Here is a 131,872-nt window from a genome sequence, read left to right on the forward strand (position 1 = left end):
TAAAATAAAAGCAATCTCAATTTTTATTGCTTCTTTCCAAAAACCGCTTTCTCTAAAAGATATTGCTTCATAATAACTTAAATTAGGACAATAACTCCTTCATAATTCATAAAACGTTTTACCAGTTTTCTTATAAGGAATTCTATTTTGGATGTGTCAAGCGGATAAAATATCTTCTTCTCATAGATTATTAGGAGCTTTAGAGCTGACAAGCATAGAATCCATCATTTCTTTTAATGTCATGTTTTTCCTTTCAACTACACAATTTGATTCTGGAGAATACGGAGGGGGTGGTTTCATGAATTATCCATTCTTTTTTCATAGAAATCATTAAGTAAGACATATTCACCACTTCTATCATATCTAACTCTTTTTATCTTTTTATTCAATTGCTTTTCTACCTCAGTCTTACATTAAAAGAAACATATCAAAAGCTTCATCTTTATGCCTAAGCAAATAAACTCTAGAAAATCTAAAAAAATCATCAATAAAAGTCATATAATATTGTTTATCTCCTCTAGTCATTGTTTGTTTTAAATCACCTAAATCAGTGTGAATTAAGCTTAACAACTCAGATTCTCTATCCATAGAAATACAGGGCTCTTTAGTTAATTTTGTTTCAGCACATACTATCCATTTATTAAAACATGTGTCTTTAATCCCATAAATTAAACTTTATTTTTGCATTTCCTAATATAAGGAATACTAACATGTCCTAATCTATCTTGCCATAAATCAATAGATTCAACCAAGTAAGCAGAAGAAGTAGAATTTTCATTGATAACATTGGAAACATTAAGAATAAAAAGACCCTGATTACAATAACCTTTTCCTACAAATACATTATTTTTTGCCATTACAATCTTGTCAGATTTGAATGACACCTTCACCCCAACCTTTCCCAAAAGAGCTACAGAAATCAGGTTTGCCCTTATATTAGGGATACCCAATATGTCGTTCAGAGCCAAGGTCTTGCCAAATGTGAGTTCGAGAAGAACTTTCCCTTTGCCAAGAACTTGAGTAGTTCTTGAATCGCCGAGATAAATAACCTCATCTCATTCTCCTATTGGAGTATTGGAGGAAAACACATGTTTGTTTGCACAAATATGCCTGGTAGCACCTGAGTTTACCACCCTATTCTTTTACATTGGTCACAATGTTGGCTTGGGAAATGACCGCAACAATTATCTCATTAGAGTTATTTGCTTCTACCAGATTGGCTTTTGGTTTAGCATGGTTGTCATTTCCCAGTATTCTTTTCTACACTACGTTGCACGATGATCTTATTTACCACAAACAAAACAAGATCCTTTCTTTTTGAAGATGGGGTGAGCAACTTTGGGTTTGTAATCAGATCTTTTGTTATTAAACTTGTTTTGGCGAAGTTGAGGTTTACCTTGCACAAAATTTGCCCTGGTAGCAATCTCCTTAGCCTTAAAAGCCTTGATCTCCTCACGTGTTGTATCTTTAATGACGATATACACAACCAGATCTTTTAGTGACTTGTCTTTGTGCTTGAGTTGTTGCTTATAGTCATTCCAAGATTCTACCAGCTTTTCAATTAGCACTCCCGCAATAAATTCTTCTTGTAAATTAATGTTTTTTGCCTTCAGGTCCTCCACCAACTTATGATACTCATTGATTTGCGTTTGATCACCTTATCATCATACATTTCCCACCGATAATAATTTCCGATCATGAACTTCTGTCTGCCCACGTCTTCGGTAGTGTGCTTTACAGTCATGGAGTCCCATATTTGTTTCCCTTCTTTGTACAGGCAGTAGACATCAAACAATTCATTAGAAAGCACACTAATAATTGTGTGCCTATATACCTTGTTGGCATATATCCATCGTTCTTGCAAATTATTATCGGTTGGTTCGGGCTCCATCAGTGCAAAAGCAACTCCATGAATGTCTAGGATAGAGAAAACTCTTTCTTGCCATCTTTTGAAGATGCTGCCAATGAAAACCTCAATCTTCAATATGTCCAGAAATGGTCTGGCATAGGACATATGTGGTAGTGATGGCAGCGCAACTGGATCATCAATGGATTTGATAGCAGCGTCAGTGGTTTCGATACTAGGTTCAATTTGAGAAGTCATAGTTTTATCCTCAAGATTGTTGTAGTAAAGATGTGTATCGGAGAAGATGGAAAAACAAGAACAAGAATATCCGAGGCGTGCGAGCACTGTCCTTGAGGATAATTTTGCCTCCTGGAGTACGTAACTCGGTGCATACGGCTCTAGCGACTATCCTCCCAAGATACAACAGATCTTCCTCAGTATTTCGCACGGAATAACAGAGGGAACAGAAACAACAGCGTTAACAAACCCAGCTCATAAAGAAAGAGAAGATAATTAAAGATCTCTTATTTTCTTTTTCTTATTTTGCATATTTTTGTTGTAAAAGGAAAATCTTTATATAAGCAAGTACCGAAGGACGTTAAAAAAAAAAAATCAATCAAATCATAGCGGTTACAGAAGATATTAATCAAATCAAAGCGGTTACAAATTGATCTAAGATATCAATCAAATTAAAGCGGTTACTGATTGATTGCGTTGACTGTGTCAAATTAATGCTAAAGCCATTACTGATTGATTGCATCAATAACATAAAAACCGTTGAAATATCCAATACTACTTGCAGTCTTGCAAGGAAAAGGAAGGAAAAAAAGAGAGATACGATCGATTCCTGGATCTAGACCGGTCGGTCCGGTTCGGATGGTTAAACTGGGAATTGACGCTCCTGATCCGATCCAATTTCAGTGGGAATATTGTCTGACCCCGAATCCGATCTCCCACAGCTACTAGTACTCGTTAACATGGCTTGCGGTGCTATCCTCGAGCCGATTCATGGTCCAAGCATCGATGGATCGCGTCATGCCCACGTTAGCCCAAGACTCGTGCCTTCAGTGTACTAGAAGAGTAAAAAAAAAACAGCAATACATTTTTTTTTCTGGCCAAAAAAATATGTCATTTGTTGATCGACCTTTGCAAACTTTTACAATCAAATACTTGCAAATTCCTTCCATTTTTCGTCAATATATTTGATAACAGAAGAAAATATTTTTATATTATTGTCAAATGATGGGACGACTATCCATAAATTCAATCCTATTAAATTTGTATTTCGCTAATAGGCATCTCTAGAAGGGCCGCCACTTAGGGCGCAAATGTCATTCATTCTCTTTTCGAGCTCTATTTCTATTCCTTGGACGAGCTTCTATGCAGAGACACGCATTTGATAACGACACAAAATTTCTATTTCTGGAACAGAAATTCGTTTAATAATAGCATAAAATTTCTACGGTTGTCGGTCGCCAGGTGGATGGAGAGTGGCGAAGGAAGAACATGAGCGGGAACAGAAGATTAGCGACGGGCGACCGGCGGATGGTGAACGGCGACCGATGGCCGGTGGATGGTGAATGGCGGTCGGCGGCGGTGACTCAAGAGAGAGAGGCGACCGATGGCCAACGGATGATGAGAGAGAGCGAATGAGCAATGAGAAGAGTTTTATTTATATTTCTGTTCCATAAATAAAAAAAAAGTACATTTCTATCTCTTATTTTTGTTCCAAACCTATTTATGGGCTAGAAATTTATCCTGAAAATAGAAAAATGAAATTGCGTTACCAAACGGAGTTCTGTTTCAAATATGCTCGTCGGAACAGAAAATAGAAAAACCAGGAAATAAAACTGATGTCACGTGCGTCCTTATTGTGCCATATGTCGATTTATAATTTGTCCTAGCACCACTAGCATAAGGCTCATATTTCTTTTTTCAGACTTTAGTTTATGTTTTTAACATCAAATCACTTCATTCTATCAGATTAAAGTGAAAGAAGAGTTAGCATGATAAAGGAGGGTGGCCAAAACAAGGATATATATATATATATATATATATATATATATATATATATATATATATATATATATATATATGAGTTCAGTAACCAAATTACTTCACCTTTCTTATTAATTCCTAAAAAACGTCTTCCTATACAAGTACATATTTTTAGTTAACTTGTTTTCTTTTTATTAACTAAACTATAGGCAAATCATTGTGTTCTGTTATTGCATCTATGATAATTTGACGATTTCGTAGTCATTTTTCATAGAAGTACTTCGATTCCATCGTCCGGTGACTTGAAAATGTTAAAATTTATCTTATGCAATTGACGTAATTAAATTTTTTATGTGAAGTATTGAAACTTACGAATCTAACAAGAGTGCATAGTATGAGAGGACATGTGAAATGTTTTTCACCTATGATCATATAAAATTTGATAAAAAAAAAAATACATTCGATATTACACAAAAATTAATATTATGATACAACGTTTTCGCTAAAATGGGTATTATACAGAAAATTGAATTGTCCGTTGCGACAACACGCATGCCATTTCTATTTTATCTTTTTTGTCACGATCAAGATATAGCTCATGGACCTCAAAAGAGTACAGTGATGAATGGATACATATACATATACTGATATACATATATAAGACAATATGAATAGTGCTTGAACTAGAAATTACATTTGCTCGAGCTGTGTGAGAATTAGAGATGCTCACATCACAAGTCTCCGTACTCGCGAGATTTACGGAAAGCAATAATTTCAAACTAGTTAATAAATTTAGAAGGCCGTTATATATGCCTCGCCACTGGCCACCGCACATACCGTGGCGCCGCCGATTCCTCGGCGAGGTCCGAGTTTGGCCCGGTTCGGGTTTTTCTACTCGGGAATCGGTCATACGGGACTCCATTAGTGAAGCTTCTACGGGACCCGCCCGATCAACGTTCGAAATGGAACGCCGGTATCAAATCCCAACTGCTACCATTTTCCCTATCACCCCCAAATTTGCACACTGCTCGAGTCAAAGTCAACGCTACAAAACGACAGCGTACCTCCGCCTTTCGCAACCACTCCCACTCGCGGACCAGACAAAGACCAGAGTGGGGTGGGAGGGGAGGGAGCTTTGCTTGTCTTAGTGATTTGTCCAGCATAATCACCGCGAGATCCGGCGGCATTAAAACCCGAACATAAGCCCGAAAGATCCCCCCCCACCTCGCCCTCGGCCCGACCGATTTTGGACTGTTTCGTTCTGTCTGTCTCTCTCTCGCGCTCTCGCTCTTCTTCTGGTTTCGGCCGTCGCTGTTTGAATCGGGTTGCGCGCGCGGTGAGCGCCACGCGCTTCCCTTCTCCTTCCCGAGCCTCAAATGTCGCTCCGGTTAGATCCGCATTCGAGGGCTTCGTGAAGTCGAAGGTGAGTTCCTTCCGGTTCGGCTCGGGTTTTTGACGTTCTCTTTGTCCGGTGGAATTGCGGGGTTGCACTCGTGCGAATTCACTTGCTTCGGTCGGTAATCTGTGCCCGCCTCTTGGGGTTGTCGGAAATTTGCTTGTGCAGAGATTGGTGAGCGAGACTCTGTCTGGTTGACTTGAAAAATTGACGGAAAATGTCTGAGGGGCGCGAAAATTCTGAGCTTTTTACTCGCCTGCTGCGGGGATTTTTGGCTATCACGTCAGATATTGGATTTTTGTCCCAATAAATTTCCCTTTTTTTTTCCGCCCCTTTTCTTGATTTTCCTGGATGAAAGGAGAAAATAATTCATTATTTTCTGTTCCTTAATTTTGCCGTTCCGCGTCAATTTTGCTGTCGGCAAGATTCGTGTTTATGGCTCTTACCGAGAGCTGGTATGTGCTCCTGGGACTGTTGTAATCTGTAGGCGTTCAGTGTTCACTGCATTTTTGTCTCGATTTTGAGTGATTGTATATGGCTAAATAATCTTAATACTATGTGTGGATGAATTTGGGGGTTTAACTAATGGTCGGGGTAGTTGTCTAATTTTAGTTAGTTTTACATCATTGCCAGGGATGGAGGTTCTTTGATTCTGCATTTGTTGGAAATCGGGTTATCTTATCGAGTGGGGGCCGATGGGTGGCCAGAGGCGGAATGACTCTTGGTTTAGTAGTTTGTGGCGGGCGTCGAGGAGCAAGATAACAGAGCCTGAGAAGGCAGTTGTTGGAATATTGGCTTTTGAGGTTGTGAGCATGATGTTGAAGGTGGTCAAATTATGGCATTCTTTGACTGATAGAGAGTTTCGCAGGTTGAAAGAGGAGGTTCAGTGCTTGACTGGGCTTAGACACCTTGTATCGGAAGACGAAGATTACCTCATGGATCTTGCTTTGAGCGAGATGATGGATGATTTGGTGTATGTAGCGAGGGCAGTGGTCAGGCTGGGGAGGCGATGCACCAATCCTGTGCTTCATCGGCTTGAGCTTTTCCTCAATGATCCTGTACAATACGAACTTGAATGGTCTGGTTGGCAATATAAGTCGAAAAAGATGGACAAGAAAGTGAAGAAGATGGAAGGGTTTGTGGGGATAATGCTGCAGTTCGCACAAGAGCAAGATGTGCTGGTAGAGCTTGAACAAGCTCTTGGGAGAATGCGTGCCAACACAGAGACTGATCAGGTGAAGCTACTTGAGTTTCAGCAGAAGGTAATGTGGCAGCGTCAGGAAGTGAAAAATCTGCAGGAACTGTCTCCTTGGACCAAAACTTATGATTACCTAGTCCGGCTTCTAGCAAAGTCACTTTTCACATTGATAGAGAGGATTAAGAATGTATTTGGGAATGGTCAAGTGTCTTCTGCTGAGGGGAGTGATTATAATGGGGTGAATTCTACTAGTGTTTCCCGGACACAGTCATTTTCTGCTATAATGCACTCTCCAGTCTATCCATCTGAGGATAATCTATGTGGGTTCTACTCAGGGCCGCTTGGGATGTCTTCATCAAAGTCAGTACTGACATCTGCTAGCAAGAAGAAATATCTAGCTCATCATCGGTCTGGATCTATTCAGGTAAATTTCTTGCATTCAAAATCTAAAAAATTGGCTCCTGTTGGACCTTTCAAAGGATGCATGAATGGTGGAAGCAATTCGCCGGTTATCGAAAGGCATCGAGTGGCATTTGGAGGCTCCATGAGAGTAAGTGGTGCCTGCAAAGATGATATTGAGAAGATGGGTTGTTCTGATAGGCATTTTCAGCCTCAAAACAACAGAGTTTATCTAAAACTTAGCCTTCTCTATTCAAAGAGCGGGTCAATCTCTGCCCCACCATGTTCTCTTGGAGATGCTGCTTTAGCTTTCCACTATGCAAGAGTGATAATACTCATTGAGAAGCTTGCTTCTGCACCACACTTGATTAGCCTTGACGCAAGACATGACTTGTACAGTATGTTATCTAATTCCTTAAGAACAGTCCTGAGGGCCAGGCTGAGGTCTTATGCTAGAAGTTTGGCTTCATCGATCTATGATGCTTCCCTGGCGGCTCAATGGAATTCATCTGTCACGCAGATGTTGGAATGGCTGGCTCCTCTTGCTCATAACACGATTAAGTGGCAGTCTGAACGAAATATTGAGAAGCAGCATGAGGTCTCTGGAACAAATGTACATCTAGTACAGACTCTTTTCTTTGCCAATCAAGCAAAAACTGAAACTGCTATTGTTGAGCTGCTCGTCGGTCTCAACTATCTTTCCAGAATCAGTGGAGAAATGAAAGGAAGGTCTTTGGCCAGCTTCACTAGTCAGAGAGCTTCCAATGATTACTTAGTTCAAATGAATGAGATGGCTCTCCACGTAATTTAGCTCTTGATTTAACTAACAGACGAGCTAGATTGAGTGTATACCTCTTTGGTAGGTTTACTGGTGTACATCCAAAGTTTCTGTTGCCATCATGGAGAGAGGATTTAGACAAACAAGGAGCCATCTAGCTGTGCATCTCATGAACTGTCTTTCTTGTGTTGGGCCGAGGTTTTCAATCTGGGTTTGCAGCTTTGGGATACCAAAGCAATTAATCTGACCGTGGAGGTGCTTCTTCGAGTCTGAAAAACTGATTTTTCTCTTGATTGGTTGAGGTTGTGGCCTGAAATGGTCTTAGGACGCCAGAATCCGTTTTATTTGTGAGCCGACAACTTCAGGTTTAATGATGTGAAATGTGAGTAATCGCATTCAGTACCATCAAATCGAAGTGCTTGCTGCGCGGCTTGGATCCTGGTGGAAGCCATTCTGTATCTCTCTTATAGAATGCGAAAAATGGTTCTGGATAGAAGGACGTAGGAGTTATGACTAGAATGCAAGCATAGCTTGCGGGTCGTGCTTTGGTATATAGTTTTCGGGTTACTTGCAACTGTAACTTGGTTCTCATCCCTGTAAAGCAGTTTTCGATAGTTGGCTTGTTTATCTTGTCCATTCGTCTTGTGCCGGTAGTTATTCGGATGATTTCCCTTTAGTTGGGGGGTGGAGATTGGTAGTTGCAGGGGTGATGCATGAAAATATTCTCTAACCATGTGGTAATCTGCAAAGCTCATTCTATACTTCTCTTGCAAAAGGTGGTTCTTTTAATCGTCTGAGTTTTATGCGACAATGGCGATTATGACATGTTTAAGGATCCTTCTGCGATGGACATGTTGTCCGGCAACAGCGCGCTCATGAGAGAATCTGACGTTGTATGTTGAATGCAGGAACTCTTCACCATCGGGACGGCTGTCATTTAACACGTCTATTTTGGCATCTGGAGAATGTTTTTGATCCTCAGTTCGTTCGTCGTCGTTTGTGTTGTCGAAAGTGAAGTTCAAAGTATCCTCATAGCGGCTAGGTCGGGCTTGACCGATCGATGTGATCCGAGGTTACTGTGAGCTTAATTCTATAAGCGGGCAGAATACCCAAAAATGGAAGAAACCACAAGGTGGACACGCAACTTCTACCATTAACTCGCATATTCTCTAGCTCAAGGATTGAGAGTTTGGCATATCATGCTTTTTTTTTTTTTTTTTTTTTTTTGGTCCAAATTGGCATATCATGCTTGAGATCCCAGTAAGTCCGCAAAATTTCAGGGTCTATCTGAATGAATTTTCAAACAATGGAAACTTTCAAGACACACAAAGTATTTGACGGCGTAGATTTACATATATGGTTTGCACAATGTTTTTGAAATTTGTGTAGTTCTGATTTTGACGAGAAAATAAAAATGTAATTCTTACTATTGCCGAATCATCAACAAAGGCTTTGACACTGTAAATTCTGCCATCATCCTGCTTGTTTTAGTTTCTTAGATCCTAAGATTTTGAAGTATCCTCCGAAACCGGTTCAATTTTTGAAATTATTGTGTACCCATTAAGTTTTAACGGATTTTTGAGGCTCTTACTTAGATTATTGAAACTAGTGAACATAAAAGTCTTAAAACATATAAAAAAAGTGAGCGATTGAATTTTAATACTTTAAAAAGGTATAATCAAGTTCTAAAACTTATTATATTTATATAATCTAAGGCCCCCTTTCTTTCCATGAAAATCAACTTTCGGGAAATCTGAATGTTCGTGAAAAATAAATGAGTCAAAGAAAATATATTCTATCCATGGAAATACATATTCAAAAGTGAGGAAAATATTTAAAAAATGATTTCTTGTTTTTGAAAAGAGGAAAATATTTTCCCTCATCTTTCTTCCCTCCTCTCATACACATTAATTTTCTTTTAATTATTCTGAAAAACAATTCTGAATTTTTTAATATCCTAAAATTTTTAATGTTTTTTTTATTTCTTTCTCTGCCGGTTGCCTACCTTAGGCGAGCTCACCTTGCCAGATCCGGCGAGCTTGACCTCGCCAGCATTAGGAGAGCGGTTGTGGCCGGTCGCATGCTGTCACCGTGGCCAGCGACCGGTTGAAGAAGAAGAGAAAAGAAAAAAAAAGAAAAAAAGAAACAAAAATTAAAAATTAAAAAAGAAACAAAAAGTAGAATTTTTCAAAATAAAGTAAAATATTTTCAGATCAAAATACCGAAAAATATTTTCACTTTTCCAAAAAATGACTTCTTAAATAACATTTTTGGGAATCAATTCATTTTTCGCAAAAAAAAAAAAAATGGAGCTTAAATCTTTTCCTTAATTCCGTTCAACTTCGCCGTCGGGGTGGCTGCGGCTCCGCTCGGCCGGCGGGATCTCAGAGATTTAACGCGAGTTTAGCTGGGTCGAGACTCGAGACACCGCCTTCTTGGGGCACTCTCGGCAGCTTCTTTGCGAGTTGCTGGCGTCGCGATCACATCGGTGTCGCGCAGACACAGACACAGACACACATGGCGAGTACAAAGGGAATGATGATGTACAGAGCATACAGGGCACTGACCTGCGGCCTCTCGCCGCTGTTGCGCCTCCACCTGCGGTGGCGTGCCGTCCGGGGCCTCGACCACCCGCTCCGCTGGGCCGAGCGGCTCGGCCGAGCTTCTCTCCCTCGCCCTCCTGGCCCACTCCTCTGGTTCCACGCCGTCTCTTTAGGTTCCATCTCTTTATCTCTCGTTCTTCCATTTCTGTGTTCTTCTCTCTGGTCGGAGCAGAAGAGACGGTTTCGTTGCCTACTGTGGAGCTGCGCCCATTTAGGAGTCGGAAAAACGCTTAGCATTTGCTTGTTGTTGATGCCTTCTTCTGAGTCGAACTGCCGACTGCTGAAAATCAGCTCGATTGTGGTTGTTTTGGCCACAATGCACAGACGAGTAGAATTGGTTTCTTGCCTCAACTGGTGAGCTGCTTTAGCTAAACGATCGCCATTAGCTGTTATTGCTTCTGGGGAGTGAAGGATGGCACGTTTACTCGATTATGCAATGCGTTTGTCCTAATTTTGCTTTCCAATTTTCAGTAGATGTGGTGGTTTTTTTATGGACAGAAGAGACAAACATATATGATGTCGGAGAACTCAAAGGACGATAGAGTCTGATTGGAATGGCAAAGAACCAATGATCCCGTTAAGAATTTTTCATTTTTCAATGGTTTTCTATGTTGAATCAACATAAGAGTGGAAACATTTACTGTGGAAAGTGCCTGCAATTTGGAAGATCCAATTTCCATTACATGGCAATTCAGAGTATAAGATTTTCACTGAAATATGAAAATTGAAGAACTAGAACCTGAGCACATCATTAAGTTCCTTGCTCCTTTTGGATTTGTCATCATGTTCACAAATATGTGCAGACAGGATGATGTGCATAAATCCATGATTAGCAGATACATTTCATGCCATCCAAAATGGGTAGCTCCATCATTCCAATGTGTTAAGTCTGTTGCATCCTGCTGATTTTGCTTCTGTCATTTGCTAAGCCTTTGTTTGTAATAAACTTAATCAGGTGAAGCAATGGCAGCAATTCCTGTTATCAAGCACTGTTTGCAGAAGAGACCTGAGGTCAACATATTGCTAACCACAACAAGAATGTCTGCATTGTAAGACAGATCCTGATCTCCCTTTCCAATTTATAAGCTGATGCTGGAGAGCTAGACTTGTCCTGGTGGATTCGTGCATTTTGATCAGATGAAGGGCTCGAAACAAAAGTTTCATTTAGTATTCGCAACTCAGCAAAAAAGGACTCAATAGAAAGAGAAATGACCAGACTCTGGAAATAAAGTTTCTCTCTTCATAATTTATTTAATCAAATTTCCAATTCTGATTTCTTATCGTTTCTGTGTAGGCATAGTTCAGTATCTCTTATCGAGTAACACTTTAGCATAATTCTCTTCTCTATTTGAAGTTCTCTGTTTTTTTTTCTTTTTTTATGAACTAATTTCAGTAAAAGAATTATAGCCCAGAATTGCCCCATGAGGAAAAGTTATTTCCCCTTTATACTGTGCATTTTTCTTGGCTCATAGGTTTTTGATTTAAGTTCTTGTGCAGTGAAGTACTAGAGGATCAGCTTCCAAGTGGGGTCTTGCATCAGGTACTTCTTGCAGGCCATCCTGTGTAGACAAAGTAACATTGATTGTTCCCAGAAGTATTGCTGGCAGAGTATCCAAATAGTCGCTGAGGTCAAAAGGCTCTTCCATTTTGTAGAAGTGGAGCAAAGAACATCAACATTGGTTCAATGAGAGCCTTTTACGACGATGCATGTCGCTTCACTCTGTGTTCTGCCTGATATGTTGTCACACTTGACAGTCTTATTAATTATGTCATCCACATTGGCCGTGATTTAGCGTCTGAGCTAATTGTAGTGCTCACTAGAGTTTGTAGGTGGGAGATCTTTTCGCTTATTATTGTTTCGGCGTATTGCGGTGCCCGCTAGAGTGATTTGTGGGTTGGAGTTCTTTTTGGTCGTATGATTAGGTGCAGTAATATGAGCATTTTCCTCTAAGGCTTCCTGGTAAATGAGAACTCCAGAACCCTCTGAAGTGAGAATCTCCCCTTGTCTCATTTTTGTGAAGGCTCTATTATATGTATACGTTACAAGCTATTTACCTGCTTCTATGTAATGTACTCTGAAGCAATTAATGGTCACTACTCATTTTGTAGCCTAGATGTTGATCTGTTGGGCATTATTCTTGTTCTGTTATATAGAGATACACACTAATAATACTCCTGGTTGTTACCTCTCTTGGACTAACAGCTTGCCCCTCTTGATACCCCTGCTGCAATTGATGCTTTTTTTGGATACTGGAAACCCAATGCTGTCATGATAGTGGAGAGTGAATTGTGGCCAAATCTTGTTGTTGGTGCTTCAGAAAATGGGGTGAGTGTCATCATCATTCTTTATAAAGGTTCTTGCATTTCTTATTTTGTGATATTTCTCTTCGAGAAGATCAGAAACTATGCATGATTCTTTCACCATAATCAGTACTTAGAGGAGAAACTGCATTTTGAATATCATGTTTGGCATTGTCTGTAAATTGTCAGGTTGCACTGGCATTGCTAAATGCCCGGATGTCTGCCAAATCATTTGAGCATTGGTCAAGACCATTTCTGCTTCCTCTCATATCACTCATGCTATCAAAGTTTTCTTTGATAATTCCATTGGTATGCTTCTGCCTTCTTGCATCATGCTTGTTCGAGCCTTTTGCCGTTTGTCTGATTCTTTCTGACGGCGTTTCCTGCTACAGAGCAATGTGCAGGCCATTCACTTTCAACTATTGCAAGCCCCACCCCTTGTGATAAACTTTGCTGGAGACTTAAAATACGGTGAGCTTGTAATATTGTATATTCATGTTAGAATTGCTGCAGTTGGAGGTTGCATATGTATAGTTTATGTTTTGTTGCTATTGACAACATTGTATAAGAGGTTACTGTGAATTCATTTCAACAATTTTCTTGTGGAGTCATCAATTGTTATTCCTGGTGTGTGTTGTTCTCTCTCAGCTGTTGGAGAATGTTATTCTTCTAGAGAAGGGGTTACCTTTGAAGCTCTGAAGGCACAACTAGCCTACAAGAAGGTTTGGATTGCTTCTTCTATACATAGGGGTGAAGAAGAAGGTCGGATGTTTATCATGCTTATCATTCCTTTCCACGTTGCAAATTTCAGCCACTTTTAGCATGCTGATTCAATTCATTTTCCCTTATTCTCTCTAAGGCAATGCTTTTGTACAACTGTTGACCATAATTACTGTGCTTTTGTTCACTTTTAAGGTCCGTCAAATGGTCATCAAGGTGATTATCCGTGTAGAGGTTTCACACATTCAAGCATTGCTCAATAATACTTTTCTCTAGCCTTTCTTTTCTGTATTTGTTTCTGTTAAGTCAAAGCAATAGTTTCTCTTTCCTCGTAAATAATAATTTTTCATTGTGAAGTTGATTAACCGCAGATTTGATCTTTGCTTACCCTCAAATAGACTGCCTTTTCCCCCTTTGCTCGTATGGAAGTATAACCTTTGGACATGTCAGTCTTTGTTTCATTGACTTTCTTGTTTCATTAAGGACATAATGCCTCTAGCTTCGATTGAAGCTTTTTACCAGTGCAAGTGTCTGAAAGTGAAAGGATTTGTGTCCCTATATTGCTGTGTTTATGTGCTCATAGTAGATATTGTTTCCAGTTATGCTAGGGATTCACGAAGATCTCATGCAAATGCACCATGGTGTAGTCAGTATTATTGTTCCTCGATATCCGGAACATGGACGAGAGATATATCAAGTACGTTCTGATGATAACCTATTTCATGAAAAAAGTGGATTACTTGTCTTAAGTGGTTTTGTTAATATAGTAAAGTAAAATGAGGGGGCTATAACTCTAATTAATTTCCACTGCAGTCCATATCTCTCTTGATATTAATCGGCTACAAAGATTTTTTTCCCCCTTTTGTGCTGCCATGATTAATGCATTAGCTTGTATGCAGGAATTGAGGAAAGGAGGACATAATGTAGCTTTGAGATCTCAGCATGAAAAGCTTGAGCCAGGCACAGACATATACATTGTCGATACATTAGGTTTGTCATTCCATGCCCTGCTTTGATTTTCATATCCCTGGCTCTTATCTACTCCTCCAAAGAATGTATTTTTATAATTTCCCTGGTGCTTTTGCTTTCATGTCTCTGTTCTGTTGTTGACATCTTTTCTATGACCTCTCTATTTCCTTGTAGGAGAATTGAGACACCTATACCGGCTTGCTCCAATTGCTGTAATTGGTGGTTCTTTTGTCCCCGGTTTAGCTGGCCATAACATGTCAGAAGCTGCTGCAGCTGGCTGTGCTATTTTAACAGGTGAACTTTGTCTCTGAGCATACAAATTTCTTCGGACGAGGTTCTTAGCACAAGAAACTGAGAATCTTCTGCTAAATTCAGGTCTTTATGTTGGACATTTCTCGCATATGGTGCTTCAAATGCAAAAAGTGAATCCATTATCTGTTTTGCAGGTATGTGAGACATTGATTTTTCATTAACTGCTTCTTTTGTAAAACTGTAAAAGATTATTTAAAGGAGCATTTTCTTGCCAATATTACCACATTTTCTTGTAGTATGACTCGCATGTATTTTCAAACATCAGGTACTCAAATCATGATTCACCACGTAATTAGCTAACGGAGCTGTCCAGATTTCCTAATCATGGTGCAATTACACATCACATATCAGATGCTTTAAACGTCTGAAATGATCTTTTTCCCTGAGAATCCATCTATGTTGAGAAAACATGTTCTCCCTTCCATTTTTCCAGTCACAGACTGTCTGTAAGGAGGTTTTATGCAAATGCTATATCAAGGGAACATGTGAGGCTGTTGGAATTTGGAAATTAGGAAGATACAGTGGATGGTTGTCCATTGTACAGTAACAATCTAGTTAAAGATCACATACTAAGCCATTAAATTTAAAAAATAAAAAAAAAAGAGAAAAAACTCGAAGTTTATAGAGAGTGCTAATTTTTCTTACTGAAGATATTTTTCTATGGAAGTTCTCTGCAGTTGGAAAAGTGGCTTGGTTTTGCTGTTATAGTTAACCTGTTTTTAACGCTACGACAGGATTCTCAATTCCACACATTTCCAGTATTCCCTTCGAAAATCCTGATCAATTCACCATTGGTGTTCTTAAAATCTCTGCTTCCGCAGGTTGCTGGTCGTGATGAGCTTGTAGAAGTTCTCCACAAACTCTTCACTGATGCCCAAGTTCTGAAAGAACGTCAAGTAGCTGCAAGGCAAGCATTCAATGCTCTCTCAGGTGGTGTTGTTGGCAAGGTTTGGAATTTAATTGAATTCCATGTTCTCAGACGGTTTCTTTGTTAGATGCTCCGAACACATTAAGATATCGATAGAAAGTGTACAGTTGACATCTTTTTGCTGCCAATAGCTCTGGGAGAATCATTGTATACCAAAGAACGGAAACACCAAGGAAAAACTCTGAAGTACAGGATGAAAATTTGAAAGTGTTATTACTACAGGTTAAAGCTTCCTCCTTTAGTCTGTTCTCTTTTTATCACTTTCTCCAGTTTTCAGAACAGCACACTGACAAAAACTTTGATAACAAGGTGTTTCTTTTAATTTTGTATTAATTCTTTGATCATGTCGAACTCTTCGAAATGCAATGTAAAAAATCAGCGTCACCAAAGGTTTAGAAAGTTTAGCACATATTGTGGGCGGCACAAAACTGAGCAGGCGAAGCTCGGTGATTCTAGGCTATCCACAAGACAATGCCTCGAAAAGTTATGGATTGCACTCGGTTCGAATGGTGGATCTCACGTAGAGGCCAGACTAAGTTAACTGAAACTGAATAACTTCTGCGCCTCGGTTTCGCTTATCTCTTTGAAGTATCTCTCCTCAAGCCGTCACTAGTAGCGTATGAAAGAGATGGACGGTAAAAGGATATTCTTCATTTACACTGGTTTACTGCATGCATGGGTTGAAAAGCATCGTTTCTCAACCAAGACATTGTAAGTTATTACTAGGTGGAAGTACCCGAAGTCTATCGCGATGATGAAAGCATCTCAACAATGGCTCTCAGGTTACTACATTTGACAAACTGGTGATGCTGGTAACTATAAGCTTTTAAACTGCAATAATGAAGCAGATTCTGAAGCCACCATCACTGCCTAGGCTACGCTCCCTTCCTCTAGCACGCCGATCTTCTCATCGATCCACAAATAGGTGGCCCTCCATTCAACCTTTTCTTCGACATGACACGTGTACGGATCTGCATTTCACACCGCATTCTATCAGGCCCACCACTTCTCGGAAGAGAGGCTCGTCGCAAGGCAAAGCTAGTGGCCCGTCCCTCTGATGGCTGCACTCTTCATACGCCTGGTCCAGGAGCTGCCGGAAAATGGGGTGGTTCACGTGCTCTGCCTTGATAACCCATCTCCGGCGAGACATCCCAACAAGAACAGCCAGGTGGCCCGGGGGCACATCGGAGGGTGGGTTCCTTCCGCCGCCGGCTCTGTTGCACTTCCGCCACATGGGATTCATTTTCTTGAGCTTCACAATGTTGCAGATGTCGCATTTGGGTTGCTCCAATGGTGACGCCATGGAGGCAAAAGCTTCGGGGATGACGACGACGACGCTGATGCTGAGGAGGGATATGAAGCTGAGGCTCCGAAAGAGTTCAGTGCCTATTTAACAAACCAGGAGGGTGGACCTGTTCCCTCTTCCTGTGATAATTCCTCTTGTTCACGTGCTTTGGTAACATGGATCTTTTCGGAGAATATTACGATCAATACGCTGTGTACATTACCCGGTCATAGCTGGGAAATGGACAGTGGTCGTGACCGCAGAACTCACATATGGAAACAAAGGAGTCCGTCCATCGCCAGTGTACCTACTTAAGAGCCGATATGTGAGAAGGTAGTCGGGTCGATCTATCACATGTGATGACCTTCTTGGGGACACAAACTTGGTTGCTCTCGTGTTGCTGGAAAGGCAAATATCCATGTTCTCGGCGGCCCCCATCTTTTGAGGAATTATTTACATAAAAAAAATGACCAACTTTTGGGTGTTATCGACATGTAATAAAAAAAGTCGATGAAAGCAGGGTTTGGTTAGTTATGAACACAATTATCGACAGCTTGATGATTCGACAGCTTAGAGCAATCGACAAAATGTGGAGTTGACAATCTTCGATACAACCGTCAACGTAGTGGAATAAAGCAATTGTTTGTCAAGATAGTGAAGATGAAGAAATTTTCAGGATAGGGGAGTTCATAAGAGTGTTAAGGTACGGAGTCAATGTAATCATTGATGTAACTATACGATAACCGTTTGTAACCTCAATTTGTAACCTTCGCTGGTAACAGTCAATTGTAGGCTTTCAATAGTTACACCGTACTCTTCGAAGACCCCCCCGCGTAAAAACAAACAAACATGTTATCTTTCAATTGCCTTTCAATTTCTACTTTGTCATAACAGTTTCCAGATTCGCGTCGTCAATTAATTTCGGCATGTTTCTTAACTGTTAGTTTTTAGATCTACGACATCAATTAAATCTTATCATGTGTCTTTGATGTAGTTCCTAGGTGCCTTTTCATCGATTAATTCCGGCATGCATCTTAAGTTTCCAGGCTTTGTCGTCGATTAAATCCCGGCACACTTTGTATACAGTCGGTTCCGTTTGAAGTGAAGTTGTTGATTCGCTTTACTACCTATGATATTTCCTATCTGAAATGGCCACAGTACTTGTCTCCTTTAATAAAAAAGTGAAGGACAACTTTCGGTGAAAGGTATTTTATCGCAGAAGCAAATTCCGACAAAATATCTTTTTGGCACGCCTAGTGTGGTCAATTTGAGAAAGTACAATGCCGAGAACAAGGAATGATTCAGAGCCTGACCCCAATGATAAGGCTACACAGTTCCAAACCTCAACTGCTCTAGCAGCAGAGCAAAGTCGAGGGGAAATGTCAAACCCAACTTCGGTGGCTAACATAAAAATGTTGTTCGAGAAACAGCGAAATAAGATGGCGAATCACATAGCGGGACACATCTCTGATGCATTAGGCCGATGGTCGTTAATGCAATCAACGATCACATCCCCAGGCGCAAGACAATGAATCAGGCCATACGGGTCCAACTCAAAACAGCAATTCCCAGGTATGTTCCTCCAACTCTTAGTCAATCCAACCGTGAAAATGATTTAGGCCAAGTGATCCCGCTATCGGCGAGGAAATTACAAAGGTCTAAAAATCCTATTTACCATGAACCTAGGGGCAGGAAAATCAAGTCTATTAATCTACCTACCCTAAATTTAGAGGGCCAGGAAGGGCAAGTTTATCAACTTGCGAATCATGGTCAAGTGGTTGAACTCGTTTCACAAGAATTAGATGTCGACAGAAGAATGGTCAGGCGCCAATATAGAGGAAACCACATCCGGATTGGGTCGACACTATATTGTACCCATGACAATGCAGAACTCAAAACTTCATTGCTTTCACTAAAGAAGATCATTAATCAACCGTTGATCATGTTGGTTGATTTATTACCCAATGTATAGAGGAATGAACAAATTAATTCCTGAGCCTAAGCTGTTCCCTTTGTCTTTATCAAAAACTGCATTTATTTGGTATATGAATTTATCTCCTAATTCAATACATAATTGGCATGAGAAGGAAAGTTTTTATAGAATGACGCCTGAGGTATTGATTGCCAATATGGCTAGAATCTATCAATATGAGATTGGTTTATTGCTTGATTCAAAAGGGCTAGTATAGATGTTTTACTTCACTGTCAGAAAAAGAATTCACAGATTTGGCTTTCAATGGATTGAAATTCAATCTTAGAGAAAATTCGAAGGTCAAAATTTTGCCAATTTATCCCAAATGGCAACAAGAGCATCTAAGTATGAGCAACTACTCAAGAATAAAGATAGAGGGCCAAATGAAGACTTCACACAAAAAACGTGCCTTTCATGTAAAATATGAGATGTATGATACACCTAACCAAGATAAAATTCGTCAAGAAAAATCGAATTTAAGCGTGCATTGACTTTTGATTATCTAATTTGAAAGATATCGATTATCCAATTCTTTTGAAAGGGGACGTTGGCTTACATAAAAAATTTACCAACTTTTTTGTTGTTATCAACATGTGATAATTACTCATTGAGAGCAAAGTTTGATCATTTAACAACAGAACTATCGACAACTTGAAGAATTGGCATGTTGAACAAATTGACAAAAAGTGGAGTCGATAATCACAAATTCAACGGTCAAAGAAGTAACTGTCAATGTAAAGGAATAAAGTAACCATCAAGGTAGTAAAGTTGAAGAAACCATTAAGATAGTGGCGTCGATGAAACCATGAAGATAGTGGAGTTAATGTAACCATCGATGTTTCTGTTCGATAACCGTTTGTAACTACTCTTTATAACCTCCATCGGTATCTATTAGTAACCACCGACCTTAGATTTTAGGGCGGCGCTATTTCAACCCCTTACATGACTAAATCCACTCAATTTTCATCAAAAAGATAAAATTTCCCTCTATCATTACGTTACAATTTAAATAGGTGGTTCCAAATTTATTTACTATTCTTTTTATTAGTTTTCTTATATCTATGTAGGATCTACCTACCATAATTAAGAATTTCATATGTTCAATTTTTGTGTATTGAAGATTTTCCTTGTATATTAAAGGCAATATATATTTTTATGTAGGATATTGCTTTCATAAGAATCTGTTTCGAAACAAGAAATCTAATTCCTTTCTACATTGTCGATCAAATTTATGGATATATTATTAAGAAGATGAAATTTAATTAAATAAGACATTGCATAAGACTTTTTTTTTAAGGTCATTTTGGATTAACAAAAATGAATATCCTCTATGAACTATTTATGCAAAAAAAAAAACAAAAAACAAAATACCTCATCATGCATAATAATTTCCTAGATATTCCTCTAACATCTCATATGCTTTGAGTAAAAGTGATGCGTGCGCATGGCGAACGAATTTCGTTTCGAGTGATGGATGAAAGAAACAATGATAGGTCAAAGTATATAGGGGATGGATAACGATAGATGGATGCAAATGTAGGATATATACGATCTAAACCGAGGGCGTAAAGGACGAACCACTAGCCCACAATAGGGATTGGGATTAACGAAACTCACCGTGACAGCATAAAGGCAACGCCACCAATCGAGGATAAAGGGCTTCAAGATAGAAATGCTCGCCACCAAGGCCTAAAGATTTCACCAGCCAAGGATAAAGGGCTTTTTGGCTCACCACCGAGCAGTAATTCACTCTCCACGGATAAAGAAATCAAAGAGATACCCAATCTCTAAAGATATTCACTCAGGATAAGCAAACTCTCATTTGTATTTTCATTCATCAAATCAACAAGTCTACCTTATAAATGAGATTTCGCCTCTTAATATAGAAGGAATAGACCATAGAAAATAGACTAGGGATTAAAGACTCAACAACTACCCAACCAATATTGGCTTGGGAACTAATAAAAACATAGGGACTAGATGACATTGAAACTAGAAAGCTTATTAAAGTCCTAGTAACTAGAAATGCATTAAAAGACCTAGGAACAAGAAAGCAATAAATGACACAAAGACTTGACTCTTTAGCCTTGTTCTTCTTCTTCCAAATTCGTCCACCAACATGTCCAGAAAGTAGCCATCTTGAAAGATTAGCAAATAACCAAGGAAAAGGCTCAGAACAGCCTCCCATTGATATGTTGATGATTAGCTTCAAAATTCAGCTTCTAACTTGGTGAACCGATAACTTAATCGGCTAGGGAAGAGTCGATAGCTTAATACGTACTCGATTAGAAAGAATCAATAACTCCTTAATCGATAACTCCAATGTCGGCATTTTGGTTATCAGCATCTTAGTTGCTAGTCTTCACACGGAAAACTTCATCTTGAGCTTGACCCCACCGAAAGAAGTTATGACCAGAGCCTATTTTGGCTTGAATAGAAGTCGATATTGCTTGACTTGCCAATGGAATCATGTTGAAATTTTCCCGTTGTTCCTTAGAATCGGTTGCTCCTGCATCTTTAGTTAAATTAACCGATGAGAACCGAGTTGAACTGACTTGGAGCATATAAAACATCATAAGAATTTCTGAAAATGCACTTTTCTTTAATAAGCTAATAAGCATAAACATGTGAAATGCTTAATTATGGTAATCATCCTAAATAAAGATAGAAAGAAAAAAAATAGAAAAAAGGATGAGTGTTGCTCTAACTTTAGATTGTAATTGAAAAGTTGAGGGCAATTTTATCTTTTTAGTGTAAAATGGGGTGGATTTAGTCATTTATGGGGTGAAAATAGTGCCGCCCTAGTTTTAAATAGCCACTTACAATCAAACATGTTATCCTTCAATCATCTTTCAACTTATGCATTGTAGTTATAGTCTTTACATTCACGTCGCCAATTAAATTTCGACATGTTTCTTAACTGTAGTTTTAAAATTCATATCGTCGATTAAATTCCGGTGTTGCATCTTTACGTTCTTAGGCTTTACTGTCAATCAAATCCTAGCACAATTTGTGTACGTCGGGGTTCCGTTTGAAGGGAAGTTATCAATTCTCTAGCCTACCTATGATGTTTCTCGTCCGGAATCGCCACAAAACTTATCTCTTCTAATAAAAATCGAAGAACGACTTTCGGTGAAGGGGTTTTTTCTTATTATGCATATGACTTGAGTTATGATGTTCTTGTCATGTGGTCTCGTTCGGCTTGCAAGACCCGAGCACGAGCACGAGAAGACTTCCATGAAATGATGCAGATTCATCCATGCCTGGTTTTGAGGGGTACGTCCCCTTGGCATGCCCTTTTCCAACTTCATTTTCTTGTACCTATTTTACCGACCATAACTGATGAGAACCTAAAAGAGTTTGACCTAGGGACCGCAAGAAAAGGAGCAAACTTCCTAACCATCCAAGTCATCAACTTATTGGTACATTTTTTTTCCTTACTTCTCCAATAATCTAACCTGGACTATTTGTCAAAAGAAGCAACGCTGTGAAGATTTAGGCTCCTTTTGATTAGCATTCAGAGTGATATGACAGCATTATATCGGCTGTAAAATATGACAAGTTTATAGGAAAGATTTAAGCTTTTTTTTGTTTTAAAAAAAACGAATGATTTAGAAAATATTATCTTTAAATCGACCGCTTGTATGGTTTAAGTTAATTAGCTAATAAAAAATATTTTCATTTTCAGAGAACTATCTATGTCCGAATATTTTCATGAACAATAAAAATATGTATCATTCTTAGGGAAATGTAATTCAAAAGTACGAGATTGGGCAATTGGCCAAGGAATGTGAAATCAAATTGGGTGTGACATTTGATGTCATGTGCCGTCATGTGCATTGCCTCGCCAACTCGGACTGACATCCTTACGTGTTCCCACGTGTCTTTGGTTGCTGAGCTGGCGCTGAAGTCGTGCCACTCCATCTTGATTTATATATCTAGTTACTGCATTTTGGAAAATTTAGTTTTACCCCCTCCCATTTACCCCTCGTTCTCAAAAAGAACCCTCGAAAGTGGGACTTTTCTCGAAATATCTTCCTAGTGCCGTGCGTCTGACTATCACGTGCCCAATTCCATTCGTTTTGGGGGAGTTGCACTTTCCGTTTTTGTTGGAGTCAACGCCTAATATGAGAAAATAAGAGGAAAAATTCTACTTGGATTTGTAATTTTTACTTGGCATTTGGGGCTTGAAATGTAGGAAGATTGGTCAAATTATGATAATTTCTTATCCGCATAAAGGGATAAAGTAGCCTACTTTTTTTTTTTTACTTTGGATTTAAAGAAGAGACGTTCAATTTTGCTTTGGCTTTGTCTTGGATATTGATATCTCTTATCCATATGAAAAAGATAAGAAATTTTATCTCTTATCTGAGTTTCACTAAGTCTTGGATAAGATGCAAGAAGGGAAAGCCAGCTTTGTTTTCTCAAGTCAGCAACCGATCTTCATGAGGTGGTGAACTTGAGCCAACAAAGGCTTAGCATGAAGTTTTTGAAGTTAAGCTACCATATGCTAAAGATGGGCATCGACCGGTAAAACAGCAGTAGTTACGGATACGATTCTCCTTTTGAAAAGAGCTGCTAAATTAAGTTCTCTTTTAGGTGAAGGAAGTATGACTGCCTTACCAATTTAGATCTATTGACAAAACCAAAACAAACATACCAATGTTATAATTTTCATCATTATTATTTTATTTTTTTTGGGTAGACGGGTCTATGAGTGAGAGCTAAACAAATTAGTGAGAGTGTGTCTCTGTATAAGCAAGTATTGCCGTAAGTGGTTTGAGTGTGGTGAGAGAAAGCAGGGAATTCCAATTAATGGCTTGAAGTGCCTTCATTTTCTCAAATAAGAACTTGAAGTGGTCTTTATTTCAAATAAATGCCCGAAATGCCTTCCTTATTTTAAACAAGAGTCCGAAGTGGTTATGCATGTTTCAAATGGGGGCTTGACCTTGTCGGCCAGCCGATCGATCGGCTAAATATTCCAGCCGACCAAGGGCATTTTCATCAAAATACAATTTTAAACCAACTTTTAAGTTAAATTAAATTAAATTAAAAAATTAAAACTAAAAATAAAAATACAAAAGAAAAAAAATGGAAACACAAGCGGGCGGCAGACTGAGTTCATTTTTTTTTTTTTTTAATTTTTAGAAAATAGAAAGAGGGATAAACAAAGAAAAAAATTCACAAAAAAAAAGGTGAATGATGAAAATACCCCTACCCAACTAGTGAGAGACCTTTTTTCGATATTGATATGGTCACTCCAGGCCCTTATTTGAAATAAAATCCACTTCATACTCTTATTTAAATAATGAGGGTACTTCGAGCCCTTATTTGAAACAATGTCCACTTCGGGCCTTTATTTAAAAAAATGATGACACTTCGAGTCCTTATTTGAAATTTTCACAAAAAGTAGTTTGTAATAGTTGTGTGAGATAATATTCGAATGTCATACTCTTTCCATGGTTTAGCATAACAAAAGTGTCTCGAGTTGTATGCTTCAATTCTCTCGTGTTACCACACCATAACACTTCCGCATGCCCTACAAGTGGTATACCTAGCAAGATGCGCACTCCACACTTGTGTCCCAAGAAATAAAAAATCCCCCCTTTCCTCCTCCCTCCTCCCCCCCCGTAACGGTCACATGCCGGCCAAACGGTGGTTTTTTTGGCAACAGCGGTGGCGGGAGGGAGGCACGGCGGCGGTTCAATTCGGGGCAATTTTGAGAGAAGCCCCCACTCTAGGCTGCCTTTGGAGAAACGGTGTCCAATCGTAGGGGCTTTTAGGTAATTTCCCCTCGAGCTCTTGGTATATTGGGCCGAACTACGGAGCCAAGATAGATGGGAAGAAGTTTGTGGAAGAAGTGGGGATTTTCATTCATACGGTTAAAAGAATAATGCGGAAGAGAATTTGATAATTTCTATTGAAAAGAGTACATGAAGAGTCTATTTTCATTTATAGACTTTATTAAAGGACTATTTAAGGAAATCAAGTCGGATATGCGTAATCAAAATAAACATAAAAAATCAGCGAAAATATCTTAAATATCTCTAACAATACAGACTAAGCAGGGTTTCATATTTGACAGCAATTAAAAAAAATAAATAAATAAAGGCAGGCTTTCATAGATTACTTGTTCACATGCTACTTATCTTCAGATCATTATACAAACAATAGCGATATAGAGCTGCTTACACGAAGACTAATTAGACGAGATCATTCGATTTAGCAAGGCCCGCCTACTTTAGATACGGCGCCCACGGGCGGTTCGGATGAATGGAGCATGCTCCGTTAGATTCATTCGGTAATTTCTTCGCTCGAAACCCCTCGGATCGGACCCAAGGAAAGTAAAAAGAAAAAGAAACAAAAGAGGAGGAGGAGGAGGAGGAGGAGGGGAATTACTATTTCAAACGGTGCATCGCATTGAATCGGAGAACTCCCGGGTGAAAAATCATTAATGGACAACGAGAAATTGGATAATAGATACGGTAATAGTCTAATCATGCAAAGATTATTATGTGACGCAAGCTTCGGGGGGGCAATGTAGGTCCTAATGTCCGTGGCCTGCACTGCATTGTGCTACTGATCACGTCTTTTATTCCATGCATACCTACGTGAACTCCCTTTCGACTGCTGAAACGGCTAGAGATACGTCGCATTCGGCGAGATGCCTCACTCTCTACGCGACCATGTGCCAAGGCAAGATGCAAAATTAGGCGGGGGGGAGGGATCGTCCGTGCATCGCGCCAGTTCGGGGTTCGGTCTCGCGAATCGAGAAGGCCGCGAAGAACGAGACGCCGAGGAACCCTAGACGTGCACCCGAATCGAAGAGTGTCGTTTGAAAGTTTTGGCCGAGAAAGTGAATGGTTTCTTACGGTGGCGAGGCTCTTGCTTTTGGTGCAATTAGAGGGACAGTGGTTTGGCGAGAACTTAGCTCAGATCCCCTTTCGTCTGTGACAAAGTCAGCACCATCGTGCCTGCCTAGTACAACGGAACGGAGGGCACATTTGTACCCGGGTCGTGCCTCGTGTGTGTGTTTCGATCGCGTCCCTACTTGTCCAAGTTTGGAAAGGATGAACATGTGGGTAGACCGATATGGCCTTACATCTTGTCTCGTGACTCGGCCGAGAAAGATCCGTGGCTCTGTAAACGGACACACGACCAAAAGCGTCCCCATTTCAGGAAAGATTGTCTGCCCGATCACATCGATGAAGGGATCTTGTCGATCGCCATCGCAGTGTGTGAGCCCTTCTCGCGGGTAATGATCTATTCCCGAACTATAGGCCCCGCCGGTGCGCCGAGATTCGGTGTCGCCGGACTTTTGGCGATTATGATGCTAGTTAATGCAAGTTAAAATGGAAGGTTGAGGGGAAGGTTGAGGAGAAATTCTCGTTGTGGCTTCAGGCTTCAGCTATGAGAAGGGATTGTACAGTTTGCGGACCGGCGGAATAGTGACAAGTGACAACTAGCATTGGTGGGCTCATAGCCTCCCAGGTTGACTCGATGATGCAAGTGTCACGCATTAGCAGATGCCGTCGGGCCGACAAGAGCAGCAACCCACGGGTTGGTACATAGCTAGATCTTTAAACTTAAATATCGGAAAAATTACCAAAAAAAGTTATAAACATATTTCATTGATATTAGTTCACTTTTCAATTTGATCAATTTCATCATAAACATTTTGCATTGATATCAATTCAATTTATTGGGTCAATTTTTGCTGAAAATCGATGACATGAATGCCATCATCCTTCGTGGCGCGACTGCCGCTAACGCGAATAAATTTTAATTTTTTTTTAAATTGAGAATTTTTTATTTTCTTTCTTTCCAATTGTGCTGCCCGGCGGGCGAGGGCCGCCTAGCCGTCGCCGAGGTGAGGACCGCCCTCATCACATCTAGCGAGGGCTTGACCCTTGCAACCTGGGCGAGAGTTGCCCTTGCTTGATTTAGGGGAGAAGTGTCAAAAAAGTCATAAACTTATTGTATTAATACCAATTCGGTCTTAAATCTTTTGGATTTATGCCAATTGAGTTAATCTGGCCAATTTTAATCGGAAATCGCTAATGTGGATGTCGATTGTCCTATGTGATACGGTTGGTGTTGACTTGGACAATTTTTTAGTATTATTATAATAATTTTAATAATTTTTTAAGAATTGTTTTGATTTTTTTTAAAATTACAAAATATATATTAAAAAATATCCATGTCGCCTAGCCGTGCCATGCGGGACTATTGACGTCCATGCCATCGATTTTCGATCAAAATCGATCGAACCGACTCAATTAGCATAAATGCAAAAAATTTATGACTAAATTGACAATAATGCAAAAAGTTTAGAACTTAATTGATACCAAAAAAAGGTTTAGGACGCAAAAGGTTAAGGACCGAATTGACAAAAAAAAAATGTATGACTAAATTGGCACTAATGTAATAAGTTTAGGACTTTTTTGACACTTTTCCCCTCGATCTAGCAAGGATTGGCGGCTCTTGCCCGCCACAATAATAAAAAAAGAAACAAAGAAGAAAATAAAAAAAATTATAGACAAAAATAAATAAATAAAATATTTTATCTGCGTTAGCATCGATCGTACGACCGGTAATAGCCGGCATCCATATCTGTAATTTCCAGCCAAAATTGATTAAAGGGACTGAATTGGTACTACTACAAAAGGTTTAGATTTTAAATTTATTTAAAGGGACTGAATTGGTACTACTACAAAAGGTTTAGATTTTAAATTTATCCAATTGAAACATATAGGACTAAATTAGTATTAATATAATAGCTTTAAACTTAGATGCATGAAGAGATTAATAGATTTCTACATCATCCTACTGTTACTGAGCAAGCAACAATCTGAAAGAATTGCACTTATCCTTTGGCCATCAAAAAGAAAAAGTTTGGATGTAGTAAGCTTAACATGATGCATTCGCTTAAGGACTGAAGGCGTCGCATTGGTCGAACAAAGCCGCGTTCTCTACCTTTCCTTCACCTCCTAATTCAACAGATAAACAAAATACAATAAGATGTAATGCTACTCTGCTTGAACTGCCATCTCGAACACGAATTCTAAAATCTTCGGCAGAGTGCTCTCTCTGAGCCGCAACCAACTTTCTAGTTTCTACAACCCTGCTGGAAAGAAAGATGCATGAAAGTTACTTTACCGTGCACACCGCCATGGTCGAACTTCAGTCAGTAAAATTTTATGCACCTGTATATAACATAAAGACGTAAAGGATTATCGCCCGTGCAACAAGCATCCGAATTGCCTTCTGTCAATTCATCAGTCTATTCTAAATCCAGTGAACGATATAGCCCAAGTAGGAAATGAATAACAGCATCTGAGTCACATTGTAGGGAAAATGTGCATATATCTGTCATTGATCTCAAGATGTCAATTACAATCACTGTGTAAATAATTTTCCTACCTTGAACTATTAGTACACTCCCCACTTCATCATCTGCACCTGACCACAACAACTTCCCACTAATGCTTTCAGTTAGTACAATTACATACACTAGTATACAGTAAAAGACGGCACCTGATGGTGATGCAGATCAATGACACAGATTAGCCACACCTCGCTATATAGTGATGCAATTCCAAGAGGATAGAAGTCGCTCTACATGGTTCGTGTCCAGCGTCCACGTGGAACTGATACGAACTTCCTTCTCCACTTTCTCGCTTCAATTAGAGGAGAGAACTGGTTGGTTGATCAGCAGCAGAACTTAAGTGCCAACAGTTCTATGAAGGATTGACTTAGGAATAAGTTCTGAGTAAATTTCGGGATAGAAGGCCTAATAATGCTTCAAACCCGCAAATAGTTATTCTATTAGCTTATCCTGCCAGCCTGGTCAATCAGTGTACCAACTTGATCACCACATAACGCTCTTGAAATGTTCCCAGCCTCGAGAAGATTAAACACCACAACTGCACAACAATGAAAAGGTGTTGCTCCCGTGCTCATGCAATCTCTGGCAGGGAATAGAACAGAAAATATGCAAGCCCACTAGAATAGAGATACCATTAATTAAACACAGATAATAAGGCTAAACAATTATCAGAAATCATGAGTAACAGACGTGTCAACAGTCAATATTGAAATTTCCCAAACGCTGTCCCTACACAACATAGTACCAAAAGCACCACAATTAGCAAAAAACTACTAACCAGGAATCCCGTTATCTTCACAGAATGTCAATGCCATCATGTCTATGGATGTGGCTCCACGTGAGCCCAAGTCCCTGTAGGAGATATGGTCGAAAGTGACATTGTTGTCTTGGGAGTTGCAATCATAAACACCGTCCACGTTAGTACCTTTAAGGAGAGCTTCCGCATGGACTGAGATAAAACAATAATCTCAATCTCAGAGCCAAATCAAAAAAACATCATGCAAACAACACGATAATGGCATGAGTGCATGAATCTGATGTAGCAGCCATACAATGAAGGGAACACTCAGCTTCAATCTCATGGCAGGCTATGCACATGAAAGTGTAACAATGTGTCAGGTGGAGAGAGAAGGAGGGAAAGAGAGGAATTAGCATTGAGACTAAACAAGTGAATACAGAATTTCAAAGTGGAAGCTTAGACATGCTGCAGAACCATACTCTCAGAAGCTCGAAGAGCTGCAGCGGTGTCTGTAGAAAAGAGAGGATTCCCAGTGCCAGCTCCAATGCCACCAAATATTACAACTCGGCCTTTCTCCAAATGACGAATTGCTCGCTGCCTACTGTATGGTTCAGCAACCTCTTGCATTGGAAATGCAGATTGGACACGAGTCTGAACACCCACCTTCTCTAGTGCTGACTGGAGAAGTACAGAGTTCATCACAGTCGCCATCATACTGGAACAAATTATTTAAGGATAATTACAAATATATCCATGCAAAAGCACCACAAACAATAAACAAATGAAACAACTGCACATGTGGCAGATTCTGTTATTGAAAAGACAATTGATCATCAATCTTTGACACAATCACCAACAGCAATGTGCCTATAAGATAATTGACAAATGCTGACAATTTTTTGAAAATATTTTACTCACTCTAAAGTTTTTAAAAGAAAAATCTGGCAAAGTTCACTGAAAAAATTGTAGATTTCTCAATAGTCCAAACCAGCTAATGCATTTTTTATTTTCTGTAGGGGTCGACCATGATGGATCATTGCACCAATCATGTATTAGACCTCCCCTCTCTGGCTAGTTGCTCATACTGGAAGGATAGTCAAAGAGTATAATTTTTAATTCCAGCAAAGAAAAGAAAAAAGAATCATGGGCAAAGAATGTAGTCCGTCATGATTTTGCAAAAGAATCCGAATATTCAGTCATTAAAAATTTGATGCCATCATTTTAGGACTATAATTATCAAAAGCAGACTGTTGGGTATATATTGAAAGAACCTTGAAACTACGGCACACCAGAAAAAGATAGAATCTTTGAAATTGCAGTGAACAACTTTAGCTATCACTGGGCCTCATGGAAGTATGCTTTCTTTACTCGTCATGAGGAATAGCCATGATAATTGAGAAGGCCAGTCATCCAATGTTTATTCAAAAGTTCTAGAGTAGCACACCATATTACCCGATCTGGTACGCTGTACATCTATCTAAGCCTGTAGCAGTCACCCATGTGTTGCCACAAAAGAAATTGCGACCTCCAACAACAATTGCCACCTAGAGCATCACAAAAGAATGTAAGTTCGAATGTCTGATTAAGCATCTGGCCATGACATGGCCAGACATAAACACCAAGCTAGAAGTACCTGTACACCAAGACGACATGCAATCACAACTTCTCTTGCAATTGACATTGCCACCTGATGACCAAAAGTGGAATAGAAAAGATCATTTTGAGCTACGATTCATTATCAAACCAAATTAACTTGATAACACAAAAAACTTGATCAGAGAGGCCAGCACCAGTGATTACCAAATGAGACCACTGCAATAAAAAGAGATAACAGAATGGAAGATAACCTTTGGATCAATATTGTTTTGTCCAGTACCAGCAAGTGCAGCACCACTAATCTTGAATACAACTCTCCGCCATCTGGGGTTAGATAATGATTTGGATCTGACGACGTTCACGGGGTTTCCCTGACAGGGTGTTGCTCCTGCATATCTATCACAACAATCAAGAGAAACACCATTAAAACAAAACAGTTCGAAACACCATTAAAAAAGAACAGGTCGTGGGCAGAAAGAGGTCAGTCAGAAAATGAACCTTATGCTTTGATTGTATCATCGTAAGTAGCACTTTACACGGTGCTGTAAAGTGCAAAATCAAATTTTGTGTGTATGTTATACTTTCTTTAAGAGGATAGTGATTCTATGGAGCAATGGAAGCATTTCCAGAGAACTTAGAGATCAACTGTCGTTTTTCCGTTTAAAATACTTATGGATAATACAAGAAGAGCACCATCACAAAGAAAGGTAGGCTCTATTCCTTATGAATTGTTGTTGACATCACAATTTCAGAGCCCAGGAGTTTGATACGTGAAATATAGTGAGGTTCCAGAAGTGGCCAGCCAGACAATTAGCATCCGATGCAAAATAGAAAAGATTCCAGACAAACCATTTATCATGCCTAATGCAAAATTAACATGAAAAATTGACTGTAACTAAGCAAAAGCTAATGATCTTGGCCCATCATACTCATAGTGACGAACTGTACCAAAATTTGTGGTGAAAACAGCCAGACTAAGCCAACAGAACCAGTCACAATCTTCAGATCTACGCCTACTGAAACTCCACCATACTTCCAGGAAAAAATTGACAAATATAGTGCAAAGTTTCTCCAGTCTCCAATGCACTTCTGTGCATTATCCTGAACATTCCAATTCTTGAATTCCCATCCCAGTGAAAGAAGTGCAGGTTTCTCCACAAAGAGCTATCATACAAGGATGAAAGTTTCTGCATGTATTAGAATGAACATTCCTATGAAGCTGGCTGGGCAGTTGAAGGTCTCGGAACTGTAAATGATTAAAGTCAACTGGACAGAAGATTAAGGGTGCCATCGAAATTAATTTTTGTGAACAAGTAATATTCTTAGATGAAACTAAAGTATGCTGAATATTCATTGGCCTAAATACATTTATATATCTGCTGAACTATCTATAACTTCAACCAAAAGATGGATCAAGGATTGCGCATTCCCCATTTCTAAAATCCTATAAGATGCTACTTTGTCCTTTCCACCAACTAATATCGCAAATTCCCCCATTACACATGCACCATTTCCTTAGTAAGACAACTAAATGAGTCCTACAGATGGGAGCCAATAACCGGTCCAACTCCCGACAAGCGAAGAAAACATCCACAGAGACTGAAAGCAAACACAACTAAAATACGGCCCTTCCACGATAAAATCAGACATGTTCCAGCAGCAGAAGTCTAACTAAACAAACAGATCTTCCCTGCCACAGCTATTCATTGCGTTCCCAGAAAAATGCATTCAAAATTATCCCCAAAAGAGTTCTCCAGTCTCCCACGCAAGTATGAACAGAACAACCAAAGCATAATGAAAGATCTCGACGAGCCTTAGGAGATTCAAATCAAGAACAACAATCAGAGGAGAAATCACCTTTTGGACTGCTTAACAGAGGTAGCAGAAGTAGCGCCTGCTTTGTCGTCCTCACTCGCAGATTTCACAGGCAACGAATTGCCAACAATCTCTTCCAACTTCTTAAACCACGGCCAGTGACTCGCCGATATGCCTCCGTTACTCATCCGATGCTTCTCCAACTTATACCTTTTCTTCAAATTGTCCACCTTGTTCTTGCACTGCTCCACGCTCTTTGTCTGCTTATCGCAGCGCTCGCTCACGGTCGCCGCCACCTCCTCCCAGTCCCTCCCTCTCAAATTCCCCCTATTCAGCTGCGTGAACTTCTCCGTATACGCCTCCAGGAGGCAGGCGATCGCGGCGTCGCTCCACTCCTCCCGATCCTTCCTATACTCCCCCCCTCCGCCGGAGCTCCCGCCAGCCATCCCGGCGGCCGTGGAAGCTTTCGTCTTCTTATAGTTGTACGGCGTGCCTCCGTCGCTGAGCTCTTCCTGACTCTTCCTCTTGTCGGATCGCGCATCGGCGCGGGACTTGCTCGGATCCGATGCGGCGGCGTCGAACGGATTCGAGTTCTCGTCAGTAGAGAACGGATTCACGTCGTGGAAGGCCGCCTCGGCGTAATCATCGCCGCCTTCCTCGCGGACCTCAGCGCCGGTCGGCTTAGGGCTCGGCGGCTGCGGCGGCGCGTGGATCGGGGTGGATTTCGTCGGAGGAGGAGGGGGCGTGTACCGCTGCTGAGGCGCGTAGGGCTGATGGAGATGGTGAGACGGAGGAAGAAGGTGGTGGTGGTGAGGGTGCGGCTGAGGGGGTTGGTGGTGGTGGTGGTGGTGGTGGGGGTGGTGGTTGTCGTCGCCTAACAGAGAGAAGTCGTCGTCACAGGAGGCCATCGGGAAGCGGAGGGGGGAGGACGTTAGGGTTAGGAGGTGCGGAGGGAGACGACGTTAGGGATGGAAAATGGGACGGTGAGATTAGTTCGTCAAGCTTCTTAACGGAAGGTGACGAAAGGCCGTGACGTTTGTGACGGCCCCGGGGTGAAGTTCTGTTCCCTAACGGGGTTTTGTGGACAGAGCGAGGGTAGGCTAGGCGCGTGGGAGTTAACGGCGACGACCGTTACTACGGTTTTTCCCTCTTTTTCACGGCCCTTTAGATTAAAACTACTTTTTGAGATCGTTTTGGCCTAAAGCAACTAAAAAAAAAGGTTAGTTTCTCGTGTCACGGAGCGAGAGATCTAGGTCCAACGCCGGCGATTTTAGACTCAATTGAATGAAAAGGATCTATTCTTAATGCGACAGATTGATACAATGCACGCGAGCGTTGCGGTTTGGTTATTGCACCCGGCTCGGCGGTGGAAGTAGCCACCGGAATGCCTCGTGCAGATCATTTCGTGGCCCGGTATGCTTATGCCGATGGTGAGGCGAGGGAAGGGAAGGGGGTAGGGACTCCGACAGGTTTCAACAATCCTCTAGATTCCAACGAAGGGTTCGAGGATGCAGATGCTCTAGGGGGTTGGTATCCAAGGTGATCGAGTGACGGACCGATGACCAAAGTGGCAGGGGATTGCATAACACTGGGCTTAATACACAGTCGTCCCAAATGAAACGTCTCGAGTGGCAGGAAAGAGATTCGACTAAAGCCGAAACATTCTCGTCGGCATGCTTACATCGATTGGTGCTTCGGTATGATCGAAGAAGCATATAGCTGCAGAAATGCTCCAACTCTTTGAATAAGTGAAAAGAATATTGCTTCGCTTCGCCAGGGCGTCGTCGGCAAAGAGGAACACCAGTTTGCTCCTCCGAAAAAAGAGCATAAACCGTGCAGAAAGAAGACCGATGTTGTTCCTGAATGCCAAGATAGAATCAAGTTCTGGTTAACTCGGCGAAGCAGGGCTCGTCTTTCGCCATTTTCATCTGAATAAAGCCCGAGAAAGAGATGCTCGAGAAAACAGAGAAGGCAGAGATGTAATGGAACACCATGCCCACACACTGCTGCAACAACTGCCGCTCTATCACCGTCGAAGTCTAGCTTCCGCTTCCGACTGCAACAAGCTGAAGATACGGTGGACATCTATGATGCGACTACGGAAACAACAGCAGTTGTATATGCGCACAGGCATCTGCACAAAGCCGTTGGCTCGGTATCCCGATTTTGACGCCGGTGATTGCGAAGTTGTCGCCATCTTTATCGAACTTTGCCATTGTATGCGTCGAGAACGACTTACACAAAGCACAAATCGGAGATTGCTGCTTCAAATTTAGCTGCCGTGCAACACAATTCATGCTATAAGTTCAAGCAGGAGCATGATGGACAGCCCATTTCAGCACAAATGCTTGTGACCTCAACACACCAGCAGCATCGTCACTTCACTTTGACAGAAAAATGTCCTCCTATTTCAATCCCTACCACGTTTCACGTACAAAGAAGCATTTTTTCCCGGCCCCTTTAAACCATTTTCATCTTTTGGCTTATCGAGTTGGAACACAGCTTGCCAGAAAAAAGATTCATAACTAATAATAAATAATGGTCGGCATCTAGAGAAGTTAAGAGCTGATCATGTGCATACTAAATTGAGATAGGTACCCAAATTGTTACCACATCAAAAGTACCTTGAATGTGACATTCATACAGAAATACTGAGATCACAACTACATTTCTGAAGAATAACCAGTTCTTTGTGTCTACTCTATCTCACAAAATGTACAAATTATCCCGTGATCGAGGATGGTTCGCTCCGTTTGTTGGCTGAATGTTGCTGCTGCTGTTGAAGATCGAGCAATTCGAGCTCCTTCTGGTGGACGAGAAGCATCATCCTCTCGTTCTCCAGCCTCCTCCGCTCGTTCTCGAGCTTGGCTCTCTCCATTTCCCTTTCCTTCTTGCCGCTGAACTTCACCCACTTCAGCCTCTGCTTCTCGAGCTCGAACGCCTGCAGCTGGTAGCTCACTTGCTGCTCCTCCAGCTGCAACAGCTTCGCCTTCATCCACTGCTTCTTCTCCCACGGGCTCCTGTTGCCGTCTTGCGTCACGCTCATCACCTCGCCGCTCAGCTGCTGCATGAGCACGGGAGAGAGCGAGATTAGGCATTTCCTCGGCCTTTTGCGTGACTCGTTGTGATCGTGTTCATCTTCATGTCCGTGCCCGCTGTGGCCCCTCGAACCAACTTCTCCCACCTCATCATCACTTTCATCGTCATCCTCATCTTCCGAGTCTTCGTCCTCGTCATCGTCAGATTCCTCTTCGCAGCTTCCTCCCTTTACCATCTTTGAAGCCTCGGTTTCTGTTTTACCCAAATGATCACCCGCTGCAGAGACCGTAGAGTGAAAGCACCCTTGCTGCGGCAACTGCTGCTGCTGCTGCTGGATGTGAGACGGCTCCACAGCCACCTCGGGTGAGGGGTGCGCACCGCTGGTGCCACCGGTGCCACCAGGACCATGACTGCAACTACTGTGGTAAGCACACATCTCTCTAAAGAACAAATGCTTTGAGTTGAGCAACTTCTTAACTTCTTCCTTCATCTTCGGCGACAAATCCATCATCTCCAACAAGCTCTGGTTCTCCACCACCCGGCAAGCTGTCCCCTTGCCGAGGATGTCGTTGACCCGCTTATACCTCTTATTCAAATCATTGAACTTGTCCTCGCACTGCTGCGGCGACACGTAGAACCCTTTTTCCATCATAGCTCGCGATACCGACTTCCACTTCCCTTTCTTCTGAAGCAAACCCGCAGGCTTCTTTTTGGGGTCGTTCGACTCCGAACCCCCCTCGTCGCCAATATATAGCACGGCCGTTATCAGGAGCCTAACCATGATGTCGGTCCACTTCATCCTCTGCCACGGAGAGGACGCCTTCCTCTTGCCGTCCCCAGCGCCATCATCAGCATTGAACCCGGCCTCGTCATCATCACTAAGGGTCGACTGTTGGTTGGACTTAGCAGCGTAGGCATACCCAGGTTTCGCCGGCGGCTGAGACTGAGGGTGGCGGTCGCCCTCATGGGGGGCATAGGCCACCAATTGTGGGTTGTGCAAGGAGTGAGGGCTTGGGGCATTTGGGGGGTTCTGCTGCTGATGCAGAGGCATTTCTAGACCAAGCATTCCTGGACCAATGCCTCCATAAATCCCGCCGCCTAAACCATTGGTTTCCATCAACATAATACAAAACAAAAGACAGATTCTATCTTCAGTTCACTCCTACGAATCTTCCTTCCCTCTCAGAAATGAATCTCCTATGCCCGATTTTGCCAATAAAGATACAATTTTTGACCCCCTCCCCAAAGAAGGCCAAATGCCCGCATACAGAACCAGACTTCTTTCACCTCGTGATAAACAAAAAAACAGAGAGATTCCCACACAGCCCGACAGATAAAAAGAACATACCCAAGTCAGCGAAACCTCAAGAGACCCCGAAATGCAACACCGAGAGCCTGGAAAGCCTCATCCATGGAGTGCAAGATTCCATCTTTTTGCCTCTTTTTTTTTTCAAAACCCAGTTCAGGATAAAAGGAGGGAGACCCAAGAAACTTCTCCAAAATTGAGGAAGGAGAAGAGGCGAGCTCGACGGGTTTTATGGTGGGGAAGATGAGGGTGATGCCGATGGACGGAGACAGGAGCCTGTGGCACATACGGCGAGCACAGCAACTGGTTTTGGAGAGGGAGGGTTTCTGGTGGGAGCTGACAGGAAAAACTGCCCATGGTTTTCGAAGGAGAAGTCGCAACCAGCTTTTCGAAGCCAAAAGAACCCACGGTTTTCATTCAAAAGCTGAAACTTTGAGTGGGCGAGGAGAGAGAGAGAGAGAGAGAGAGAGATTGAAGACCGTTCCACTCCCACCCTTTTCGATTATGCCACTGGCGCTGGGGTTTCTCTTTAAATATTATTACCATCTGTCGTTCAAAAATTTGCACTTGCATAGGAAGTTCAATGCATGAAACATAGGAGGAAATTACGCAAGAAGCTGTCCAAATACAATGCAATGAACATAGGATGGTAATAAGGACACTCTCCCTTTTTTTTTTTTTTGGGTCCAAATAAAACTGATGTTTACTTTTTGGCGTTTTGCTCGCAGATAGGCAAGATGAAAAGAATGGCTGCGCGGATAGGCAAGATGAAAAGAATGGCTGCCCATTTTAGTTCGCTAAAATAGATGTTCCGTTCGCAATTTACTTTCCGATGATATAGTTATTCCTTCTCTTGTTTTAGAAAATTAGATCTTGAATAGCTATTCCTCCAATCAAATCATGCATAGCATTTCTCAATTCACTATTTGCTGTCGACTATAAGCAAAAGTTATTGCATTCGTAATTACAGCTTATAATATCATAATGTGGAACCAATATTATCAAGAAAACGTTATGATTGTATGTATCTCACTAAAAATTGTAGTCGAATGGGTTTAAAATTGGTCTAGGTCCGATTGGTGGACCAATATAATGCAATTTTCTCTTTATCGGAAAGAGCTACCCAACAAAAAAAAAAAAGGAATTTAGCTCAAAACTCAAATTACATTATAAGATTCGACATTCAATCCAACTTTATTGAGAATAGCTAGTCCATTCTAATCCCTGCTATAGTATATTCTATTATCAAGGAGTACATATTTCTTTCACGTGTCTCGTAGTATTTGATCCATTTAGGGATTTTAAATTAAGATATGAGTTTGATTATGAAAAATGATAGAGAATTAGGCTCCTTCTATTTCATGAGAAATGAATTATTTCGAAAATAATTTTTCAAAAACAATCGCTTATAGCGCTTGTAAAAATGGATGAACGAAAAATATTTTCAAACTTCAACGAAATATTGAATATATTTAGACGTAAATTGTTATCGACAATGATAAGATTTTGTATTGGCAAATTATTTTAAACGAATTTTTTTATATTACTTATGTTTTGCAAAACAAACATAACCTTAGGAAGTTGTCGTGTTGTAACCTTGATTATTTCCTATTCCCAATTTACCCCTAGATTCATGCTGTAAGATTATGGAACTGTAAGCGGACCGAGGAAACTACGTGCTGATGATGGCCCTCCCTTCCCTAGTTCTCAATTTCTTTAAACATCAAGTAATGATTAAATTTAAATAAATGAGAAACTTAGGTAGCATTTTTTAACCCCAAGTAAGCTGAAAATTATTGACTTCTCATTGTACGTCGATTCACCGACAGATTTTGTTCATCAAATTCCATTTATTATCCTTCAAGTTTTTTTTGACTATTTTGCTCGGAGCATATAACATTAAACGAATATATGATAAATTTGTATCGTTTTCATTTTTTTTTCCACATTCTACTTCTTTCGAGAAGAAGATCTTGTAACTACCAATCTATTCGACTATAATATTACCCCTAGCCTGTTTTTTTCTTTTCTTTTCTTTTTTCGGATGAGTTAGAATATTTATTTGGATTAATGCCACGAAAATTTCCAAACCGGTACATCTAAGATAAATTTACTTCAAACTATTTTTTTATCATAAAATTTCCAACCTTGTACACTTAACATAAATTTATCTCAAATAATTTTCTTTTACCATAAAAAACTCCAAACCGATATACCCGTAATAAATTTATCTCAAACTAATTTTTTGACAACAAAAAATGCAAAATTGGAACATTTGTGATAAATTTATCCTCCGTTAGTTTTCATTAAATTTTACCATCAAATTGCTGAGTTAGATGGCACAAAACAGTTGACCAATATGCCGATTTAGGATTTTTACCCTATGCTTGTCATAGAGGTATCGGTTTGCAATTTTTATTAATCCGATTTAAAGAAAATTAACAGATGATAAATTTATCACATGTGTATCAATTTGAAATTTTTAATGGTCAAAAAATTAATTTGGAGTAAATTTATCATATGCGTACTAATTTGAAATTTCTAGTGGTCGAAAAAATAATTTGAAGCAAATTTATCACAAGTATATCGATTTGAAATTTATCGTGGTAAAAAAAAATAGTTTGGAATAAATTTATTATAGATATACCAATTTGAGATAATTTTATGAAAAATATATAAATTTAAAATTTTTTGTGATATTAATCGTATTTAATTAGAGTCGCCTGCATATATATATATATATATATATATATATATATATATATATATTTTTTTTTTTTTGGGGGTTGGTGGGGTTTTGGGTTTTGGGGGGTTATGTAGGACTCAAACGCACAATCCTTTTCAATTAAAATAGAGAAAACCGGCTCGTAGGAAAGTCAAACGCACTTTTACCCTCGGTCAAACGTACTTAAATTCTTGCTCCCATTGGAATTTTCATGGGACACGTCTCCTAAGCTTTCCAAAAGAGAGAATCTCATTCCTCGTGGATTTGTCCCGGAAAAATAGTTTCTTAAAATTTATTTGTATTATTTATAAAAGGGAAAAATCCAAAAAAGAGCCTGAAGTCATCTTGTTTTTTCAAATAAGGGCCCAAAATAATCTACGTTTCAAATAAGGGCATGAAGTGCCCTTATTTTCTAAAAAAAGGACATGAAGTGAATATTATTTCAAATAAGGGTCTAAAGTGATGATAAAATCTCAAAAAAGGCCCGATTTCAAGGACATTTTCGTCTTTTTCTTTATTTGATTTTTTTTTTTTTTTTTAAATTTTTTTTAATATGTTTTACACTCTCTCTTTTTTTTTTTTTCCCTTCACTCACTCTCTCTTTCTTGATGCGACCAGACCCTCCCCCTCTCTATCTTTTCTTTCTTCTCCTTCTTTTTCCTTCTGTTGCTCACGACCACCCCTCCATCTATAGATGCCAACCACCCATCCACCTCAACCCACCCGCGGCCGCGCCGCTCGACCGTTGGTCCTAGCTTCTCGCCGCCGCCGCCACCGTTCCGAGCCCTTGCACCCGACGCCGAGAGACCCACGAACCCACGAGCTCGGTGAGGTCCGACCCGATTCTTCTTCTCTGCTCACCGCCACCAACCACCCACTTAACCACCGACTCCACCTCGTGCCACCAGCCATCTGTTCAATCGCCGGCCCGCCCTCCCGTCGCCACCAGATCCGAGCCCGAGAAGCTCGGATCCGCACCCGACCCAGCACCTTGAGCCGTCACACCACCAAAGGACCCTACGGCTTCCCTCTACGAGACTCGACACCACCCTCAACCTTTTTAGTCGCGACCCACTGTTGCCCCGAGGCCATGCCGTTGCTCGAGCGACCCTCGCCCAGATCCGGGCGACGACCCGCGGCCCTTGATCCGGGCGGGGGCCGCCGATCCCACACAGATCCGGGAGAGGGCCCGACCCTCTCTCGGTGACCCTCGCTTTTGGCTAGTGACCCCGCCGGCCTCCGCCTTCGCCGACCCCCCATCGGCGATGGGCCGGCGACCACATAGGCGGGAGGGGCAGCCCTCCCCACTGTGTGGCTTTTTTTTCTTTTTTAAAAAAAAAATTACAAATAAAAAAAGGAAAAAAAAAAGATGAAAATGAACAAAAAAAATTAAAATGTGAAATGTCGAAAACACCCTTCGAGTCAGACTTTTTTTGAAATATCGTGGCCATTTCGGGCCCTTAATCGAAACATATCATGTCACTTTTGACCCTTATTTGTAACATGGTTCATTTGGGGCTCTTATTTGAAAAAAATAAGAGGACTTCAGGCCCTTTCTTGGATTTTTCCCTTTATAAAAATAAGCCAACGAAAAAAATATTTATCATTATCCACAATCATGCGTAGGCACGAATCCACAAACATGTGTAAATATGAATTGTCATTAATAATTAAAATATTTTTTATTGACTAATTGATTCCGACAATACGAGCGATCATTTTTAAGATAATATTTTCCAAATCATTTATTTTTCGAAAAAACAAAAGCACCTTTAATACTTACTTCCTTTTGCATTGCACCAAAATGGCTTGTCGGAATCCTTAAGCCAATCTTGTTATGGCGCAGGATACCAAAAGATTACTAGAGATGCAGCGTTTTCTATCTCCCATAACAATGCGGGAGCTTCAAGATTATAAAGCCCTGTTTGATTCAGTATTGAGAATAAGCATTAGAGCTCTAAAGTCCATTGGACAAATGCAAATGGTGTTTGGTTCATTTTTTGGCTCATTTTGAGAAAATGCAATTGCATCTCAAATGCTCTCCAAAATTCTTTAGCCTAGAGGTACTTTGAGTTAAAGGACTTTTGCGAAATACAATTTAATTTTTTCTTTTAAATTTGTCACTTTAGCTTGCTGCCACCATCGCCGCCGCCGCCCATCGCCACCAGCCACCCACCGGCCGTCGCGCACCTCTTGCCGTCCGCAACTCGCGCCGACCGCCGCCAACCACCGTCACCGATCACTGCCGCCCACCCACCACCGATCTCGGCCGCTCACCGACCGTCACCCGCCGCCCGCCTCCCACCATCGATCATCATCGCTCGCCGACCGTCGCCCGCCACCGCCACCCACCGCCCACCGGTGATCGCCGCCGATCGTCGCCCACTGCCATCACCGCCGCCACCGCCGCCGATCGCCTTTTTTTTTTTTTCAAAAAATAAAAATACTTTACAAAGTTCATTTTTCACCAAACAACATTTACATCAAAGTTGTTTTCCAATGTATTTTTAAAATACACTTTATCAAACACTACTTGCATTTTAGAAAAATTCTTTAATCCAAAGTATTTGTATTTTCTTTAAAGTCCCTAGTCAAATATTAAACCAAACAGTCCCTAACTTAATTGGAAGACGACAGCCTATCTCTCCCTCGCTCACTCAATCGCCTCAAGGATCAAAAAGCGACTATCCATCTCTCTCCGTCAAGACTTTTTCTTCTTTCTCTCCAATCCTATGCTCGCCATCGAATTCGCTTCCAAAATCAATTCCTGATTAGAATCAGTATACGTACATACACACACCATCAGAACGTGACATCACGTGAGATGGGAAAAATTACAACAACAAAAAAAAAAGTCCTAAACGTATTGTAATTGCGCCAATTTATTTACATTTTTTTTTTTGCCGATTCGATCCTAAACCTTTTGTAATCATGCCAATTCAGTCCATCCGACTAATTTTGGCCGTCCGACAACATAATATTGTAATATCTTATTATTTTCTTTTTCTTTCTTTTATTTTCTCTTCCCTCTTCTTCTTCTTCCCTTGGCCGGAGGTGACGACCCGGCTCACCGCAAGCTTTGCCCGAGGCTGGCGAGGTGCACCTCGCCGACCTTCGCCTCCGCCTAGTTGCTGGCCAACGGAAGAAGAAGAGGGAAGAAAAAAATTAAAAAAAGTAGAAAAATACTACAATATTATGTCTCCGAACGGCCTATGTCCACGTCAATATCGGATGGACTGAATTGGCACAATTACAAAAAGTTTAGGACCGAATCGGCAAAAAGACGATTTAGAATTGAATTGGCACAATTGCAAATATGCTTAAGACTTTTTTAGTAATTTTTTCTGTGAAATGAGAAACCATATTTAGAGCAAGAAGGCATAGTCATTTCGTGCCAGATACCATAGTCGTATTTCTTATTTTAACCATTACAAGTTGTCTTCGTAAACCCTTCGGCCAATTGATTTTGCCCTTCTTCTTCTTGTTAGGTAGACGAGAGGAGGAGCAAAGAGAATAGCTACCTAGGGTGTCACGAACTGAACTGAAAATCAAACTAAAATCCAAACTGAACCGAAAACTCGGTATTTTCGATTCAATTTTCAGTTCAATACGGTTAATTAGGGAAAATAACCTGTTTTTTTTTTTTTTTTTGCCGGTTCAACTTAGTCCAGTTTTCCGAACCCAAAAAAAAAAAAAAAAAACTCAGTTCCGTTCGGTTCATGGTATAATGGAACCGAACCAAAAGAAATTTGATTTTTTTTATCACGAACGTCTCTCACTCTCCATCTCACCTCCAACTCTGGCTTTTTGTGTCTTTTAAGAGCGACCTTCATTGATTTCTCTTCCTCCTCAGAGCAAAACTGCAAGAGGACATCACTTGTCTCTCTCTCTCTTTGTGATTCCTCCCGAGACTCGTCTCTTCCCTTCCCTTAGCCATTTTTCTGTCTTCCATGATAGCTCGTCTTTTCTTTTCCTTTTTCGTTGGTTTTTGTTTCCGAGTCTCCAGTTGAAGTTTGTCATGAGACATTCTTCGAGCAATTTTGCCTGAAGCAGCGCCTAGAGGAGGAAGCAAGAGAGCAGCGAGGATTTCGCTATCTTTAACTCAGGAATAGAGCCTCCATGGCCTAGCGAGCGAGCATCCTGATCTGGATGCTCGATGCCTCCATGGCCCATCGAGTCTCCAAATCTGAGGCGTCTCCACCAAATCGAAGGAGACGACGACACGCCAAGGTCCTGTGCAGCGGGCGGCCAACAGGTGATGTTATTTTGGCATTGAGTTTTCGCGTGTTGTGGATGGCCGAGAGAGGGGGCGGCGGCAGGATTTTTGTTGCATGGTGAGACAATTGCCAAAAGACATGGGGCAGAATCCGTATGTGGTGGTGGGTGGTCAGGACTTGAGACGATTGCCGGACGCCTCCATGGTTCCGTCAATGCGGGACGAAGGGGAAGGGGCCAAAGAAAAACCTATTTCGTCTCGCTCAAAAAAAAAAAAAAATCCAAACTGAGCCAAATCGGATTTTCGATTAGGTTCATACACGGTTCGACTTGAAATATATCCACATCCTAACAATTCAGTTCAGTCTAGATTTTCTGAAAATCCGGATCGAACTAAATAATTGACACCCAGCCTTACAGCTACCTCGGCGGGTGTTGCGCGTTGCTTTGGTTGGTTTTCACTAAAGCAACTAGTAAGACTTTTTTGAGTTTTCCCCGCCCCCATAACCTATAAAAGGTAGAAAACTACATACCAAAGAAGAACAATAAAATGAAAAGCCACAACGACATTACTTACAGAGTTACGCTCCATCCTGGATTCCAAGCACAATTTTCTCCAGAAGAAAGTCATGAAGGAGGACTTTGTAGTTGCTTATGAATATTGTTACATCATACATGTGAATCGCTCGAGAGATCCTCGTCATTAGCTACCCCAACACAGCTTAAGAATCAAATTGAGTGTTCAAAGCGAGATACGTTATGCACACCTAAGACTTCTTCACGTGCCCATCTCAGCCGGACATGAATAAAACCCAATCTCAACCAACTAACCCAAGATGGATCACCCAAACTACAGGCAAGTAGTGCACATACAGTGCTATATCTAGAGCTTTTAGGATTTCAGAGAGAGGTTAAAGAAAAAATGACCCCAAAAAGACCTGGCAAAGCAACCAATATTTCTAGAGAAATAATGCCAGTTAAATGACAGAACAAGAAAGCAGACAAAACAGAAAAGGAGTGAAGGGAAATGTTGTATTATTGAATCCAGCGTTAGATCGTCTAGACATACATGGCATATACTAGAGATACACGTGCCAAGTGTTTCTTCTGTTCGTGAGTGGTTACCCGAAAAAAATGACGGGGATCTTCTCAAGTATGTAAATAGTTGGCAGCCATCATCAGCTCCAAAGTCAGTTCAGGTTCAATATGGAACTCGGTTTCCTTTCCACTGGCAAAACAAAAGTATTTCTTAGTTAATAAAGCGTAAATATCGGGAGGAATTTTCATGCGCTTGTCGATTTTGTAGATAGATAGGCAAGCAAAGCAAACCCAGCCAAAAATAGTTAAGATATTGATCCAAGATGCATCTCCCAATTTCCATTGTAACCCTAGTCTAGTTGCAGTAGAACATTACATTTATTGTGCGATAGATAACTGATTTCTAGAAGTTGTAATTTGGTCAATCGAGTCCTAACCCCATTATATACATTCAAGGGCCAATCTGTTCTCCAGTCAACATTAGAATCAACTTGCTCAATTGACATGTTTATCATTCACATTATTATTTTAGCCTAAAAAAAAAAAAAAATTCACCTTACCAATACACTTATCCAATGTAACACCGCTGTGCGCAAGATGTTTTACAAATTATTCTTGGTTCCATGAGGATATACGTGCTTAGTCTGTAATGACCCCCACCAGAAAGGGAAGGAAATAGCATATTATTGCAGTACGGTAAAGGTAAAGACAGAAGATAATTCCCTTCCAGCTGGGTTGAACATGCAATAGTAACCATCATACTCTAAACAAGTTTTTTTTTTCCCCCACTTTTAGAGATCACAATACAGTCAACTCTATCAATACATCCTTGTGATTAAACATAAGGCAAGTCAACATATTCATCCTAGTTTTAGTAGCCATCACACGCCAACAGCAGCAATTGCCCTAAGTTTCTCCAAGTTCTCATCTCCTTGCTTAAGAATAAAACCAAATTGTCTGAAGTACCAAGCAAAGATGCTAGTTTAGAGTGTGCTCACAAACTCCTAATTTTGAATAGTAGAGTACTACATGATCTGCATAATTTTCTATGTTATACAATTTCAGTTTAAACTAGGGTTGAGCATGGTCTAGGTGAGTTGGTTCAAAGATTGGAAGATGGAACAGACCTTATATAGATTGCATCCAAAATTTTTAAAACAAAGAACTGGCCAGTTCCTCAACAAGCCAGTTTGTGAACCGAGTGGTTCCAGTGCGGTTCCTGGGTGTAGACCCTAGATTCCGATTTTTACATGTAATGCACAGTTAAGATTCAAAATAGCAAATCTGTAATTAACGAACGAATCGCTTCATTTCAATAACCAGCAATTGTAGATCTCTAGTATTCTATCCTTCAGCTTTACAATTAGGGCCAAAACCACAGAAAAGAAGCAGAAGCTCTCAGAACTAAAACCAAAAATAAGCATAAAAAGAAAACCTTCAATGTTCAAACCAAAAATTGTACTTGCTACACACGCTTATGACAGAAAAAGATCTGGTAAAGAACCTGAAAGAAACAGACAGAGACGGATCGTGGCAAACAAAAGAGAGACGAGCTAGTAAACTTAGCACAGAGAATAAGAGATCTTCAAAACACAGCAGACGACAGGGCACAAAGTGAAAACAATTCAGCCTACTTAAGTTTTAACAAAAACTACTTTTAGAATCAAGTTTCGGGATATTTAATAGAAAGTTCAATTTGGCTTGGGGGTGATTGTCTCGAATCCCCAAGCAACCTTACCAGGTTTGAGTTCTCCATTTACCAAGTTAGTCGTTTTCTTCTCTTGAAAAATAATATGTAAATCTGTTTAACTCAGCAATTCAGCCAGTTTCCAGACTTAGAACAAGAGAAAAGAACCGGATCCCAGCCGGTTCCTAGTGAAACCAAAAACTGAACCGGCTCATCCTGAAACTGGCTTGAAAACAAACTGACCAGGCCATATCCAACCAATTTGACCTGGTGCAATTACACCCCTAGAAAACCGTGATGATTTAGTTTGGGAAGGTGCATTTTGTCAAGTAATTGGATGAAATGATGAACTAAACAAGATACAGAGATAATCTAGCGCGGAGCTTCCCCTCTCCATCGCCTCTCCAAAAAGAAAAAAGACGGAAAAAGTTTCTGTTTTATACCTGATGTTTTAAAGAAAAATAAAGTCTCCGTTTGGGGACTTGTGTTTTTCACTTCATTACCCCTCAGTCATGTAAAACCTTTTTATAGTTTCTTTAAAGAATAAAACAACATTTAATTTTGACAAAGTCCACGTATCTAAAATTCAAATAACTCCCCGTTTTTTTAAAGTGTTGATGTAACATATTATGAGATGATTTTTTTCAGAATGCATAAATATTGAGCTTTAATCTGAAAAACATCTCCGATATGATTTAAAATGACTTTGTGCCAAAATATTACATCTTTGGATAGGAGTTCAATGTGACCAATAACATGATGGGTTTGTAGTGTTGTCTGCCATCGTTTTGAATGACAACTCCGATACATACATCATTTCCATTGCACCATGTCCGGTTCCCAAATGGTTCATGCAGATCCCTCCCTTCCAAGAGCTAATCACCACAGCCCGTTGATATAAGTCAAACTTTATCTAAGAATCTAATCATTAGGATAAATGAGGAACAGCTTTTAATCTTAACACTACCATGTGAAAGCAAACATTTATCAACGGAGAGCGATAAATGCCTTTAAAGATTAATGTGGAGGGCTGAGGGTCTTCAATATTTCTCCTTCAAAGTAAAGCAGGAGTTGTAATCTTAGGAGACCATGATTACGCACAGGGACGCGACTCCAAGAAACGGAAGTTTAAAAAAGCCTCTGAACTCGAAAAAAAAAAAAACAAATCTTTTCGGTCAAGATAATTTGGGCAAAACAGCACCAAAAATGATCCCACTTCACTATCGCAACATCACAAAGATCAAACCGGAAACGCCAGAAATTCTGCGCAAATGAAGAATCAGGACGAGGGAGAATTGTTCATAACCTGGCGTACTGCATAGACCAGTAGAAGTACTGGCATATCTTCTCAAGAATGGTGGTGCTGATCTCAGGGAACGTCACTTGTCCGAGCTGCGTTTCAGAGAAGCTCCCTGCGCCGAAATCGAACCCCAAAATCAGAATCACCCCCAAAATTGGAAGAAACCCTAGAATGTCCATGCTCGCTCGTTTCTCGAGACGGAGAGAGAGAGAGGGGCGAAATACAGAAACCTGGAGAGGTCAACATGTTGCGGATGGTCTGGGAGACCATGGCGGCCTTCTTGTCGATCACGAACTCGAAGCCCTCGGCGCTGATCAGCTTCACGGTGTCATCCTTGTTCATTTTTTTCTCGAAAGCTTCCTAGCTTTTTTTCGAGATCCCAACGTCGACTCTTCTGTTCATATCATATAGCCTGTTTGTTTGTATTTAAATAAAAATAAAAATTAATTGATTCCCTACTAAATGTGAAAAATTCTAAATAACGGCTCAAAGTATTTTTATTTTCTTAAATAAAAAATTAAAATGATTTTATTTTAAATATGAGTAAGAAGTATTCTTATTATCTCAAATAAGGATTTGAAGTGATCATAATTTTTCAAATAAGGGCCTAATCTTGCCAACCGATCAGCCGGCTAGATATTTCGGCCGATTAAAGGGTGTTTTTGTCAAAATATAATTTTGATTCGAAGTGCTCTCGTTTTTTTAAAAAAATATTATTTAAAAAAAAGGTATCAGGTGCCTCTTTTAGTTTAAAGACGGGCTTAGCCAAGAGGCATTTTAGTCTGATATGATTTTAAATTTTTTTCCGTTTCTTTTTTTGCTTTTTCTTTTTTCCTTTTTCTTTCCCCTCCTCCTCGAGCCAACGCCGGCGTAGCGTTGTTAGTGAGCTTCTCCGTATCGACAACCTCCGTCATCCTATTCGTCGTCTTCTCCCTCATCTTGTTGATCAAATTGGATGATGCTTCTCTTCGCCGGCCATCTCTGCAAACCCCTCACTCGCCCGACCTTCTCTCTCTAAAACCTTCGCTCAGCTCAACTTTTGACACGCCGCCCTTCTTTCAATAATCTCTCTCTCCTCCCCTCTCTGTTGTGTACTCTAATGAGGAGGAGGATCAGATAAAGAAAATGGAGAAGTCGCTGGAAACGTCCATGCGAAAGCAACTCGACCCAGCCTAACTCCGTGGCGTGGGACTGCGAGAGCGCGCTCTACGATTCCTTCGAGCTCAAGTCCTTCAAGAGCCGGCTCGACTCCGCCCATCTCCGCCCGCACCCTATCCATACCATACCTCACCTCCCCTACCGTTGCGCCTTTCCCCCTCCCACTCCCACTCCTCCTCTGCAGCCGCAGCAGCAACCGGCGGCCTCGACGGTGGTGAAGAAGCACTCCCGAATCTCGCAGTCGATCGAGAAGCTGTTGTGGTCGGTCTTCAAGCCAAAGCAGAGCTCAACCCTGGCGTTTCGCACGTCGTCGGCGACTGGTACTCGCACGTCGTCGGCGGGGGGCTCTCGCACAAGTCAGGAGCGCTAGACGCCCAGCTTCCCTCGGGGAAAATATTGGGTGCTCGAGGAGTGCCAGCACATCTCTAAAAAAACTCCACCCGAAAATCGACACGTGGCAAAGCGGGACCCACGAGCCTAAAAATTTCAAAACCCACGAAGGATGCCGTCTCCGTTACTCCCGTTAGTTGCTAGCGCCCTTTTTCTCTCTCCCCTCTTCCCGACGACTGCTTTGCGCGCCCATCCCATCCGACGAAATCAAAATCTGCTCTTCACTCTCCCTCAAAGTCCAACCAAGCAAGACATAGCAGACCAAATCGTGATTGAGATCGAGATGAAAGATAGATTTGAATGGTTTAAAGCAACTCATTAATGCGTATCTGTATGCATAACTCAAAAAGATTCTCTTTGTTGTCTAATGTACACCTACATTAAGCCTGCCCTGTTTATTACCGACTTTTTTCTTCTATCTTTCATAGTCGGGCCTTCTCCTATGCTAAGTTCATGTTTGATGACTCTTTGGAGTTTTAGTTCACTAGCATACTGTTATCGGATTATAGAAGTAAAAATGTGTTCGCTTGTCACAGTACATGGACAAGCATCATGTAGGAAAGACCAGCCTTTCCGTAGCAAAAAAAGGAAAATCCGGAAAACGGACAAGCAACGCAAAGGAACAAAATCACTTGGAGACTACCTTTTCGGACCGAATCAAGCAATGATCACAAATTCGGAAGAATCGAGCGTGCGAGAGCAAGCAAGCTGCGACTTCTTCGAAGAGTGGGATCATGGACTCGGCAAGGTCGGTTATGCCTCGTTTTTCCCGAAATTACAAGTCGTAACCATTACCAATTTTCCTTCAACAGCAAAAAGCATGGCCTGCAAAAGATAGATTAGTTGATAATTTGATGGAAAATAGTAGTCACTTTGGACGATGTTATTGTGAACTTCCTTGATTTCAAATTTTGAGAGTGAGAATCTGTAATGCATGATTGCTTGACTCCGTATAAGGCACTATAATAAGCATGTGCTTGACATTCTCTTGGTGTTTTATTATTGTTTGCAAGGTTGAAGGCTTTAGTTCTTGTTAAATAACCTTATTCATTTGGGTCATTAGAGTATAAATTTCTCGAATTTTTGTTGACAAGATCGATGACTTTCGCAAGTTAAAATTTACAGTGTGTTAGAGGAAGTGAACCTCCTTCCCTGTTGTTGTTCATCGTCTTCTTTGCTATTCTAGTGTCAAATCTTTGTGAACTGACTTTACTTTTGGCTTTTATTCATCATGCAAGCACTGACTTTGTTGTTCTGATGGTCCTTGCCAGTTACTTGATAGCATCTCACACGATTGACTACCAGAATCCTATGCTCTTCTTGAACACACGTCCTATGATGGTGCTATTTGTTGCCAAGTTTCCTAATATGCAAACGAAGTGCACTAACAAGTAGAGTTGCAACACAAAGTGAACCAACATGCGATGCACATTACGCGAAATTAAAGTTTGCAACACATACTTGGTCATCGAGCGCAACGTCAAAGTTGATGAAATGTCCGTGTGGGGACTCACACCAGCTCCTTTAGTTGGGTTCGTTTGGATTTGAACCGGAAATGGCCACAGAGTTGTGCGAGAGTCGAGAGCCGAAAGAGCTGGGAAAAGACGTCAAGAAGCGAGCACCGAAGCTCGGAGTTGGGTGGCTGCAGCTGGTCCGAAGCCACAACCCACACCCGCTAAACGGATGAGGGAATTGAGAAGCCGATCCGACATTCTCCCTCGGCTGCTTCTCTATTTCGCGTGCCAATGAGGGATTTGAGAGAGAGAGAGAGAGAGAGAGAGAGAGAGCAGAGCAAGTTTTTCTTGAAGGGCGGGGATTTGAGAGAAGAGCAGAGGCGTTCTCTCGTGAAGCGGAGGGATTTGAGATAGAGCGGAGCTGGATTTCAAAATATTTTGAAGGTGGCATAGAGTAGAACAGTCATCGCAGATTGTAAAACCTTTAGCTCGTGCTTTTGTCTTCCACCGCTTGGGCAACATGTTGGTGAGCTTGTGTATCCTCGGCTTCTGGTCCTTGGTGCAACACGTTGGTGAGCTGACAAACAATCCACTGTCTCGCTGCTATAAACTCGGAATGTGTACTCCTTGCCGCTCTACTTCACCGTCGACGTCCGCTCTTCCTCCATCACCGGCAACACCACAAGGACTTCGCTGGTCTTGGTCTGCTCTTGCTTGGTCCTCCATCAACGGCACTGGCAGTACCGCAAGAATGGACTTGGTCTACTATATCTTGCTTGGTTGGACTTTGAGAGAGAGAGTGAAGAGCAGATTTTGATTTCGTCGGATGGGATGGGCGCGCAGGGCAGTCATCAGGAAGAGGAGAGAGAGAAAAAGGGCGCTAGCAGCTAACAGGAGTAACGGAGACGGCATGCCTCGTGGGTTTTGAAATTTTTAGGTGCGTAGGCCCCGCTTTGCCACGTGTCGATTTCTGGGTGGAGTTCTTTAGATATGTGTTGGCACTCCTCGAGCACCCAATATTTTCTCGAGTTGGCTAGGGGAGTAAGAAAAAGGGAAAAAAGGAAAACAAACAAAAGGGGAAGAAAAGGAAAAAATTTAAAACGATGAACTATTAAAACGCCTTTCGATGGGGCTTTCTTTGAAATAAAGAAGGCACTTAGGCTATTTTTTGAAACAAGGTCCATTGCAGACCCTTATTTAAGAACATGGGAGCATTTCAAGTCCTTATTTAAATTTTCCTTTTTTTCATTTTTACGTTTTAAATTTTTTTTGAAAAACAGGAAAAAGGAAAAACAAAGAAAAAAATAAAAAATAGTAAATCATGAAAATGCCCCTACCAAACGGTGAGTTAGGCCCCTTTTTTTAGGACTGATAAGGTCGCTTCAAATTTTTATTTGAAATAATGGCCACTTCGGATCCTTATTTAAGACAAAAATAGCATTTCAAGCCTTTATTTAAAATAAGGTTTACTTTAGCCCCTTATTTGAGAAAACAAAGCTAGTTTGGGCCCTTTTTTGAAAATTTTTAGTAATTAATTTTAATTCTAAAAAATTATAATAATAAAAGGGATAAGTGTACTAGAAATCCTAAATATTATCATAAAATAACAATTGAATCCTAAAACTTTCAAAAAGTGCAATCATATCTTGTTCGGTTAAATTCTTCCGTTAACACTGTCCAACTAGACTAACGAATTATGTTGCCGTGTCTTTTTTAATTATTTTTTAAAGACATGTGGTGACAAAGTGTTGTCCATCAAGCGCCACATCAAAAGAATATTAAAAAATTTAAAATAAATGTACGCTAAATTCAATTAAATGAATGAAAAAGCTAAAAGTTTTAAAAAAATCAGACTGCAAAAAGGAAACACATATTGAGGCCTGGCTGCCACCACCCATACCGGAAGGGCCGAAGAATGTCACTTGCCCATGGCCAGGTCTTACCGGCCCAATCGAGGGCAGCCCTCGCTCAAATTTGGGGCGAGGTCGCACCCTCCCCCCGGCCTGGACCATCAAGGTCTCAATTGGGCTAACGAACCTTTGCCGGCCCTTACGACTATAAGCAGTGGTGGCCATTAGCGAGGGCTTGTTCCTCTTTTTTGTGTGTGTGTGTGTGTTTTTTTTTTTGTATTTTGTTTAAAAATTATATTTTAAAATTTATTTACTATAGTTGAAGAAAAATTTGATAAATAAAATAATAAAAAAATGTCATGTAAGAGAGAAAGTAATAACCGAATGCCACATTTTTCGTTAGTTTAGTTGGATAGAATTAACAAAAAGACTTGATTGAACCAACTTGACGAGTTTTAGGATTTGATGGCATTTTTGAAAGTTTGTAGGACTTGCAGTATTCTTATCTCAAAAAAAGTATACGTAAATTAATATTATAACATCCGGAAAAAATTTCAAATAAATATCCAAAGTGGATGAGTTTTCTTAAAAAGAGGGTCTGAAACAAACGTTGTCTTAAATAATGGTCTTAAGCGGCCGTTTAGAATCAAATAAGGGCCTAAACTGGCTAACTAACAAGCACGTGCTTACAATGGCACCACAGCCAGGGGCATAATCATCCAAAGACATTGTTTTTTTCTTTCTCTTTTTTCTCTTCTTCCGCCTTCAACCATGTTTCTCTCCAAATCTAGCCGTCTTCTTTGGCCATCAGCCCGTGTTTAAGCGACTTCTTCGCCAACTCTTCAGATATGTCTGTCCACGGCCATTGGAGCAAAACCAGCCCTCGTCGCTCCTGGCCATGGCTCACCATCGTTTGAACTGATCTTCGTTTATCATGAAGCTGTGCTGCTTACCGTCGCGATTTTGTTGGAAGCTGGCTTGGGGAACAAGTTGAATATATGCTTTTGAGTGTAGAGAGAGAAAGAGAGGACGACTCATTCGGTGTCGGCGGATACGGATGGTTTGATTTAAAGAGCCGACCATAGTAGTAGTAGTCTAGGAAGCACCGATACTATCCGAGGTCCCGCATGTCATGCTGTGTCTAACATGTCAACACTCTTTGACATGCGACAAACACGTGATCGGCGCTCTAGACATGCCGGCGACACGCGAGTCTAGTATCATGATATGCCATTTTGATACGCACGTGGTTAATTTTAAGCATTTTCAATAAATGAAGGGTCAAAATGTAAATTCATCAAATATATATACGTAAGTCATTTATCCAGTCACCTCAAAATCAATATACCCAGTCATAAAAACAAAACTAATTGTGAATCCCTGAAAGAATAAAAAGAAGAAACTCTATAAAAACAAACATTTAATATACAACGTATCTCAACGTGTCGGGATTCTTTATTTTTTTAAAAAAATGACGTGTCATGTCGTGTCGCGTATCGGTGTTGGTGTTACTTATGCGGTAGTAGGAAAAAAATAGAAACAAAAAAATATTATTAAAAATTATTCACGTGTACGTCGGCCCGCAAAGTGGATTTAATAGGCACAATTGCAAAAATTTTATGACTCAACTGGCAAAAAAAAAAGTTTAAAAATAAATTGGCACAGCCGAAAATCCATTTAAAATATTTAAAAAGTCGAGGGGGGCGATTGGGTCTTTCTGTCTCGGGATCTAATTTCAGATTAGTTTAAATTAATTTGTTGGTCAGGCGCTCATCGGACGTTCAACTCTTTGTACAACCTACTCAGGAAAGTCGGACCAACTGTAGCCCGAACTTTTCTAAGAAGTTATTCTTTTTTCAATTCTCAAGAAAAAAAAAGAAAGCAAAAGATGGCCCCCAGTTGAGAAAAGGAAAGGAAATAATGCTAAGTGAGCGAAAATTCATATATAAAGATTTGCTCAGTTATATAATTTAATCCGATATCATCGTACGACATCATTTCGTGAAAAATTCACTCAGTATATTTCGCCATTCGAAAAAAGTGTCTTCTCCTAAAGTTGGATCAGCGGAATCACATCCATTGTGGTATTACGTTTATGACCGGAGATAGCCCAGAAGTTCTCTTTCGCTTAATCTTACAAGAAAATTGTGTATATATAAATACATATTATAATTAGGTTCAATGTCAATATTAAAAAAGAAAATTATACATTCACATATTTTGTAATCGAAATCTTTCACATGTTCATTGTTCGAGCCGACCGGTAACTGATATAATAAAAATCCGTTCTTTATTTTGTCCTTATAAAAAGTCAAATCAAATCAAATCATTTATTGATTATTTTGTCCAAAAAAAAAAATTTGTTTATTGATTCTTCAGACAATCTTTCCGCATTTCGACACGAACGAGAAAAGGTTGACCCGCCGCCAACGTTTTTGTCAAAACGACATCCCCCGGAACCGAAACCAGCGTCCTCCGCGTCCGCCCGTGTCGCCATCAACTTACCCTGTTTTCTTTTTCTTTGGGGTCGGAAACATCAACCTACCTTTCCTCCCCCATTTTCCCACCGAATTTTCCCGAGAAAATCCACTCGCCTCGCCCAAAGGCCCCAAACCCTAACCTTTGCACCTAAACCCCATCCCCCCCACCGTCCAGTCCCCGAATTCGCGCCTCTTGGCCCATGACCCGAGGCGCCCAGAAGCCCTAGGATTCGACCGCCCCCAAAACGATCGCTCCGGGGGGGAACGATTCCCGATCGGTCGAAGCTCGAGTATGGGCGCGGCGCTCTCGGGCCTGACCGAGGGCAGCAACGGGTCGGGCGTGGGCCCGGGCCTCGGCGACATACCGGAGAGCTGCGTCGCCTGCGTGTTCCTCTACCTGACGCCCCCCGAGATTTGCAACCTGGCGCGGCTGAACCGGGCCTTCCGCGGGGCCGCGTCCTCCGACGCCGTCTGGGAAGCGAAGCTGCCGGCGAACTACCAGGATCTGCTCCACCTGGTGCCCCCCGAGAGGTACCGGAACCTGCCCAAGAAGGATATCTTCGCCCTCCTGTCTCGTCCTGTTCCCGTTGATGATGGCAATAAGGTTTGCGAGTTGCTCGACTATGCCGTCCCAATTGATTTTTTAGCTGTTCAATTTGGATTCTTAAGGTTTGTGGAAACGAGAAATGAGCGTGGAGTTTCTTTTTGGCAGGAAGTGTGGCTGGACAGAGTGACTGGTAGAGTTTGTATGTCCATACCGGCAAGGGCGATGGCGATAACAGGAATTGAGGACAGAAGATACTGGAACTGGCTTCCCACTGAAGAATCCAGGTTGGTTATCGATCTCAAATTCTATTTGAACAGCTGATAATGATGCTAATTGTTGACCGTGTCACTAAATTACCATCTGAGCAGAATTCTCCTGTATACTGCGAGAAGATGTGTCTATATTAATGCCAGCGGTAATGAGGCCTATAAAGTGGATACATTTTGTTTGAAGAATCGATCAAAACCGTAGGATGAGCTTCTTTCTGCATCGCTAAGTTTGGAAATATTGATAAATGCTTAGAGATGAGTGCATCTGGATTGGTGCAAAAAGAATTGACATATGGTGAATTTTTCCTGTTTAAGGTAAGATATTTTTACAAAATCACACTACAAGCCGAAGGACGCAAATAGGATCTGATCGTGCGCACAATTATACTTTCAAGGTTGTTAATTTCAGTTGGTGGAGATTTATTCTAAATAGAAGATTCGGATAAGAGTGGATTGAAGAATGATAAAGCAGAGAGTAATCCGCTATGACATCAAACATTAGCGGTGGTGAAATTGGTGAATACAACCAAGTGGGACAGTGGCGCTTGCCCCCCAGCCCACCAAACACCGCCACTGATGCTGCCACGAAATTGGCATGGCTTTTGATTGAGTTTCGTTCTAAATAACATCTCAACAATGCGAGACAAGTATAGAATAATTGCAATGTTGAAGGTGCAAAAGGGACACAAACTGAAAGGTTTATGAGTCATACTTTACTTTAATGCAGATGAAGTTATCTTTAATGAAACAAAGTTTTGCAGTTTTATGGATTAAGCTCTCATGTATAGGTTATGACTTCATGCATGCATCGTTTCCTGCCCCCTTGAGCTTTAAGGCCTGCATCCAGCCCAGCTGCTTTGCTGAATATGTTTAAGATCCTGCTCACTGACTGCCTTCAAATTTTGAAGTTGATTCTTTTCTGAAAGTCTGGTTCTCTAGTTTCTGGAGGATGCCTTTCCTCCTTTGATATTCAGTAACGTGCTCCTGGGGAGATAATAATCTTTCTGCTGCCTTATTGTTCTGTCTATCGCAAGTTTTCTGTGATCTTTTTTTTTTTAGGAAGTTGTGCTCATGTTTAAAATGCAGTAAAACACTGCAAAGCTTGTAGTTTTGTGAACAGGGGTGAAGCTGGAAGATTTGATCAGATGGGACAATAGTAAACGATAGAAGATACTTTAACATGGTAAATATGGAAAGATTATCAGCAGAACTGCCAAATTCTCGAGATTTGAATCACTTGATATTCCTCTGACAGGAGGAATATATTAAAGTGATTATTAACCCCTATTAATTGCATATGTATGCTCAGTGAAATTTCATGTCATGCAATCAATGTCTAACATTGTCGAGACCGTCTTTATCAATATAAGTTGTCAAAGAGTAATAATCAGTAAGTATAGGATTCTGTACAGTTAAAAGAATTAACTAATATAAGAACCAAAGAGTTGCAAGCACATATATGGGAGTATAAACATCTTTCCTTCCTTAACACCAACTGTTTTGGACTATGTATCTAGTGAAGACTTGATAGAATAGTAAGTGGAAATGACAAAGGAGATAATTGCAGAATCATTATTGAGTGCCCTTGGTGGATATCTAAAGGAAGAATAATGCTAGAGCAATTAAGACTTTACTAAACTTTATGTACAGAGATTAAATTGGTTATTTGGTGGATGTCAGTTCATTTTCCAACTCAGAGCTAGCTTATTTGATTGTTGCTTTGGCACTTGTTTCCGACCTGATAAACTTCTAATGTAGAGAGACAGGGACTCAAGTTAGTTCCACTTTGCATTTTATGAGACAGAATCTACCAAGCTGAAACTAGTTTCATTGTCTGAGTTCAAGCCAATTATCTGATGTTGAAGTTGTCCGGTGTTTGGTACTTTCGACAGTTCAGCGGTCAATACTTTTCTCCTAGAAGTTACAGTATGTAGGATCTTGTCAATATCCCTACACTGAAGGCCATCCATCTTTTCTGAGGGAATTTCCTTATGCTCTTTCTTTGTCATAGTTTGTTCCGTTGGGTTCACAAACAAAATTTGCAACCAATACGATGCATTTCATCATTCAGCGGTTTCATGTGCACTTCTTTCAGAGTTGTGGAAGGAACTTGTTTGCATTGACATGTAGGTGATGAAGACATTGAATATGATGGCAACAGTAGCTAATAGCAATGGATTTCCACCTGTGGGTTACTGAAAGTTGTGTTTACTGCATGTTGAAACCTAGTTCAGTTGATTTGTTTCCCATGGATTTGGCATGGTTTGGAGTATCGACAAACCCTCTCACATCCCCTCCCCACCCTCAAGAAAATGAATTAAGTAGAAGGAAAAGAAAGAGGTTACTATTAGTTGTATCTATGTTATAGTTGAGAACTTATTGAAGTGCTTGTGCTCTAGTCAGTGTTTAGTTAAGCTCATTTTGCTTTCATTTTGCAATGTTAGATGTCTTCCTTATCTGATAGCTTATTTATTGTGCTTTCATTGGTAGATTCCATGAAGTGGCCTATTTGCAGCAGATATGGTGGTTTGAGGTTGATGGGGCAGTAAAATTCCCTTTCCCTGCTGATATATACACTATTTCCTTCAGACTACACCTTGGAAAATATTCCAAAAGGCTGGGACGACGAGTCTGCTGTTTCGAGCATACCCATGGCTGGGATATAAAGCCAGTGAAGTTTGAATTGTCTACTTCGGATGGTCAACAAGCATCGAGTGAGTGCTGCTTGGATGAGACTGCGCATGACGAGATTAATGGAAATCATAAGCGTGGATGCTGGATAGATTACAAAGTAGGCGAATTTATAGTGAGTCACACGGATCCGGCAACGGAAGTAAGATTTTCCATGAAACAGATTGACTGCACGCATTCCAAAGGTGGTCTTTGTGTAGATGCTGTATATATCGTTCCCAGTGATTTGAGACAGCGTAAACGAAGAGTTCTGAAGTAGCCGCACAGTTCAATTGGCCCTCTGTTCAACATACTGTGATCGTAGCTGATTCTTAGTACGATTTTGATACACAGCTCATACCTTTTGAAGGCGTCGAGGTTTTAGAGGATGTCATCTATGTGGTTTTTGGATTAGGTATGTATCCTCTATTGTTTATGTAATTTCACCTTGTATTTTGATTAGTTTTTTGTTTTACTTTTCCCATTCTCAGGAGCAACAGAGTGTGCCTTTTATATAACAACTCGTTTTCTCTAGGCCCTTTCCTTACTGATATATATTTTTATTCCAAAGACAGCATTGGCTCTGATGCTAAAGAGGTGTAAAGTTGGATTTTGCCCCGAGCTTTAAGTTTTACCTGTCTTTGCTAAACTCCTCTTCTTTTACCTTCATGTTCAGAAACCACTTTCTCAGCCTGTTGGCTTAGATCGAGTGCTGTATCTGTTCTAATCGGTTGGCTTCATGTTCAAGACCACATTTCAATTGTCCTCGTGGTACTAGGGTGGAATTATACAGTGAGTTTTTTTCCCTTATCCAGTAGGAAGGACAAGCTTTTACCATTGTCTTATTTTTGGTTCACACGTTTATCTTGAGGTGATATTTGCTCTCAGTGAAGTTTTACTCCAGTCAACACTTAATATCGAACTCGTGCCAACCGGCCTGCCCACTCTAACGTTACCTTTTCCTTTTGTTGTTTTGATTAAAGCTAATAATCTTAAGCTAAGCTAGAACGAGAATCTGATATTACCCCCACCATGTTTACCTTCCCATTTGCACCTTTCTTCTCAATTATCAGTTCTTGCCGGCTCGGTGCTCTTGTTCTCTCCTTGTGAAGCATGTGGATCTCGAAGTATGGTTGGGTTCGACCGCCGAACTTGTCCATGAATGGTACCAGGGACCGTGAGTGATGTTGCATGAGGCTGAGTATGGATACATTGCCTAGATGATGCCGCACTAGTTATGCCCATTGACATTGCGCTGAGTATTATGCCTGCTTTGTATCTTTCGAACGTTTGAAGTATTAATCAGAATCTCGCTAAACACGCGAGCTCTTATTGGACTCGAGTTTTATTCGCTCAGCGCGTGGATCCTTTGGCAAACATGGTGACATCTACCTAAGAAGACGGGTTTAACCCCATCTTGCGTTCAGGTCGGTAAATAATCTAGGGATGATGAGGATTCGAACCCTAGACCTCATAAAAAAGTCGGGCCACTACCTCCCGTGGGAGAGGATAGGACGACCGCGAAGGACCTCGTGTTGATATCTCGGCGTAGTAAGCAAAACCAAATAAAGGGTGCTAATTCGATCCAGCACAGCGGTGCGCATTCAAGAGAGAGAGAGAGAGAGAGACCAAAGTTTTTAATTGCGCTGAATTGGCTATGCACAAGATGATGAGGCAGCCACCTTTTTTTCCCTGAAACGGTACACACTGCACTTAACTCGGCGAGGGTCATGGAAACAGCAGTACCATTCAGAGCTTGAATGCTTTAGGCAGGACCCAACAAAACCACAACAGCCATTAAAAACAAAGTCATACATATAAATATTTTCGTGTTTCAGAATGAAGTCCAAGACGTGTCCGAGAGTCTTAGGCCTGGGGCTGTAGGACGGCTTCCGAAGCTGTAGCCCCCCCCTCAAAGCTTCTGTATCTTTCGTAAGTCTCTCTCACCACACCACTCTTCGGGGACCACCACCACCTCTCTGGCTTCAACCCTTGACCTACTCCCTCTCCCTCTCTCTCTCTCTTCTTCTTCTTCTTCTTCTTCTGCTTGCCAAGAGCTTGCCAGCTCGAATCAATTTACCATGTCGAGCCATCGTCGTCTTTATACGCCCCCTATCGTTGCTTTGCCCCCATAGGAGGAGGAGGGGAGCTGGTGGAAGTCCTTTCCTTGGTGCTGTCCATGAATTTCACATGCATGTTTTGAAACCCAAGTCCAGTCTATGGTGATATACATGTGTAGCTAGGTTGCGGAATTTGTTGCACACGGGAAAAAAAAATAATATTTTGTCTCGTCACCTTTTCCTGATGATAACTATGTATTTACTGCCAAAAATCAACGAACAAAGTCACTATTTTTTCTCTTTTGGCTAAATGATGAATGGATTGTCCGAGAAAGCAAATTCTAAATCTAGCCCATGAGCTAATTTTTGGAGCCGAAGGAAAGAATATGTTGTGTTTTTGTCTTGTTAACAAGTCTCCCGAGAACGCTTGTCAAGCATACTTAATCAGAAATTGTTCGATTTTCATAGGATCGATTGTTCATATTACAAGTGCAATCATCGGCGGGTGCATTAAAGAACTGCGATATTTTCTTATTTAGTTGTGTGTGTGTTTTTTTTTTCATGTGTCAAAACTATACACTGCTTTCCTCTAAGCAAGATTTCCCATAAAGAAGTCTCGATGTGCGCATAACGCAATCATATAAAGCCTATGAACTTTATGGGGGGAAAAAAATTCATTAAAGCCTATTAAATTAATCATGGTACGAGGCCTTATCGGCTTACTTGGATTAGGATAAGCATGCTTTCGGAACATAGAATTCGTCAAGGCTAAGAGTTTATTTAATCATTAACCAGATTAGTCAAAAGCTCCAAGAAGGTCTCAATTAACCTAAGACAACATGCATATTCAATAATTTTAGTTCCCAAATATGCTACTACAAGGTCTTGATTATCCCTACAATGGGTTGATTTATTGAGATAGATGTTGAAACATTAAAACTCATCAAATCAAGAAAAAAGCCAGCTTTCTTTTTCTACTATAATTAACCCTAGTGATTAGCACCTTTTTTTTTTTTTTTTTTTTTTTTTTTTTTTCTAATTTGATGCCCAACATTAGTATGTCTCATTAATCCTTGCCATACATGAATGCCTTTTCTTGGTAAAGAGTACTCAATAGCATGACTACATGCTTTGATAAGACTTCCTAATAGGAAAACTCCTACTTATGATAATAAAAAAAATAGCTAACGTCGTACTTATCTATTACTTCCATAAAAATGAAAAATAGCAAATGACGCTAATTAGGAGGAGGGTTTTTTTTTTTTTTTTTTACGGGATAATAGAATGGGGATGGGCGATTAGCGATATCGATCCTGTTTGAGCTTTAACTGTATTAAATGTCACCGAAGGAAAAATAGATTCTTCCTTGTATTTGCTTGCATAATAAATGATCTTAGAGAATCCTATGTCCAACCATATGAATACGGAGTTTTCCATATATGATTATGAAGTAAAGACGTTAGAGGTGATCGATCATCACTTTTGGGTGTTTCTTGAGCCAATCGAAGTTCACTGTGATAAGATGGCTCAATCTTGAGTCGAGTTCTATTCAGTTGACTGAAATCATCTTGATATGAGTTAAATTAAAATAGTAAATTGACATGTTCTTGTCTTGGCCCTTGCCCTTCTATGATCTTATTTCTTTTTAGCTTTTGAAAATCCATTTTTTTTCCCCGTAAGTTGAAGAATGACTTTTGTTTGACGTGAAATATAGTTCATCAAGAAGTTATTTACGACATTTTAGAATTCGATAATTTATTTTTCATTTTCAAAACATTGATGGGAGGGAGGAATTACGTACTTTTTTAAGTTACAACGACCATGATCAAGAGCGAGAGAGAATCCCAGGCTAACGATGTTGATCTTTTTTTTTTTTTTTTTTGGGATAACCTAGAGTACAAGCGTAGAGGTCCGATTACCTAGAGCTATAATACATCTTGCAAATCTCATATACCCATCAGTCTAATTTTTTTGCCCCGTGTATTAGGTTTTAACCTAGAGCGGTTTGCACACAAGGTAGTGACTAAAGGTATGAGTGCGACGTTCCGCCTACCTATGGCTCTGGAAATATCCCGTAAATTTCATAAACCGATCGAGTCCAGGTTTTTGTGTATCTGCATGTGATTTTAATAAAGAGTAGTTTGCATGCTAGGTAACAACCTTTTGCCAATCCTCCCATTTTTCTATTATGCATCATTATCGTAAAGGGTGGTAAATTAATTCATTTTACCAATCGCTAAATCTATGGAAAATGCACATCACCATCATTCGCTTCGGTTCAAATTTGCACCGCAGATGAAAGTATAAAGGAAAAAAATCACCGGAAATCATAAACTATGCCCATAATGATACATTCAACTCAAATTTTTTTATTGACACTAAAAATCCCAAACTTACACCATCTTGACACATTTACTCTAAACTTTTTTTGTAATATCAAAAACTCAAAATTTATATCCGTGTGACACATTTATCCTAAACTTTTTCCTGTAACACTAAAAACCCTAAAGTTGTGTTCGTACGACATATTTGCCTCAATGTATCAAAAAAAAAAAAAAAATCGAGGCAAATGTTTAATGTGTCACTGTTTGCATTTTTTTTTTTTTGGTCATAGTCACTGTTTGCATCTTTAAGATTTTTTGTTTGTGTGGCTTTTATCCAATTATAAATGGCCCAATGAAGTAGTATCCCAATTAGATGGGGAAAACCAGAATTGCAATTTCCACCTTTGTCTCACACCTCTCCATCCAAGACCACAGAGCATTCTCTCTCATCTCACCTTCCCTCGAGCAAATTGCATTGATCTGCAATTAAAATGGGGGCTCACGCTACTCAATGAGATGTTATCGTCAACTCAGAGCTCATCAACTTTAATTAAATGCACAAGTCATTCAAAACAAATATGTCCAAAAAATTCTTTCCTTTTTTTCTCGTACAGTTCAGCCACAAGCATAAAAAGAAAAAAAAGAAAAAATTCTCCAAGCATTATAGTAAATAACAAGTAGTTAATGTCCCATTTGGCAGTAAACTTTTTTTTTTACTTTTATCTTTTTTTCCCTCCCAATTTCTTGGTCGACAGTGATCATTACATTAAAAGCAAAAGGAAAATGAAAGTCGAGAATGCCTTTCTTTTCCTGGGTGATCTGTCTCGTCTCTTTCGGAAGTCAGTGCACCAGACCTCTTCGCCATTGCCACATCCGTTTTCATTTTTTCCACGAGCAGATCCACTGTGCATCAGTCAGTAACATTCTAACCCCAAAGAATAACATACTAAACTAGGAGGGAAAAATCTCCAAAATTCATAAACTATATTCACTATGATACATTTAACATAATTTTTTTTGTGACACGAAAAATCTAAACTTGTACCCATATAACATATTTGCTCCAAACTTCTTTTGCAACACCAAAAACCTCAAACTTATAACTTTGTGACATACTTATCCCAAATTATTTTTTTTTTGCGACACGAATGTTGAGGTAAACACGTTACACGTACATAAATTTAGGGTTTTTGGTGGCACAAGAAAAAATTTGGGATAAATGTATCACATGGCTATAAATTTAGAATTTTTTGTATCACCCAAAAAAGTTTGAAGTAAATATGCCACATCGAGCTTAGTTTAGGATTTTTGGTGATTTTCCCCTTGAACGATAAGAATAGTAAGACGCGCAAATATAATCATAAAATAAAGGAGTAGAAAAAGGAGAAAACTAAAAATAGAAAACAGTACATCCTCTCTTCTTCTCCTCTTCTCTTGTAGATGTGAACCCCACCCTCCTCACACTCTACTCATTGAATGCCAACTTTGAACAAAAATAGCTGAAACTGAGCCACCAAGAAAGAGAAAATTTCAGCTTTGTCTTCTCCCTCTCCCTCGCTCTGCAGATGCAATTAAGAGAGAGAACTACAGCACTAGGGTGAGCCCCAACTTCTTCTCCTTCTTCCTTTTTTTTTTTAATTTTTTTTTGGGGGGGGCCTTTTCCAGGGAATATTTCTTTATACCTTTTTTTTTTTTTTGCAGAGTTTTGGAGTGATCATTGTGTGCAATGTGCATGCTTCTGCATGAATCCCTTTTGATCATGCTGAGTAATTTTTAGTTTTTGTAGAGGTGTATGTACCATTGTTAATGAGGCAATTAAGCATTTTCCCTCCTTTTCTCTAGTTGATGTAAGAAAAAAAAAAGAAATGGGGGTGGGAATGGAGCCGCGTGGCAGCCGCGTGGGTCGATCCTGAAGCTCGATTCGGTTTACTTCTCTACTTTTTTTTTTCTTTCTATTTGGACTATATTAGACGATCGAGGAGTGTATTCTTGTAAACTTTTCAAATGCAATTCTTCGCCGTTACATTGATCCATGCTATTCTCTCTTTTTAGAAAGAGAATTCTAATTATACATGTTCAGCGTTATCACAGTTTGCCATCATTTTGCGTTTTTTCAAATTAGCTTCTATCGACGAATATATTCGAACGGTTTCGAAATCCAAAGAGGTTGAATAAAATAGTGGATCAAAAATCTCAAAAGGCTATTTATTATTTCGAATGTTAATGTATCAGCGCATGGATTAATAACTGCCGAAAGTTATGTGAACTGTGCAATTTCCCAAACAACGACTAGCTTCGAATTGTCATGACTGTTACTCAAAAGGAATTATTGGTGCTATGCTAACCCAATTACATGCTCAAATTTTATACGAGATTTCAATTTGGTAAATCATTCAAAATGCTTTAGTTTCTTTTTGACAGTCATATAGTTATTACAGTATAAAATACATATCTATGACGTTACGGATATTTTCCCTTTATATATAATTTTGTAAGCAAAAGCTAACTAATAATTCGAAAACGTGAACGCGCTTACTTCATGTCATTGTAAATATCGCGTAAATAGCATAAAAGCTCTTTCTATCGAAACACGCCAATTATAATAATTTTGGCTCCATTAATTCTTGAGTATAATCCGTCCACAGGGTGGTCCAAATTCTAAATTAAAATTACGGAAACACTCCACTTGATCGAAGATATTCGAGTCCTTTTTCCCTAATGATCAGCGCACCGGCCACACAGAAAAATTTCACCACGACATGACTCGTATCTAGCCGGTCAAAAAACATTAAATTTTGACGTACGATAATATTCGGCTAGTCACTTTTCTTTCAAGGAGCTTATAATAATGCCTGTCTTGATTGATGTGAAGCTAGAATATTGCAACATTGTGCATAGCTATATAGCCATCCGATTGATGCCAATTTTATTAAATTTTGTGCTGACTCGTTTTCTTGCTGTTGAGCCATGAGGGGGATGAAATGATCTACGTGTGTCAGACCAAGGCAATAATGCAGTGGCCTTTGTCTAAAGTGTAAGGTGAAAATGAGGTGAATTTTCATTTTGAGTGCTTCCCGTACATATGCTATATCAATATGGTAAAAGAAGGTCCACTTTTGGTCCCTCGAGTTTCGTGCCTTTTTTTTTTTTTTTTTTTGCAATTGGATCCTTGAACTTTTGAATCTGCCTGATCAAGTCCCTCTGACTTCCGAATCTGATTGATCGGTGCCGTTGCATTAGGTGGTGGCAGCAAGAGTCCGACATGATAGAATATCGTCATTGCGGACTATCAGCTGACACGGGGTACCAAAGGCCCTGGAAGATGAAAATCATTAGAATCGAACCATGAGCAACATCTCGACAAGAACACCGATTTCGAGCTTTTCGGGTCAAAAATCTTGGAGGCTCCAATCGGCACGTCGGCTCCAGTTAGCAATATTTGGAGTTCGATGGAGTTGAATGGAAAAGTCGTGCAAGTACAATTACTTGATTAGGCCAATCGAAAGTTCAAGGACTTGATTGGGAAAAAAGAACAAAGTTAAATAGCCAAAAGTAACATTTTACCTATCAATATTCAAAAGATTAAACCATTTTGAAGAAATTTTAAGGGACGTGGTCGATTAGGATCTAAACTCAAGATAGACAACATTAATTTTTTTTTTTTATAACATTGAGTATTCAGAATTTTTAACACAATCAATTCTCACGGATGTATGTAATCTCTTTTGACTTATGGGCTTAAGTTTTTTGTTTTTTCGGTTAGACATTCTAATGCAGTATCATAGTAGGGTTTGCATGCATTCCGTTTCCTGTTTCCACACGCGTTCTTCTCGATCTTGTTTCAATTCGACCAACACGCAAGAGGAGGCGATTAAATTGTCCTCGGCCAATGTGTAATCTTTCTTCATCTGTAAGCATACTAAAACTTTCAGCCCAGTGCATCCCGACACCCTATACGAGGCGACGTTGATATTTCCAAGCGCAAAGTGCCGCCACATCTCCCGAATCGGCAAACCGACGACTCTAGCCGCGTGGCCCGGGTATCGATAACCCCGACATCACATTATCAACACACATACACACACGTTACACGTATCAAATGTCTGTGAAGAGACAACGTCCATTGAATCCATATTCGACCTAGACGGGGCTATATAGTACATACAATATACAAACGGGAGGAGGAGAGATTGGATACGAAAGTAGGGAAATAGGGGGGGAAGAGTGTGGATGTGGGTCAAGGTCAGTCGTGCTGTAGGGGCACGTAGGAGCAGCAAAATTCAGAAGAGAAAGGCGGGGGAAGGGAGGGTCGTTGTTGGGGGACCAACTGATGGAGACATTTGATCCCGCTTTTGAGTTTCTATCTTGTCACACGCACACACAATTGTGTCTACCCTCACTTTCTCTAGCCGACAAAGTACTCTCCCCTTCTATCTCTTTCATCGACATAACTTTGCTGCTCCCCAAAAGTGAGAGTTATACATGTACATATGTCTCGGTAGTAAAAAAAGTAAAAAACAAAGACGAAAATATTGCAAAAATGAAAAGATCCATCCGTACCCTTATAAAGCTCAAATCGGATGCACGAGGTGTAAGTTTTGAACAACATCAATCCTATGCAAATTTGATTAAGAATGCTTAAGCCAGGTTGTATTTACCATGCATATGATAAGTAGGTTGCAATGTGTGGATATCGCCCGCGTGCAGACTCAACATAGATAATTAAAAGTAAGCTAGGACCGTATTTATGGCTCTTCAATCAACGATATGATTGGATGAGATTTATTTCAATTAGAGGTGGATGAAAACATATGTCGGTGAGTTCCATGCTCGTAATCCACCAATCGGAAGATTCGTCGGAACAAAGTAGAACACGAATTGAGATACCCGAGTTTCTGATTGGCGAGTCGCGAGTTTAGATCGTTGGTCACACGTAAGTTTAACTAGAATCGAAAGCGGGTCTTGTGTTTGTTTTTGTAACCCGCCAATCAAATGCGCGATTGGTGGAAAAATTAACCAGCATAGGCCTAGTGCTTGCACCTGCTCTCGATTGTGCCCCTTCCCCCCTCCCTCTCTCTCTCTCTCTCTCTCTCTGAAGAATTTTAGACAGATGGGTTTTCTTTTGTCCAAGGACCGTGGTTTGTTTCGGAAACGGGTGCTGTTTAACGGGTTGGTGGGTGTATCCGACCCGTTATGTCTTTTGCGATTAACAGACGGTGCTTCTTCTTGTCACGGTCAGAGCGATACAGTGACAGCTTCTAAACCCACGTATTCACTTTGTTGTACCCCAAAAGAGGGGTAATAGGAGTCGTAAGAAGCAGAAGCCTGCTGTCTTCTTCCCCCACCATTTTCTGCCACGCCTTCCTCTTCTCTCTCCCCCTCTTGTGGTCCATCTCTCTCTCTCTCTCTCTCCACTTGATATAAAACACCACGTAGATTCTTCTGTTTCTCTTCAGTGAGAGTTGAAAGAGTGTCTGCTGCTGCTGCTGCGGGTCTGCTTGGAGCGAAGAGGAGACAGAAGAAGAAGAAGAAGAAGAACAGAGATGGATTGGCATGGCGACTTGAGAAGCTTCAGTAACGTCTCTTTCCCTGAATCTTCCATTGGCTTCCTCAACCCCAACTTCGCCCAATACCCTCCTGGTATGTTTCTCTGTGTGTCATTTCCCTTTTCTCCTCTGGACCTTTCCTTTCGCAAATCGATTTCGACTTCAGTTTGAATGCATCATTCTGCATCTTTTGGGCGCTGCTGTAGATTCTAATGGCTTTTCAATTCAAGAGGACGTATACATAATTAGTATAACCAGCACCTTTCCTTGAAGAGCAAAAAACAAAGGAGGGCCAAAAAGGAAACGTCCATTTGCAGGCAATTATTGGGTTTCAAAAAGGAGCATTCTTTCTAATAAGGGTATATGAGATCTTCCATAGATATGTGTCTAGGGAAACTGCACCGAAAAAGGTTATTTTTTTGATTTGCAGAATGATGATTATTTGCTAAAGTTTGAGAGAAAATAATATGTGAAAGCTGTTGCATTCTTGATGTCACTCCCACAATGCGAATACATGGCAGTGCACCAGCATTATACATCTCGTGGTCAGCAGGTATGGAGCTGAAGCACCACCACCACCACCACCACAACCACCTGCCGTCGTCCTCCTCGATGGCCGAGGCGGCCCAGAGCGACGCGGCAGCGGCAGCGGCGATGGACAAGAAGAAGAAGCTGACGAGCGAGCAGCTGGAGATGCTGGAGAGGAGCTTCCAGGAGGAGATAAAGCTGGACCCGGACCGGAAGATGCGGCTGTCCCGCGAGCTCGGGCTCCAGCCGCGCCAGATCACCATCTGGTTCCAGAACCGCCGGGCTCGCTGGAAGACGAAGCAGCTCGAGCGCCTCTATGACACCCTCAAGCTGGAGTTCGACGCGGTCTCGAGGGAGAAGCTCCGGCTCCAAGAGGAGGTACTTCTTTTGCGTACGGGGATGCAAAATGAGCATTTATTTTGCTCTCTCAAAATGCAATCCATGCACATACCAAGAAAACGTATAGATACAATGACACAACGGGGCTTATCTGTGAAATTTACAATTTGAAAGATAGTATTTTCATGTGAGATGGCACATAATCACTTCTCATAGTGTATTCCAATCATACTAATCTCTCAACTAATCTGGCCTCCCTCCCCCCCCTCCCCCCCACAAAGGTCTCAAGATTGAAAGCCATGGTGAACGACATCCAAGCGGCCAAGAAGAAGCAAGCCTCCACCGGCTACACCGACATCTCCGGCGACGAGACGGTGGAAAGCACTCGCTACTCCGGCGAGGTCCGCCACTGCAGCGACCTTCCGAGGGCGGTGGGAGGAGGAGGAGGAGGAGGAGGAGGAGCGACGCCGACAGCCTCGACCACCCAGCACCACCTCCTCGCGGGCTCGAGCTACCAGCTGTTCACCCTCCAAGACTACGAGTCCAACTCCTACTGGGGCGTCCTGCCGTCCTCATACCCATAACACTGTAACTTCTGACTCGAAGCTTGATGAGCGTTTAATTAAAAGCTTTTATTAGGGTAATGTTAGGGACTGATCATGGTAGCTTTTAGGAAGAAGGAAGGGGGAGTTGCCCCCTCTTGCTGTGACCTTTTGTTGAACTATAGTAGACCTTCGGACTTAGTCAAAAACTTTAAATTCAAGCTTCTTTATAGCTTGGTGTGAAGTAGCTTCAAGCCTGTCGTGGAGTTCTTTCGGCCCAGTATTATCTTGACGGGCGACCTTTCTCTGATGAAACGTTTTCATAATTTTCCATCAGCTAAGTATAATTCGTCAAAAATAGATCAATGCCCTAATTAACTAATTGTACCCAATTACCTTGTCCACTAGTCTCTCTCTCGATCAAACTATCCATTGCGATAATTTTGGCACTCGTTTAGGAAGCATAGAGTAGTAAAAAGTTCATCTCGGAAGACCGATTCCGATCTATGTCCCCTGCAAATCGGTCTGGGATCTTCAAAAGCTGCCGATGAACTGCAGTTTATATATCTCAGATAGCGCTCCACGGTCTTCGAAGATTCGTCGAATCGCCCGGCATGCTGACGGACGTTCGGAAAAAAGAAGAAGTTTTAGACGGCTGTGAGCCATGCGCCTCTCGCGTGCGCACCTGTGCTCGTCTCGATCATTAACGTTTAGGAAGGATGAGGAATCACAGGATCCAATCCGAGTTGTTAGCTCTCTCTTGGAATTTAAAGCCAATGGATCATCGCGCCGGTTGCTTTGTGATGATAAAGCTTAGTCTGCTGTAGTTTGGATGCTCTCAAGTCTCAAGCGGAGAAGAACATCGGTAGCTTTCATGAAGACCATATTTATTCTTTCACGAGAATTCTAACTTGGATCATTTGAGCTCGACTTTTATGTAAAGCACGCTATGGATAATAATTTATGTTTAAGTCCATGAAAAGTATCTTTCGTCTACTTATTTTCGTAAGTAATTTAAGTAATCATTTTTTGGAAAATATCTTCCAAATCGTTCATTTTTCGTGAAACAAAGACATCCCTAATTTGCTTTCAATTGAAATGATCCGTTGATTGGCTGAGAAAACGATCATTTGAGATGACATGACATAGACATATGCATGTCCAAATTTGACTAATGAGAGCCAAGTATAAGGATAGTCATTCTTTCGAATTAAATCGGCCGATGAAGACAAGAAGAAGAAGAAGAAGAAGAAGAAGCAACCGCAGTGGAATTCAGAAAAAATTTGGCCGAAAATCCCACATGTAAAGCTGTTTCATTTGAATCGAATCTCAAAGAATTTTTCCTCTTAACTAAGGAAAGTTCCTTTTTATTTCAGTAAAGATTAAACATTCCCAAGGTCAACGGTAGCGAAAAATCTCGGTCGAGAAGGGCACGGTTTAAAGCAGCACGAAGGAGATGGCGCTGGTGGTCGCCGACACCACCGTGTCCCGACGGGGCATCGCCCGGCTGGCATGGCCATGTTAACCCGACGGTGGCAGCCCCCCTTGGACGCCACCACCTCAAGAGTTGGAGGGGCCGCGGATTCCATGGAAAGCCCGTGGAGGAGTTCAAGCAGAAATCTGTCGTCTTTGAACTTGATGATGGGAAGTCAACAAGTTGTGGAGTTCTAAGAGCATGCTCATGGAGGAGGCTAAGGCAGCGGGGTGTGGGGTTTCTTTCACTGATATGAGAGCCATTCTTCACTTGGTTGTTCTTTTATCTTTCTCCTTCATGTTCTTATTTCCTTTTGGATTGGATCATCTGGGTATAGATAAACCGTTGACAAATGGCTTTGTTAGAGAAGAGATCGTTCGTTGGTGTAGCCTAATTTGCTTGAAGATGGTCATTGCGTTGGCTAGGGTTCAAGATTGGATAGAGGAACATGTTGCTTTGTTTTTGCAAGAAAACCCTTTTCTTCTTTGGCTCAACGAGTGGCGGCCTCGATTTTCTCTTCCTTGCACTCACGGTCGCTTTAAAGGAGCGATGGGTGGCAGCGAGTGACGTCTTGTCTCCGATAAATCACAATGGGGCGATGTAATAACGATAGTCACCGCCTTCATCTCTCTCTTTGTGCAAATGCGGCGGTGGTGTCTGGCATTGGCGTGGCCGCCGCCTCCATCTCCATCATCTTTGTCACACAAATTTAGAGACGAATTTAGGGTTATTGAACACGAAGAGGCACATGGCTCACGTCGGTCTAACTTTTTAAACATTTGGTTGCTGCTCTTTGGGGGGATTCGACACACTTTGTACAATTGTGGGGGCTATTTGGCAATTTCATATAAATTCAGGGGATATTTGAAAAATGAGAGGGAAGGAGAGAGAGAGAGAGTCTCTCCAGCTCATTTGCCACAGTGCTTGGAAATGGTGGGTTGGCTGGCCAACTTTCATCACTTCCAACGCACGGCAATCGATATTTAGAAAGCTAATGGTGGGGTTTTTGAACTTCGGACGGCAGTTTCGAATAATGAAAAAAGGAGAAGAAAACTTTGAACTGAAGTTCCTTTTCTTTAAATGAGAAAAATACAGGGAAATTCCATGCGTTTCCCAACACTACAATTAACTAGAGTTTGGGAATTCCGCTAATAAACCCGTTCTCTCGACTCGCTTACGAAGTATCCTACATTAGAGCTGATCATGGATCTCCCGACCCTCGGGCCTCGACCTCGCTCGGCCCCGACCCGAGTGATAGATGGTCCGAAGACCTTTTAGACGTGCTTGCACGTGGGTATTTAGGTAGAAAGACCGGCGCAAGTTTGTACATAAAGATTTTATGGGACGAGTTTGGACAAATATATGGGCCTCGCCTAATGGTTCGCTTTATGCTGTATAGAAAAAGGTTCGACTTAAAAACAACCTATTGCACAACTTCATTAGAACAATTCATGCATTAAAAGTTGCAATATTTTCTCATCCAATCACTTAATGAGTGGCCCTGGAACACTTGTTAACAAATTCCATTTGCTTATTAATGCCACAAAAGACAAAAGGAAAATCTTCAATCCCTTGACTTCATGTATAATTAATATAACAAATACAAACATCTTTCGTAAGTCATGCTTAGCGAGTATTCATACAATTGTTATCACAACCTCAAAAAAAAAAAAAAATACAGATCTACTTATCTTGTCATGTCTATTCTATGATATATAGTTAAAGCATAAGTCCCGAACTTGTTCACTCCTGTGATGATCACGCGACACTTCACTTGATTTTTTGTGGTTGTCACGTCGCAAGACACGCTGCATAATTTTGCCATGTGGCTTATATTTGACCAATAAACATTGGCTTATTAATTTGTTATCCCAAAAATTTTGTCTTTTATTGAGTTTAAATTCCAAAGGACAAAACCAACAAGAGAAAAGCATTAAATATACTCTCCAATTGATCTCTTGAAGAGAAAAGATCTCAATTATATTCCCCAATATTTATCTTTCCATCTTTTTTTTTCCTCGTTAATTTTAAATTTAATGAAAAGCTTAAGTAGAGATAAACCATTTGTATTATAAAGTCGGAAAACTGAAAATACATAAATCTTTCGATATACATAATTTATCCGGTTAGTTAGAAATTAAGGTAGAAAGAGAAGTACATTTTATCAGACGAATAATAATCATACTTCGATAATATAGCTTATTTCAAATAGTTTGCCTCTACTTAATTTTTTCTTGGAATTTAAAATTCTTTGAGTGGGGCAAAACCGAAATCTTTTAAGAAAACCTTCGATTTAAATCATTTCATACGATCTATTTGCGATACTTGAAAATTTGAATATCATAGTACAAATGTGGCAAGAAAATCAGCGAGCGCTCGTTTGATCAAACCGAGAAATAAGTGCTAGCAATTTAAATAATGGACATTAAAATGTTAAATTCATATTCAATCTCGTTTAAATTTTATTAATTTCATACCCAATATGGAATAGTGGGAATTATTAGAAGGTTTTGACAATATAACAGGTAAAATTCCACTTTTCATTGATCATTTTGATTAATCGTGTTTAAACGTGGGATAAACTCATAACCAAAATTAATCGGATCACATTTGAATTTTGATTAGCGCATGTGCAGCACGTCGAGCGAAGCCGGCCCAAGCCCACATGGCCTTTACAGATCAGACGGTTGATGAGGATGCCATGCCACCTCAACCAGTGGGTGGGGCCCAAAGCGCTCGGGATAAAGAACGACCCGACCCGAATTATCACGGGCCGCCCCGATTACTTGTCAAATCTCAAGAAGGCACGAAGAACAATCACAGAGGAGATGACTTGACCTAAACTCCGATAACTTCACTCCGCGACAAGGCACCTGCAACTCACACCGAGGAATTTTCTCCTCCTCCTCGTCCTTCTTCGTCGTCGCCGAAAAAGGGCGTCCGTTTGAGCTGTCGAGGGCCCTGGGGAACCTCGTCGAGGGCCGGAATCGCCGAGGAGGGGTTTTCTTCTGATTGGGACTTCTTGTTCTTTTTTTTTTTTTTGGGGTTTTTTTTTTTCTCTTTTGGCTTCTTTGGAGGGAGGAGGGGGGAATGGCGGAGAAGCAGGAGCGGCGGCGGCAGCAGGAGGAGGCGGAGGCGGAGGACCGGAGCTGCGAGAGCAGCGACGACTGCTACACCTCGGAGGACGAAGGGACGGAGGACTACAGGCGCGGGGGTTACCACGCGGTTCGGATCGGAGACGCCTTCAAGGGCGGCCGATACGTCGTCCAGAGCAAGCTCGGCTGGGGCCATTTCTCCACCGTCTGGCTGGCTTGGGACACGCAGAGTTCCGTAAGTCTCTCTCTCTCTCTCTCTCCCCCGTTGGTGGAATGGTAACATGTACTTGTTTTGTGTGCTTTGCTGCGTTTCTAAGGAAGTCAGGGAATGACTCAGACTGAAGTATAATTAGATACTTGATAGTAAAACGAAGTCATTTTGTGTGCGTGCGTGTGTTTGGTTTATGTCTGCTAGTGAAGATCGCAACAGATTAGCGGGAGGAAATGAGACTAGAGACTGAAGAAATTAATAAAATTGGACGTTATCGGTTGGAGAATGAGTTCCTCATATACTATGTGCCCTGTTGAAACTTAAGCTTTCCCCAAAAAAATTCAAGCATGTACACCTGGGGCATCGCTATTGTTCATAATTTCTTGTCCCTGCTCCTTTAGGTTCTCTTTGGCCAACAGATTTGAATTTTCTGACGAATGGTTCTTGTTTTTCTGCCTTTTATTCCCCAAATTGTTGAAATGCCAGCGGTATGTCGCTCTGAAAGTGCAAAAGAGCGCTCAACACTACACTGAGGCTGCCATGGATGAGATAACCATCTTGCAACAGATCGCTGAAGGAGACCTGGATGATAAAAAATGCGTGGTGAAACTATTAGACCACTTTAAGCATTCAGGTCCAAATGGACAGCATGTCTGTATGGTTTTTGAGTACTTGGGGGACAATCTTTTGACTCTCATTAAGTACGCTGATTACCGTGGACTTCCTCTTCATATGGTAAAGGAAATTTGTTTTCATGTCTTGGTGGGTTTGGATTACTTGCATAGGCAGCTATCCATCATACACACTGATCTGAAGCCGGAGAACATTTTGTTGCTGACGATGATCGACCCATTGAAGGATCCCAGAAAATCGGGTGCTCCTCTCATCCTTCCTAACAGTAAGGAAAATAATGTTTCCTTAGCTGGGGTTGGTAAAGATGTTAGAGCTTTGAATGGGAGCCTGACTAAAAATCAGAAGAAAAAGATCAGGCAAAAGGCAAAGAGAGCTGCTCAGGTCTGTGTGGAGAAAAAAGTTTCTGTGGAAGCTGAGCTGACTGCTGAAACGTCTGCCGCAAACGATACTTGTCAGAACACAAAATCCGACTTGGAGGCTAATGAAGATCAACCCAGTAGTCCTTCAAAATCGACAGAGTCTGGTGGAATAAAGGATGCTGGCATGAGAGGTGGTAAGAGGGGTAGTCGCTCTGCGAGGCAGAAGCTGCTGGCATCTGTAGACCTGAGATGCAAGTTGGTCGACTTTGGCAATGCATGTTGGACTTACAAACAGTTTACAAATGACATCCAAACAAGACAGTACAGGTGTCCGGAGGTCATACTTGGATCTAAGTATTCTACTTCAGCTGATCTTTGGTCTTTTGCTTGTATCTGCTTTGAGCTTGCCACTGGTGATGTACTATTTGATCCTCACAGCGGTGACAACTTTGATAGGGATGAGGTATGGCATCCTCTGGAACTCTTTATGTTTATTTGCAGATCTTTTGTTCGCCGGAGACATTGACTTCCTTTCTCTGCATTTGCATGCTGCAAATAATTGTCCTTTGTTATGAAGGTTTAGAAAATCATTGGATGGCATTGGTCCTGTGGATTTATCATGTTATTGTTTAAGTACCTTAAAAAATGTCATACGCACAGAAACTTTAATTTTCCCATGAAGCAGAGAGCGTTTTCACCGACTGTTAAAATTACATATACAATGTTTCTCGAAGAAAAAAAGCTGTTCTAGATGCTTTTGGGCTGCTTAACAACCTAAATTTTCGTTAAGGGGGGGATTTGAGTGAATATGTATTTCATTTTTTTTCAAGAACAAATGAGTTGGACTTATCATACATGTCTTTCATTGAACTATATACGGCCATATTTGTGCTTTAAAAGATTAAACTGAATTATTTGAGTGGCATTCATTTTTCTGCTGATGAGATTGCTTTCCTTCTTATGGTAAATGTGGTCATTTCAGCAATGTTCTCCTTGAGATTCCTTGATGATGACGAATCCTATAGCCTCCGACCTGTTCTTTTTTTTTTTTATAATCATTATCTAATAGATTTTTATCCTAAAAAGATGAACAAGAATGTGGAGTATCGTAGCTATAGAATTTTGACTATCCTAGTTTGTTTTCAACTATGCTAACTTATTAAATTGGAATATAAGTTCACTTAAGTTGATGCTAAATAATCTGTCTTAGGACCACTTGGCATTGATGATGGAGCTCCTAGGAATGATGCCTCGCAAGGTGAGATTGTCTCTCTCTCCGAATATTTTGCGTCCTATGTTCACGGACACATTGCATCTAATACATCGCATTGTGTCCAATATTAGATTGCTCTTGGTGGTCGGTACTCTAGAGACTTCTTTAATAGATATGGTGACTTGAGACATATCCGGAGGTTGCGGTTCTGGCCATTGAACAAGGTTCTCCTTGAGAAATATGAACTTAATCAGCAAGATGCTGATGAAATGACCGACTTCCTAGTTCCCATCCTGGACTTTGTTCCTGAGAAGCGACCAACTGCTGCGCAATGCCTTCTACATCCATGGATTAATGCAGGCCCTCGTTTGCTGGAGCCTTCTGTTCCTTCTAATCAAAATCAGGTAACTGAAGTTGTCAATTCAGTGAAATTTACCCAGGAGAAGGATGATAGGGAGGCGGTGGAAGTTGGTGTAGGAAATATTGCCATCAATTCTGATTCTCTATCCATCAAAGATTCCCCATCTGGAGGTAAAGCCTCAAAGGCAGTCACAGTTGGTTCATCTAGGTAGGATGTGTGTTTTTGTATTATTCATTCTTAGGAGCTTTTCGTCATACTATGTTCTGCATTCCTCTGATCTTCTTGTAGAAGTCTTCAGTATTTTTGCCTTTGATATCCATATTTGTCCTGTGGATAGATGAGATCAAGTCCTAATGCAGGTGAAACTCAAGCTTATTGACTGCAAAAAGATGAGACTTGGAAGCTTGTTGACTGCAAAAGATGACACTTGAATTTTCCAATCATCACTTTCTCAGGCAAAATTATGTGGCATCATGTATCATTCTTTCATGTGTAAACAGGTCAGTCTAGCCTTTGCTATCCGCTGACTTGCCCGATGTAATGAAAAGTTAATGCAATTTTTGTAACTCACACCGTTGTTGAAATTGGACTGATTGGCAATTTAAAAGATTTTGAGTTCTAGTGATGGCAATTTTTTCCCTTTAACTAGTGTACTTGATATACCAACTTTTGTGTTACTCTTGAATTACGTATGAGCCTAAAACGTCACAGAATATTCCGAAGTGCTACAAGATTGCGATATAAATGGTGAATACTAGAGATATGTAGTAAACTCATATCATGTGCAACCTCTATCTTTGTTGGTTGGTCTGTGCCTTTATGGACTGGGAACATCGTACCTGCTTGAACATATTTTCTTCAGTTCATCCATAAGGCTGGCTTAATTGTAAATTGAAATCAGCGAGAAAGGTTGAAAAATGAAGCAGGAAGAAGCAAAACACTATGTAGGATGCCATTGGGCGTGGGAAAGATAAGAGGAATCCAAGGCACATTACTTTTCTTCCATCCCCTTCTTTTAGAGTGGGTGCACCATCTCTAGCTCTACGGTAAGAGTAAAGATGAACTTTGGAAGGAATGGTGGACTTGTGAGACCAAAAATTATGCGTCACTTTTACGCCACCTTCAAGATAATTGAATTGGGAAATACCATTAGACTTCTTGTTTGCTGCCTAAGAAGATGCTCATACCTGCACGGTTCTGTTGGCTGATAAAATGCGAGTTTCCTTATTCTTACGTAATAGGTATGATCAACTTTTGGTGGTGAGGTTCAGCACCTGAGCACCTGTTCATATTGTGCAGCTCGGATGAAGAGTTAATGTAATTAGACCTAATTTGTCAGCACTTGTGCATAGACTCTTGAGAGATAAGTCTAATGAGACCTTAATGCAGGATGATGAGTCCCAAATTAGTAAGCTAACTCGATAACTTGAAGATAAACAACCAGTCAGTTACTTCATGTATCACGCCCAAAAGCTCCTTACACATCACATCCTGGGATTGAGTAAACATCATACTAAGCAGAGAATTGCATTACACAATTCAAAGTAAACATTTGGTTAAATAATAGTCTTCACTCACTATTGAATCAGAAGAACTCAAAGCACATTTATGGACTCTCCTAAAATTCTACTCCAACTTGAAACATGAAACCTTAAGAAGCATAAATATTACTTCAAATAGAATTCAGAGACATACCTCTCTAGAGATTTAAGTCAACTAGGAGAAGTTCGACCAGAAGAACTAGGAGAAGAATCCTTAGCCAGAAAAAAGAAGACTCCTAATCCAACTAGAATTTTTTTCAGGTCGTACATTAATGCAACAGTCTAATTGCACTAAAGCTTGGTGAAAACATCCATGTTGACCATCATCTCGTTTGATTGCATGAAGCCTAACATATGTATGATTGAAGTCTCAGAACTTATTAAGCATTTTCTTTGCTAAAAAATGTGCGACTGTGAGATGACCTTGATAGAAGCGTGTCAGTCGTGCTGTTCCTGCGCAATGAATTTTGTTCATATTAGGGGCTTTAGCGAGGTGGCCTCTGGTAGGATGTAAGCCTCGATTGTCTTCCTCTGCGGCACTGTTGTATATGTAGTACTCTTAATAGTCATTACAAATCAGAGTTCTATCTGTTTTACGATGCTATGATATCTGAAAGTAAATGGTCCTCTGTTTTTTGGTTTCTGTTGTAGCTGTTTAATCACATGAGGATTGTCACAGTAATCTAGAAGCAAGATGGGTGGCTTCTGCCAAAGCCCTTTTTCTTATGGCTTGAAGCTTGGATTGAGGCAATCTCTATTGAGGAAATGACATCTTGAACCTTCCTAGTTAAGACAGTTCCTTGTTCCTGGTCTGTTTTACTTGGTTTTGCTTTCATAGTCTTGTATATAGAAGCTTCTTGCACGGTAAAGAGATTGTTACCCGAGGACTCACGCCCTTTTAAGTTCCAATCTCAATACCTTTTTTTACCTATTTTTGTTCTTTTAATTACATATCTGTTTGACTTTGTAACATAAGTCTTAATCCTGAAGCATAGAGATCTATGTATATAGAGAGCGAGGGACAGGGCCCAATGGTTTTCATTGGCTACTGCGAAAGCTAAAGAATCCCATCAACTCATGATTATCAATCATCACAATGCTCTTCTCGATGCCGATTACCCCTGCCAAGCAATAAAAGAAACAAACAAAACTACCGATTAATAATTGATTTCTAAAGCAAGATTTTTACTTTAGAAACCAATTTCTAATCGGTAGTTGATTTTTCTGAGGGTAATTTTGTTTTTATTTAAAGTGACTTCAAAATTACTTCTGAAACAAAAAAATATTTCATAAAGAGAAAAATAAAGTTGCGTAACTAAACGGATTTCTATTTTAAAAGTTGCGTTATCAAATGGATTTTAGCTTTAGAAATACTTTTGAAGTAAAAATTCTATTTTAGAAGTATTGTCATGCACCTCTAATAGATCCTACGAGCAAAAGACGTGGTGAAAAGTATTTTAAAGTTTCAATTGTACGAATGGAGAAGGGCAGGGAGGAGTAGCATTACCCATGGTAAGAGCAATAGCAAAACTGACACCAGACAGGATGAATACGATGAGGGAAGCTCTTCTGGAGAACGTAATCAGTTTCCTTACATTCTTGAGAAGAGCTGGTCCAAGTTTGAAGACTGACTAATAATAATGATTTTTTTTTTCATTCTTTGTTTGCCGATCTTGGACTTGAGCTTGTTGATGGAGGACATCGTGTCGGAGAGCAGGGACGCCTTGTCCATCCTGGACACGTTGGGGACCATCGCTCGCAGCGCATAGAAGCGGTGTTTCAGCTTCTTTTGGCGCTGTCGTTCAACAGCCGTTCCTGCGGCCGCGCTACCTTCCAAGCAGCCTCTACCATGGCAAAGAGCGTTGCCCCCGGCTAGCGCGGCGGACTGGACAGTCAGGGTCGACACGCTCGGCGAGGCGGGCCCGTCCCTGGAGTCGTGGTGGCTAGTGGTGGCGCTAGAGGAAGGGTGATGCGGGACTAGCAGGTGTGGAGATGGCGCTGGCGAGGAAGATGGGAAGGGGAGGGAAGAGGAAAAAGAAAGAAGATAAAGAAAAAAAACAAAACAAAAGAAAAAATAAAAAAAAATGGTGAAAAAAGTAAAGGACTAACATGTCCTTCGGTCAGACTTTTCTTTAAAATAATTTAAGCACTTCAAGTTCTTATTTGAAATAAGATTTACTTTAGGTTGTTATTTGAGAAAATGAAGGCATTTCAGATTTTATTTGGAATTTTCCCTTTGTTTTTTCTGCTTAGCGATCCACTGTTGTCCAAGCCAATTTTGACAAATTTCGACCGGTACCTCTCCGAACGATCTATTCTTTGCTCGACTTAGTATCGGGTCAAGCTCATTTCATGTTTCGGGGCTTTGAACAGAGTCATGTATATTATTTAATTACCCGATGAGTATTGGGTTTTCTTTCTCGTACTTTACTTTAAGCCTTTCAATACTCGAGTGTTTAGATTTCTGTACTTTCATTATATTGGTTGCTTTTTTATTTTAGGAAAAACTATCAAAACATATTACAATTATGTTAATTTAGTCTTAAGTTCCTCTTTTTTTTCCCCGATTCAGTCCTAAACCTTTTGTATTTATACCAATTTAGTCCATTTGGCTGGCCGACGTTGACGTGGTAAAATTTTAATAATATTTTAAAATTTTTAAAATTTTTCTTTTCTTTTTTTTGCTCTCTCTCTCTCTCTCTCTCTCTCATATCTGAGCACGCTTCTCTGTAGTCCTAGTGCTTGCACCATCGTTGATCCAATCGGATCCTGAAACGGATCGTCCTTTCCCTTTTTATGTGCGCCGAGGTCTTTCGGGTTCGTTTTGCCTTCTCCATGCCAAAAGGTCTAATTTGATGCTCTGACATTTGTTTGCTGATGATCGCGATGCTCTCTGCTTTGAACTCATTCTTGTTTGAGCACGAAATTAAGAAATGCGAACTAGATCTGGCCAATTTCGACATGTAAAAGCTTCGCGTTGTGCTGCCGTGGGCGAGGCCAGCCTCGGCTAGATCTAGCCGAGGCTGGCCTTGCCCGCGACTCGCCTGCCGTAGGCGAGGCAGCCTTGCCCATGGCCTTGCGAACCTCCCCCAAACTTGGGCGAGGGCTTTGCGGCCCTCGCCCGGTGGCTGGTGAGGTCCAGCGACCCTCGTCGGCCACAAAGAAGGAAGACAAAAAGATAGAAAAGAAAGGTAAAACAATTAATTAAAAATTTATATGATTATTAAAATATTATCAAAAATTTGCCATGTTAGCACCACGTTAGTATCGGCGGGTCAAATGGACTGAATTGGCACAAATGCATCAGTTTTAGAAATGAATAAAAAAAAAGATTTAAGATTTAATCGGCACTATTACAATAGTTTTAGGACTGTTTTGGTAATTTTTCCTTTTATTTTTAGAATGGGTTGGATAAGCTTTAAAATCATAATAAATTCCTAACCATTGCATGAACACGAAGCGATTCAAATGAAATTTCGGACTCCTAATTGGAATAAAGGCCGCTTGATTATTTATATGAGCAATCCAATCAAGTTGAGGTACCAAAATAGCGGTAATATAAACTAACAATGTAATCAAGTCTTCAAATCGCGAAAACTTTGGTTGCATAGGAACTGAGGCAATTTTTCATGCCTCACTTTATTTTTAGCTGACCCTAAATGGTATAATGGCAACTCCCGTTTAACATAGAATATTCATAGACTTAATTGAACTTGAAATGAATCCAACATCGCACGAAGTAAGGGCTTGGGAGAGCCCGCGCCTAGTTGAGGGCCATCGGCTCACTTTTTGGGCATTACTTCTAAACCTGCTTCCCTGGCCGCGGAGGGTCGCGACAATCCCGGATGCTAATACTACCTTGATGATTGAGCATCAAAAAGATTATCGCGATGAAATAACGTGGTGAGTGCTCATAGCAGCCCAATAACTAGCGACGTTTTTGGGGATCCGCAACTGCAATGTATCCTTCTCTACCGATCATCTCGTAGACCTTACTAGTGGTGTACCACCGTCAGGCCCTGTTACAGTTACAGTGAATTGGACAAATTTCCTTTACCTTGAACTTGTATATCTACACATACCATGGCTGCTTGCGAAGGCGAGGAGGAAATCCCCCTATACCGAAATGCCTAAATGCATCAACTAGACAACGAGTCATCGAGCAGACCTCCTGCAACTACTCTCATTCCTTGATTTGTGACAGAATACTCGCAGTGGACCACCTCTAGTTGAGAACACTCGAGAAGCAATGTTATTGCTTGCTAAGATCAGCTCGCGATCACTAGATATAGGCTTGTCAAACAGGTAGATCGGATCGGATTTGAGTCGGGTTGTAAATAATCCGATCCAAATAGACAATTAACCCGTTTATGGCCTATTTATTGTAATGCAAATCGAGTGACTCGTGCCCAACTCGACTTATTTCTAAGACACTTCTATGCTTAATTCAATCTAGAAAAACTCATACCCAAACCGAGGTGAGAGTGCGGATCGAGTGAGGGCCGGACAGAACGAAGAGAAAGTCATAGTGGTGAATTGGGTCTAAGTAAGTTATAAACCAATTTATGACCATTTACGATCCATTTAATACTCATATTATGCTTAAAATCATTTATTGAATATAATTAACCCATATTAGAGGTGTGCAGCTAGACCGGGTTTATCCGAAAAATAGACTAGACCACCCGAAAACGGATCCGGGAACCGGTTCCTGTTCAAAGCGATCCGAAAAGAGGTTCTAATTTTTGGGAACTGGTTTGATTCCTGGTTCCAAGTCCAATAGGGAATCAAACTGATTTTAGAACAGATTTTTAGCTACCGTTAAAAAAAAAAAAACCCTAGTCTTGCTCGCCTCGCCTCCTTTGTTTTTGGTGCATTGCAATTTCTATTATTTATATTAAGGATTGTTACTTTTGGCAGATAGTGAGTTTTATTATTCTTTTTTTACTTTGAATCGTTTCATTGCTACTCATATTATTTTGTTGGAAAAAATGAAATTAGAAAGAGAAACAAAAGAAAAACAGGTTCTCATGTGAAGTCTCTTATCGATTGAGAAATTCTTAGAGAAAGCTATTTTGAAATCCTAAAGGAGTTGTTTTGATGTTTCTTAAGGAAACGATTACTTAACTTGTTTAGGAAATTTTTTGGAAAATGGCATTAGAAAATATAATATGAAGAAGTAGTTTATGAATTGACATTTATAAATCTAATAAGTCAATGTTAAGCTAATTGAACTAACAGTAAGTCAATTTTTGAAATGATGAGAATGGGGTCAATGCTAGGTCAATGATAAATTAGTTTTCTAAAGAAAAGGAAGAAGTCAATGCCAACTCAATGCTAAGTCAATTTCTAAAGGAAAAGATCAATGTTACTTTCATGCATTAAATGAGATTCATTAATTAACCATACAAATGGATCAATCAAATAAGGATAAGTGGCTACTCTAGAAACCTAAAATAATTAGCCTCAAGAAATGGACCAATAGGAAACAAGCTCATTAATGAAACTTAAGAAATAAGTTAGAAAAGTTAAGATGTTATAAATGAGGTTTATTAATTAACCATATAAATGGACCAATCAAATAAGGATAAGTTGCTACTCTTTTTTTTTGGGTAAAAAAAGTGGCTACTCTAGGGACCTAGGATAATTAGCCTAAATAAATGGACCAATAGGAAACAAGCTCATTAATGAAACTTGGGAAATAAGTTAGAAAAATCAAATTTCATAAATGTGTTCATATTTATTTATAGAGAAACTTGGTGAGCAAGTTGTTAATAAAGAAATTTGGAAAAGAAGTAGGAAATAATAAATACATTTCCAATTACCACAAATGAAATTACGCTAGTGAGATTACTAAAGTTAAGATATTCACAAACGCAGTGAAATGAAGGGTCGTTAATTTCTTAGAAAATTATATAGAAAGATGACGTAGAATTACAAATTAAAGTAACGACGGACAAATGAAAGTAAGTAATGCCTAGCTAGCTATGATACGATGACGCTTGGCCTACGCAAAGTCGGATTACGGTACGTTGATTGGCTCGCCGGCACGCAGGTAATGGCAGGCCCATGTTACCAAGAGGGACGATGTGAGCATGAGCGGTGCTGACGGCCACCGTTCCTCGACGAAGGTTGGCTGTATTCTGAACCTATTAATCATCTTTAGTTAGTTGAGGTTAATTTAGAGATAAGTAGCATGATTTACTTAGTAAACTAGTTAATCAATATTGTAATTAAGATGATTAAGCCTTCTTGAACACTTGGACCAATGAAAAATTGCCAAGAACCTATTCTAGAACTTAGAGGACAAGTGGACAAATAGAAAAGTGATACGTAGCTATCTTGAGTTATAAGACAAAGCTACTTGATAGACTTACCAGGTGGCTTTTTGATAGGAAGATAAGGGCTTGCATGACAACCATTCCGATCCGAAAAAGTGATGCTGATTAAAATGACTTTTTCTGATTTTGTTTTTTCGATGAATTTTAGAGAATCAAAACGCGTTTGGTAATTTCCCAAAATTTCTGTTCCTGGAATAGAAACGCGTTTAATAAGCGCACAAAATTTCTGTTCCGGAGAACAATTACTCTTCCCAATTTTTTCCATTTAAGTCAAATAATTATGTAGTTATTATGTGAAATTTCATCCTACATTTCGAATTAATAAAAAATTAATTCATATTAATTCTCTTATATAACATATTGCATATCGAAATGTAAAAATAAATATCAAGAATCATCACGAGTCATTTTCGTCATTTATTGTGGGGTTTCATTGAACTTTTTTGAGCGAGCGGACAATCGACATGAGCGACACCTTCATTTCTACAAGGAAAATGCACTACACTACCCCGAATTATGTGTTTTTTTTGTTCTAGAAAATAAAATGTCAGTCTTATTTCATTGAAAACTTAAGAACGAGAGCTTGCTAATTTCTTGCGATGGTTGTTTTTTGTCTTTTTCCAAAAAATTTTAAAACTAGACTAAGTATAAAGTACATAAACCTAGGCACATCACAACCAATGAAATCAAGTGTGCAATCAAAGAATCATCGAATTGATAAATCACATTATAAAACCCTAATGAAGCCCTAAGGGCTCGGAGAAATGTTGTTTGAGTTTAATTGCAAATGTATTTATGATTTTTCTAAAAAAAGAACAAAATCTATGAAATCTAGGCCCAAATTTATGAAAATGAGATCAAACTAGCCTAATCTAAACTTCTTCTATTTTTAGGGATTTTTTTTGAAAATTTTCTTATTTTTTTTTAAGAATTTTTTATAATTTTTATAATTTTTATGTGATATCTTATTATCTTATATATTTTTCTTTGAAAATGAGACCTTGTTTTGTTTTAGGTCAAGGAAAAATTGAGAGAATTGAAAAGGAAAAGTGAGAGATGTGGAACTTCATTCTGTTTTGTGATTCTTTTTTTCGGAACCAACTTTTTTTTAGTTCTTCTTTTTCCTACAAAACTGTTTCCGAAAACAGAACTAGAATCATAATTATTTATGTTACCTAATGGGATTCTCATCTTTTTTTGTTCTGGGGAACAGAATTAGAGAATCATAGTGGTTACCATGCGGGTCCTAAGTGGCTCTCATTAAATGAAATCTTGACTCGAGAAGTTTGATCATTAAGATGTTTGAACTTTTGAGGAAACTTAATTATTAAACTTGAGAATTTGAAGAGAAAAATCATTGACTGTCTCATTATAAATAGGATGGTCCCCTTTTGAAAAACTAGCTAAACTCTCCCTCTACTTTCCCCCTCTTGGCTAACCACCTCTCTAGCTAAACTCTCCCTCTACTTTCCCCCTCTTGGCTAACCACCTCTCTCTCTCTCTCTCTCTCTCTCTCTCTCTCTCTCTCTCTCTCTCTCTCTCTCTCTCTCTCTCTCTCTCTCTCTCTCTCGACAAGCCAACTTCCATTACCACGCGGCCTCACCGCCTCACCGCCTCACCGCCTCAATTGGCCTTTAGGCCGTACGTCCACCACCTTATCTGCCGTCACGCATGCCACTGCCCGTCGTTTTCGTTGCTCCATCGCCTTTCCATTGTTATTGTTTAGTTTTATTAAAGCAGTAAATGATAAAGAGGTAAATGAAATTTCTATATCTAATACGGTCATACCCATTTATTACTTGATTTGGTGTTGCATTGTCGTATGATTGCATGCGTTCATGACTCTCATGGCATTAACAACAAGCTATTTTGATTAAAATTTGCAAGGGGGAAGTCGAGGATGCTGAACGGGGAATGATTGAAGATGGAAAGGGAGTCGCCAACGCCAAACGGACCAAAAATGGACCGATCCTAGACCTGGTCGGTTCCGGAACCATCCTAACCCGGTTCGAACAGAACCGGTTTGGTTCCATTGGGCAGAACCAGGTCGGTCCGGAATGGTTTCAGACTAGACTAGTTCGGTTCAGCCTGGCCTGGCATAAACCGAGGCTGATTGGCTCGGTCTTTGGAGGTCCAAATGGCCGATTTGGTTTCGAGTCCCGCCTGAATGGTTTCTCGGATTGGAAACTAAACCCTTGTCCTGCCTTCGTTCCGCCATTTAAATCTTGCACGATGGTAACGAGAAAAGATAATAAGCGGCGCATGCATTTGTAAGTTTGTGGATGGCATTAAAAGACATCGACGCGCCTCCGTTAGCTCGAGAAGCTACAGGGCGGGGGCTCGGGGGTAAACGACGTATTTTCATGTGGTTGTTGCTTGCAACAACGGAATCAAGTGCCGTCATCCTCCAAAAATTTACTTGAGGCGATGGCATAGATATCGTTTATCATTATCAAGCGATTGAACAAATGTGCCGTCGAACACAAAAATTGTCGATGTTTCTTGGTACCGGAAGTCCCAATATAACATCGGGAAAAAGGATGCCCATAAAGTGAAAAGAAAAGTAAATGCATTGTTGCATCTATTTTAACGTGAAATGGATACGATTGATGATGCAGGGCATATTTTTGAAATGGATAACAAGATAGCTACATGCTAAATTTTTTTACAATGCTGAGTCGAGTATTATGTCGATATTCTTGTTTTATGCCTAGAAATTTTATTTACTGGGCTATTTTGCTCACCCATTATTTTTCAGGTGAGAAAAGTTTCCCCGAGAGCCACTGTTTGGGTACCCGGCTTGTATGACCCACCTTTGCCAAACTATAATTGATGTGGAAAATGGTACTATTTTATGTTCGTATCACTACGACCGTATGGATGATGGGGGTTTGGCACATCAAATACCCATTGAGTTTGTTTCGTGGCATGAACAAACACAAGATGGGATGATGAGGGAACCCTTGCGAAACGTTAATATCCGTGGTCCATCGGGACCTCGTCTTAGAAGGGATCACTTTGAGGAGATAGGGTAATCCCATCCCTTATTAGTAGTTGATCTAACGGGCTAGTGATTATGGTGGACGATCGAATAGCCTCCAACAATTTTTGTTTGTAAAATAAGTTGGGAGGTAATGTGTTGTGGGTTTTGTGAGGAAGTTTGGTATGTATAGATTTCCTAGATTTTGGTTGTAAAATAGAATAGGGAAGCTAAGCTTTGTACGAGGAGTATTAGGTGATGTACTAATGGTATGGGATGCCCACCATTATATAACATTAAGAATGTTGGTAAATGTCTTGGAAGTTGCTATATCTACTAATTAAATGGGGTAGATATTCCTCTACATTTAAGAATAAAGGTTGGCAGAAAATAAGTAAATAATTTTGTCCTAAATGCCCCTTAAGATTAATAGCTAAGGGTCCTTAGTTTTTTTTTTTAAGGAAATTATAGTTGAGAAGGATCCTTAAAGCAATAAGATAAAATAGCCAAATGAATTAGATAAGTAAAAGAATAACGGGGTCGGGTTCTGGGGTCGCTACATCTCAAGTAGACCTTGGAACCGACCTAAAAAACAGGGTACGCTCCAAAGCAAGTTTCAGGATAAAAAGGGTAGGTTCCAGTTTTCAAAAATTAAAAACCAGTTATACCTAGGTAGATTTCCTGTTTTAGGTCTGGATAGATTTCACCCAGATCATGCTCACCTCTAACCCATATAACAATTCAGCCCATCACATATGGGTTAAGAAAATATTCAATGACCCATTTCGACAGCCCACGGTTAACCGACGCTGCACTAGAATTCCAGTTCTCATAGGATTCACGTAAAATGACCCACTCCACTTTGCTTTTTCTCTGGCAAAATCGAAGATCTAAGTCTACTTCGTGTTAGTGTAGTGTGTTCGGAGTCGAAATGGCACTCCAGCCTAAGGGACTTCTGGAAAGTCCTTTTTCACAGAACACAAAAAGTGTTATCTGAACTGATTTAGAACGGCAGTGCTCTCCATGTGCTTCAGATTGCATAAGGACTATCGCCAAGATCCATTCACCAGTTCCCCTCGACCTACCAAAGAACATTATCCTAAAGAACTCTCAGCTTATCAACATGAGTCCACATTTTTAAAATAACTGAGCAGAGAGCAGCCGAAAGGCCAGCGCTGGTTATCCCAAAAAAGCAAAAGGGAAAGAGGCCTGCCAATTTGTCTTGCTTGTGGACAGGATCCTTGGATGACATAACAACACCAATGGTGCAATGCATTGCTACTGATATCAGTTCATGGTGCTTCCACATAGGCATGGTAGTGTAATCCACCTAGGGTTTCCAAGTACGAGTATTCTCAGGTTTCTTAAGATGCGAATGATAACCGTTCTGTTGCCGTAAGCTATTTCTGGCCATAAATAGAATTTTTTTATTTCTGTTCCGTGAATGAGTTTCTAACCAAAGAAATGCGTTTAATAGCGATACAAAATTTTTGTCCTCGGAACAAAAAAGCATTTGTAAATAGCAAATGATTGCTGATTGCTGGGCCTTGGCGGAGATCGACGACCGGAGGCTGGCGATCGGAGACCATCAGATCGGCGATACGGACGTGAGAGAGAGGGAGTGAGCATTGAGACTAATTTTTATTTCTAATTCTGTTTCAGAAATAGAAAACCAGAAAATTTTTATTTGTCATTTTAGTTCCAAACCTATTGTTGGGCTAAAATTTGTCTTGGAAATAAAAAAATGAAATTGTTTTACCAAACGGATTATTGTTCCAAATCTATTTCCAAGAACAGAAAAATAGAGAAACAGGATGACTATTATCCGCGCCCTTATCCTTCCCTCTTCACTAGTTGCTGCCTTCTTATCCCAAATATAAGGAGATTGGTCTCCTCTTGCTTCCTGCCGGAAAATGATGGGTTATCGAGTGGAAGCACGGGAAGAAATATTGCGCAAAGGGACATGGATTGAGCAGGAGGATGTTATCTTAACCGCCTTTGTCACCGTTTTAGGGGAGAGGCGGTGGGATCACATTGCCAAAACATCGGGTACGGTTGTCATAGAAGTTAAACCTCGTCGTACGTACTTAACGGGAAAGGAAACGTTCATCTTATATTCCACACTGATAGGTACACTAGTTAACCATCTGAAGCTGCGTAAATGCAGGTCTCAAGAGGAGCGGGAAGAGTTGTCGGCTGCGATGGAAGAACTATCTTCGTCCCAATCTCAAGCGCGGTCCTATTAGCCCTGAAGAGGAAAGGATTGTCATTAAACTTCACGAGCAATGGGGCAACAAGTGAGTTATTTCTGATTCAAATCGTTGCCATTTCTTGTGGATTTAGTATAGAAATTGCGAGCAAGGAAGGCTGTTTGATGAGATTTTGCTGAAAGATTTGTCCTATATGTTCTTCCAGGTGGTCTAGGATAGCAGAAAAGTTGCCGGGAAGAACCGACAATGAGATCAAGAACTACTGGAAAACCCATTTGAAGAAGGAAGTGCAATCTTCGAAACAAGGTTTGTCTGGAGCTGCTTGCCAGGCCCCGCAATCTCGAATGAGCAATAGAAATCGAGATTCCAGCTTGCCTAATGCGGTTTACCAATGTGAGCGAAAACAGGAATGCCAAGACCACTTCCCAATTGCTGATAGCTTGAAAACCACAGGCAGTTCCTTGAACGTTCTCAGTTTCTCGGACTTTTCATGCTTGAATTCTCCATACGAGATCCGCTTATTGGATTGGATGTCAGAGTTCGGGAATGATGCAAACGAAGTGACCTGTGTGGCCTGTAAACCCTCGGGCTCGTGCTTTTGTTATCCGAAATGGGATTTTGAAGGAGTTGATAATTCTATATGGAACTGCCCGGGATGCCTTTGGGAGTAACTTCTGAGCTCTCCCTCCGGGTGCTTGAAACACTTGCTCTCTCTTGAGAATGCAGGGGTCGAGTTGGTTCTTATCTGGTAGATCATCTTGGTACCTAAACTAGTTTTAGTTTACACAGACTTGCAACTATGCAAACCAAGCCAATAGAATTGCTAAGTTTAAGACTTATGATCTATAATGAGTTAACCAATTGTGATGATGTGATCAATTAGCTGTGTCTGTGCATATACCTGATGGACTCAGATTCGATCCTGGTGATAATTGAGGTACCTCAGCACGGACATGTACTTCACAAGCTGCTTTTGCCGACCCGCCATTCCCCAAAAAAAGAGTTCTGACCACATTTCTGAGTTAATTAGAAGATGTTTAGCTAAACTTCTAATTGCAAGTTGTTTCCCTGTGAACAAAATACTCGTCTTAATCGAGCAATAAGACCCTGTTTAGTATAGCTGCGTCGGATTAACCTCGTGTTGCAAGGTACATCAGCTGAACAAGAACATCAACTTTAAGCTTGTGTCGCATCGCATGCCAGAAACGTAGATCCGGTCCCAGGCACGGTAATGCTTCAATATTTAGACTGACTGGTGTGATACTTTGCCTTGCCGGACATCTGCCATAACCACTAGTGTCTCAGTTCGTGCTTCGGCTCAAACGGAGTACACAAATGAAACCTCAAAGCCGAAGCGGTTCTCTGAAAAGGAGTGACCAGAAACTAAAGCGCTGAGGCAAGTACAACCGCATCAAAGACGATCCCAACTTCCACATGTGGCAGACAAATTAGCAGCTAAGAAGCCTGAGATTTCTTTTCTCAAAAAAAAAAAAAAATCGGAGAGAGATTGGGACTTCGATAGCGACCACTAAATAAGTAGAAGCATGTGCACTTTCTCTTTTGTGGAAAGATCTCGTCACTCATTGCCTCATTCCTCTTAAGAAATTAAAAATTCAGAGACGATATTGAACTTTTTCATATAATTCGTGGACTAAATTGAATAAATATAAAAAAATTCATGGACCATATTAAGTAAATTAGAAGTTTAGGGACGATATTACACATTGGAATGAAATTTAAGAATCACATTAAATGAATTTAAAGTTCAATGACTATATTGCATATCGAATCAAAATTTAAGAACTATTCATATCATTATCCTTTCGTGAAAAGATCTCATCACTCACCGCCTCGCTCTTCTAAGAAATGTGAACTTGTCGTTAGAAAACAATATCATGGTCGAATAATGTCAGAGCTTTACGTTCCCGGTCATTGCTTTGCTTTTCCCTCGCTCACGCACTTGCTTTTTGCCACGTTCCTTTTTGATCGACAAGAAGGATAAGATGGGGGCAAACTCTATTACATCATCTTCGACCCACAAACTCCGTACCAGAAACAATCATATTATTATCTTGTCGATAAGATGGGGAAAGAAATCTCAACTTAGGATTTGTAAATAAAACATTAGTGCAATGGCGATCATGGGCTTGCGCAAGTGGTTAAAGAACAAGACGTGAGCGTGGGATGACTTGCGGTGCGTTAGTTCGGTTCCTCGCATCATCAGCACAAATGATTTTATGTTCAAATCATCTACTCGAATTATGACTTGCGTATTACCTAATCCATGACGTTACTGAGTCGATATAGACCATCAATTACCCCAACTCTAAAACCCGGGTTTTATAAGGTTGCCTTATTTACCTTTGCCTCCTAACTTGTCTCTAGCTATACTTCGTCGAAAATAATCCATTCTTGATCATCCACTCGGATTATAAAGTTGTCTTATAACCCAAAACAATGATCAACAATTTTTTAAAAGATATTAATATGGTGATTTATTGTTAGATTATCTCGCTTTCTTCAGGCTCTCTGAAGTCTTGCTGATGCCTGAAGGATCTGTGCATAGACCTGCAGAGGGGGATGTCAGTGTGGTCTGTCCTGGAAATTAGCAGTGTCCCAACCTTTTACCTGCGAAATGTCATTTGCTTGGTGAAATAGATACAAGTTTCGCGTTGTTGGGAATTCGAATGCCAAATGGGTCTTGTTGCCTTACTTTGCACGAGTTACTCTTTAATGATGACCCTGAAGATGGGACGGGCCCTGATGCGTGATTTTGCCATGTAACATGAATTTAGGAATTGAGATTCGGTCAGAAAGCGAGTTAGGGAATTCGGATTGAACATGTTTGAAGGTCGGTTAAGTTCATCGGACACATGTATATCCGCTTTCAAAACGAGTTATCAATACAAAACCGGACTCCTTAAATATGGATCACAACCGATTTTGTTAGCTTTGCTTTTATAAGTATTTCAATTTATAGATTTTTTACATTTTTTTATTTTATTTATTAACTTTTTAATTATTTGATTTTTTTTTTCATCCTGTTAACATATACATGTGAAGAGCTTAAAGTGGGTTAAATGTGTGTTATAAGTTTTTCTAAAATATTAGTATGTCTTGATAATATGAGTCGAGTCGAGTATAGGTCAGGTACGAGTTGAGTTGTGTATGGGCCAAAACGGGTTAGATGGGTCATATGGGTCATATGGGTCGGACCATATTCGACTCAACTCAAACTCAAGACGACCCCATTCACCCATTTGACACCTCTGGTATCAAGCGCTTTTATTGTTACCAAAAGTGTGAAAAGTTAAGAAAAACAATATAAATAGTAACTGTAAGTACTTAACATATGTCACTACATAAAATTCGTGCTTGAAAAGATACTAAGTCGAAGACACTTCGCATTATTCATGTTGTCTACAGGTTACATTGGGTTGTAAGGGAAGAATAAGAAAATTAGAAGGTAGCAATGACAAATAAAAAAAATGGGCTTATTTTGCTCAAAATAGAAAAGTTTTTTTTTTTTTTTTTTTTGGTGTTCGGAGAAATAGAAAATGGGTTGGGGATCGGTGTTAGTGTAGGAGCCCAAACCCGCGAAGAAAATCAATGGGCGTAACTTTTCAAGAGTTCACCTATTATTGTCTTTGGTCGAAAGCCTCGTTTGCTTGAATGAAAAGGTGCAATTAAGAGAGCTCTTTGTGCCTGTTTTTGCCGAAACATCTCAATTTCGAGTAACATGTGTTTTTCACCGCGAAGGGTCAATTCAGTAGCGCATGGCTTTTTTTGAGAATTATCTTTCGCGATTGAAAGGGCCGTGTGCGCTTCGACGAGTTTCACATATTTCACGGGTAAGATAGACTTTAAACATTCCTCGGCGGGAAGGACGCTTGCTCGAGATACTATTTCAGTATCCAATTCGAAAGCCAATTTGTATAAATCCATGTATCTGGGGATTTCGTCCATCTTTTTGTATGAGAAATTGAAGACTTTCGTGGTAACCACCATTATTAAGTAGTCATAGAGTACAATTTTTCTGGTTCAATTACAGGAGGTTTCTCAAAACATCAGTGCTACTTTTCTATTTATCATAACGCGCTTAGTTAAGCATTTTTGCCGTGTCCATCAAAACGACTCTTTTCACAGGCATTTTGAGTGGGAGTTGGCTCTTTCTTGTAGTTGCAAAAGCCTAGATGGTCAGGTAAAACTGCAATTGTAACAGTTGCAGGGCCTCTCTGGAAAGCCCATTCTCCGAATCGGTGTAGAAGAGGGAGTTGAGCTCTTTCTTTTTGCCTCTGGCCGGGTGAGGGCAACCCCCCTGCCGGCGTCGGGACACGGCCAGTGAGGGTGGTCCTCATATGATGCCGGAGGAAAAAAACGAAAGGAGAAAAGGAAAAAGAAAAACAGAAAAAGATAAAAAACTTAAAGAAATAAAAAATTCAAAAAAATATCTAAATATTATTAAAAATCGCCCACGTCGGCATCGGCGGTGCCATGTAAGATGACCAGTGTCTATGTCAGCAATTTCCGAGTAATAAGACTGAATCGGCAAAAGGTAAAATGGTTTATGACTGAATTGGGAAAATTGTAAAAGGGTTTAGGATTTTTCCCTACTTTTGCAAAAGTGAGTTTTCATGTTTTCCTTGTGAAGAGGGATTATGTTATGTAAATGGACGTTATTTTGCATTGGTGGTAAGGATATATGTATTTCTAATACCCTCTTTTACAATTTATGGCAGGGATCATCAGAACATGTCCTAAAAAGTGTCATTGCCATGATAAACATGTATACCTTGACGTTTGAAATTACTGCTCACGTGATTTATAAGCTCCTGTAGTTATTTTTCCTTATCACTACCTATAGAAACACTACTTCGAAGTTCGCATGCTTTTGCTCTTTAATCAATTGTAAATGTAACCATTCGTGTCGGTTCGGGTTTTGATATGTCAAGGTTTTTTACCATATGCTAGAGACCATTGCATTTGTAATCGAAAGAAAAACATACTTGAGCTTAATGGATGGGCTCACCTGCAAACTAGTTTGGGATAAAGGTGATGTTAATATTGATATACATTTTTCTGCTATGTTACGGGTTCTTACTTTGCAGCCATGGCGGAATTTGTCAATGATTTTGGTGTGTAATCTTAAGGTCGTTAGTTGTTCCTTGCTGCCTCTTTATTTGAGGGAGCATTTGCATTTGGCTCCTTTCTATGATTTAATGTCAACTTTGTTTGGTGTGAAATCTTTGGCTTGTAATTCCTTACGAAAATTTTTGCTACTTTTTCAGTGGGGTACATTGCGAAACATGATGGGAATGCAGAAGTGGGATAAACTTTTAATGATGAGGAACCTCCGTCGGACCGCTCTAATAATTTATTGGATGCTGATCCTCTGGACTGATTATTGATATGTACGACATAAAAGGGGAGAAGTACATTATAAGTGCAATAAGTTGTGTATGCGCTCATTTTAGTGCCAAAACTTTCAAAACGATAATTTAAGTGCCAAAACTGAAGAAAAATAATTACTTAAGTGTTAATCGAAGAAATTCTGGCGAAATAAAATATGTGGCTTTTATATTTAAATTTATTATCTGATGTGGCAAAATTTTAAAGAACAACTGCCACGATGGACGTCTAAAAACGACATCGCAAATCCTACGTGGCTGGTGTGTGGGAAGACATGAAGAAACGACGTCGCAGGGGGTTTTATACATCAAGAAACGATGTCGCTCAGTTTTGCCATCCTCTTTCATCACTTGGTCCTCTCCTGTGCTCATACTTCATCGCTTAGCCCTCTCTCGTCACTCGCTCGTGGTCACCTGCCATTGTCGGTCGCTCGCCATCGTTGGTCACCATCGCTAGCTCAGCCGCTGTTGTCTCTATAATCGTCGCTAAAGTTTGCCTCTTCTCTCTCTAAGTTAAAATTTTAGGGCGCATAGGGCAAAATTAGGATTATGACGGAAAAATTAGGGCTCGTAGGGAAAAATTAGGGCTGACGTGGCAAAATCAGGGCTCGAAGTTGATGCGGTGGGGACCTCAAGTTGTTTAATCTCGAAATAGTGAAGTTGATGTCGTGGGGACCTCAATTTGTTCAATCGGAAACACTGTAGTTGATGCCATGGAAAATTAATTGCTTTCTTTCCACTAAACGACAACTGTTGATTCATTAGTCAATTAGATGCCACTGATTTTTAGGACCTCCATGTGAAATTGCTGTTTTTTCCATGATTGTGGTACCAAAAGCTAAATAATTTTTTTTTTTTACTTTTTTCCTTTGGTACGGTGTCGGCATGGACGAAAATCTTATAGCTATTATTGTCCGGCTATGGTGGGACTTTTGCGATTGGCACCGAGGAGTGGGATTACGAAGGTAAAGATGAAGGTACTATTTTCGTCGATATAAGGACGGCATCCTATATTTCATTCATGAGGGATATAGTGTGCTATTTAGGATGCAAAAATACAAAAATTACATTATTGTGCTCTTGGGAAGGGCTTGACGGATGGGTTAAGATACTTCCCGGATGATTGTGGCTTCAAGAATCTGATTCACCATAATCTTCATGGCAATGAAGCGAAATTCTATGTTGAGTATTACAGCAATGATGAAGAGGATGATGGCGTCGATCTTGAACATGATGAGATAACTCAAATAGGAGAAGTAAGAGATGTTATTGAAGCTAGTACTCATGGTGGAGATGAATCTGTTTTAGATAGGGAGGACAGTGGGGTACGTCATATAGGTGATGAGGAATTCACTAGATTAGATTGAGAAGTTGCACAATCTAGTGATGATGACGATAATTATAAAGCTTTGTGAAATGTAAGTTTCCCAAGGGATGATGATGATGAGTTTGCACAGTCAAGGCACGGGGATAGGGCATTTTTTTTTTTTTTTGGTAAAGTACAACAGCATAGGGAGTTTGCAAAAAATATATGCATCATTTGAAGAATTATAGGGAGTTGAACTAGTAAATTAGGGATGAAGAAGCTCCAGCTATTGGGAATGACGAAGAAAGTGGTAGTGACGACATGAGTGGTAGTTCCAAGGATGAGCTTGAAGAAAATGAAGTGTTGCACCTTTGTGTAGAAGGAAAATGTATATTTCCGTCCTTGGGAAAAGTACACTAGAAGCTGGTATCAAAGAGGGACCTCAAACGCTTCAAACCAATGCCGAGAGTGGATCATATAGAGGTCCAAATGTTTAGAGACCATTTTCCTTTCTTAATTTGCTTAAGAGATGATGGTACACACATGCGCGCACGTTTGCCTCTTTGGCTTCTGCTTCTCGGTTCCAATCCTCAATAGATTAATCTCATACATCAACCGTGCACGATTACAAGAAGCTGGTATCAAAGAGGGACACTCCTTGGTCTGTATTCGATTCTTTGATTCTTTGTATTATTAGTAGTATAAAAGAGGGCTAGTAGTAATTTGCATGCAAGGCGGGTCATTAATACTTCCCTTGCTCATGGGACCCGATGCACTAGTTGATGACATTTCGCTTAAAGTGCATTTGAGTCTTGCACTTTTCTCTCGTTTTTTCTTTTTAATCCTAAAACTTGACAAAAATGTCAAAGAGAAATTGTGTCGAATTTGTTGATTTTTTTTTGAATGGAAGATCTTATGTGCCATTTTAACTTTATTGATTCTCCCATCTCACATGGCATTTAGTATGTGGCGCTCACCACGTCCGTAGGAGGTCATCGGTGCTGTGGATCTCACATCTTGATATCCATATTATACGCGGACATTTACCAAATATTTGTTGGGATTTTACCCAATCCGAAGGAAAATCCGGATGGTTTCTAGTCCCATTTTATCCTATCCTATCCCAGTCCTTGTCCGAACAACCAAATGCAGCAGTTGGAGCTTGGATGAGCCAATCTCTGTTGAGGGAATGCCATCTTTAATCTTCCTAGGCAGACAGTTCCTTGTTCCTGGTCTGCTTTTGCCAGGTTTTGCTTTCATATTCTCATGAATAGAATTTTGTCGCATGGAAAAAAGAGATTGCTGCCTCCGTTTGTTTAATTTTGTAATGCGAAGCAGAACCTAGAACTAGATGTATAGTGACAAATACAGCAATGAGTTGAGAGCATTAACCACGGGAACTTTGCCTATTAAGTCCAATGGCAAACATTATCAGTTCCCGACAAAAGAATATATTCTTACATCTGACAAAGTGCTAATAATGTATAGCATGTGGCGCCTTGCCAAGCTGGTTTTTCAGGGCAGATTCATCTCCTCACTCTGTCGAAGCAGATCCTAATGTTCACTATAAACTTCCAAGAGATTTTTGGTTTCGTTGCTGCCAAAGATCTGCATGTCTCCCCTCTTAAAACGGTTGCTAAGCAGGTTCACTTGGCGTAATCCTGAAGACCCAGCTCAATGAGCTGCTGATGTGAGTTTCCTTTTGATACCATGCCTGGCTCTGTTGACATGCTCCTTGTTAGTGAAAGATGGCCACCTTACATGTCTACATAAGTTGTGAAAAAATTGCCTAGTAAATGACTCGTTCGGGTACATTTTACATCGTTGGGTGAGTCTCGTCGAAGCTTGGGGATGAAAGTACATGTAGCTACGAGTACCGGTGAAAAATTGAGTGCCTTGCATTATTCTGCAGTTAACTTGGGACCCAAGACTCATGATCTTATGGCTGTCTAATTATTTGTGTTGTTTTTCATCTCAGAGACGCAGATCCTACATTAATTAAACAGAGGTAGGTGCGCATAATATTATCAATCCTTACATCCTTAATATTATCTGTCATCTGTATGATGGGCACCCCTTAATTGATCACGAGGGTCGACAGCAGCCTCATTTGACCTCAACCGATACCCATTTTTATACTATGCACCATTCTTTTTCTTAATGTAGCAATGGCATCCACACTAGTCATACAGAAATAATGCATAGAAAGAGATGCAATTTGCATCTTTCTAATCTTTATTACCATGTTCCCTAAAAAAGCTAAAACCGATCCAATATACGAGGCAAAGAAACCTAAAAGCCCACGAACCAATCTGGAGACAGCAGAAAGAACACATCCAAGAATGAGTGGTGTTAGCCAGGAGCTAACCCTACATTAAGCTTGACAGCTTTTATTGTTGGTATATTATTTTGCCTAGGTTGGTCAACTAGGAATTGGCCAACACTTGGATCCAATGGTCTTTCACTGACTACTGCAAAAGCTCAAGAATCCCATGAACTCGTGATTCTCAATCATCACAATGCTCTTCCGAATGCCAACGACCCCTGCAAAGCAATAAAAGAAAGAAAACCATTCCATGATCAAAGAAAGATAATAGTATGTATCCTCAAAAGATGTGTTGAAAGATTTAGAAGTTTCAATTCTCAGGATGGAGAAGAGAATGGGAGCATTAGGATTACCCATGGTGATGGCACTAGCAAAGATGACACCAGAGAGGATGAATACGATGAGGGAAGCTCTTCCCAAGAACGTTATGAGTTTCCTTACAAAGTATTGTCCCCAGAAACCGGCCAGTATCGAAACTGACATGAGATAAAGCGCTGCAGAAGGGGAAAAAAGGGATAACTTGAAAATCACGGATCAACATTGAGTTGAGTCAAGTATCGACGTTTGTCTTGTCAGGAGCTGAACTAGCAACAAACTAAGAGGAGTGCCAACTGGAGAGTCGTACCGTAAGGGATTGGAAATCTCTTAAGCAGGTAGAATTCCACCACAGACAAGGATGACGAGAACATCATCACGAATGTCGCCGTCGCGCTAGCAACCTGGAAACGAAACAAGCTCCAAACTTAGGTGGGGAAAGAGTTGCACGGAAAAGCACATTCGACGTGTTTCATCTTGCAAGGCCCTTAAATTTAGAAAATTTACTATTTTCAGTTCTTTGATCAAAGCAAAACCGCAGATATCTTTGAGCAAATTCATAAGGCATCCTGATTAATTGTTTGCAATTACCCCATAGATTGTGCAAGCCAAGAGCAATTTCCTCTCTTATCCAAGAAAATAAAAAGACCTATTTGCTCTGCACATGTAACACTTCGGAGATGAACAATGCAATAATACTATACCCTTTAAAATGCCAACCTGGTGGATAATTGAATGTCTAGTTTATCATCGCCCTGATGCTTCAAAATATAATATCTTTATAGAAGGCCAACCTGCTGCTCCAATGAATGTCTAGTTTTTTTCTAGTGTGATGCTTCCAGTTTACCAACTTCCTGACGATGAAGTTTTTCACTAAAGAAAGCTCCTGCTCCATAATTTAAAATAGCCAATTGCTTGCACTCTCATGGATTATTGATGATTACAACAGTTGACTGATAGTTAAGGTGACGATATCTAATCGAACTCTGCTTCCTAAATAAATACACTGGATATTTAACCATCATATATACCTGAGGAATGACTCCAATCTCGAGGAGAAGCGGCCCTAGAATGAATCCACCACCCGAACCCAGAAGACCCCCAACACAGCCTCCTAAGATGCCGCAGAGTGCGCAGAACAGAATGTGCACTGCTGTCCACTGGATCGTGGCCTCACATATGGCTTCAGTGTTGCCGGTGCACATTCTCTTTTTGTGCTCTCTGTACAATTTCACTGCTTCATATCCAAATACAGCCATTGCGACTGGGAACTGTTGAAAAAACAAAAGATTTAAGACATGGTAAGGTTTATGCTGGATAATGATTGATGACCAGTAGGAAAGAGGGTTTGTATTGTTTTTTAAGTACCTGCAAGCAGAAGAGCACCCAGTACCATGCACTACAGACTGCTAGATTATTCTGCAAAAGATGAGAGCATATATTAAAGGTATTAATCAGAAAAAGGCCCAAAATTCGGAATATGAGAGAGAGACCACTTGCCTTGATGACCTGAAGAAGCAGGAAAGCAACCCAGACAAGGACTAGTATCAAAGTCCTTTTCCACCTAAGGTTCAGACACAATATTTGCTGCAATGACAGTATTATCTTACAGACTGTAAATTATCTTAAGTGAAGTATTGGTAAAGTTCAAGAAGGGCCAAATTACCCATTCCGTTTTCTCTTCTCTTGGAATGAGCAGATCATACTGTGTATCGATGAGAACTGCACAAAACCAAAACAGTCACTTATACATATTTCAGAAATGTCTTGAGGAAATGGACATAAGGAAGAAATAATGCGCATATTCTAATTTCGTGAGTCAAGTGGCTTACGTTCACCATGAGAGTTCACGAGAGTCGCTTGCTGCTGGGCCAATTCTTTCTGCAATGCCCAGCTGAATTTTAGGATTGGTCAAGTGCGTTAAATAACCTCTACTATCAACGTGCTTCAGTTAATCAGAATCAAACTAACCTTCAGGATTGTTTCCTCCTTCCACATCTCAACCCCCTTGAAGAAGGACCTTGACGAGGTTCCTAATCACACAAACGGCCAAGAAAAATGTTAACAGTCTCTTGGTGAATGAAAAGATTGTCACACTCACAGGAGAAGCTAAGTAAATCAGAGTGGAAAACACAACACAGAAGAAGTGAAGTTAGTTCCAGAAACGAACCTAGAAAGAGTATGATGATTAAGACGGTGATGAGCCAGTAAGGGAAGACCACGCTGAGCGCCACACCGACGGTGATACCGACCATGAGCATGGGCTGGAACAGAAGGGCCAGATCATAGTCTATGATGGGCACTTCCCTCATCGGATGGGGCACTCTCAGGTTGTACCAGACCGACGATGTGGATGCCCCCATTATCATACCTGCACAAATCCCACAAATTTCAGTAACTAAAGTCCTGGCTGAGATTGGACCCAAAAAAAAAAAAAGTCCTGGCTGAGAAATTAAGCTCTGAAGTGGGCACAATTCTTCCCACAACACAACACTGGATTTGAAGCAAAGAACACATCAGAAAAAGGATTCCACTTTCTAGCCTATTACAAGTGACTCAGGAGCTCACTTTCACCAATAGTTAGCCCTCAACTTTGAAGCTTGTTGACACTAAAAGCAGGGGAAACACAAAGTGATTGAACATGACATTATGACATCTAGAAAAACATTGTTAACTCACACTTGGAGATGGCAGCAGCGGACTTGGTATCGAACCCGACCACGAGAGTGAGCATCGGCACGAAAATGCCACCGCCCCCGACGCCGCCCACCGTCCCGCACGCCGACCCCAGAAACCCTATCACCGTGGCCACCACCACCCTCCACCCAAATTCCAATTCCTGCTCCACCCCGCCACCCAGAAAAGAAAAAGAAACCACCTTTCTCAGTCGAAATTCACATTGGCAAAAGCAACAAGAAGGGGGGAAAAAAAAAACAGAGCCAAAGCATACAAGCGAACAGAAAACAGAGACAACGCACCGGCCAGACTTTCTCGGTGTCCGATCCGCGCAGGGTCGAAGGCAACAAAACGAGAGGACTCTTTTTCGCATCGTCGCGCGTTCCATTGGCGAGGAAAAACGCAGAGACAATCACGAGAGCGAAGCCAGACATCAGGTAAACAACGAGTCCCTTCGTGGCCATGTCCGGCCGTTCCCTTCAACCCCGTAAGAAAAATGAAACGAAGCGTCCCTTCTCTCCCCTCTTGGCTTCAACACCCAGATACGTGACAAACTCTTCGTGGGTATTCAAATCAAGGAGGAGAAGAACATGGCCTGAGGGGCATGCGGGCTTGAGACCTGTTTTGACGATTGTATGAAAGAAACCGGGGATGGACCGAAATGGAGGGGGAGGTCGGTGTTTTTGTGAAATCAATATTCGCAACCTCTCAAAAACTTTACATCACATCACAAAACGAAGCACATGGCCCGATCACATGCCTCCTCTCCATCGGCAAGAGACAGGACAAAACTCCGATCAGACCGCGAGCGCAATGAGGCCAATGCGCGAGCAACGCAACAGGCAACGCTCGCTCCTCATGGGAGCTTTGAAGAGGTTACCAAACGAGACATGTCTTCTTTGTTTTTCCTAAATTAGGAAAAAAAAATCAAATATTAAAAATCATTAATTTAGAAAAAAATTCTTAATAATGATCAATTATATTATTTACAAAAATACATGATCGACTAAAAATTCATCTTTCACTAAAAATTTAGACATAAGTTATTGTTGGGAATAAAAATTAATTTTCATTGAATAACTATTTCAAGCGATATGAGTAATTATTTTTAAAAGAATTATTTATTTTTGTTGAAACAAACGCATCCGAGATCTGATCTATACAAACCAGGTCAATCGCAACCTTTAAAAGATGAGTATCTCGTGGACAAGATTCACCCGATGCACCAAGCCTAGATTTTTTTTTTTTTTTTGGTCGGAAGCTAAAAGAAGCTACATAATTTGTTCTGATCTCGGTGCGTTACATAATTTATTTTCAAATAAAGAAAATGCAATATACTTAATTTTCCTTCTAATCATGAGAATCATATTAACTTTCAGACACCCAAAAAATGACCAATATTTTTTTTTTTTGGGTTATAACCGGCAAGTGATAGATTTAGTGGATAGAAGGAAAGTTTGGTGAATAACATAAATCAATAGACATTAATATCGACATGCAACTGTTGAGTAGCAATGTTTTTGAGCTCTTTTAGATAAGTGTAACTGGATATCACTTATCCGGGATGAAATCATCGACGTGATATTGTTCAAATAACTCAACGTTCTTGCAAAGTTTTATTTATTTATTTAAGTTGTGTAACCTTTGTTTGTAACTATAGATTGTAGACTTTAAATAGCCGCATTGTACACATTCTACTCTTTATAAACTCTCAATCGATCGAAGAACTCAATATTCTCACAAAGTTATCTCATCATTACTTTTCCGCAATTAAATGTATATAAATTCCCGTACTTTAGTCATAGTTTCATATTTTCATTGTCGATTAAATTTCAACATTGTATTTCCCTATCATCTCACTTTGTAGTCGATTAAACTCTAACAAAGTGTTTTGTACTTCGTGGTCGATTAAATTTCAAAAAAACATGTCTGTTCCACATGACTCATTGAGACTCTTGTTCAAAATCGCCACAAAATTCATCTTAATCTTAAAAGAAGTCGAACAACGAATTCGGTGGAAGGTATTTTATCAATAATCCAATTTCGGCAAAACATTAACAAAAAAAAGTGGGAAAATTAACAAAAAAAATCCTAAAACTATTGCAATTGTGTCGATTTAGTCATAAACGTTTTTTTTTTTTTGTCAATTGAGTCCTAAACCTTTTATATTTGTGCCAATTTAGTCCATCCGACCAATTTTGGCCGACTGTCGCTTACGTAAATAATTTTTAATGACATTATAATATTTTTTTGACTTATGTTTACTTCTTTTTCCTTTTTTTTTTTCTCTTTCTTGCTTCATTCCCTCCCTTATTCTTCCTCCACCCTCGATGCCGGGGAAGGGGGGGTGAGTGGTGTGGGTAAGCTCGGCAGAGCCTGGCGAGGTCGATCGCCCTTGCCACGATTGGTCACCAAGGTGGCAACGGGCTGGAGGAAGACGAAGGAAGGGAAGAAAAAGAAAAATAAAACTCAAAAATATTAAAATGATTTTAAAAATTATATACGTTAGAGCTGTTGGGGCAAAGTTGGCCGGATGGATTGAATCGATACAAATAAAAAAAGATTTAGAACTCAATTGGCTAAAAAAAAGTTCATGACTGAATTGACAAAATTGCAACGAGTTTATGACTTTTTTATAAGTCTCCCAAAAAAAGAACATTGCGATTTTAAGGGTATTATAAAAGATTTGAATCAACTTGAGAAATGAACTTGAATAACTGTTGGGTGAGAGTAACGTAAAAATTTGCAATTAGAGGAGAACAACATATGTTAGGTAACTGTAGATTTTGTCAAAAACGACCCCTTTTTCATTTTTGCCAAAAAAAATAATAAAGTTGACCTACAAACAATTCAGTTTCCATCCCCATAAATCATCTTTAATTGATTGTTGTTCCGAATTTAATGCACTTGCCATTTACGCATATGACATATTGGTTCGTAGGCGTCACTTCCTGGTCGGAAGCTGTCCTCACGCGACCCGACGTTGAGTTATTCCCACGTGTTTCCGCCGGCTCCAGCAATTTGGTCTTGGACTGTCAAGTTCCAATTGAGTACGTCTCTGACAAATAATTGGCAAAAAGAAAAAAAAAAGAAACGAAAATGGTTTTTTTTTTCTTTTCTATATTTTTGCTACGTTCGTATGAAAAACGATAGAATTCACACATTGTGCCGTGAAGAAATTGGCAAGTGATTATGATAATGGAGGGGAAGAAATAGCACGGCCACAAGATGAGCGGAGAACATCACAATCTTGAAGATCATGACAATCCTTGATTTTCCAGATTTTTATGGTAATTAAGTTTTTTTGGCCATAAAGTAAAGATCAATGTCATATCGATTGAATGTCATATTCAAGTTCTTATTTGCCTGATTTTTCTTTTGTCAAAGCAATGTTTATAAAGAGAGAGAGAGAGAGAGAGAGAGAGAGAGAGAGAGAGATAAATCATTAGAACAAGGACATGGGTCGCAAACTCAAAGAGCACACACCGAAATCTTCTTCTGGTGCTATGGCTTTACCTTTCAACGGTACACGATCTATTAAGTTAGCACTTTAGTGAAGTCTTTGATAAGATCAAAATTTGTCCAATTAAGATGAACTTTCCCGTTACGAAAAAATGACATTAATAGTAAGAGTTTGTTCAAAATCTTTTGCCAACTTAGCTAAGGCATTTGCCAAAGAAGTTAGCATATTGGGATATACATGTACTTTCGGAGCATGGAATATTACCAAAAAAGTCATAAATTTATTGTCCGAATATTAATTTAATCATTAACTTTTCAGTAGAGGCATTTGGTCAAATGCCGGTATTGAGAAGGCTAAAAGCCCAATGCTGATAGGAGTCAGCATTGAGCATTCACTCAAAGTAACATTTTAAAGCGTAATTTAGCAAATATTTTTTGCATTCCTCATAGATTTTTAGGTTAAATTTATTTGCATTTCTCAAAACTCTTCGAAAAGTTGAATCAAACGGAGTTGTTGCTTTTAGCGTATGGTCAATACATCAAATCCGTGCAACGCGTGGCTCTCCAGTAATTTGTATGATTCCGACAATGATTAATGCTCAGGAGGCCGCCAAAAATACACCAGTCCAAACGAAGTAAGAAAGTCAATCATTTCTTTCGGTCTTTCTTTCCTTTTTTCTGTCAAGCAGCCTTAGGTACACGACAAAGATATCAAACGGTTTGGTCGTCTTGGTAATGATTCACCTAATCTTTCACCAAAAAAGAAATTTCACCTAATCAAATAACCAATTAGTCATATATTCTTTCGACAAAAAAAAAAAATCAGTTGTATATTCTAGGCCAATGTCTGAGAATTAGAATTTAATTAGGGCGCCAATTCAGGTCACTATCAACTTTCTCGAAATAGCCTCCCTCCATTGAGGTGTCCTATGCAGATCCTCGGACGCAGTTGTCGTGGTGAGTCTTTGTTGAGAATTTTAGCTAATGAGAGGAATAAATGAATGAGGTGTGATGGCACTCTATTTAAGGAATTATTTGCCTCACAATATTGCTAATGGTTACAGGCAAAAATCTACCAAAATACAATAGAGTCTCAAGCGAGAATATTAGATATCAATTTTAATATTTCTCCAAGAATTCTATAGGAAACAATTGGAAATGAAAGCTGTATTTCTCTTGTTTGGAAAGAACGAAAATTGAAAGTAGAAATTATGAACAATGAGCAGAAGAGTTAAATATATAATAATAAGAGAACACACCTTTTCACGTCCAAAAACGTGTTAGTTCTCATACACTTTTTCATTGTTGGAAAATAGTTTTTTGTCTAAAAATTGCAACTCTTCGTGTTCAATAACAGATAGTTTAGACATATCTCTTTATGTTCAAAACTATATATTCAATCACATCTTTTAATGTCTAAATAGATAGTTATTTCCGAATAGACATAAGCACTCCAAAGGTTGTAAGAGTGACTTAGAAAATAACCGCTAATTGAATAGACACGACCTTTCAAAGGTTGTAAGAGTGCCTTAGAAAGTAACTATCAATCGAACAAATACACACTCGTGTTGTTTCATCAATTGAACAACTAAAATAACCGTCAAGTGAGACAATACACCTCTTTGTTTGCTTTACAAACAAACTATCAACAATCCCACACTTTGTTTGTAAAATAAAATTAAAAAAATAAAATTTCTCAAAGAATACAACCAACATTTCGATGATGTTAATATACACACATAAAGGTCTCTTTCGAGTTAAAAATTTATTTAGTGCGGGCATCTCAAACTTTATCAAAGTTACAAGTAATTTAGCTTTAAACTTGTTACTCTAAATAATATAATTATATATATCGTACATATATTAACCTCTTGTTATAGCGAGAAGTTCATAATTACTCGGCACTATTATGGCACTACTTCTAAGCTCATATAGGTGAAGTATTGTGTTTCTGTTACTAATAAATATGCTACTAAATCATATTATACTTCATTAAGAGTATAAGGTCTTTAAAACGTAACAGATGATATCGACTTCTCATATCAGAGCTAATGTCAGTATCAAACAATCACTTTCAGCAACTTATTTTTATCCATTAAACTTTATAACTAGTGATGTACTAGTATTAGGTCGGGTTACCATTTCCGATGATTTTAATTAAAGGGTTCCAACCCTGTTTCTTGTGAAGTCACATTTACTACATTTCTTGGAAGTCTTTGTAAAGGGATCCACCAGATTTTTGCTTGGCCTCTCGTAAATAATTGTTATAGTACCATCTTGAATCAATTATTTCACGTACTCATGTCTTATACCAATATATCTAAACTTACCATTATAAATGCTACTATAAGCCTTTACTAAAGTAGCTTGATTGTCACAGTGAATAAAAATAGGAGGCATATGACTAGACCATAATTTGATGTTCATCAATAAATTTTTTATCTATTCAACCTCTTTCCCACTTGCTGCTAAATCAATAAATTCGGATTCCATAGTACAATGAGTTATGCATGTTTGTTTTTTACTTGCCTAGTAAACAACACATTCACATAACATGAAGATACATCCAGAAGTAGAATGTCTATATTTCACACTAGAAATCCAACTAGCATCGATGTATCCTTCTAATACCGTCAAATAATTGTTGTAGAACAATCCCAAATTTTTAGTTCTCTTAAGGTAATAAAAATTTTTGATAATGACATTCCAATGTTCTATATTTAGTTTTCTAGTGTATCTACTCAACTTACAGAAAGGGCAATATTAGTTCTAGTACAATGCATTGCATATATTAAAGACCTTATAGTACTCACATTTTCAAGTTGTGCTACTGCTCTACCAGTATTATAATTTAATTTGACATTTGTATCAAATGAAGTCGTCATTTCTTTGAAACCAAGATGTTTAAATTTATTTAACATCTTTTTAACGTAGTTATATTGATTCAAAAAATAACCCCCACTATGTTTTTTAACTTTAATAAATAAGATAATATCTACTTCACTCAAATCTTTCATTTTAAAATTTGAAGTTAGATATTTCTTAGTCTCAATGACTCTAGTCATATTAGTTCCCAATATATGCATATCATAAACGTATAAGCAAATTAAAACACCATAGTCTTTAGTGAATTTAGAATAAATATACTTATCAGCACTATTACACTTAAAACCACTGGATAATATGACTGAATTAAATTTCTTATGCCACTATTTCGGTGCTTGCTTAAGCCCATAAAGAGTTTTAACCAATTTACATACTTTTCTCTCATTTTCGGGAAGAACAAAATCCTCTGGTTGCTCCATATAAATTTTTTCATTAAAATCTTCATTTAAAAAAGCAGTCTTGACATCCATTTGATGAACGCAAAGGTCGTAAATGGATGCTAATGCAAAAAGAATTCGAATAGATGTTATACGTGTTACAAGAGCAAACATATCAAAATAATCTATTTCTTTCTTTTGTCTATAACCCTTGGCTACTAATCTAGCCTTAAAAACTTGGATAAAACCATTAAAATTGTATTTTCTCCTAAAAACCCATTTGCTCCCAATAGCTTTAGATCATTTTAGTAAGTCTGCTAATGCCCAAGTATTATTGGACATAATTGAGTCCATTTCATCATCTATAACTTCTTTCCAAAAAGAAGCATCTCTAGAAGACATAACATCACTAAAAATTTTAAGATCGTCTTCTAAATTTAATACTAATAGGTATTTATTTATCACGTTATTATCTCTATCTCTTTCAACAAGAAAAACATGAGTTATAAAGTCTGGATGTAAATCCTTCGATTTTCTTGCTCTAGTGCTTCTTCTAGGTTCAGCCATGTCTTTGGAATCATTTATTTTCTTATGAGAATCAACGGTATTTCTCTGGATTTTGAATTATTCGTATCTTGCATTGAGTATTGTTCTCAGTAATTTCAGAATCCGTAAAATATTTATTCTCAAATAATTCAACATCTCTTGATTCTACAACGACGTTTGACTGTAAATCAAGAAGCCTATAAGCTTTATTGTCTTCAGCATATCCAATAAAGGCACTTTTGATAGATATATGACCTAAGTTTCGTCCTCTTAGGGTCGGGTACTCTGTAGCATGCCAAACACCCCCTCACTTTAAGAAATGACAGGTTTGGTTTTCTATCTTTCCATATTCATAAGGGCTAACTTATTTTTTGTGGATGGTACTCTATTATGAATATAACATGCAGTAAGCAATGTCTTTCCCTAAAGATTAATTGGTAGCTTTGAGTTCGAAAGCATACAATTGCTCATTTCTCCTAAGGACTTATTCTTTCTTTCAGTCAAACCATTTTGTTGTGGAGTATATGGTGCTGAAGTTTGATGAATAATACCATGTTCTTCACAAAAGGCTGAAAAATCATTTAGGAAATATTCTCCTCCTCTATCTAAATGAATGACTTTAATTTTCTTTTATAATTGATTTTCCACTTCCGCCTTATATTTCTTAAATATGGTAAATGCTTCATCCTTTAATCTTAAAAGATAAACATATAAATACCTACTACAGTCATCCACAAAGGTAATGAAATACCTTTTACCACCACATGTTAACATGCCGTTGAATTCACGTACATCACTATGCACCAAATCCAGCAAATTCAAATTTTCCTTAACACTAGAAAATGATTTCTTTGTTAATTTGGACTTAACACAGATTTCACATTTATCAAATTCACCATTAAATTTTATTAAATTGAACTTTTTCATGTTCATTAAATAGCAAAAATTTAAATGCGCTAATCTAATATGCCATAAATGAGTAGAATCAACAATATAAGCAGAAGACACAATATTATTATTGATGTTCGGTTAATACATGCCTTCATTGACATAACCCTTTTCCATAAATAACCAATTCTTCAACAGGATAACATTGTCGAACTCAAACAAAACCTGAAAACCCCTTTTACAAAGCAAATAAACAGAAATTAGGTTTCTCCCGACTTCGGATACAAACAGTATATTAAGAAAGGTAGCCTTCTTTGTAGAAGTAAAATCTAAATTGACTGTGCCTTTGCCGGTAACCTTTGCAAGAGCTTTATTTGCCATCTTGACCTTTTGAAGATGCACTTCAACGTTCTCTTCAAAGTGCTTGAACATTGATCGATCCTTGCATATGTGTATCATTGCACCATAATCTACCCACCAAGTAGGTTCAACGGTAGCAGAATTGATTTAAAAAATCATGACCATAGAATCACGAATTTTATCAGAAATATTTATGTTTGCAAGTTTGGTTGAAACCATGGCCAAGTAGTTCTCTTCGACTATATTTGCATATGCCATTACTGTCGAAGTGCTCTTGTCTTTGAATGTGCTTTTGTGGTGCCTGCACTCCTTTGAATAGTGACCTTCCTTGCCATAGACAAAGCAACAACCTTTCTTCTTCTTCTGCGGCTTCTTGAAATTCTGTCCTCTCTTGCGTTTAAATTTCTGGGGGTTTTTGGATTGAAATTTATTTCCCTCCATAGCATTCACTTTGTTATCATACAAAACAAACTTATCACGTAAATATGACTCTTCCTTGATGCGAAGATGTTTCTGTATTTGGTCCAAAGTGATCTCCTTCGACTTGTGCAGCATCTTTTTTCCTTAATTTTTCCAACTTGAAGGCAAAGTCACAATAATTGTGCCAACTTGAAAGGATTCTAAAATATCTATCTTGAGGGCACGAATTTTATTTACCAGTACTTGCAGTTCATGGACTTGCTCCAATAAGATTTTAGTATCAACGAACTTGAAGTCAAATACTTAGCAATCAAATATCTATTCGTACCTTGCTCCTCCGCTTTGTATTTGAACTCGAGAGCATTCCAAATTTCTCTAGCAGATTTCATCTTGGTAAACAAATCATATAGCCGATTGGATAGCGTATTCAGAATATGTCCTCTACAGAGCAATTCATCCTCCTCATATTTCTTCCTCTCCTTGTTGACTCTTTCAACATCTTTTGCACTAGGCTCTCCTCCTTCAATGGTAGGCGCCAAATTCACTATAGGCATCAAATTGGGGTCGAGGATACAAGAAATCTTCGGGGTAGTGAGGAGAAACATAGTCTTATCTCTCCAGCGAGTGAAATTGTTGTCATCGAACCGGTCCAGTTTCACCATATCCTGGTTCATAACCTTGATTGATTCTGACTCCATTATTGACAAATAATTCCTTAAAATTGTTGGGAATTTTAGCAAATGAGAAGAACAAAAGAATCGGACTACGAGGCGTGATAGCACTCTCTTTAAGGAATTATTTGCCCTACAACACTGCTAATGATTATCGAAAAAAGTCCTCTAGGATACAACGAGTCTCCAAGCATATAGCAATTCTAATATTTCTCCAAGAATTCTCTAGGAAACAATCGGAAACGAAGGTTGTATTTTCTCTTGTTTGGAAAGAACGAAAATTGGAAGTAGAAGTTATGAACAATGAGCAGAATAATTGAATATATAATGAGAAAAGAACACATCTTTTCACGTCCGAAAATGTGTTAATTCTCACACACCTTTTCATTATTGAAAACAGTTTTTTGTCTAAAAATTACAACTTTTCATGTCCAATAACGGATAGTTCGGACATATTTCTTCATATTCGAAACTGTACATTCAATCACACCTTTTCATATTTAAATCGGTAGTTATTTTCATATAGACGTAAACACTCCAAAGGCTGTAAGAGTGTTTTTAGAAAATAACCGCCAATTGAATAGACACAACTTTTCAAAGGTTGAAAAAGTGCTTTAGAAAATAATCATCAATTGAACAGATACACGCTCATGTCTTTTCGTCAATTGAACAAATAAAATAACTGTCAAGTGAGATAAGGCATCTCTTTGTTTGTTTTACCAAAAAACTACCAATAGCCTCCGGATGTATGTAGAGGTTAAAAGACGTGTACGGTTCCGAGGATCGCTGCAGTGTTGACCCTATTTAGCCCTCTTTTATACGAGACGAAAAGAATGATTTTACTAGTTGCTAACATGGCGATTGCCAGGAACCCATGCAAAATCTTTCTCCAGAGATATCATCATCTTTCCATTGTTGGTAGGCCCTCATTTTATTATGTTTTGTGACATATAAGAGTGGTCCAAACAAAAATCTATCGAATTCTCGTCACAGTGTGTTTCCGGGTGTTTCTACTGATTGATCGTGGCCCCTGAAACGTCAGCTTCCATGGAAGTTTTCATCCTTATCCCACCCCTCCAAGATTTTGAATCCGACGCCAAACACGAGCACCCTTGTCCACCTTCAAGAGGGAGGCTCTGATCTTTTTGTCACATTTCTTGCACAACGAGAAGTTTTCATCCTCTTTCTTTTCCCCCCAAATTCATCGGGGCAGAAATTAACATCGACGCTATTCGTTCCATCTCATTAATGTATGCTCTTTATGTTTATTTGACCTCATTTCACTATTAACTTAAGTTATTAGACGAAAACGTAATTTATTACTTAATTATTTTGACAAAGTCAGAAGATGTTTGATGTCAATGTTTTATCCGTGCAAGTCGATCTTATAGAATTAGGTTTTTGATTTTTCTGGCCAAAGGTGTTTTTTTTTTCCTTCTGTCATATTTAAGATTGAAGATCGTTGCCTCGTAATTAATTCTTTTACTCTTTTTTTTTTGTCACATCAGATTTTGGGCTCATTTTAAGGGTTTTTCTGTTATATTATCCAAAACCCCTTTTAAGGTTGAAAGTGCGTCTGCGGTGGTCGAAGAAGTGAACACGGTTGGGGTGGCGGTTGAGTAGAGAGACATTGGAGACCTTAGTTGATAAAATAATCCGGTCTAGTAAGAAGCGAATATTAGATTGGACGCCATTTCGCTTGAATTGGATTCAAAGACAGAAATATCTTTCGCCGAAAGTCATTCTTCGTTTTGTATAAGAAGAGACAGATTTTATGGTGACTCTAGACGTGAATATCACGGGTAAACAAGAGAATCGTTAACTTCTCTTGAGACGGAAATGAACGTATAGAAATTGTACTGGAATTTAATCGATGACAAACCTTGAGAATGCATCCACTATCAACGGAACCAAACCTACACAAACTATGCTGGGATATAATCGATGAAAAAGCCCGAGAACATAGAGATACAACGCCGGAATTTAACCGACGATGAGGCTCCCGGGATAAACAGCAAAGATACACGCTGAAATTTAATCAATGACGCAGATCTAAAAACTACAGCTAAGAAACCCAATCGACAACGGGAGTCCGGGAACTATAACTACTGTGCATCAATTTAAAGATAACATATTTGTTTGTTTGTGCGCAGATGCTCTCCAGTAGACGAATCCTGGTATTTATAGTGTTTGCATTATAATCGTCTAGGAGCAGTTTTTTTTTTTTTTTTTTTTCATTTATAGCCATGCCTCCTCATTTCCGAAAATATTGTGCTCATGCTCTTACGATGCCATGATCTCGTCTTCAGGCGATTGCTCCCTTAAAATCACGTTTTGCTCCCTCGTGTCCATCTTTTGTCATGTCTATTCTTACTCCACGGCTCCATGGACTTTGTTGTTTTATTCACCAGTGATTTCATATTCGTGATTTCACAGCATCCTAACGCCCTCTGGATACTGAACCTTCTCCCGGTGTTTTAATCGGTAATCCATCTACCCTTCTAACCGATATCCTCGTGGACAATAGCCAACTGTACGTCATCGTACGTCGACAGCTGATTAACGGTCATCGATGTACATCAACATCGATAACGTTTCTTGTGGTCGTCGATAATGGCTCACACTTTTTAATAGTAATTTATACTCCAGTCACGTACCTGTCCATATGAATGATTGCGTTGATGTTTTGGTGCAAACAGACGCGAATCGGAATTTGATGAAAGAGATGACGAAAAGTCTGTGGGGATAGAAGTTGGTGTCTATGCATTCAATAACGGATTGCGCCCTTGAATCACTGAGCTATCCATAGGGTTAAATATGGTGGATCCCGCGGAAAAGTCCTTTCAAAGCAGTCATTAATAAATTTTTTTTTAACAATTTTCAATACCTTAATTTTCTGGTGTTACATGAAATCGACGTTTGAGAAGTTGAAACATCCCATATCGACTGTTTGTTTCGTAAAAAAATAAAGGATTTGAAAATATTTTTCTAAAAATAATCGTTTGCATCACTCACAAAAAATGAAAAACCAAAATGCATTTTCATCGGCCAAGAAATTGTATAGACGTAAATTATTATCGAAAATGAAAAAAAATCAAACAGTCATTTTTAGAAAAATATTTTTCAAGTCAGTTTATTTTTTCACGAAACAAACGAGCGTAACACGCACTCGCCAAGAAGATCCCGTCAAACACGTCTACCGCACGTCCGAATCGTGCACTGGGTCATGCAAACAAAAGCCAATCCACCGCCATCACCAAAGAAGAGAGAGATGGTCCCGGCTGCGAGGAAGAGATCGATCCAGCGTCAATAAATGAACTGAGAGAGACAGAGACAGAGACAGAGAGAGCGATGCTGCACAATCCTCAGATCCGCTCGACCCGGTTCAAAAGATTCTTCGCAAGGACAGTTCCGTTTCCGTCGCGGCCTTCTCCCCCCACCACTCCTGTTCTGACGAAGCTTGGACACCATCCCATGAAGATAGAGAAAAATATTGCTTTTTACTCTTATCCATAAAGAGGCGCCGTGTTCGAGCCGCCACCTTTTGCTTTCCCTCCTCATTTGCGCCTTCATTCATGCGCCCCAGTCGGAACGCTCGAAGCCACCAATGGGCGACGTGAATATCCAAATCGCACATCGGATCTGGGAGATGCCCATCTCCATTTTGACCTTTAGAAGAATCGGTTTATAAATCCATGCAACTTATATATATAAAATAGTCCTAAACATGTTGAATTCGTGCCAATTTTGATGGAAAATTGTTGACGTGGACACTAGCCGTCTTATGTGGCGCAATCGATGCTAACTGGACATTTGAAGCAATTTTTTTCCAAAAAAAATTGAATTTTTAATTTTTTGTTCTTTTTTATTTATTTTTTCATTTCATTTTGACCGGCAAGGGTCGCGGGCCACTAGGCGAGGGTTGTCTTGCCCAGAGCTAGCGGGGCCACAAAAGGCCCTAGGCGAGGGTCACCTCGCCTGCGGCCGGCAAGGAAACATTGGCCTCGCTGGCTAGAACGAAATAAAAAAAAAAACATAATTAAAACTTCAATTTTTTTTTAAAAAAAATTATTAAACATGTCCACGTTAGCACCGGCCATATCGTATAGGACGGTTAGCGCCCATGTCGGGGATATTGAGTCCATCCGGTCAATTTGGCCGAAAATCGCAGACATGGATGGCGGCCATCTTATGTGACACAATCAAGACTGACGTGGATATTTGAAATAATTTTGTCTTTTAAAAAAATTGGATTTTTAATTTTTAATTCCTTTTTCCGGTTATTTTTTCATTTCATTTTGGCCGGCGACTCTCTTTGGCCACTCAGCAAGGGTCGCCTCGCACAAAGCTAGCGGAGCCACCAAGGCCCTAGGTGAGGGCCACCTCGCCAACAGCTAGTGAGGACACGATGGCCTCGCCGACCAAAATGAAATAAAAAATAATTAAAAATTCAATTTCCTTTTGAAAAAATTTATAAAACATGTCCACGTCGGCGTTTGCCACACTGCGTAGGACGGCTAACGTCCATGTCAAAGATATTTAACCAAAATTAGTTGGATAGACTCAATTAACATAAATACAAAAAGGTTGAGTAGTTAATGGCCCAACTAAAATGTTTATGATTGAATTGATACCAATACAATAGGTTTAGAATTTTTTTGGACACTTTTTAACTTGTATATAACCTATACAGTGATAACCAAGAGGGAAAAGAAGAAGTTTAAATGTGCGTGGAGGGAGATAAATTAGTTTAGAAAATGAATTTTCAGTAATAGTAGGGTGAGAATGTTATATTTCAAAAACGAATCGTTTTGGAAGGATGTGTTGGACAGAAAAAAATTCAAGTTTTCAATTCGAATTTTTTAAGGAGAGGCGACTTAATTTATTAATTTGGCTGATGCGTACCAGGAGGAAGATGGGCCAGAGGTGGATTTTCTCAGCGAGGCCCAAAGATGATGGGATCGATTGGGCCTCATTTCTGACTCACCAACTTTCGATTTGATTCTTATTGAGATAAAGAGTTGTCTAAGGCATTTTGCGGAAAATGAATTATTCGAAAGATATTTTCATAAAAACAATCGATTGAAACGAATAAAAAAAAAACAAATCAAAATAATTTTCATCATTCACGAAAATATCGAGACATAAATTGTTGTCGACAATAAAAAATATTTTTTATTGATTAATTATTTCAAGCGATATAAGCGATCGTTTTTATGAAAATATTTTTCATATCACTAAGTTTTCACGTGACAAACGGAGCTTGGCAATGCGTGATTAGCTTGATATGTAAAGCAAGAATGTTTCACGAAGACGGTCGATAAGCAGAGCAATAAAATGAGACTTTGTTGGGGTAACGGTTTTTAGGCATATGTGAGAGTAACAACATATTATGGGTAGCAAATTCTTACAGGAGTGAAATCCACAAAAATTTCTAATTATCTATTATTTATTTTTTTGTGGCTCAAAACAGACAGTTAATCTCACCGCAAATCACATAATTATTTATTATAAAAATGATGCAAAAGCTACCTAACTCTTATCCGGACGTGAGCCAAATATTACCTTTGCTCTATGTTGATTACTGACGTTGATACTACTACTTTGCATATCACGTACTTTTTTGTTCATTTGTCATATCTCTAACTTTCCTCGCTTTGACTTTAGCTCTGTCTCTTTGAAGAACGTGGGAATTGACGTCCTCACCTCCTAATCTTTTTACTAGCAGGGTCGTAAGTCCATTGGCATATCATATACTTGGAGACATTGTTTTATTGTTATAGTTAGCATTATGAAAGGACGGCGTGGACTTCCTCAATCGGGCATAACTTCTCTCTTTCTATATCTAGCCGAGAAGTGTCTCTTTCTTTCCACTTCCATGGATTGCTTAAACAACATCAGCATTCCTTTTGGTTCCTCGTCTTACATCATCGCCTTTTCCCTACATTTTTCTATGCCTTGGGATTTCTACTCGCACGTCACGTTATTCACCGTCCTGCCTTGGGAAACATTCAATGTCCTAACCGTTGACCGTCGCTTTCGTTGACTTTGCCGCTCGTTGCTCGTGGCCGGCGAGAGGCGAGGATCCGATCACTTCCCAACACTCCTCGGTCCTGAAAATGGGTTAGGAACCTCGATCGATTTGCGGCTCGAAATTGATATCTTTGCAAAGAAACCCAGCCCATATGAGAAAAAAGGCCCAAATTGACGTCTTTGAGAATTGGATCCGTGGGTTGATGCAAGAAAAGGGAAATGGATAATACCCACGACTTCATTTCCTTGTTGAAGTAGAAGTCCAAGTCTGAGAGGGCCTCATAGTTATGTTATTGAGTTTGATATAGGAAAAATTGACATAAATGGGACTTGAGGGCCTCATAGTTATGTTATTGAGTTTGATATAGGAAAAATTGACACAAATGATCCCACAATTTTGATCCAATATGCAACGTAGTTTCAGAACTTTTAATTTGACCAATATGATCCATGAACTTTAATCCAATGTAGTGTGATTCATGAACTTTTAGTTTGATGATTAAGTTTATAAGCGTGGAAAAAGAAAATCTCACCAGGGTAGCTTTTAAGATGTTCGAATCTAATCTAAGGAGGGAAAACAATCCCGAATTGATATGCTTATGCTATTTTAGTCACTCTTGCAGAATTGCAGTGGATCCTCTCCTCTCCCTGTAAAAGTAGGGATACCACCGAATCTGGGTTCAATTTTTATTTCCTCAAAGTGAAATTTTCCTCGAAACTAAGGGAAATATACACTTCCCTAGCGAGTACTAGTCGCCATCGTCCAAGACACGCACGGAAATATATACTTGGCAAAGATTATTTTCATGTATATGATCACATAAACATACAACTAAACCCAGCAAAATCCCGGATGAAGCCCAAAAGGAGAAAAGCCACAAGCCAACAGGGGTAACGTGCCAAAGATTTGGGTCACATCTTGCCATGGCGGTCCTTGACGATGCGCCCAACCCCCTCCTCGTTGATGCGCCCGACGTCGTTGAAAGTCTGCCCGCTCATATCGTCGGCCGCCTTCAGCGTGGTGGCTATGGCCCCGGGCCGGGTGTCCTCGTCGTACACCTCCGCCACCTTGGCCTCAACCCCTGCCCGGGCCCCCTGGTCCCGCTCCTTGCCTTCGTTCCTGCCGGCCATGGGCGTCTCGTCCTTCTCGTCGCTCTGCTGTGTCAGCTTCTCCTTGATTGCCCCCGTCACGCTCCCTATCGCGCCCAAAATCCCTCCTCTCTCCTCTTTGCCCCAAGCCTCCTTATTCTCCCTGGCCCTGCGTGCCGCGTCATCCTCGTACTCTCTCTCCTTCACCCTCAACTCTTCCGTCTTCCTCCTCGCTTCCTCCTCTGTCTCCCTCAGTTTCTCCTGAAAAATTCACCAAAATTAATGTACAGTCATGTGAAAACAAAAAAGGACAAATTAATTGGACCCTCTCACCTTGGCAGATTCAAGGGTCACATATGTCGTCTCCTTGGTCTTCTCCTCCTTGCCGGACAGCATCTCCATGGCCCGCCTCGCCGTGTCGGCTGCAGACTCCTTCAGCTCGCCCAGCTTCCCCACCGTTGTGTCCTTCCCTTCCTTCGCCTTCTCCGCCGTGTAGTCCTTGGTCTCCCCTGCCTTCCCTAAGGCTGCGTCCTTGGTCTCCCTCGCCTTGTCCTTCCCCTCCTCGGCCTTCTGCACCGTGTAGTCCTTGTACTCGCCTGCCTTCTCCTTTGTCTTCTCTTTGGCTTCCTCGGCCTTCTGGGCTGTGTAGTCGTTGTACTCGCCGGCCTTCTGCTTCGTCTTCTCCTTGGCCTCCTCGGCCTTTTGAGCAGTGTAGTCCTTGTACTCGCCGAGCTTGCCCTTCGCCGACTCCTTGGTCTCCTCCGCCTTCTCAGCTGCCTCCCCGGTCTTCTCCTTCACCTTCTGTGCTGCCGAGTCGGTGGTGTCCTTCGCCTTCTCAGTCGTGTAGTCCTTGTACTCCTTGGCTTTGCCCGTGGTGGTGTCGTAGCCCTTGCGGGACCTGTCAGCTGTGTATTCCGCATCTTCACGGGCGCTCTCACCGGCGTCGTGGCTCTTGCCAACAACCACCTCCTTGGCGTGCTCTAACGTGTCGTGGACTGCCCTCAGGACAGACCCGATCATGCCGGGCCTCTCCTGCTGTGGCCGGTCCGTCGTGTCGTACGTGGTCACACTCCCTCCGGCTGCTTCGTGCTCTCGCCATCTCTCTTGGTCCCGGTTCACGTCCCTGAGCTCGGCGGCCGCAATCCGTGCCGCCTCCTTGGCCCTCTCTTCCTTAGCTTCTTGCCTTGACGCCATTTTCCTCTTACTTTTGAGCTGATCACGAGAAGAAGCAGAACGATGTAAATACGATGATCTTTCGCGCTTAAAAGCACTATTTCACCGCGCGTTTGTTTCCTCTTTTTAGAGTGGAGGTACTGCTGAATCGGTGGATGAGGTGCTTTTTTTATACGATGAGTCTCAGATGGGTGAAATGACAGGTGGAGCTGGGAGAGTTGCAAGCAGCTGCCACGTGTCTCTGCTGAGCAAGGAAGCAACACGTAGAGGGACACGTCGTTTCGCATGCAGTGACGATGAAAATTATGTCCAAAGGTGGGGAAAAGGTTCTAAGTATCCTGACCTAACTTTTCTCCGATTATTTCTAGTTATTATATTGTTTGCGAAGGTCTCCAAATGTGCTACAAAAAATGATAAAGAAGTACCAATACGCCAGTTTTTTTTTTCTATCCTATTGCAAATTCTCTTATTGTTGTTCTGTCTTTTGGGAGACCACATGGGTTGAACCCCCCTTTTGTGATACTAGCGTCCACACTCTCTAATTCCTTTATCCCAAGAATTGCATGTCTATAGCAGGGGTCGAACTTTGCACCTGTGATATTGGCGTCTGCACTCCTCAATTCCTTTACCAACGGGACTGCATGCCTATTGACGTACGAAAGCTATTTATTAATACGTGAAATTAATCCTTTGTTCTTGTTTATATCCAAATTTTCATAGCCCAATAACGTACTTCAATATGAAACCTCCCAAAAAATAACATTAGGTCGTTTCCAACGGGTCCACCTATGAAATATTTATGTCCAAGGAAGGGATAGTTTTTTTTTTCCCCTTTTGCTCTCGTATCTCTAATTCTATTACATATAGTTAAAAGGCAAAATCGAGAGAATGCTTGCTTTCATACTGGCTGCATATCACTTCACTTTGCTTCCGTGATTTTCGTGTCCGACCCACGTTCGACCAATAAGCTAAAAGCATTAGCTTATTGATTTGTATTTCTCTAAATTTTGCTTTCTTATTGAAACCAAATTTGAAAATATGGATAAGAACAAAGTTATCTTCTTAATGTATTCTCATATACTATGTAATTTTCATTTTATTTGGATCACGATATAATAGACAAAACTTGTGTATGTACCCAAAATTTATTTTCAAAGTACACACCCCCCCAAAAGAAAAAATTAGATGAAATAAAACTATGACAAACCCAAGATTATTCCAATAATCGGACCTAGACATGTTAGTCTTTGGTTTTATTGAGGTTTTTAAAGGTTTTTTTTTTAACTGAACTTTTGACAATGTATTACCTTTTTTTTTTTTTTTATATACTTGCGAAGGTGAACATGTAGCTAATTTCGACCAAAAAAAAAACATATAGCTAATTAAATCATAGTCAAATAGCTAACATGAGGGCTTTTTACCTTTGGAGGCAGAAGAAGTGATATGGGGAAAAGATTGCAAATCCAGGCCTTCCAAAAAAAAATAAAAAATGAAGACCTCCTTTTAGAAATTAAACAATGAGAAACACATAAATAGAAAACTTTAATTTTTATCACAATCTAACGACGTCAATCATTGATCGTCTCATTCGAAAATTCGAGGATGGTCTAATACGAATTAAGTAAGAATGTTCTTAAACTTCATCTTTTGTCTTAAAGTTGACATTCATCTATAATAGTTTGCTGACCAAATTTAAAGATGACAGAACATCATCCGATTAGGTACTAGTGATTAGTTTTGCAACTATTAACAGAAGATAATGTCCAAGTTCAAGGATAAATACCCCCTTTTTTTTTTTTGGTCGAACATGGATAAATACTTCGATAAACAAAAAATAGCATTAAATTTTTAACCCCGTCCGATGAGATAAGTTTGATTAGTTTCTAAGCCAAACCACTCGATAAGCCTCACCCTTTCATCTTCTCGAAGTCGTCTTCTGGAGCTTATATATAGTGCTTCAAATTGCAATTCTGGGGGTGAGTTTAGGAGAGAACAGTGCTCGTGCTGGTCGGACATGGCGACCCTCGGCTTGCGTTTTGCTGCTGTTCTGAGTGTCGCGAGCTTTCTTCTTGTTGCTTCTGCAATCCCGCTCGATGTGTCGTACGATGAAAGGGGGATCAAAATGAATGGTGAAAGCAGGATAATCATCTCCGGTTCCATCCATTACCCTCGTAGCACTCCTGAGGTAAGCCTTTCTTAATGTTTTGTTTTTTTGGGTGAATTCGCCTAATTTTCTACATGTTTATGTTAATTTTCTCATTGATTTTTTGCTAATTTTTCGGTCAGATGTGGGGTGATCTCATTAGGAAAGCAAAAGAGGGTGGCCTTAATGCCATTGAGACTTACGTTTTCTGGAATGCCCACGAGCCCCTGTACCGTCAGGTGCTTGAATTTTTTTTTTTTTTTGTCAATTTATTATGTCTCACTAATTTACACTTTATTTACGTGGGTGCTTTCGTTGTTTAGTACGACTTCGAAGGAAATAATGATCTAGTCCGGTTTATCCAAACCGTTCATGACGCCGGGCTCTATGCCATTCTTCGCATTGGCCCGTACGTCCGTGCGGAGTGGAATTACGGGTACTTACCTTAAATTTCTCGGATTCTGCATTACTACTTACGATTTTCATGAGTGATATAGTTGATTTTTTCCCGTTCCAATCTTATGTTCAGAGGATTTCCCGTCTGGTTGCATAATTTGCCCGGTGTAGAGTTGAGAACAAACAACACCATTTATCAGGTATTATTATTTTTACGCAATTGTTAGCTTTAACTTTGTTTTTCAACTCCCGACACTAATTGAATTCCTGATTTTTCTCTTGTCTTGTAATTTAGAATGAGATGAAAACGTTTGTCACATTGATAGTAGACACGATGAAAAGGCATAATCTTTTTGCTAGCCAAGGTGGCCCGATAATACTTGCTCAGGTATGTAAATCAACTTTCATACTTGTTTGACAATTTAAATTGCGTTTCAAAGTGGCTATGGCAACTTTTCTAGTTACTCACTCTAACAAAGATTTATCTTGATTCATCGATGTGACACTTACTTTGTGATTTGATCAAGATTGAGAACGAGTATGGAAACGTGGAATGGGCTTATGGGGACAAAGGGAAATCGTACTTGAATTGGTGTGCACAATTGGCCACAAGTTATGGCATCGATGTTCCGTGGATTATGTGTCAACAGAACGATGCTCCTTCTCCAATGGTATGGTTAATCGCAATCAATCTTCAATATAATGTACAATTCCCAAAGATTATTTTCGAAATAAGTAAGATTTTTCATTTACTTGCGCAGATTAATACATGTAATGGATGGTATTGCGACCAATTTTCTCCTAATAATCCTAAGAGTCCTAAATGGTGGACTGAGAACTGGAGTGGATGGTAAGGGAAAAATCCATTTTTCTTCCACTTTTTAACTTGTTCGAAATATGGATTTTAATTCGGGTTTAACCTGAAAATTAATTAGGTTTAAGGATTGGGGTATGAAGGATCCACATAGGACTGCTGAGGATCTTGCTTTTGCTGTAGCAAGATTTTTCCAATATGGAGGATCGCTTCAGAACTATTATATGGTAAGTGTAAATTAATCTATCATTGCAAAAAATTTAATCTAATCTTACTTAGGACAATTATTTTATTCCCTTTGTAGTACCATGGTGGAACAAACTTTGGTAGAACAGCCGGCGGTCCATATATCACCACATCATATGACTATGATGCACCCCTTGATGAATATGGTATTTATTACCCTTTTCTTTACTTAGAAACAGAAATTTTTGTTCAATTTTTTTTTTTTTAGCTAAGACTCATGGCGTTTCATAGGTAACTTGAATCAACCGAAGTGGGGACATCTGAAACGGCTGCACGAATTGATCATGTCCATGGAGGAGATCCTCACCAAGGGAGTCAAGAGGAATGTCGATTACGGAAACATGATGACGGTGAGTGATTAATCAATCGGTCGAGACTCGGAATTTAATCGGAAACTATCTCTGTGTCATCGCCGATCTTTTGTAACCTTACGCGCTCGTGTCTATCAGGGCAGCGTGTTCATGTATGATGGGAAGCAAAGTTGTTTCCTGGGCAACGCGAACCAGAACCAAGACTTCACCGTCAACCTCATGGGGAACAATTACACGGTCCCGGCTTGGTCCGTCAGCATCCTCCCCGACTGCTACACCGAGGCCTACAACACGGCTAAGGCGAGATCGGACTCTTTAATTCGAAATTCGGTACCTTGTTATAAAGCTTTTCTATTGGTCAAAACCCTAAATTTTTGTGCAGGTCAATACCCAGCAGTCGCTAATGGTGAAGCTACCCAACGAGGCTGACGACCAAACTGAGCCTAATGAGTTGAAATGGGACTGGAGGCCGGAGCACGCCGAGCACTTGCACGGCGGCGTTGCTAAAGGAAGTGTGATGACCGTGAACCAGCTTTTGGATCAAAAGACCGTCACTAACGACACTAGCGACTACTTGTGGTATCTAACTAGGTAAATACCCAAGATCCTTCTGATGCATTACATGGTGTTCGATGGCTTTTTAATACAGACTTGCGCAGTTATTGACGACTACTTCACGAATGTTACAGTCTTGATGTGAGCAAGAACGATAGCCTCGCGGGGAAGGCGATAACCCTACACGTCCAGACCAACGGGCACATCATTCATGCTTTTGTCAACGGGAAGCACGTCGGTGAGTTCGAGCTCTTATCTATGCAATATCTCTCAGATTTTAGTTTTGTATGTTAACATATGATCGAGTGATCAATACCAAGTTCTTATCTTTTGCTTTAGGGTCTCAATGGGGTACCTATGATCATTTGGAATTCACCATGGAGAAAGGCATCAAGCTGAAGGTTGGGAAAACCAACACAATCTCTCTCCTGAGCGTCACCGTTGGTTTGCAAGTATGGAAATTTTACATTACAGAACTTGTTTTTTGAAATTTTTTTTTTGAAGTACGCTTTTTGTTTTCATTAATTTGGTGGGTTGGTAATATTTTCCGACCAGAACTACGGGGCCAACTTCGACACGGTTAAGGTCGGGATCCATGGTCCGGTGAAGCTGATTGGCAACAAAGACCAGAGCGACGAGGTGACCCGGGACTTGTCGACCAACTCATGGACGTACAAGGTGGGCTTGAATGGCATGGAAGAGAAGGGGCTTCAATTGGACAACGCTCGTCACCAACATGGATGGAAATCTTACAATCTCCCTTCAAACAGATTGTTCGTTTGGTACAAGGTCAAAAAAAAAAACGATCGATCTTTTAATTTATTTTTATATGATCAAATAGTGCTTAATTTTGCTGATTTAATTTAATTTTTCAGACAACTTTCAAGGCTCCCTTGGGCAGTGACCCTGTGGTCGTGGACTTGCAAGGGCTTGGCAAAGGCACTGCTTGGGTGAATGGCCACAACATCGGCCGGTTTTGGCCGAGCTACGTCACCGGCGAGGATGGTTGTGCCGTCACGTGCGACTACCGTGGAGCCTACAGCGACAAGAAATGTTTGACCAATTGCGGGAAACCTAGTCAAAGATGGTAATCAACAGTAGACATCCACTTGTTTACTGTTTTGTCAAGATTTTGATTGTGGATTGTTTGATTCTTGCTTAGGTATCACGTCCCGCGGTCCTTCCTTCAAGACGACGGCAACAAGCTGGTCCTCTTCGAGGAGTTCGGCGGCACGCCACTCAACGTAAGGTTCCAGACGGTCACAGCTGGGACGATCTGTGCCACTACTGACGAGGGGCAGAAGCTGGAGCTGTCGTGCCAAGGCGGACTCGTCATGTCAGAGATCCGATTCGCCAGTTTCGGCGAGCCGGCGGGCGCCTGTGGATCGTACGCGCGGGGTAGCTGCGAAGCTCCCGACACCCTCTCAGTCATTGAGAAGGTAATTAACAAAATAAGAAATACGCTTTTTCCTAATTACTATCATTAAATTCAGAGACTCATTAAGCTAATTCGGTCTTTGCAGCAATGTCTTGGACAAGAGAGCTGTACACTCGATGTTTCGGAGAACACTTTCGGACCCACCGGGTGCCACCAGAATGTCTATAGGCTGGCTGTTGAAGCTACTTGCGATTCGCCATAGTTTATTTATTCTTTTTATATGATACTCTTTAGTTTATTTAGGGTTTCTTGTAATTTGGGTACAAGGGTGTTGCATGTTTTTATGTTTCATTAACCTTTAATTAGGATGTCTACTTGTTTCATACACTTCGATTCATATTGGTTTAAGTACTACTTATCTATCTTTAGCTACATCTTTCAATTTTCAGCTCCTACACGGGTTAAAAGTTCATGACCCTAATTCTTAAAATAAGGCCACATGTACTAAACGTTTATTGAGAATTCTTACGAAACGATGTGACGATTGACGATTTATGGGGCATCTACGACTGACGACTAACGATTTGTAAAGTAAAAGAGAAGAAGGGAAAAATCTAAAATAACTTTTTGTTATCCTATTTATCATTTTTGCCAAGTTTAAGGAAAATAAGGAAGTTTTCGAGCTTCCCACTACTAATCTAAAAGTAGAATTAAGGTGGGCCAAGTATGATTAATTGGGAAATTTTGTCCACAATTCATTGACTAATAAGGGAAATGATTTCCTAATAGCATAGTCGGGGACAATACAATTTCAACCGTAAATTTACACACCACTACCGTGTGTTTTGCATAAATCATATTGGGAAATCGGATGATCAGAAATAACTTACAGTACTATCATACTATTGGGCTATCTGCTTTTAAAATAATAATAAAAATGTGATCATGTACTTTTTCAAATAAGATAAAGAAAAAAGGAGCGCGCAGAGATTCTACTGTATCTATTGGAAAACATGACTTGCTTTCTAAATTTGCTTGTGAATGTCGAGCTAGAAAAGATGAACAAGCAAACAATCACAATGCCAGAAATGTAAATTCATACCTCCTTTTCGTTATACATGGGTAGTTGGATCAACACTTTGGGATAACCTTTGTTAAGCTCTAAATCTTCTTTCAGGGCGTCCAAATTATACTTGGTGTATCCCTTCTTCCTGAATAGTTTGACGTACAAGATCACGATGGCCATGTACACACGCTCGACGAAAAGCATGACGGACATCCAAGTGCCCACGGCGAGTGCCGCACACAGGATCGGCACCGGCACAAGCACAAGAGCTCGCAAAGACTTCAACACATGGCGACCGAGATTGCTTGTGGCATTCGCCAACACATTCAACAGTTCCGGGCCTTGAACGCAGAACTTCTGCATATTATGCGGATCTTGAGTCTAGAGCCCCGGAAGAGTCTGCAACTTTGATAGAAACCAAAGGGAAACACACGAAGAATGCCCTATAATTTCGGGTACGCATAGTTCACTTTAAATCGTAACACGAGTGAGAGAGAAGTAAATAGAGACAGTACTATTGTTTGTCTTTGTGTGGAGGAAGAATTCTGCAGTTCGATGTCCAAACCATTGGCAAGGAAGTAACCAGTAAGATTGAGAGACGCGCGGTCCAATTGCATGCAAAGTTGCTACAAGCACGCAACGTATGTACTTTGTCCTGAATTCATGGCTTTCCCACCGACAGAAGTAATAACTGTTTACAAGCACTTACTCAAATATTGCAACCTAGTCAAGCAACTAATGAAATGATCAAGCTTGATTATTCTGCAACCAGAGATATTCACTGGATATATTTGAGCTTAACTTGTCTAAACTACTCAATCCTGGATCAGTTCTTTCCGACTCATATTTGAGTTAAAAACTAATCAACTTATACTCGAGTAGCTAGCATGCCACATGAAACATGACATGTTTTACAAACGGGGCTATTGACAACATGTCATCAGACTTTCAATATTGTAGCTTAAAGTCCAACTTAAATCTATTTTCTATCATAGCTTACTTCATGATGATCTTGGCAATTTTAAATAGAGTTCACTAAGGGCTTGGAGTGCTTTCCTTTTTTTTCAAATAAGGGCTTGAAGTGAATCATGTTTCACATAAGGACATGAAGTGATATCATTGTTTAAAAGAGTAGAGTCTGAAATAGCCACGAAGTCTCAAGAAAGGGCCTAGCCTAAAGGGCATTTTTGACATTTTCCTTTTTGATTTTTTTTTTTAAATTTTTTTCCTTTTACGTTTTTTTAAAAAATTCAAAAAAAGGAAAAAGAAAAAAAGGACACAGTCCGGAGGGGAGTGGCGCCCCACAGTCGGCAACGTTGTCCGCGAGTCGATTACCAACCCTCCGTTCGGCAGGCGTCCACCGCCCTCAAATTCTCTGCCACCAGGATATGCTTCCGTCCCACGGAGATGCCCTCCGCCACTAGGCAAGAGAAGGAGGCGCAGTGGGAGATTTCTATGGACTTGAGTGGGGCAGCGAGCAGCAGCACAGAGGTCGAAGGAGGAGAGACGAGCCGAGCGGCCACGCATGCAGGGGACTTGCAAGAGACGGCGGAGGTGGATGAGAGGTTGACGGCGACGATGGGGTTGCGGCGGTTGGGGTTGGTCTTGCCCTCGCACAGGATGCAGTCGAAAGGAGAGCAAGGGAACCAGACGAGGTCGCTGCTGCCGGTGTCCTCGAAGAAAGAGATGGACGGGGGAGGGTGGGAGTTTAGGGTGAAGCCGACGGTGGAGTCGCCGCCCAGGGACAGAGGGAGGAAGACCTAGCGGCGGCAGAAGCAGGAGAGTTGGCGGCCGAGAGGCGGTGGTGGCGGAAGCGGGCGGAGGCGGACTTGAGGAGGCGGCGGGTGGTGTTGAAGCGGGAGGCGGAGAGGGTGTGGGCGAGAGGGAGGAAGATGGGGGCGAAGGACGAGATGGAGGACTGGTGTGCGATGAAGAGGAAAGACGAAGAGACTGAGGGAGGACGCGCCATTTCAGGCCTCTGGAGTTGGGATGTGGGAGGCGAGAGGAAAACAGAGTGCTCTGTTTCTTTCGGCGTGTCTTCTATTTTTTTTTTCTATTTTTTTTATATGAACAGAAAAATAAAAAATAAAAATCAAATAAACAGAAATTATGAAAATGCCTCGAGACGCCCCTTTTTTTAGACTTCGTGGCCATTTTAGATGGGCCAATTCCCTTAAAAATCCTTAACTTTATGTTCAATCTCAAATTTATCCCCGAACTTTTTTTTATCTCAAAAAAAGCCCTTGACTTTCGGTCCAGTCCCAAATCTCCCCCAAATGTTATTTTGTCTTAGAAAAAAAAAAACTTCAAACTTTAGGTCTAGTTCCAAATCTGCCCCAAACTGTTTTTTGTCTCGGAAAAAACCCCAAACTTTAGGTCCAGCCCCAAATTGGCCCAAATTTGCCTAAACAAATTCACAAAATTTCAATTTATTCTCAAATTTACCCCGTGGTCCAGTTCCAACTTGACGTGGCATTTCCACGTCGATAAAAAATCCACATCGGCAAAGTAATAAAGCGATATGTACGAACCAACGTGGCATTTCCACGTGAATGACAAATTCACCCCAATAAAAATTCTTGAAATTCTCCAAAATGAAATCGTTCTTAGATATTAAATTTAGGGATGACTAAAGACGATTTTTGAACATAGGGCTAATGGGGGTCTATTTGAGATTAGAGTAAAAATTGGTGAATTTACTCTTAGAAAAAGACATGTTCGGGATAGATTTGGGACTGAACCTAAAGTTTGTGGTATTTTCTAAGACAAAAAAAAATGTTCGGGGTAGATTTGGGACTAGATTGAAAGTTAGGATTTTTTTTTTTAGACAAAAAAAAGTTTGGGGCATCTTTGGGATTGGACCTAAAGTTGAGGACTTTTTAGGGAATTAAGCCCATTTTAGACCCTTATTTGAAACGAAATTTACTTCAGCCCTTTATTTGAGAAAATAAAGACACTTCATAAATTTATTTGAAACAAGATTCACTTCGGACCCTTATTTGAGAAAATGAAGGCACTTCGGGTCTTTATTTGGAATTTTTTCTATATATTATGTATGTGTAGAAGAGTTTATGGAAACTCTCATAGTTAACCATTTGAAGGAGGACAAATTCCAATCTTTCCAGCTAGGTGCTAATGCAAACTACGCGGACAGATATTAATCCAAGCTGGTCCAAAACCGGCTAGCATTTACTTTTGGACTCTCATGTGCGAGTGAGGAACACATGCATTCATGTTGGAGGAGGATGGGATGCAGCATGTCACCTTCTATGTTTTTGTTTAAACTTCATACCAATTAAAGATTTCCAGGGAATATTCCGGCCAAAGGAAAGGAAAAATCTTAGGCACAGCAATTGGTGGGGACGGTATTTGTGACATCATAGATTAACTCACCGAGGTATCGTCCACTTTGACCCGTCTCATATTGAGACTCACGGTTTTGTTCTTTGGCGTACAAGCGGGGGCCATACTTTGGCGTACAAGCGGATACCTTCCGAGAAGGTCACCCATCCTGGAAGTGATCCCACCTAGACATGCTTAACTTTGAAGTTCCAAAGCTAAGCATTGCCATTACGTCAAAAGACGTCTCTGTGAGTTAATTTCAGTTTTCACATATATAATTCAGAATCGCTTCCCCCCTATTCGGTGCATCCGATTCATTCATGCCTCCTTTACCATCTTAGAAGCATATGCCAAGAATTGCTTCTTGTCCAAGCCCCTCTTTGGCCCCAGCAACTACTTCCTGCCCTCGGCGGATCGAGTCGTTATGCTATTGACCCGTCCCGCTCCGTTAATCCACCCCGTTTAATTCCGTTAAGAAATGTATGTTAATAGATATTAGTTACATGTATCATATTATGGATCAGTATATTAAAATTCCGAAACCTGAAAAACCTGAGGAGAGTCCCGGAGAAACGAACCGAACAAGTAAGAGATTCAAGAATGAGTGAAGCCACAAATGATAGCGAGAGTGGAGAAACGAGACCTCTAGGTATGATTAACCGACGATAATTTCCTCGTCCGATGTTCGTCGGAACCGATTTTCATTGCATTGGAATGCTTGCCACTAATATCTTAGTGACATGTTTTTCAAAATCGTGAAATCGCAAAGATAGGTGGCAAAATTGACTATTGGATTTGGGTGGCAATGCAGGTATTGAACACTCGTCTTGATGAGTACAACCCACGTCTCCCAGACGTCGGAAAAACAACTGCTCAAGATCACTTAGCGGATTCACAAGAAACGCTTGAACGGTTCATAGATTATTATGCAAAACCACATTGATTGTCTTGTCAGGTCCATTTTAGTTAGTACCTTAATCTGGACTATGGTTGGAAATGTATTGATGAAAAAATGTGTAACTCTTTCCACGGAGAAGAGTAACAAGATGATAAGAACCCAAATGGGTTAGGAGGTAAGCTTTACTTTGGCCAAGAGGTTCATTAATATGCGCATTACCGGAAAGCACACAACAAATTAGACTCCGTTTGTTAAACAGAAAACGTTACATTTCTGAAAATTTATATTTCAAAAAAGCCATTTTCGAGTAAGATGTCAATATTTTTCGGTGTTTGGCTAAAAAACTCAAAAAGAACAGAAAATATTTCCATCATTTGGAAACGAAATTCTGGTTTAATTTTTCTAAATATTTATACACTATTTCAATGACAGTAGTTGCGCATGGGCAGCCGGAGAATTAGGCACGAGCATCAGTATCCGGGGTCCAACCTCGATGGATCTCGACCCAAGCACCAAGGACCTGGACAATGCCTCTTGAGTCCCAAGCAAGGGTGCAGATATTGATCCCACACCTACAAAATCCGAAATCGAGCATGGCTCATCTGCTTGAGTCCACAGAAGCCGAGCATGAGGCTCCAATGCCCGTGCTTGGATCGTTG

The 131,872-nt window shown here is 40.2% G+C and overlaps 12 protein-coding genes across 16 annotated transcripts; 7 read left to right on the top strand and 5 right to left on the bottom strand.

The window, feature by feature from the left end:
* Positions 1–4,924: 4,924 nt before the first annotated feature.
* LOC115735131 (protein PSK SIMULATOR 1-like) lies at positions 4,925–8,316 on the top strand. Of its 2 annotated transcripts, none has more exons than XM_030666233.2 (2): positions 4,925–5,267; positions 5,874–8,316. In XM_030666233.2, exon 2 carries the CDS (start codon positions 5,936–5,938, stop codon positions 7,646–7,648), a length of 1,713 nt encoding a protein of 570 aa, XP_030522093.1. In that variant the 5' UTR covers positions 4,925–5,267; positions 5,874–5,935; the 3' UTR covers positions 7,649–8,316. The 2 variants fall into 2 exon arrangements, with proteins under 2 accessions (XP_030522093.1, XP_048127532.1); XM_048271575.1 differs by lacking the exon at positions 4,925–5,267 and adding an exon at positions 5,277–5,695.
* Positions 8,317–10,098: 1,782 nt separating this feature from the next.
* LOC115735174 (probable 3-deoxy-D-manno-octulosonic acid transferase, mitochondrial) lies at positions 10,099–15,773 on the top strand. Its single transcript, XM_030666293.2, has 12 exons — positions 10,099–10,331; positions 11,174–11,267; positions 11,716–11,758; positions 12,422–12,544; positions 12,709–12,828; positions 12,912–12,990; positions 13,168–13,281; positions 13,839–13,936; positions 14,139–14,229; positions 14,383–14,502; positions 14,584–14,654; positions 15,342–15,773. The coding sequence occupies exons 1-12, from the start codon at positions 10,133–10,135 to the stop codon at positions 15,513–15,515; spliced, it is 1,326 nt and encodes a 441-aa protein (XP_030522153.1). The 5' UTR covers positions 10,099–10,132; the 3' UTR covers positions 15,516–15,773.
* A 12,278-nt stretch (positions 15,774–28,051) lies between these two features.
* LOC115735119 lies at positions 28,052–33,224 on the bottom strand. The gene is made up of 7 exons (XM_030666217.2): positions 32,286–33,224; positions 30,680–30,824; positions 30,466–30,519; positions 30,285–30,376; positions 29,312–29,547; positions 28,872–29,042; positions 28,052–28,631 (listed from the first exon to the last, which is right to left on the bottom strand). Exons 1-7 carry the CDS (start codon positions 33,149–33,151, stop codon positions 28,534–28,536), a joined length of 1,662 nt encoding a protein of 553 aa, XP_030522077.1. The 5' UTR covers positions 33,152–33,224; the 3' UTR covers positions 28,052–28,533.
* Positions 33,225–34,849: 1,625 nt separating this feature from the next.
* Positions 34,850–37,046, bottom strand: LOC115735150. Its single transcript, XM_048270988.1, is given in 3 exon segments — positions 34,850–35,508; positions 35,585–35,682; positions 35,685–37,046. Coding segments are annotated over 3 exon segments (1,362 nt in total). The 5' UTR covers positions 36,406–37,046; the 3' UTR covers positions 34,850–34,965.
* A 7,486-nt stretch (positions 37,047–44,532) lies between these two features.
* On the bottom strand, positions 44,533–47,955 carry LOC115735149 (elongin-C). The gene is made up of 3 exons (XM_030666258.2): positions 47,784–47,955; positions 47,560–47,665; positions 44,533–44,756 (listed from the first exon to the last, which is right to left on the bottom strand). The coding sequence occupies exons 1-3, from the start codon at positions 47,893–47,895 to the stop codon at positions 44,678–44,680; spliced, it is 297 nt and encodes a 98-aa protein (XP_030522118.1). The 5' UTR covers positions 47,896–47,955; the 3' UTR covers positions 44,533–44,677.
* A 7,038-nt stretch (positions 47,956–54,993) lies between these two features.
* On the top strand, positions 54,994–58,905 carry LOC115735147 (F-box protein PP2-A15). Its single transcript, XM_030666256.2, has 3 exons — positions 54,994–55,489; positions 55,598–55,716; positions 58,192–58,905. Exons 1-3 carry the CDS (start codon positions 55,178–55,180, stop codon positions 58,649–58,651), a joined length of 891 nt encoding a protein of 296 aa, XP_030522116.1. The 5' UTR covers positions 54,994–55,177; the 3' UTR covers positions 58,652–58,905.
* A 9,292-nt stretch (positions 58,906–68,197) lies between these two features.
* On the top strand, positions 68,198–69,940 carry LOC125312605 (homeobox-leucine zipper protein HOX21). The gene is made up of 3 exons (XM_048271120.1): positions 68,198–68,395; positions 68,855–69,207; positions 69,450–69,940. Exons 1-3 carry the CDS (start codon positions 68,299–68,301, stop codon positions 69,750–69,752), a joined length of 753 nt encoding a protein of 250 aa, XP_048127077.1. The 5' UTR covers positions 68,198–68,298; the 3' UTR covers positions 69,753–69,940.
* A 4,064-nt stretch (positions 69,941–74,004) lies between these two features.
* On the top strand, positions 74,005–77,677 carry LOC115735095 (serine/threonine-protein kinase spk-1). Of its 2 annotated transcripts, none has more exons than XM_048271504.1 (5): positions 74,005–74,514; positions 74,977–75,945; positions 76,693–76,740; positions 76,827–77,263; positions 77,416–77,677. In XM_048271504.1, the coding sequence occupies exons 1-5, from the start codon at positions 74,275–74,277 to the stop codon at positions 77,417–77,419; spliced, it is 1,698 nt and encodes a 565-aa protein (XP_048127461.1). In that variant the 5' UTR covers positions 74,005–74,274; the 3' UTR covers positions 77,420–77,677. The 2 variants fall into 2 exon arrangements, with proteins under 2 accessions (XP_048127461.1, XP_030522031.2); XM_030666171.2 differs by having other exon boundaries at positions 76,827–77,226.
* A 12,154-nt stretch (positions 77,678–89,831) lies between these two features.
* Positions 89,832–90,799, top strand: LOC115735045 (transcription factor MYB27-like). The gene is made up of 3 exons (XM_030666080.1): positions 89,832–89,967; positions 90,086–90,215; positions 90,334–90,799. The coding sequence occupies exons 1-3, from the start codon at positions 89,832–89,834 to the stop codon at positions 90,797–90,799; spliced, it is 732 nt and encodes a 243-aa protein (XP_030521940.1).
* An 8,230-nt stretch (positions 90,800–99,029) lies between these two features.
* Positions 99,030–102,894, bottom strand: LOC115735182 (sulfite exporter TauE/SafE family protein 4). Its single transcript, XM_030666306.2, has 12 exons — positions 102,462–102,894; positions 102,163–102,322; positions 101,654–101,854; positions 101,455–101,516; positions 101,316–101,364; positions 101,150–101,205; positions 100,984–101,070; positions 100,852–100,902; positions 100,515–100,754; positions 99,794–99,887; positions 99,522–99,662; positions 99,030–99,386 (listed from the first exon to the last, which is right to left on the bottom strand). Exons 1-12 carry the CDS (start codon positions 102,621–102,623, stop codon positions 99,304–99,306), a joined length of 1,386 nt encoding a protein of 461 aa, XP_030522166.1. The 5' UTR covers positions 102,624–102,894; the 3' UTR covers positions 99,030–99,303.
* A 15,693-nt stretch (positions 102,895–118,587) lies between these two features.
* LOC115735169 (late embryogenesis abundant protein ECP63) lies at positions 118,588–120,195 on the bottom strand. Of its 3 annotated transcripts, XM_048271609.1 has the most exons (4): positions 119,990–120,195; positions 119,454–119,959; positions 119,225–119,399; positions 118,588–119,152 (listed from the first exon to the last, which is right to left on the bottom strand). In XM_048271609.1, exons 1-4 carry the CDS (start codon positions 120,083–120,085, stop codon positions 118,715–118,717), a joined length of 1,215 nt encoding a protein of 404 aa, XP_048127566.1. In that variant the 5' UTR covers positions 120,086–120,195; the 3' UTR covers positions 118,588–118,714. The 3 variants fall into 3 exon arrangements, with proteins under 3 accessions (XP_048127566.1, XP_048127565.1, XP_048127564.1); XM_048271608.1 differs by having other exon boundaries at positions 119,225–119,959; XM_048271607.1 differs by having other exon boundaries at positions 119,225–120,195.
* Positions 120,196–122,049: 1,854 nt separating this feature from the next.
* Positions 122,050–126,322, top strand: LOC115735044 (beta-galactosidase 15-like). The gene is made up of 18 exons (XM_030666079.2): positions 122,050–122,249; positions 122,351–122,446; positions 122,531–122,643; positions 122,737–122,803; positions 122,899–122,991; positions 123,131–123,274; positions 123,365–123,453; positions 123,539–123,644; positions 123,722–123,809; positions 123,895–124,013; positions 124,113–124,274; positions 124,357–124,565; positions 124,664–124,767; positions 124,869–124,981; positions 125,085–125,318; positions 125,405–125,616; positions 125,692–125,968; positions 126,053–126,322. Exons 1-18 carry the CDS (start codon positions 122,079–122,081, stop codon positions 126,167–126,169), a joined length of 2,514 nt encoding a protein of 837 aa, XP_030521939.2. The 5' UTR covers positions 122,050–122,078; the 3' UTR covers positions 126,170–126,322.
* The last annotated feature ends 5,550 nt before the right edge of the window (positions 126,323–131,872 follow it).

The sequence above is a fragment of the Rhodamnia argentea genome, chromosome 10 (assembly GCF_020921035.1).
Source record: "Rhodamnia argentea isolate NSW1041297 chromosome 10, ASM2092103v1, whole genome shotgun sequence".
Taxonomy (NCBI): Eukaryota; Viridiplantae; Streptophyta; class Magnoliopsida; order Myrtales; family Myrtaceae; genus Rhodamnia; species Rhodamnia argentea.

What these genes read in the sequence shown, in the direction of transcription:
- LOC115735131 (XM_030666233.2), top strand. Translation starts at nt 5,936, where the DNA reads ATGGGTGGCCAGAGGCGGAATGACTCTTGGTTTAGTAGTTTGTGGCGG.
- LOC115735174 (XM_030666293.2), top strand. Translation starts at nt 10,133, where the DNA reads ATGGCGAGTACAAAGGGAATGATGATGTACAGAGCATACAGGGCACTG. An exon ending in TTGGTGCTTCAGAAAATGGG is followed by an intron (nt 12,545 to 12,708) that starts GTGAGTGTCATC and finishes GTAAATTGTCAG; the next exon opens with GTTGCACTGGCATTGCTAAA. An exon ending in ACATAGGGGTGAAGAAGAAG is followed by an intron (nt 13,282 to 13,838) that starts GTCGGATGTTTA and finishes TATTGTTTCCAG; the next exon opens with TTATGCTAGGGATTCACGAA.
- LOC115735119 (XM_030666217.2), bottom strand. Translation starts at nt 33,151, where the DNA reads ATGGCCTCCTGTGACGACGACTTCTCTCTGTTAGGCGACGACAACCAC. An exon ending in TGTACAGCGTACCAGATCGG is followed by an intron (nt 29,548 to 30,284) that starts GTAATATGGTGT and finishes AATTTGTTCCAG; the next exon opens with TATGATGGCGACTGTGATGA. An exon ending in AGCTCTTCGAGCTTCTGAGA is followed by an intron (nt 29,043 to 29,311) that starts GTATGGTTCTGC and finishes GTTTTATCTCAG; the next exon opens with TCCATGCGGAAGCTCTCCTT.
- LOC115735149 (XM_030666258.2), bottom strand. Translation starts at nt 47,895, where the DNA reads ATGAACAAGGATGACACCGTGAAGCTGATCAGCGCCGAGGGCTTCGAG. An exon ending in CAACATGTTGACCTCTCCAG is followed by an intron (nt 47,666 to 47,783) that starts GTTTCTGTATTT and finishes ATTTCGGCGCAG; the next exon opens with GGAGCTTCTCTGAAACGCAG. An exon ending in TGGTCTATGCAGTACGCCAG is followed by an intron (nt 44,757 to 47,559) that starts GTTATGAACAAT and finishes TTGTTTTGCCAG; the next exon opens with TGGAAAGGAAACCGAGTTCC.
- LOC115735147 (XM_030666256.2), top strand. Translation starts at nt 55,178, where the DNA reads ATGGGCGCGGCGCTCTCGGGCCTGACCGAGGGCAGCAACGGGTCGGGC. An exon ending in CCGTTGATGATGGCAATAAG is followed by an intron (nt 55,490 to 55,597) that starts GTTTGCGAGTTG and finishes TCTTTTTGGCAG; the next exon opens with GAAGTGTGGCTGGACAGAGT. An exon ending in CTTCCCACTGAAGAATCCAG is followed by an intron (nt 55,717 to 58,191) that starts GTTGGTTATCGA and finishes TTTCATTGGTAG; the next exon opens with ATTCCATGAAGTGGCCTATT.
- LOC125312605 (XM_048271120.1), top strand. Translation starts at nt 68,299, where the DNA reads ATGGATTGGCATGGCGACTTGAGAAGCTTCAGTAACGTCTCTTTCCCT. An exon ending in CTTCGCCCAATACCCTCCTG is followed by an intron (nt 68,396 to 68,854) that starts GTATGTTTCTCT and finishes CGTGGTCAGCAG; the next exon opens with GTATGGAGCTGAAGCACCAC. An exon ending in AGCTCCGGCTCCAAGAGGAG is followed by an intron (nt 69,208 to 69,449) that starts GTACTTCTTTTG and finishes CCCCCCACAAAG; the next exon opens with GTCTCAAGATTGAAAGCCAT.
- LOC115735095 (XM_048271504.1), top strand. Translation starts at nt 74,275, where the DNA reads ATGGCGGAGAAGCAGGAGCGGCGGCGGCAGCAGGAGGAGGCGGAGGCG. An exon ending in ACAACTTTGATAGGGATGAG is followed by an intron (nt 75,946 to 76,692) that starts GTATGGCATCCT and finishes AATCTGTCTTAG; the next exon opens with GACCACTTGGCATTGATGAT. An exon ending in TAGGAATGATGCCTCGCAAG is followed by an intron (nt 76,741 to 76,826) that starts GTGAGATTGTCT and finishes GTCCAATATTAG; the next exon opens with ATTGCTCTTGGTGGTCGGTA.
- LOC115735045 (XM_030666080.1), top strand. Translation starts at nt 89,832, where the DNA reads ATGATGGGTTATCGAGTGGAAGCACGGGAAGAAATATTGCGCAAAGGG. An exon ending in TCACATTGCCAAAACATCGG is followed by an intron (nt 89,968 to 90,085) that starts GTACGGTTGTCA and finishes GCGTAAATGCAG; the next exon opens with GTCTCAAGAGGAGCGGGAAG. An exon ending in CACGAGCAATGGGGCAACAA is followed by an intron (nt 90,216 to 90,333) that starts GTGAGTTATTTC and finishes ATGTTCTTCCAG; the next exon opens with GTGGTCTAGGATAGCAGAAA.
- LOC115735182 (XM_030666306.2), bottom strand. Translation starts at nt 102,623, where the DNA reads ATGGCCACGAAGGGACTCGTTGTTTACCTGATGTCTGGCTTCGCTCTC. An exon ending in CGCTGCTGCCATCTCCAAGT is followed by an intron (nt 101,855 to 102,162) that starts GTGAGTTAACAA and finishes GGATTTGTGCAG; the next exon opens with GTATGATAATGGGGGCATCC. An exon ending in TGCTAGTGCCATCACCATGG is followed by an intron (nt 99,387 to 99,521) that starts GTAATCCTAATG and finishes ATTGCTTTGCAG; the next exon opens with GGGTCGTTGGCATTCGGAAG.
- LOC115735169 (XM_048271607.1), bottom strand. Translation starts at nt 120,085, where the DNA reads ATGGCGTCAAGGCAAGAAGCTAAGGAAGAGAGGGCCAAGGAGGCGGCA. An exon ending in TGACCCTTGAATCTGCCAAG is followed by an intron (nt 119,153 to 119,224) that starts GTGAGAGGGTCC and finishes TGAATTTTTCAG; the next exon opens with GAGAAACTGAGGGAGACAGA.
- LOC115735044 (XM_030666079.2), top strand. Translation starts at nt 122,079, where the DNA reads ATGGCGACCCTCGGCTTGCGTTTTGCTGCTGTTCTGAGTGTCGCGAGC. An exon ending in ACGAGCCCCTGTACCGTCAG is followed by an intron (nt 122,447 to 122,530) that starts GTGCTTGAATTT and finishes TTCGTTGTTTAG; the next exon opens with TACGACTTCGAAGGAAATAA. An exon ending in ACGATGCTCCTTCTCCAATG is followed by an intron (nt 123,275 to 123,364) that starts GTATGGTTAATC and finishes TTACTTGCGCAG; the next exon opens with ATTAATACATGTAATGGATG.